Below are 144,179 nucleotides of genomic sequence, written 5' to 3'. Positions count from 1 at the left end.
GGCAAGCAAGGTAGAGTGAGTGGCTTGTTTAGGGTGGAATATTTGCAGACAGGAGTCTATGCAAACATGGAGCCTTGTGAGAATGTCAAGGGAACAGCTACTCCCATCTGGCAAAAGTGATGGCAGTTTGCAGAGCAAACTCACCTTTAATTCGAGCAAATACTGTTACAAGTGCTGTGCCTGGAAAAGAAAACATGTTTACTGGGAAGTTAGTGTAGGGTTCCACCCCTGGAGGGGCCTGGGGCAGGCTTGTTCCAGCCCCAGGGAGGCCTCAGATTGGCTTAAGGGGGAGGGGGTTCCAGCATCCTTGTCTTCCTCCCTAGCAGAGCTGCCTAAACCTGGCTTAGGAGCAGGAACTGTTCACCTCACAGCTCCCTGCTTCACACTGACCACCTCTCATCCCTGGCTTCCCTGCTTTATGGAGCAAGCCCACCCCCTTTTGGCCCCTCCCCTTCCTCCAGGTGGGACAGAAAAGGCTTTTCCTGTTCCTGGCTTGTTTCCTTCAGTGTTACCTGTTTGCCTTGCCAGCCTCCCCTGCCTGGTTGGGGTCAGCCAACCTTCTTTGCCCTCCTCAAGGGTAGAGAAGCCTCCCCACCCTGGGCATTGGGTCCCTGCTCCAGGGTAAGTCGGGGGTCAGGGCATCGGGGGGGGGGTGCCGACAGCATGAACTGAGGATGGAGGATTCAGGATCAGGAATGCTTAGGTTTTGCAATGAGACAGGACCGTTTCTGTAGAAGAGTCATTTTCTGGACGAGTGTCACGGGCACCAGTGGATTCTCCAAATACCACTTTCAGGGCTTCATTTACAGGAAAGACCAGTGAAGAGTTTGGAGATGGTTCTCTAATTCCAGGATATATTAGGTAAAGCTTCAGTGACTAAGTGCTCGTCACGTGCTGAGAGACATCTCCAGGGCTGAACCGTAGCCATGAGAAAAAGAAAAACAAAAAAAACCAGGGCTCAATGCCAGGGAGGAGCAGGGGCAGTGGTGTTCCCAGAGGGAAGGCACAGCGCTAGGTTTTGCAGAGGGCCTCAACCTGCCATCTAAGATGCCCCTCCCCCTCACCATCAGAGCCATTCCGGGCAGCAAGAGCAATATGCAGGCGTCTCCTCCGCCTTGCTCTCACCACCAGGAATGGATCAGACAATGGGGGGGGGGGGCAGCTTGCATGGCATGTTGAGGCACTTCAGTTATCCATCTGTTAGGTGCATCCAGGTGGTGTTGGCATCCTTCAGTCTCAGAAGACTATGGTGTCACGCTCTGAATGGTGGTTCTAGAACAGAGTGTCCTCTCCAGTGAGCGAAGCCTGGGTAAAGTAGGTATGGAGGATAGGCTGTTACCCATGCAGCAAATCCCCCCTCTCCACGTTGCTGAAATGGTCCAATGGAAAGGCAGAGGCCAATACAGTTGGTTCCAGCGGCGTCGCAGGAGTTGCCAGAACGTGACTGTGTTCAGCCATGAACTGCCTCAGGGACTCCGGCTCCGGATTTTGCCTCGAGGTTGACTCCTGAAGCCTTTTCCATAACTGGATGTAGCCACAAGGCAGTGGAGGTTTGGGATCAGAGTTTTTCTTCTCTCAGATGAGCTGCCTTCCCAGGCTGACGAGTTCCATCTACCCAGTGGCTGTTTAGTCACCTCTTACGACAAGTACAGCCAAACTGAGGGCCTATTCTTATCCCCAGCCCCCAGGGGATTGCATCCAAGTGGGACTACTGCAATGTGCTTTATTCAGGGCTGCCCATGAAAACAGTTCAGCAACTTCAACTGGGGCAAAATGCAACCATGATGTTGCTGTCAGAAATTAAGTGTTCAGAGTGTTTCATGCTGTCCTGGACTGGTTTGTTTCCAGGCCCAGTTCAAGGTGCTGGCCATTACCATTTCAGCCCTGCATCATCTAGTATCATGCTCCTTCAAGGACTGCTTTTGCCTATATGAGCCTAGCTAGGCCTAGGCCCTTGGGTTACCCTTTCAACCCTTGCCCTCCTGCCCAGCACTCTGACAGTGACCAGAGACAGGACCTGTTGGATGGTGGATCCAAAGACTTGCAGTGCTTTTCACAAGGAGATCTGGCAGGCCCTACATTGTCCACCCTTAAGAGTTCCCTGGAAACACTCCTGTTACAATGGATTTTAGTCTGATGTGGATTTTATCATTGAATGGCTGGGCTTTTAGCAAATATTCATTTTAGCTGCCCTACTGTTTATATACAACTGGGTTTATATACTACTGGGTTTGCCTATTTGGGTTGTGTGATATTTTAAATTGTTTTATAGGCTTATTATGAGCTGCTTACCCTGCACTTGCCTGATCTTGTCTGATCTTGGAAGCTAAGCAGGGTCAGGCCTGGTTAGTACTTGGATGGGAGACCACCTGGGAATACCAGGTGCTGTAGGCTTATACCATAGTCTTTCGAGACTGAAGGTTGCCAACCATTATTATATAAATATATTGAAGAATAATAATACAGGTTAGGGTTACCATTTTTCTTGCTCTGGAGCTTTTGCTAGCACACGGAACTGAAGCAGGCAATGCTTGTCTCATCAGGGCGAGTTGCTGCTTTATGTGAGGCAGGAGTTGTTATTTGTCTTGAGTTCATAGTGAAAATGACCTACATAATAGTAACCTCACAGTAGGCTATATAGGGTTAGAGAGATGAACACAGCCTGCACTGCCTCATGCATGCAAATGTAGTCCCCACCAAGCCTGTTTCTCGATCCATGGTCTCATAGAGCACACAAAACCCTCCTCCTCCCCATCACACAGTCCCAATCTGGATTTTTTTTGCTATTTGCACTTTTTTTAAAGTACTACCTACAATCTTCTCATGGTGGTTCATCTGACCCTGTCATTGCCGCATCCCCAAATGTCTCTCTGCGACATGCAACTGTCAGGGGCAGGCCATCATGGAAGGCCTGTCCCAAGGTGAAAAGTCTGTTTTTGGAAGTTTCTCTTCTCTGCTCTACCACTGCAGTGATAATTGCACTTGAAGGTTCCTTGCTACATCTGATTCCCCTACATTAGATAACAAGGGAAATTGATTAAGGGTCTCGGGGCCAGCCTAGCGCTGAAGGGTGAGTTGGAGGGCTGCAAACTGATGAGGGGATGCCCTGTACCTCACACCTGCCCATCACCCTCCTGGCTCACCACACCCCATCTAGCTGCTTCAGTTAGCATGGGAAGGCTCCAGATTGCCTTGCTTCACCACCCCCCATGAGCTTCTTCTCTAAGCAGCCAGATGGACAAAAAGGATGCAGCTGCAGCAGCAATGGTGATGGTGAGTACATGCATACTAACATGTGTGTTAGGTTTTTAAGAAGTGAGACCAGCAGGGTCGGTGGATTTGCCCCCAGTTAGGGGGCAAATCCACCCAGGCGTTGCCTGCAGAACCAGAGATGTCCACTTCTACTTCACTCACCTCCATTGCTCTTCCTCCACCTCCTTCTCACTGAATTGGAAAAGGAAGAAGGAAGTAGATGTTCTAGCCCAGTGATTTTCAACTGGTGTGCCACAGGACTTTGGAGCACAATGGTTGAAAATCACTGGAAAATCATGGAAGAATAAAAACTCTTCCATGTTGTATGGCTCTGTTTTTAGAGCAACTGTCTGTATTAATGAATTGTCTGTATTAACGAATTGTCTCTTCCTCCACCAGGCCTACTGCGATGGAAGCAACAGAACCTGGAAGACTCACCTGGAAGCTGGAAGTGACATCACAAGTGGCAAAGACCACAGAGAAGACCATAGAACAGAGGTTCCCAAACTCCCTGCATCCTGCAGAGAGGCAGATCCCCAGTAAGTTAAAAAAAAAAAAAAAAGATGTCCTTTTTGCCCAGTGGTGGCACAATTGTGGAGGTTCCATCACCACTGGTACCCTGCCCCTTAAGGGGGCAGTGACAGGGCTTCCCTAGCTGGGGTGTCACGATACACCAGTTTGAAAACCTCTGCCATAGAGGAAAAACGTTGAAAATGGCTGTTCTAGTCCATCATTTTTCCTCCACATTTCCTCTTCCAATCCAAGGAGCAGGAAGAGCAAGTCTGGTGCACCATCAGGTAAGTGGAGGGCAGCATCTGATATACGAGATGCACCACTTCAGGCACCAGGGGGTCTTGGACCAGTCCTGAATTTACAAAGTTTTGTTCTTTATATTTATATCTTGCCTTTCTTCCATCATGGAACTCAAGGCAGCATCCTTGGGGATCCTAAGCAATCTCTCCTCCAGGCACTGACCACACACAAACCTGTTTAGCTTCAGCAAAGCTGGTGCAGCATTTGCCTTCAGACCACGTCCTTCTATGAGGCTTTAGGGGTAGGATTGTGCAAAGGAAATGTCTTATTTCATTTATATTCCACCCTCCCACAAATAGTTCAGGGTACACGCTTACTCAAACTTTCCTCACAACAATTCTGTAATTTAAGTAAGATGGTGCCAGATGGTTCCCAAGGTTGCCCAGGTATGTTTACTGGCTGAGCACAGACATTGCATCCTCTCAGTCCAGATCCAACTCTAACCATTGCACCACACTACTCGCGCTTTGCTGAATTCTGTGAGAAGCCAGAGAAGGATGACACTGTTTAAAACGGGAAAGGGAGTTTGTGTGTAGTCTCAGAGTACTAATGAACATGCATGGAAGTCTAGTGAAAGATTGCCACCTAGTGGTTCTTTGAAAAATGTCCAAACCAGCACTCTTGGCTCTTTGGTTTTTCGATCTTTTCCCATATATATGCCCATACCCAAACCAGCCCAGACACAAGGAACAGGGCAATGATGGGGCGAGGTGGAGGGTGGATCAGAGATGGGAAGGGGGGGGCAGCATTGGCTGCAGGAGCTTATGCCAATATCTTGTTCCCTTCCAGTCTCAATTTCCTGACCCAGGCCATGCAAACTTGAACCAGCGATGCAGCTGGCACAGGTTTGACTAAACACACCAGGCTGGTGTGGACTTACCCCAGAGTAAGGGAATAAATGTTGCCTTACCCCGAAGAGGCCTCCAGAGGCTGGAACTCTCCTGCGGGATATAGCACATAGCATGTTAGCACAGCTGCATTGCCAGGTGGAGTGTTGCATTGGATTGGGCTGTTTGTTTGGTGAAGCACTCAGGCACTCAAGCCTCCACCTCTGTCTGATGCAGCCCAGTCACAGGTTCTCCACCTCAGTGAAATCTAAGTTTCTTAGGGCGCAATCCTAACCCCTTATGTCAGTGTGTTCCAGCACTGACATAAGGGCAATGAAGCTCCAAGGTAAGGGAACAAACATTCCCTTACTTTGAGGAGGCCTCCGTGAGTGACACCCAGCTGCAGGATGCAGCACACGTCCCATTGGCTCTACTATGCCAATGCTGGAAAGCACTGTCATAAGGGGTTAGGATTGCACACTTAGAAGAACAGCAAATGCCCTAGTCAAATGAATGTGGGTCCTCTTAGGGCCTACATATTAATATACAGTCTTCCATTATGCAATTCAAAGTGCCAGTTTTTCTGGAATTATATATTCCCTTCATAGAATGTTACAGTTCGAAGGAACTTTCATCTAGTCCAACCCCAGGATGGTCAACTACTTCAGCATCCTTGTTAAGTGGCCATCCAGCCTCTGGGAGAACCCACTACTGTACAAGGCAGAGTCATGCAGTGTTGGATAGTTTTTGTAGTTAGGAAATTCTTCCTCTAGTCTAAATCTGCTTCCCTGCAGTTTCAACACATTGGTTCTCTTCCCACCCTCAAGAGTCACTGAGAGCAAGTCCTCCTCGTCTTCTATGTGATAGCCATTCAGATACCTGGAGGCTATCATATCTCCCCTTAGTCTTTTCTTCTCTAGGCTAAATATATCAAGGTCCAGTTATACATAGCCCTCAATTTTGTTTTATCCCAGCAGGTATTTCAAAGCCATTCGTTTGGTAAAATGGATCCGTGAACCTAAGTTGCTGTGGTAAATTCATCACAGACAACTGGTTGGACTTGGACTGGGGAGGCTTGGGTGGGATACAGATGTGACAGAGAGAGAGAGATCGAGATCTGTTGATTGCAATGTTAGGAGCTGTGCAATAATTGAGTTTCTCATTCTTGAAACTCTCATTCTCTTCCCCCAGAGTCTCTCTGAAAAAACAAGGCTGAACGTATTATTATTCCTATGTGAGAGATTTAGCTCAGAGGCCAGGCATTCCATCATACCTCAGTGGCATCATTAAGATAGCTGAATTCAGACTTCCTTCCTGATAAATTGAGCTTGGCCTAATCGTGGCTATCTTCTCTAAACTTGTTGCATGGAGAGATGGTGGCTGAAAGGTGTGTTTATATGGAGAATCAATGCTAGACACAGGGACTGGACTCCACGGCATTTTGTGTTCAACCTGTTTACAGAACGGCTGTGCAAACATGATTACTCAGTGCTGCGATCATTAATAATTAAGCTGGACCATGCCAAAGAGCTTTCAATTGATTTAGGGACTTTTAAAAAAAAAAAAAGAGGGGAAAACAGTAATGTTTCACTTGTGCACTGTGGCAGAGGCTGAATCGGGGATATGGAACTGTTCCATTCAGGTCAGCAGAAAACAAAACCATTCCCTCCTTCTCCCCATGGATGCTGTTGGAAACGTGTGACAGGAGCTGTCCATCTCCCTTGTTCACAACACATTGTCACATCACAGATAATAAGTGTCAGGAGTGCTGCTCCTTATTTACTGACAGAAGAAGGAGATCTGCTGGCTAGATTGTAGAATTTGGCCTTAACCTGGCTGTCAGCATTTGAGGTCTGCCATGATTGTGTGTTGCAGGAAGTCCATCCTTATGTCTGTCTTGAATCTTCTGCCAATCTACTTCCCCGGAGGACTCATAGGTCTAGGACTTGGTGAGAGGAAGAAAAACTTTCTACTTTCTGCTCTTTCTGCTCATCATGCACAATTTCATAAATCTCTATAAAGCCCAGTTCTACCCACCTCTTCGAAAACAGCAATTTCCAATGTCATTTAGCTCACAGATAATAATAAAGGTTAAATTTTTCAGGGCATGCCATCAGTTTTTGACAATTGACAAGGCACACTGCACTGGCAACAGGGGGCTTACAGGCAGCCCAATCCTATTGCCAGCTGTGCCACTGGGTACAGCAATGCCAATATGGCTACTGCTGCATTCAGTAGCACAGCCAGGGCCAGCAGAGGTCTCCTTGGGGGAAGGGGACTTTTGCCTCCTTCCGCCAGGAAAAGCTCCAAGCCCCGTGATGTTATTTTGCCAGGGCAGACTTGAACCCTTCGTGTTGGGCTGCAAAGCCCGACACAGAAGATAGGATATGGTGGAGCAGGGTCCCACTGGTCCCATCCCCTCCCGCTCCGGTTCCTCCCCCAACCCAGAACACCTTCCACCATCCCCAAGGCCCTCACCACCACCTGGCGCTCTTAATATGCTACAGGCAGCGTCTGCCTGGCACTGGGCTCAGCACCAACTGGTTCTGGCCAGCACTAGCAGTCCCTACATGGAGGGTGCTGTAAACATGCTCTAAGGCACATTTACAACATCCAGTGCTGGCGCTGGAGCTCACCGCCAATGCTGGTGCATGATAGGATTGAGCCCTGAGGCCCCAAAGGCCCTACTAATAAACTACCCTCTCCCAAACTTCCACAGCACACCTGTGAACCAGTCTCAGTACACCAATTGAAATTTGCTGTTCTGAAATTAAAAAACCACAAACGTTTCCCCCCAAAATAGCATTGCTGGCTTTGGCGTACATCAGCCATATTTTCCAAAGTATCCATTCCCCTGTTTTTCTTTCTTCTCCTTTTACCATTCTCATCTGTCTGAAGACCTCCTGCTCCACTGAATATCTCTGCCCCTTCTCCTTGGCTATTGCTTGTGCCCAAAACTCCCACCCATGGTAGCATAGCTCTACCTCCCTCTCCTCCTTTAAATGTTGGCACAAACTCCATCTTTCCCATGAATTCTTTACTTAACTCCTTCCCACCTCAGTCTTCATCCCTGGTTACCTCTCCTACCCTTAATTCAGCGCTGTCTTCTCATCAACACCACACTTGAGATTGCATGCTTCCTGCAGATTGGAGCAAGGACCTGTCTTGTACTTACACTGTAGTAACCCATCCTTTTCAAGGAACAGCTGGAACACGTGCGTTATGACTACTTGTGCTCTCACGGCTGTAATAAACTTTCCTTTGAGGGAAGAACGAGACCACAATCCAGCCAACCACAAGCACATATTCTTATTATTGTTGTTAACAGTATTTATATACTGCTTTTCAACAAAATTCACAAAGCAGTTTACAGAGAAAATCAAATAAAGAGAGAAGGTCACCTTGAAAAGTTGTTTGGTGTTTCTCAGATCTATTTTAACTGCCTGGCTCATTTTGTTCAGGGAAGCATCCCTGTTGACAGCTTAGAGAACTGGAGTATAACGCCAAATCAAAATGTTGCCAATGACCATGTTCTCATAGAAGGCAACCTCCTGTGCTCCTCACTGACAGTGCCTCCCAAAACAGAAGAACTGTCCCTGGGAAGGACAAGCATCTTTTCTCCTGTATCATCCTCTTGCCCTCAATAGGGTGTCAGCTGTACAACTAAGGACAGCGCTTCATGAGATGAGGCAGCAAGCAGTGGAGCTCCATTGCCTGCAGAAATACACTCCAGAAAATTCAAGTGCCGCCATGTATTGTGTGTCCCACTTCAGCTAGAGGAGGAGGGATGATCAAAGGAAGTCATTCCTTTGGATATCAGCAGGAGCCCAATCTTTAAGACTTTAAGGCTGATGTCAGCATTCTGTTGCTTACACAAGAGCGACACCCACTGGTCGGTTTCATGATAGACCTGCAAAACTCTGCCAAAGGGAAGGTTTAAAACAAGGAGAAAGCAAACCATTCTGAATGAGTGAAACTGTGAGTTTATTTCATATTTATACATAAAATAAAATGAAAAATACTTGCTTACTTTTCACATTGTTTTGGTTTTGATATATTACTGTACGAGAAAAGGATATCTAACATACTGAATGTATGAAACTGCCCTTCCACCAAGTCTAGTCTGTATTGACTGGAACAGTGGCTGTCCAAGGTCTCTGGCAAGAATGTTTACCAGCTCTTCTACCAGAGACCCCGTTTTAAACAGGACATGTGGGGGACAGAACCCAGGACTTTGAGGATGGCCTTTCTTTCTAATAAAGAATGACTGTTTTTAACCCTATCCTATCCTGCACATTGTATTGTATTGGCAACCTTCAGTCTTGAAAGACTATGGTATCGCGCTCTGAAAGGTGGTTCTGGCACAGTGTCTAGTGTGGCTGAAAAGGCCAATCCGGGAGTGACAATCCCTTCCACACTGGGAGCAAGTGCAGTCTGTCCCTGGTCTGTCTCCCTGGCTATGGGCCTTCCTTCTTTGCCTCTTTGCCTCAGACTGTTGGCAAAGTGTCTCTTCAAACTGGGAAAGGCCATGCTGCACAGCCTGCCTCCAAGCAGGCCGCTCAGAGGCCAGGGTTTCCTACTTGTTGAGGTCCATTCCTAAGGCCTTCAGATCCCTCTTGCAGATGTCCTTGTATCGCAGCTGTGGTCTACCTGTAGGGCGCTTTCCTTGCACGAGTTCTCCATAGAGGAGATCCTTTGGGATCCGGCCATCATCCATTCTCACGACATGACCGAGCCAACGCAGGCGTCTCTGTTTCAGCAGTGCATACATGCTAGGGATTCCAATGCTGATGCATTCAGCCAAGGAGGTGCACACTGCATGCTATTGGGGGGGGGGGCTGATCAGGAGGCCTGGTACATAAAACTATTTCCCCCTTACCTCTCCATAGGCTCCTGATGGCCTGTGGGTATCCTCAAACCAAGGCCAGCTATATAGCTAGAGTAAGTCCGAGAAGAGAAACAGGGAAGGACCAGTCAAAAAAAGGGGGTTGGATTCTGGTGCACACTGGTGCTGCACCCATCCCCTCTCTCTCTCTCTCTGTGGACCACCCCGAAACTCCTCCTACCCTCCCCATCCACAACACGCCCCTGCGGCTGAATTACGGAGGCTGATGCAGCCCAGGGTCCACGGAGGCATGACTCTGAAGCCATTGCCATTTTGCAGTGGTGGTTCAGACTGGCACAGTGGTAGAACACAGAGTGCACCACCAGTGGGGCCTTCTGCAACAGTGGGACACTCCCCCCACTGTCACAAATGGGGGAGTAGGATTGAGCCATTAGTTCAGTGGTTCTCACAGATTTAGCACCGGGACCTACTTTTTAGAATGAGAATCTGTCAGGACCCACCGGAAGTGATGTCATGACCGGAAGTGACATCATCAAGCAGGACAATTTATAACAATCCTAGGCTGCAATCCTACCCACACTTACCCAGAAGGAAGTCTCATTTACTATCATTGTTAAAAGAATATACATAGTAGCTTGTTAAAAGTATAGGTCTGTAACATTTCCCCAAAGGCAGTCACATGCCATGGTAGCATCAAGTCTAATATATTAAAAATAAAATATTGAAATGAATGGGAACCCACCCAGTGGGTCCCGACCCACAGTTTGAGAAACACTGCATTAGTTGATTAAATTTTACTTCTTACTTCATTCAATATCACATAAAGGCATCTCTATGGAGGTTTGCCTACCTTTTTGGGGGGGTAGTATGTGAATGAAGTGAAATCTAATTGATGTATCAGGTAAGTGATTAATCAAGTAAGATTTATTTGGTGAGCTGATAACCCTGATTTTTTTAGCCACTTTGCTTGTTGATTCTTTCTGGGGTCACAATTGCTTATCTCCTGGGATATTCTGTGCCCAGGGTTCATCAGGACCTGTGGCAAGCAGGCAGCCAGTAGGACAAGGCTCAGCAGCAACACCCCTTTGCTGAACTGACTGTGCAGACTGGTCAGCCCTGGGACTGGGACGTGGGACTAGGCTGTGAGACAGATGGGATGTGCTGAACTAGTTCAACCAATATCCGCCGCTTGCCAACCACTGCATATACATGCCCTTTTTGAGAAACCTTTCATTCAAGCACAATATGGACAGCATTAGTCAGAAGCCACAAGGTGGAGCTAAAAGCATAGCTTGTCTGTTCAACCACTAACACATAAGTGGGCTCCGTTTCAACTGATAGTTATTTTCCAGGCTTCTAACAATCTCTCCATTTAAAACTGTTAAGTGGGCAAAATTGAAGGCTTGATGGATTTTTTAGATGACAGTGCATCCGCAGTCAGTTAATGTTTCTCACTGCACAGCAGGAACATTGCAGATTGCCTTGATGATATGCCACAGCTATCCAGATCAATCCATAAGAATATGATTCACTGATATCTCAAACAAACATTAGAACTATCAATCTATCATGATCATCACCTCTACAATCTAATCACTTCATTATTCTCAATCTGTGACTGAATCTTAGCGGCATTTACTGTGAATAATACTATTCTGCAAGTCATTGGCACATTAATCCACACACACTCCCAAAAGACAGGTGGTGGGAAAAGTCAGGATCAGCCTGACCTTGATGCATACTGAGGTGGTGGTCCCTGCCTGGGAGGAAAAGCTATGGCAGCAATTTCTAGCTCCTGGCATGCCATGGGCTAAGGGAGCCAGGGATGGGAAAAGCCAGTGCACTTTGACTCGAATCAAGTCACTGAGTCACCATCCCCACGACTCGACTCAAAAACGAGTCATAACAAGGGCACTTTTGGAATTGCTGAGTCACCCTTTAATGACTTGATAGGAGTCAAGTTCCCCCCTTTAAAAAATTGTGCAGTGGAAAAAAATGGGGCTGCTGTCAGACTGTATGTGTGTTAAAGCTCTCTTTACTCACTCCCCTGATGTTGCTGCCCATCTGTAAACAGGGCGGGAGACTGTTTGAAAGTGTGAAGAACCAAAGGATCTTGGACAAAGAGAGGTCTCAAATATAATGCAATGACTTTATGCAAGCAAAACCCACAAGGTTTGCTTATATTCTCTGTGTTCCATATAGCTCTTTCATGGTTTGTATTAAAAGCAGGGATGGTCCATGCCTCCCTCCACACATCCCCTGTCTAATTTGCTGCCCCAACTCCATGAGCGTGTGCACATCCCCAGTGCATCACTAGAGGGGAGGAAGGTGCATCCACACTCCCCTTCTCTTACTTCAAGTTGCTCTTGGTGCCCAGCCGAAGGCCTTCACACAGCTCCTATTCATTTGACACATCAGTGACACATGACTGAAGATGAAGGCTGCGCACTTGGAGCAGCTCAAGTTAAGAGAAGGGAAGGGGTGTGTGGGCATGCTTCAGGCCACCTCTCCCTGCCCACTTGATCCTTTTGTAAGCAGCTGGGCAGGTGGGGTAAGGCAATCTGGGACCACAGCTGCTTTTTCCTCCCTCCTGCCTACAGCAGCACTTGATGGACAAAGGGGTTGCTGCTGCCACAATCCTCTCCTGACTCACTCTCAGTCTGCAGGCAGAAGATTAGAGCACCAACCAGAGCAGGTCTATCAGCAGCAGGTTGAAGAGGGTGGTAGACAGATGGAGGAGGGGGGCTCATCCATTTGTTGAAACTCCAACTTTGCCACTCAATGCATCGCTTTCACATCCCTTCATAGAAAGGCGAACACTGGTTGAAACTATGCAGTGGAAAATGCCTCCTGACACACTTAAGAAAGTACTGTGAGTATATATTTTCACAACCACACTTCATGAGATTGGTTGGCCTGCCTTTGCCCTCAGTTGCTTGCTTGGATGAATTATGTGCAGTCGAGTTCGAATGAATTTTACACAACCATAATACAAAGAATGATTTTTTTTTTTTTAAAAGCTGGAAACCTTACCAGTCTGTGTTGACAACACCAACCTAGATGGACCAATGATCTGATTCAGTATGAATCCTACAAGGTCTGCTATTTATTTATTTATTTTATATTCCGCCTTTCTCCCCGAAGGGCACTGTACTTACAGTGTCAAGTACAACAGCTGTGCATATTCATACTCTGAAGGTTATTTTCTTCTTTCAGAGAGCTGAATGATTAAGCAAGTTGAACTGCTGACATATCTCTTTCTTTGCAACAATCACAATTCTATTTGGTTCTTTTCCTAGGCACAGTCATCTCTGTTGTTTAATTCCTTTTGTATGTTAACAGCCTCCCACTTGCAATACAAATACTGATGAGGACATTTTAAAATATCAAGTAAAGATTTCTAAAGGGGAGAGGTTGCCTTTCTTTCCTTTCTTCCTTTAAATTAATTCAACTAATTAGCATTTCAGTAACATTACTTGTCATTGAACCACTGACACCAGGGCCTCTGAGAGGAATTTCATCAGGGGGTACAAAGTTTCTTTTGGGCCCCTTCCCAAAGAAGGAGGGGGTGAATCAGAGTGGGGGGAGGGTAGCAATGGGGGTGGGCAGAATGGGGGCAAAACAGGCAGGAGGAAAATGGCAACAGCCAGAATAGTCTTTGGAGCCCAGGTCTACCAGGCTTCCCAATGCAGAGCTCAGGTCTACCTGCCTACCCAGCATTGGCAGCTAGATACAGTAATACAGAAAACCAAACTCACTCCTTCTAAAATATTTCAAATATAGAAAATCATTGCAAGAGATTAGCATTGTATTTAGGCTTACACTAGAATAGAAAAAAATGTCCTGCGTACACCAAAGTAGCTGCAGTCCCACAGCTGTGTCACTAAGCTCCTATACACTCCATGGTTAACAGATCCCAAGCCAAATAACTACTGTAGCAGGTCAGTTTCCTCCCAGATGTGACACTGTTAAAGAATGTATGCATTCCTGGGCCTGGTGTGTATGACTTGTGGCAGCGGTCGCCACCATGTGCCCATGGTAGTGCCCCCAGCATCCCATATGGACAGCGAGTCTGCATGAGATTGGAAAGTGTAAGATCCTAGGAAATTTCTGGGCCCCCTCCTTTGGCTCCTGGGCCCCCTTTTGGACCCTGGGCCCGGGAACAAATTACCCCCTTTACGCCCTCTCCTAGGCCCTGACTGACACAAACCCCTCCCTCCCCCTCTCTGTCTCTTGCCCTCCCCCTCCCCACCCTTGATGCCTCTACCACCAGAGGCCTTGGGAGCCTCTGCTGCACCGACCATGCTACTGATAGCAGCCCAGTTTTTCTGTCACCAGAAAGCACCTCATGCTGCCAGAACACAACAGCGCAGGGTGACCATAGGATTGGGCCCTTAAATATTTTCCATATTTCCAAAAGATCTTACTATTCACATCAGGTTCTTTGATTTGACGTTCCATCAAATTTAGCTTTTGTTTGGCTTCGAATGCGTTTGGCTAGTTCCCCTAATTTTTTTTTCCAGCAATCCAGTAATGTTGTCAGTCCAAGAGGTATTATTAATGTGTTCCTCCTCCATCCTCTAGAATTACAGACTCGGTTCACCAGACAACAACATTAGGACGATAATCCTGGTTTTCTCTAGAGATGCATAATCGATCACTCAGCTGCTGGGGGATCTCTATGGGGCATCAGTCTGAGCCCATGTCTGAATCTTCTTGTAATTATTGGCCAGCTCCAGAGCCCACATCACAGTCAGATATTTGAGGAATAAGCTGAAACTCATGTGCCAAGTTCACAAGGAGAGAAGAGGAACATACAGTAATTCTTTTAAAATAAATAAGCAAACTGATTTCTCAAAGGCAGGTACCGTAGTTCTTGGAGATTTCAGAGCATATCATAATGTGCACATTGTATAGTCCATGATGTTTCTACAGCCATTGATGGGAAACAAGGGACACTAAAGGGGAAGAAACCACAGCAAGAAAACCCCCTGTTCCAAACATCCAGGAAGTAACCTGAGAAACACACTAGACAGGGAGAAAGCTGATTTCCTAGCCTGGCAGATTTCCTAGCCTGGCAGAATTGATGAAAGGTTTCCAGAAAGATGCACGGTTTGTAACGGAAGAGGTTGGGAGATTACCATGACCCATCTATGTGCTCAATTTTGCACCCCTGCAATGCCTACTCAACTTTTTTGTCAAAACATTGTTTATTAAGGCTGCAGTCCTTTGCACAACAAATCTAAAACTCAGCAGCTGGGAGACACTCAAGTAAGGTGAGGCAAAATGGAAGAAGGGATAAACAGGGGAAAAAGAAGCATTTACTTTGGTTACATGTACTTACAGCCCAGTCCAGGATTGGGCTGTCATGCACAGGCTTTATGGTAGTGGAACACAGTTCCTTTGTTGCATGAAATGGCTACCAACCATTTTAATTGCTGCAGCCATTTTGGGACCACGCTGCAGGAAGTGGTAGCACTTCCTGCCCATCTCTGAACTTCCCCGCACCTGCAGGGGTGTGGAGCAGCGGGCTGGAGAGATGGCACAACAGGGCCGGGAGGAGGCAGAACAGGGGGAGTGGAGGCTGTGGGGGGGGGGTGTGGATTTGACAGCAATGGTACGTGCCAGATCCTATCCCTTCTTTTTCAAGCCTGCCCACCCCCCCTTGTCTCCTTAGATTTGCGCCTGTAAAATCACTGGTGCAGGTCTGAGCAGAACCATTGCAGAGTGGGAAGCTTATAGAAGGGTAAGGAGATTTAAGCCTCTGAAGCCTCCCGATCCGCTTCCCTCACTGGATACAGCACACCTGTTTTCGGCACAACTGCACCACAGCGGGAATGAGTAGGAAGTATAGGATTGGGCTCTTAAGCTTAGTTACAGTGGGAGGGAAAGGCTAAGGAGTTATTCCAAAACCTTTATGGAAAAGATAGGTTTGGGGGAAGGCTTTACTCACTCCTGAGTCAACGCTGACAACATCAGTTTCATGTGTTTAATTTATATTCTTCACTCATCCCCTGGGGGCTGGGGATAAGAATAGGCCCTCAGTTTGGCTGTACTTGTCGTAAGAGGCGACTAAACAGCCACCAGGTAGATGGGACTCGTCAGCCTGGGAAGGCAGCTCATCTAAGAGAAGGAAAACTCTGATCCCAAACCTCCACTGCCTTGTGGCTACATCCAGTTATGGAAAAGGCTTCAGGAGTCAACCTCGAGGCAAAATCCGGAGCCGGAGTCCCTGAGGCAGTTCATGGCTGAACACAGTCACGTTCTGGCAACTCCTGCGATGCCGCTGGAACCAACCGTATTGGCCTCTGCCTTTCCATTGGACCATTTCAGCGACGTGGAGAGGGGGGATTTGCTGCATGGGTAACAGCCTATCCTCCATACCTGCTTTACCCAGGCTTCGCGCACTGGAGGACACTCTGTTCCAGAACCACCATTCAGAGCGTGACACCATAGTCTTCCAAGACTGAAGGATGCCTATATTCTTCATTGTAGAACATTGTAGCATTGTAGAACTGCCAGAGCTTCTTCTAGATGTGGTGACTATGCCTTTAAAGGCTCTGAGATTATGAGACAAGATACATCTCAGAGATGGTGCCTGCACCTCTGTAACTCAATCTGGTGCATGTTTATTCTCATCCTACTTTTATGGGAGTTAATCTCATAGCACTGTGGGTAGGACTGCAGCTCTCACAGACCACCACCCCCATTGTCTTATTCTAGGTGCTATCTGGAGTGCAAATATTTTCCTAACAGAAGTTGAGTGGTCTGGATATCTTGGCAAACACTGGGGATACCCTTTTCTGTAAATTGCTGTGTGGGCAAGATTCTCCATTTACCAGCTTGCAACGATCTAAAGAATTATCTTATCAAGTGAAGATGTTGACAATTAAACTGATAAACAATTATGGATGTTCAGACATGACCTACCTGTATTGCAGTCACACAGGAAGAGCAATGACAAAACATCAAAAATGACACCACGCACCACGCAAAAATGATCACAGGTGCACTCTCCCATTGTTGGTGGACCTAAATTTAGATTTTAAATATGGATTTAGAGAAAGGCACTGTTCATTTGAACATCGTTATTTTTCATCTGATTGACCTGTAAAATCGATATGGCTTCTTTTAATGACAACCAAACCTCTTAGCTAGAAGGGGGCAGGTGACATTTAAATCTTAATTGATGGAAGTGTAATAGTAGTAAATAGTAGATAGAAGCTAGAAACTGTAGAACAGTGTTTCTCAACATTTGTCCTCTGCCATATTACTTCACATGGTCCACCGACTCAAAGTACTACCAGAAGTAACTGGTGATGACATCATCACCAGTTACTCCTGGGTTGGGAAGCCAGATGTGATGCGACAAACACCAGTAAGAGGCTCAGGATGGACGGAAGGGCTTTTTTAAGTGCAGAAAAGCATGTCTTTGAGCTCTGCCCACTGAGCCGAGGCTCCTACCACTGTTTCTTGTGTGGTGTTCCTGGTTTCGCTGCTGGGTGGCAGGGGTCCAGGGGTCCCATGAGTACCACCACACACCACCTCAAGCACCACTGGTCGTACCCATACCACTAGTTGAGAAAGAAGCTTTTTTGATAGTAGAAAGAAGCTTTTTTGATAGTAGTGTACATTAATTGAAGCAGGAGAAGATTTAAGAACATCGGATCTTAAATGATCATCAAAGTGCCTAAAAGTGCATGCATGATTTGGTCCTGGCACTGTATCTTTGAACATGCTTCAGAGTCCTCTGTAATGCATATGGACTCCATGGGAGAAAAATCAGCATGGGAAGGCTTCCATTATGATTCATTTACTCCAGCCAGGTATTGTTTTTCTCAAGGGCGGGTTACACTGTTCCAAGATTTACACTTTGCAGTAATGGCTGACAATCTAATAGACATGATATGCAAGGAAAAAGAGAGGGAGAGAAGAGAAAAATATGTACAAGCAGGTATGAACTCTCATATAATCAAGGGGAGGACTGGATATTTTAAAGTCACTTACATAGAAGTCCATATTACAGCAACCAGCAGCGCCTAATATACTCAGTAGAAATTTCTGCAATCCTAGTAATGCCGTTTGGAATATTGCTGCAGTTGCAACTCTCCCTGCTGAGTGTAACCATGGCTCCCACAATATGTTTCTTGACACAGTCATATTTCTCTGCAGTCCTGTGCTTCATTATGAGTAGAGGGTGGAAATTATCTTGTATTACCATGTAAACCATCCCTTAGGTGCAAGAGGCTCTGCAAAGGGTCGTTCACAAGTATCTGATGTTTTCTGTTGACTTTTTGGTCCAAATTTCCCAAATATCCTTTCCAATTTTTTGGTAGCAAATCAGATATGAAGAATAGCTATTAAAGCCCTTAGTCAATAAAATAGAATCATTTCATTTATTCAAAGACTCTGGCATTTCCCTCTACTGAAGCTGTGTCTACATAAGTCATTTTTCTCACAAAACAATGCTGACCTCCATGTCAAATGACTCTTGTCTCTGAATTGCACTCCTACTTCTGTATTTTTAAAATTAGTTCTATCATCATTACTATCATCCTCATAACGGTCATCATCCTTATCTTTACTCATCCTTTACCATCATCCTTTTCTTTAGCATATTCCAAGAAGTTCAACTTATCTCTTCCTTGTCTATTCTGGTACTTCTGATGCCTCATCAAAGATAGGATCTCAGAACACATAGATGAACAGGCCTTGCTGAGGGAGAATCAGCATGGCTTCTGTAAGGGTAAGTTTTGCCTCACGAACATTATAGAATTCTTTGAAATGGTCAACAGGCATGTGGATGCGGGAGAACCTGTAGACCAGGGGTGCTCAATAGGTGGATCGCGATCTACCGGTAGATCGCGAAGCAAATTGAGTAGATCGCAGAGTGCCGAACCCCCCCCCCTTCAGGTGCCTCTGGGAGGAAACGCCGGGAGTAAGGCCCATTGTACTCAATGGGGCTTACTCCCAGGTAAGTGTGGCTAGGATTGCAGCCTCACAGCCTAATCCTAGGCATGTCTACTCAGGAGTAAGTCCTGTTATACTCAGTGGGGCTCAAGGTACACCAACATACATTCTACACATAAATGTTATATGTTATGATGGCGCGAACATTGTAAAAAAAAACTCTGGTAGATCTCCGGGCCTTGCTGGGTTTCAAAGTAGCTCTCGAGCCAAAAAAGTGTGAGCACCCCTGCTGTAGACATTATGTTACGTGAAAAAATCCCCTTTTTCCCTTCCAAGTTGTGTTTTTATATCTAGTTATGTATTTTGGACTAAAATGCAGGCCTAAAACTTCTCTTTCAGGCCACAAAAGGAGTCAAATCTTAAGCTCACTCATCTCTCATGTTGATTGTCAGTCTGGGAAGACTCATTTTCTCCAGAGACACTGGAAATGTCTTTATTGTTTAAGTCAATCACTGAATATGCAAACACCTTAAAGGAGGAGGACTTTGGCAGCAAAGTCTACCACCTATTGTTAACTAAATTACAGCCATTAAGCCACCTCCAGCCTCAAATCCTGTAGCAACAGGAAGTAAGCTACTCCCCCTCCCCCAGAGTCAAGCTTGCTGATAACTGAGTTCTGGACTCTTCCACCTTTTCTTTACATACTCCACGTGTACCATTGTGTGTTACTGAGCATGCCCACAGCTCTGGGATACTTCCGGTCAGTTTAGATCAACTTCCAGGTCTAAGACAAATCTTATAAGAGAGAACTCAGAGCACATGCGGTCTCTCTCTGACTGCCCACCGGCCGGAGTGGCCAGACTCTTCCTCCAACTCTCCCCCCCCCCCGGACAGGTAAATATATCGTTGCGTCTAAACTTCCCCCCCCTTCTTCCCTACCTATTCCTCCCTGCTCCCCCATCTTTAGTCAGCAACTGGGTTTAGCAGATTAAGGAACCCCTATAATACCTCCCTACTGTCTGTCCATTTCTGATTCTTTTTCGGATGCACCCAAAATACACAGCACACGCATCCACCACTAGTTAGGTACACCAGACCAGTACTAGAAATCTATACTTATCGATTCTCCATGTGTATTATGTTTTACCTTTGTGTATTTTTGCAATAAAAATATAATCCTTTGATTGAAAGTTACCTTCCTCCCAATCTCCTCATTAAGCTAAACAAGGGATTTCTTTGCTCTGCGCTGTCTTGTATCCAGCCTATGGTCCCAAAAGTTTCCAGAAGGCTAATATAAATAATTCCCCTAAACAAAACAGCCTTTTTGGTAACATTATTATTGGTGGAGAAAGCTGGGCAGGCATGTGTTGGTGATGCCAGTGTGACAGAGCTAACACAGGATCAGACAGTAGTTCTGCAAAGATCCTTTTGGAGATGCTAGGAAAAACCTTGCTGAATGTTAAAGGAAGAAAAAGCATAGGGAGTAGGAACATAGATTTGAGAAATGCTAGACTCACAGATTTGTGATTTTTGGAGTTGGGTGGACTACCTGAATGCAGACCAGGAAAATTTTACACCCATGGCTCTGGTTACAGTCTGCAAGAAGCAGACCCTCCAGTATTCGTCTTTTTGCTTCTAATCCTGCTAAAAGGAGTCAGCTGTTTGCTCCTTATGAGTCAGCAAGCCTCAATAAAAATTCCTTCCCAGTGTGCTTTTAACTGAAGCAATTAGCAAGCACAATATATGAGAGGAAAAAAAAAACCATGAAAATGAATGAAGCAGAATCTAAAGAAACCCAGAACTTGTACACAAGTTCAGGAGTTAATTGTATAGAGAAATGGTTAGGAAAAAAAGGACAGAATCCATGGAAATTGGGCTGCTTTGAAAGCAATGATATTCGTGGAAAAATAGTTGATCTTTGTGAAGAATTCAAAAAGAAATACAGACCAAGAGGGGCTAAGAAGGATACAGTTTTTGCTCATGCTTTGTGGGATGGTATTTTGACCTTCCAGAAAAGCATACAAATCTTGAAGCAGGAGTTTGATAAAAACAGGATCAGTGGAATAAAGAAAAGGAGAAGAAAGAGGATAAAATAGAAAGACTAGAATGTAGGACAGAGGATCTTAAAAGAGAGCTAGAAACACGGTTAGCAGAAGCTAAAAGAGATCAGGAGATTCAGTTAGAGAAGATAGCAGAGAAAGAGGCTAGGATAACTGATCTGAACAGGCAGTTACAACATTACACAAATGAAATTGCCATTTACACCCTAGGAAGGAAAAAGTCAATAGAAGAGTATGATCAGGTTCTTAAATATGAACGAGACAATAGAAAGCTAGAGGAGGATCTTGAACAAACCAGAAACTTAGTGTTAAAACTCATGACCCAGCCCCAACAAAACAAACAGTCTGTAAGCCACGTGAGTTGCCAGAAGGAAATACAGCAATTAAAAGAGGCTCTAAACTCACACAAAGCTGCAATAGCCGCAGTATATGGGAATGGAGCGGAAGAAATCCTTGAATCAGAGCAAACGTTGCCCTCTGATGCAGTGCCTGTGTCTCCATTTAACCCTCAATGGGAAGGAGAGACACAATGCCCAGTTGATCCCGTTACCACAAAGGAGATAGTGGCTAATAATAACATTACCACGGAACTAGTATATGCTCCATGGAAACCTTCAGAACTAGAAGCAGTTGCCAGAGAAGTGGGTACTCTATCAAGAGTCAGCTGCCTTGATTGGATGTTCAAAGTTCACAGGCGCTATCCCCAGTTAACAGGTGTAGACCTCACTCCCCTAGCACAAAAATGTGCAAAGGGTCAAGACAGTGCAGCTTTGGATAGTCTCGTGGCTGCTCAGGATCTGCGTAGTTTAGAAACCTTTCCTTGGATGAGGACGGTTTTACACACCTTGAAGCCAGGCACTCCAATGCCAAAAATGTACCATAACACTGAACAATATGAAAATGAGAGCCCAGCTGCTTTCTTGGAAAGAAGGAAATTAATGGCCCTGTTAGCAGGTGCAGTTCCTCGGATAAATGGGCAGTATGATTTTGATAGACCAGATTTCATATCTGGAGTTTATGATGCTTTAAATAAGCAAACTAAAATTCACCTGGGCCTGATCAACACTGCCCATCTGAACTATGCTCATCTGCAGCGTAAGCTCGCTCAGGTATCTGAATTGATGAGAGTTACTGGAACAGGGTGTGCAACACACAAACAAAGGGAGATTCAAGAAGAACCAATTCAGGCAGTAACCTTCTCTGATTATGGCCCTCACTCCCGATTTGGAGGCACTAGAAACTGGGAGAGGAATGGGAACCAGAGATCCAATCCATTTCATAGTCAGAATCAGAGCAGAGAAATGAACGACTCCCCCGAAAGGAACAAAGAACGAGAAGAGCTTAAAGCTTACCTCAGGAAAGACCTGGCGGAGAGGAAAGTTCCAAAAGAGTTATGGGACAGAGCTACTCTGCAAGAGTTAAGGGATTTAGCCACAAAATACAGTCCCAGAGCTCCTGAGCCTGTAGCAATGAGCTATAGCAATGAGCCTGTAGCAATGAGCTATAGCAATGAGCCTGTAGCAGCAGTTCAACAGGTAGAGCCATCTGCCTCAGAACCAGTTTTCCCCATGATGTTCTTCAGTGCTTGCACTTCCAAGCCCCCTCCTAGCAAAAATCAAGTTTTTTTGACTATTAATGGGAAAAAGATATGGGGACACATAGATTCTGGAGCCAGACTGACCTCAATTCATAGAAACTTAGTGAAAGAATGTCAGATTTTACCTGGAGAAACATATAAGGTAAAGCCTTATGAAAGTTCAGAGATTTCTGTACCTAAAGCAAAGGTGCATTTAGAATTTAAAGGATGGAAAGGTACACATATTGTGGCTGTACATTCAGACACACCTACATCATTTCTTTTAGGACAAGATTTTTCTGATGTTTTGAACAGGCAGAAGTATAATAGGAAAACTCCAGTAGGCAGAAGTCCATATGGACATATGGCTGCTAAAGCAGGAAGAGAGCAGTCTTTAGTCATCTCTTCCATCAGCCAAGAAGAAATAACTTTCAAACCTAGAATTAGGGAAAAAGGAACCATAGGAAGTGGGAGATTTCTTGCAGCACCCCCACGAAGACATTATCGTTGGAGAAAAGACTGAATCATGTGTGTGTAAAATGCATTTTAAAACCTATTAACATTTTTTCTTCTTTGATGCTAAAAGTTTAGATTATAGTGGCCGTTGGAACTCCCTGCCACTGTGCCAGCAACAAAAGTTTTACTAATAACTTTATGTTTCCTTGAAACTTTCTGGATCTTATATAAGCAATGCAAGATACCAATGCATTGTTCCTAATGAAAAGAAAAGCAGGAGGAACCCTCCTAATCTTGGTGCTTCAGAGCATGCACAGAGTGCAAACTAGTAGCAATCTTTTGTTTTAATTTTTTTTTGTTCCAGCAACTTAATGCAAGCAGCAAACAAAGCAAAACCTCTACTGCCTAATTTAGCAAAAGCTATCTTTCAGTTTTAACCCTTTTTTGCTTCAACAGCAAGTAAGGACAAAGGAAAAGGAACGAGGACATGTCCTCCAAAGGACAAATGTCCTCCAAAGGACAAAATTTACTTAAATCTCAAATTCCTTTACAGGAGTTGAGCAATGAGCCTATATCTTTTTTTTTTTTAATACTAATGAAGTATTTCCTTCTATAGTAGAAGGCTTTTCATTACAATTTATTTCGTTTATTTACAAATAACACCTCACTTTGCCTGTTGTATGTCACCCACAACAGACATTTTAACTGATGGACAGTGCGAGCCTCAGAATGTTTATCAGCCCTTCTGATTCTCAGTCAAGTCCAGTTTATAGAGAAATTGGCTATCCAATGCTAATTTGGTATGCAGCACAAATTGGGTGATAATAAATTTCAAAATCAGTTTTTTTTCTTTTCTCTCTCTCTCTCTTCACAATCTCTATACACCTTATGCATGTAACCTGTATTCATGTAATTGTAATCCCAACAAATCTACCTCATGTATTCTGTTCCAAGCAAGGCAACCTGAGATGCAGTGAGCAGAAGGAGAAGTTTTTGCATCAAGAAACATTTCTCTATGAACTCTATAGCTAAAACCAACAGATCTCCAAGCAACACAGAGTTATGGTTTTTCTTAAAGTTGTTTTTTTTTAATGTGTTTAACTCTTGGTACCCTCAGAAATCATGAATGCTCAGCATTATCTGGTGTACTTGATGTTTATTAGCTAGGCGGGGAAAGAAATAAAAAAAGACACCTCAAGCATCCATCCTGGACACAAGTTGAGCAACCTCGCATCCCTGGAAACTCTGGCATGGACTGCAAGACAAGCTGGACCGTGCTCTGTTGGACTGTACCTCTCTTGGAAGCAGCATGGCTGTCAGAACAATCTGACTTTTCACTCAGCCTGTGGACTCTCTCTCAGCGAGACAGCAAGGCAACAAGGTGACTGCACGCCATGGCGATTGCTCCAGATGAATAGGTCCAAGGTATGCAACGGGATCCACAACCTTCTTGAGTTCCAGCTGTGCCAGACGACACCCCTTCGAGGAAGACCACAACTTCGCCACCCTGATGCTGGTGACAAGCTGCTCTGTACCGCCCCACACACAAGGCACCATACTAATGAGCTGTGTTTTTTAAGCATACATGATTTCTCAAGTACAAGAGATTTTATTATGTTCACAAGATATTTTTATTGATTTTTTTTTTTTTTTGCTATAATTTTGTCTCAAATGTGTTCTACTTAGTTTGATTTGGTGTGGGGCCATGAGACCACTCAAGTGATCTCGGCCCCAAGGCGGGGAATCCTGTTACGTGAAAATCCCCTTTTTCCCTTCCAAGTTGTGTTTTTATATCTAGTTATGTATTTTGGACTAAAATGCAGGCCTAAAACTTCTCTTTCAGGCCACAAAAGGAGTCAAATCTTAAGCTCACTCATCTCTCATGTTGATTGTCAGTCTGGGAAGACTCATTTTCTCCAGAGACACTGGAAATGTCTTTATTGTTTAAGTCAATCACTGAATATGCAAACACCTTAAAGGAGGAGGACTTTGGCAGCAAAGTCTACCACCTATTGTTAACTAAATTACAGCCATTAAGCCACCTCCAGCCTCAAATCCTGTAGCAACAGGAAGTAAGCTACTCCCCCTCCCCCAGAGTCAAGCTTGCTGATAACTGAGTTCTGGACTCTTCCACCTTTTCTTTACATACTCCACGTGTACCATTGTGTGTTACTGAGCATGCCCACAGCTCTGGGATACTTCCGGTCAGTTTAGATCAACTTCCAGGTCCAAGACAAATCTTATAAGAGAGAACTCAGAGCACATGCGGTCTCTCTCTGACTGCCCACCGGCCGGAGTGGCCAGACTCTTCCTCCAACTCTCCCCCCCCCGGACAGGTAAATATATCGTTGCGTCTAAACTTCCCCCCCCTTCTTCCCTACCTATTCCTCCCTGCTCCCCCATCTTTAGTCAGCAACTGGGTTTAGCAGATTAAGGAACCCCTATAATACCTCCCTACTGTCTGTCCATTTCTGATTCTTTTTCGGATGCACCCAAAATACACAGCACACGCATCCACCACTAGTTAGGTACACCAGACCAGTACTAGAAATCTATACTTATCGATTCTCCATGTGTATTATGTTTTACCTTTGTGTATTTTTGCAATAAAAATATAATCCTTTGATTGAAAGTTACCTTCCTCCCAATCTCCTCATTAAGCTAAACAAGGGATTTCTTTGCTCTGCGCTGTCTTGTATCCAGCCTATGGTCCCAAAAGTTTCCAGAAGGCTAATATAAATAATTCCCCTAAACAAAACAGCCTTTTTGGTAACAATTATATATCTGGACTTTCAGAAGGCATTCGACACGATCCCTCACCAAAGGCTACTGAAAAAACTCCACAGTCAGGGAATTAGAGGACAGGTCCTCTCATGGATTGAGAACTGGTTGAAGGCCAGGAAACAGAGAGTGGATGTCAATGGGCAATTTTCACAATGGAGAGAAGTGAAAAGCGGTGTGCCCCAAGGATCTGTCCTGGGACCAGTGCTTTTCAACCTCTTCATAAATGACCTGGAGACAGGGTTGAGCAGTGAGGTGGCTAAGTTTGCAGACGACACCAAACTTTTCCAAGTGGTGAAGACCAGAAGTGATTGTGAGGAGCTCCAGAAGGATCTCTCCAGACAGGCAGAATGGGCAACAAAATGGCAGGTGTGCTTCAATGTCAGTAAGTGTAAAGTCATGCACATTGGGGCAAAAAATCAAAACTTCACATATAGGCTGATGGGTTCTGAGCTGTCTGTGACAGATCAGGAGAGAGATCTTGGGGTGGTGGTGGACAGGTCGATGAAAGTGTCAACTCAATGTGTGGCAGCAGTAAAGAAGGCCAATTCTATGCTTGGGATCATTAGAAAAGGTATTGAGAACAAAACGGCTAATATAATGCCATTGTACAAATTGATGGTAAGGCCACACCTGGAGTATTCAGTTCTGATCAGTTCTGAAAAGACATAGTGGAAATGGAAAAGGTGCAAAAGAGAGCGACTAAGATGATTACTGGGCTGGGGCACCTTTCTTATGAGGAAAGGCTATGGCATTTGGGCCTCTTCAGCCTAGAAAAGAGGTGCCTCAGGGGGGACATGATTGAGACATACAAAATTATGCAAGGGATGGATAGAGTGGATAGAGAGATGCTCTTTACACTCTCACATAACACCAGAACCCCGGGACATCTGCTAAAATTGAGTGTTGGGTGGGTTAGAACAGACAAAAGAAAATATTTCTTTACTCAGCGTGTGGTTGGTCTGTTGAACTCCTTGCCACAGGATGTGGTGATGGCGTCTGGCCTGGACACCTTTAAAAGGGGATTGGAACAAGTTACTGGAGGAAAAATCCATTACGGGTTACAAGCCATGATGTGCATGTACAACCTCCTGATTTTAGAAATGGGCTATGTCAGAATGCCAGATGCAAGGGAGGGCACCAGAATGAGGTCTCTTGTTATCTGGTGTGCTCCCTGGGGCATTTGGTGGGCCGCTGTGAGATCCAGGAAGCTGGACTAGATGGGCCTATGGCCTGATCCAGTGGGGCTGTTCTTATGTTCTTATGATTTTACCGAGACCAAAATGGTACCATTTTTGTCCTGGTGAAACCACCATGGAAAACCCTGCACAGTTAAAACCATGATTCTCAACTACCATTCTGAAAGGAAAAGGGGTACTGAGAGCAATTTGAGGCTGTATTGCTCAAATTAATGTTTTGTTGAATGATCTCTGCAGGGTTTAATCAAGTGCATTCAGTACAAGAGGTTTAAGTGTCTAAGACAGAATAACATGCTGTAGTAAATCAGTAGAGTTATTTTGAACTGTGCTAGGCAAATAAACTTGCCTCCAATGAAAGCTGATTTCCAGCAGTCTCAATTAACTCAGGCTAGAATAGAAAAACCATAAAAATATATTTTTCTAGTCATTACCAAATTTAGGAAGTTTAAACATTAGAATACCTATGTTTATCATGAAGGCATATAACATCCTGCCACACACTAACTTGCCATGTTCAAAATTGTTATAAATGCTTGTGGTAACATATCAGAGCCCAATGATTTGAAAAGTTCAAATCCCATCATTACTGTGACAGATAGCCATGTACAAGGCACACTGATCTTGCTTTCAGCCTAGTCAAGCCCACCATCAGGTGTCAGCATCCTCAGGCACATGCAGTCACAGGCCAGCCAAAGTCCTACCATTGATCAGAAACTCTAGGAATAGCCAAAAACTCTATGGTCAGGAATGTTCATAAGGATACAACTGCCAGGATCCAGCAGGAGTTGGACCTCATGAATGGGGTTCAGGGTCAGTGGGGAGTTTGCTGTTAAATCCAGAGCCAGAAGTGAGAAGTATAGCACCAGGCAGTTTGAGGTCAGGTCCAAAAGCAGCAGTGAAAGATCCGAAGGGACAGGTGCAAGCAGAGTCATCTTCTGTCAGAGTTGAGTCCTAAAAGGAATAGCTGGACTATGGGTCCATCTAGGTCTCACTGGTCACACTGACCAGTGGCTCTCCAGTGCTTGCAGATGGGATTTTTCTCAGCCCTACCCTTCCCAGCCCTACCTGAACCTGGTATCTTCTGCATGCAGAGCAGGGAATCTAGCGCCGAGCTGCAACCCTTCTCCAAAACACAGGTACCAAAATCCAGTTCCAAACCTGAATCCTGCCATCTTACTAAGAAGGCTGAATAGTTTAGAAGGCTGAATAGCACACACACACAAGGAAGCAAGTGAATAAACAAAGAAGTGAAAGTTATGCAAGCCATAATTAGAAAAAGTAGGTCTGTGTGTTTGGCTTATTTGAATGACTCCAGCTGCTTAATATTCCAGTACTGTTTTTCAAAGAGCACGGACATGCTCCAGCAGAGAGTTCCAAGAATGAAAGTTTAAGCAGATGCAACATTGTTCTTTCAATCCACTGTGATAATTAGCTTTGATTATGAATGTGGGGTGGAAGCAAAAGATTTCAGACCCTCCTGCGGAACATTGCTGGTGGCTCTCCAGAAGTTAGTGGGGCCTCTATCGTCTTTCTGAGGATTACATTCTTTTAGGATTTGTGCAATACTTTCCTAGAAATTGTAGTAAAAAGTATAGGAGACAGGGCTGACCAAGGCCTGCCACAGAAGAGGTTGGACCCAATGTGAAGCATTTTGGCAGGGCCCCTACCCCTTGCGCCCCCCCCACTCACCAAGCAGCTGTGTCAACAAGCAACCATGGTGAACCCAGGACCGATGCACACAGCACCTGGAAATAGTTGCCACTGATGTGATGATGTCACCTCCAACTGCTTCCAGGTGGCCCATTTAAACAGACCCAGGGGCAGGATGGAGGACCCTCACAGCACTCCACTTGCGGTGTCTTGGCATGGGCAATTCCAGGCTGGGGTGTCAGCTATGGTGTGAGCTGGTAGCAGCAGCAGTGTGGCCCATCCAAAGTGCAGGGCCCAATTTGGTCCAATTGGCTGAATTGCCATAAGTCCAGCCCTGGGGCTGACTTTGCCTTGCAGCAGCCAGATATAGTCACAGAGCAGTACCCTTAGAGGGTTGGTGGGCAGACAAGCTCCCAGCCTACTGTCTGGGGGCACCAATCTTCTTCCAACTCGTTGAGAGCAAGACGAAAGAGGATTGCAGCAGTGGCAGCCTACTCCAACGTAGCTGGAAGAAGAAGAGGGGAGGCTGCCATAGTTCTAGATCACTTTTTCCCACCTACTTGGTGCTTATGAAGCAGGGAAGTGTGATTTGACCCACCCTTCCCTTAAGATGAGCGTGGCATGCAGCATCGCTGCTTTCACTACTTCTCTTTGCAATGAGCAGGAGTGGGGGATGCGGGATTCCCAGCATCCCCTGCTCTCATTCATTTCCAAGATAAGTTATACAGAGCAGGGAGGCTGCATGCCACAGTTGTTGCACTGTAAGTAAAGGGGAACAGGGAGGGGGGCACGCCTGTTTCTTTGCCTGCCCTCTCATCCATGGAGGGGTACATGTGCGCAGAAGCATGCGCATGTGGGATCCAGGCAGTGCAGCAGCACATGCTGCTCTTACCTGTAGATTGTGGGAACGGCTCATGCAAAATAATTCAGCTTATATTACAAAGACTAGAAACAGATTTAATCAGAGTATTAAAGATGAAAACCTCAGAAAAATTCACTCTGAACTTTTTTTTAAGAATGTGCTTAGCATTTCAAGATACACCTGTTTAAAAAATCAGCAATATCAACTTACAAAACCTTACCCTGGACGAGCTCAGGCTGCTGGCTGATGGGGTGCATGTGTGACTGCTTTCTAAGAAAGAAAAAACTTATCTGGACATGTAGGACCAGTCTGTTCTGAGAGGGGCTCAGTCGAGGCTTCCTGATACGCTACCTTTCTGTTTGCAGAGAGCTTTTTTCCTGGAGATGCTGTCAAACCAGGGTTGCTAAGTCCAATGCTAGAAAACAGCCCGTTGCACTTACATCTTCTGATGTGGTGGGGCTCCTGCCCATTCCCTCCCCAGCAATCTCATACACCCCTTTCCCCAATCTGCTGTGACACTACTAACTATTGCATGATGATAGAGGGGAGAAGGATGGCCACACTCTCATCTTTGGGGGGAGGGCATCTGGGGTGATGGCCACAGAGCACATGTGTCTGTCTTTGCTCCACAATACTGGTTGCCAAAGTTCTTCTAAGTACTGCTAGTGCTGCTTATTGCTCTGAAAGCTCAAAACAGCCTGAGCTCATCATAATTGCAGGGGGCAACAATACTCCCTTGGATATTTTTCCATTTAGGAGCATTAGAAACAGTCACTGCCTTGTCCAACCACATGGATGTCTCTGAGCAAGCACAACTCCAGAGTTGGCTTCCCAGAGTGGGAGGAGAGTGTAATACTGAACTACATTTCCTAAACAATCCATCAAATGTGTCAGGCATTTTATAGGACCCAGGACTCCTCCCAGAAAGAGGGCATCTCATAAGAAGTTTATGTGCACTGCAGACAATGTATATTGTTAAAAGAATGGCTTCCCATGAAGTACATGCTCATTGCTGGCTGCAATTATTGGCTCATTTTTCAGAAAGTCTGGAATTAGAGAATGTCACAAAGGAATTTGGTGCTGAAATCAGTTTCTGGCTCCTGTTCCCGTGTTGCTAATAAACGCGCCAATTTCCTATCATGTTCCCCGCTCATGACTTTACAGGTTGTCTCACAGAGGATGTATACAACAGTGCTGAAACTTTGCTTTGGAACTAAGGTTGCTGTGGAGTTTATGTTTTTATCCACACACTCAGAAGAATCACAGTTTCCTGCTGACTTTAAACAACCATTCACTTGTCAGTGTTCAAAGTACTTCCGAGACATTATCTCAAACAAAAGTGGTTTCCCTTGTTCAGGGCTACCTGCTGAGTGTGATTGAGGTGAGATTTGAATTAAGAACTTCCTGATTCAGAGTTCACTGTTGACCAGATGTCATGCAGGAAATTCATGATTAAGATATCATGGTCATTTTTTCTTTTAACTAATTAGCAGCCACACACAGCTGTTTTGAAAATTGGGGAAGAAGCACTCCTTCCACATAATTTTCTTGATCTGGATTGCCTCCCTATGCTGCTATTAGTCTTACACCCCAATCCTATGCATGTCTTATGAAGCCACTGAAAACTGCATAGGGACTTTGTGGCCACCCTGTACAGAGCTCACAAAAAATCCCACAAGAATTGCACTTAGTCTCTTTATTCACTTTATTTTACTCTTTGTTCAAAGGGCAGAGTCAAATACTATATTGTATCACATAGAGAGGTGACCCAAATCTGTACTAACAGTGCACCTTACTGGTAGGTACAATGATTGCATATCACTGATCCAGTGCTCAAAATGGGAAGAAAACAGGGGAGTGAGGTCAAATCAAACCAGACTCAGTTATGTCCTTTGAAAAGAAGTGGGATCATTTTTAGGTCCATGTCCGTCTGGGGAGAATGATGCGATAGTATCCCACCCCATTTGGATTCCTCCGCTTACAATGTACTTTGGCCCAGTCATATGGTGAGTCTCCACAGCAGTACCATACATCCTTGGTACTGGTCTGAAGATGCTCCATGCAACTGAGCAAAACAGTGTGTGAACCAGTATTCAAAAACTATGGCTGTGCACAAGGCAATCCTGAAAGCACCTATAGGGCCCAGTCCTATCCAATTTTCCAGCGCTGATGCAGCCACAACGGAGCCCCAATGGACCAAATATTCATAAGAACATAAGAACAGCCCCACTGGATCAGGCCATAGGCCCATCTAGTCCAGCTTCCTGTATCTCACAGCGGCCCACCAAATGCCCCAGGGAGCACACCAGATAACAAGAGACCTCATCCTGGTGCCCTCCCCTGCATCTGGCATTCTGACATAACCCATTTCTAAAATCAGGAGGTTCCGCATACACATCATGGCTTGTACCCCATAATGAATTTTTCCTCCAGAAACTTGTCCAATCCCTTTTTAAAGGCGTCTAGGCTAGACGCCAGCACCACATCCTGTGGCAAGGAGTTCCACAGACCAACCACACGCTGAGTAAAGAAATATTTTCTTATGTCTGTCCTAACCCGCCCAACACTCAATTTTAGTGGATGTCCCCTGGTTCTGGTATTATGTGAGAGTGTAAAGAGCATATCCCTATCCACTCTGTCCATTCCCTGCATAATTTTGTATGTCTCAATCATGTCCCCCCTCAAGCGTCTCTTTTCTAGGCTGAAGAGGCCCAAACACCGTAGCCTTTCCTCATAAGGAAGGTGCCCCAGCCCCGTAATCATCTTAGTCGCTCTCTTTTGCACCTTTTCCATTTCCACTATGTCTTTTTTGAGATGCGGCGACCAGAACTGGACACAATACTCCAGGTGTGGCCTTACCATCGATTTGTACAACGGCATTATAATACTAGCCGTTTTGTTCTCAATACCCTTCCTAATGATCCCAAGCATAGAATTGGCCTTCTTCACTGCCGCCGCACATTGGGTCGACACTTTCATCGACCTGTCCACCACCACCCCAAGATCTCTCTCCTGATCTGTCACAGACAGCTCAGAACCCATCAGCCTATATCTAAAGTTTTGATTATTTGCCCCAATGTGCATGACCTTACACTTACTGACATTGAAGCGCATCTGCCATTTTGCTGCCCATTCTGCCAGTCTGGAGAGATCCTTCTGGAGCTCCTCACAATCACTTCTGGTCTTTACCACTCGGAAAAGTTTGGTGTTGTCTGCAAACTTAGCCACTTCACTGCTCAACCCTGTCTCCAGGTCATTTATGAAGAGGTTGAAAAGCACCGGTCCCAGGACAGATCCTTGGGGCACACCACTTTTCACCTCTCTCCATTGTGAAAATTGCCCATTGACACCCACTCTCTGCTTCCTGGCCTCCAACCAGTTCTCAATCCACGAGAGGACCTGTCCTCTAATTCCCTGACTGTGGAGTTTTTTCAGTAGCCTTTGGTGAGGGACTGTGTCAAACGCCTTCTGAAAGTCCAGATATATCTTCAGGGCCTGCCTTCAGTCTCGAAAGACTATGGTATCGCGCTCTGAAAGGTGGTTCTGGCACAGCGTCTAGTGTGGCTGAAAAGGCCAATCCGGGAGTGACAATCCTTTCCACACCGGGAGCAAGTGCAGTCTGTCCCTGGTCTGTCTCCCTGGCTATGGGCCTTCCTTCTTTGCCTCTTAGCCTCAGACTGTTGGCCAAGTGTCTCTTCAAACCGGGAAAGGCCATGCTGCACAGCCTGTCTCCAAGTGGGCTGCTCAGAGGCCAGGGTTTCTCACCTGTTGACGTCCACTCCTAAGGCCTTCAGATCCCTCTTGCAGATGTCCTTGTATCGCAGCTGTGGTCTACCTGTAGGGCGCTTTCGTTGCACGAGTTCTCCATAGAGGAGATCCTTTGGGATCCGGCCATCATCCATTCTCACGACATGACCAAGCCAACACAGGCGTCTCTGTTTCAGCAGTGAATACATGCTAGGGATTCCAGCACGTTCCAGGACTGTGTTGTTAGGAACTTTGTCCTGCCAGGTGATGCCGAGGATGCGTCGGAGGCAGCGCATGTGGAAAGCGCTCAGTTTCATATTTTTTTCCAGATATATAATTCCCAGATATATAATATAATTCCAGATATATAAAGTCCAGATATATAATATAATTCCCTTCCCTTGAAGAGGCCTTCATGACTGCCCTTCCACCACATGATGCAGCACACACCTCATGGGCACAAATGCATCAGTGCTGGAAAGTTGGATAGGATTGGGCCCTCATAATGGCTCTGTCTGTTTGGAGTAACATTTACTATTAGTAATAGTCTATAAAGTCTATATTTCTTTACTCAGCGTGTGGTTGGTCTGTGGAACTCTTGCCACAGGATGTGGTGATGGCGACTGGCCTGGACACTTTTAAAAGGGGATTGGACAAGTTTCTGGAGGAAAAATCCATTACGGGGTACAAGCCATGATGTGTATGTGCAACCTCCTGATTTTAGAAATGGGTTATGTCAGAATGCCAGATGCAAGGGAGGGCACCAGGATGAGGTCTCTTGTTACCTGGTGTGCTCCCTGGGGCATTTGGTGGGCCGCTGTGAGATACAGGAAGCTGGACTAGATGGGCCTATGGCCTGATCCAGTGGGGCTGTTCTTATGTTCTTAACCAGATGTCTCTAACAGGTAATTGAAAATACTAAACAGTGCGTAAACAATGTCTTAAAGATGTTGCCTGAGTTCTTTGGTGATCCAACCAATTACATCAGTTGTCATGCTGGCCTTTTTGTGTGGCTCCCACTGCTACCTAAATGTGGTGGAATACAGACATAACTTGCCTTTGAGCACCAGTCTGCATATTCACACACTGCATACAATAGTACTAAGTACTCTCACCGTTTACTCTAGTATGGTGCTTCTCAACTTTTGGCCTCTACCGTACCACTTCACATGGTCAACCTGTATGAAGTACCTCCAGAAGTAACTGGTGATGACATCATTGCCAGTTACTTCTGAATTAGGAGGCCAGGGACAATATGTCAAATATCAGTAAGAGGCTCGGGGTGGATAGGAGGGCTTTTGGGGGCATGGAGCTCTGCCTGCCGAGCTGAGCCTCCTACCACTGTTTGTTGTATCACATTCCTGGACTTTCTGCCAGGTGGCAGGTGTCCAGAGGTCCAGTGAGTACCACCAGACACCACCTCAAGTACCACTGGTGGTACCTGTACCACTGGTTGAGAAACACTGCTCTAGTCCCGCAAGAAATTACAAACAAGAAGTGAGTGAATATATAGATTGCTGAATCAAGTACATCTGACCACCCATTTCAGAGCAGAGTAATTCTGACACTGCTAGGTTGTGTGATCAGATTTGGCCACTAAGAGTCAAAGCCTGTAATGTGTTACTGGCAGCTCTAAATAGGCTCCTTCCTGCTTTTGTAAAGTCACACCATTTTGAAAAACTCATTTTACTGCACAGTAATGCAGTTAAATAGGGGGGAAAGTCTATTACTAAGAAATATGAATCAAATGGCACTGGCCATATATATAAAAAAAATAAGTCAATTCAAAATCTGACTCAAAAACTAGCCTCTCTTTGCTCCCCAAAGGAGAAGCAGGATTTAGTTAGTGAATTTCTAAATGTTCTTGTTCAAGACGTCTCCAAATGAAGGTGACTATATTGTTACCAGCAGAGCTTTTCAAAATGCAAGTAACATGCACACACAGGGGAAAAACAATTGTGTGCAGGAACTCAACGTCATGACTGATAGTGTAACTGTATAATTCGGTAGTGAAAGGAAATTGAAGACAAGGGTGAAGGGAAATTGAAGACAAGGGTGAATACAAAGTGTACCAAAAGCACTCAAAAACCAAAGAAGGTGGTCCAATTGGGTCTGACTGAGTTAATTCATACTTAATCTAGACAGGGGGAATATACAGCTAATATTCACACAACAAAGGAACGTTAAGGAAAGCAGTGAGGAGAGGCCAAATATGCAAAAATTCACATGAAAATGGGCATTTCCCATGGAATTACTGCATATTTGGAAGCAAAACCCATGTGGTTTTCCTTATCCATGAGATATCTGTCAGGTTTTTTGCCACAAAATATTAACAATTTATTTTCAGTTTTTATTCTAGGACAGCGTTTCTCAACCAGTGGTACTGGTACCACTGGTGGGACTTGAGGTGGTGTCTGGTGGTACTCGTGGGACTGCCAGACCCCCACCGCCTTGCAGCGGGACCAGCAATGCAACGTGACAAGCTGCAGTAGGAGGCTTGACTCAGCCAGCTGAGCTCCAGCATGCACTTTTCCTGCACTCGAAAAAAACCTCCTGTCTGCCCTGAGCCTCTTACTGGTGTTTGTCACATTGTGTCTGGCCTCCCAATCTGGAAGCAACTGATGTTGGCATCACTGCCAGTTACTTCTGGTGGTACTTCCGTTAGGTAGGCCATGCAAAGTGGTATAGTGAAGGAAAAACATTAAGAAGCAATGATCTAGAGTTCTGTATCTTCCATGTGGGTTTTGAATGTATGATAGGAATACTCGTGGTTTTTGATACCCGAGGGGTTCAAGTCCTCAGAGGAGGTGAAATGACACCCTAGACTGACTCCTGACAGAGCCCTCGTCAACTACAGCTTGTCTTCTTCTTGCTTGTGGCTTTCAAGGGCAGCTATATCCACCCCTTTGCTTGGGGCAAGTAGCAGGTACAGCAGCAAAAGCAGATTTTGCACGATCTTCTGTGGATCTGGTTGGGATTGGGAGGGGGCGGAGAGGGAAGCCTACCTCCAGGACAGTCAATTGGGCCTTTCTTGTCAGCATTTCAATTCTCTTCCTGCTGGAGAGAGAAGGAAAGGTGCTGTGGGTGCCATTGTTTATATTGTCCAGTGCATGCCAGCAGTGAGTCCCAGTGTATTCAAAGGAGCTTATTCCCAGGAAAGTGTGCATAGGATTGCAATCCAACATGAGGAAGGAGTCTCACACTTTGTCTCTCAAACTACCGCTTCTCCACTTGCATCAATCTCCTTGCCTAAATTGCCTGCATTAAACATGTGGCTTCCATCCATTGAGCAATGCTGTTTTCTTTCCCTTGGTTCTCTTCGCAGAAAGACCATCTTCCAAAACGTGGCTAAAGACACGGAAGAGTGTGGATGTGAAAGAGTGTACAGAAGGGGTGTGCTTGACATCATGCCTGGTGCATGGAGAAACACGGGATTACTGGTTCAAATGAGGAACTGAATAAAGGCTAGAACAGCTCCCTGACGCTCATAGTCTAGAATGACATCTTGCGAACCTGTCTGACTGGACCCTAAGAAGAATCCAAGCCAGTGTTCAGGCAGAGGGCAAGCAGAAAAGAAGCCCTGCAGAAAAACCCAGAGCGGTACCCTTGGCTCAAGCTGAAGGGTTCATCCTTGTTGAGAAATGTCTGTTTATTTTCCCATTATATAGAACGCATCTGTGACATGCAGTGCAAGCCAAGTCTTGGATTTCATAGACAATCTTCCTGGATTTACTGCAGGGTGCACTGACATCAGATTGGTTTGAGAGTCACCAGCTACCTAAATAGCTCTTCACTTCACTGTTCTGCTCTGGAGTGTAATTTACAGCTCTAAAAGGAAAAGAAACATAGCAGCAGAAACCTCAATAAATAGCTTCAGGTTGTGACCTACTGAGCTCATTCTCTTCTGCATTCCTCCTCTCCACTTAATTGTTCCTGTCTTAATTGCAGCCATTTTTCTGATACAAGCAATTTCTTAATCTAATATAGGCCAACTTCTGACCTTACTGACATGCAGAAAATTCATTCTCTTTGCCAGCAATCTCCTACATTGTGCTCACTCAATGACTCATGGCTCTGCGGAACTGATGCTTCTGTAAAGCCTTGATAAACAGTAAATCCATGATAAACATTTCTCTTTGAAAAGCCTGTTCAATATTACGGCTCCTTATAAGGACTCCTTTCCCCCTGGAGGAAAAAGAAAACCCACCTCCGCATACATGCATGAGCGGTTTTAAAAGGAGATTTCTCTGAGCTCTCCTTTCATGGCCCTGATCCAACTGAAGTCATGCACACACAGTCACACCCAACACTTCATGGCTCCAGATGCAGCCAGCTTAGACATGCATGCAGAGGCCTGTCACTGTTTGCAACCACTGCACACACGCAAGCCTGCTTCTGCACGTAACTTGCTAGTATTCTCCCTTGTACGAATCTCCCTTGCTAGAGAGAAGCAAACATGTTGGTTGGTCACTGCAACATCTACAACATCAGCATCTACAGTGCCCCTTTCATGCCACCTGAGCAACACTTGCATTTTTTTTTATGGTACGCAGAAGAAGAATTGAACAAGCATTGTTTCAGTGTATATTTGCATATGTGTTTCAGACCTAGTAGAGCTTTATGTGTGCAAATGGCCCTTGAGTTAGCCTGCTTCTAGATGTGCTATTCAGGTAGCAAAAAATATTTGGGGTGTGTGACTGTCATTTTTGTTGTTGTTTTGTTTTTCATTTGTTCTGTTTCTCATTTTCAGTTCTTGCATTTTGTTTGTCACTTTACTGGTATATCATGCCAGGAAAATCTCTGATTTCCGCTTATTTTTTCACCCCTTTCAGACTCTCCTATTTCCTCAGAGGTTCCTATGATTCCTTAGCATTCTGAGTCATCCAGATGCAGTAGCCATTTTTCCTTGGTTGTTGACCTCCTCCTTCCCAGCTGACTAATAAACCAAGAGCCTGGCTGATGCAGGTATAAGTGGACCCAAGGAGGTTTTGGAAAGGCCAAGTGGAGTGCTGCCAGTAATTACTCTCTCCACCCTGATCCTCCCCAACCACAGCCCTGCCCCAACTCACCTCCTCAAGTGGTATCATATCTTTTTTGAAATGTGGCAACCGGAACTGGACACAATACTCCAGGTGTAGCCTTACCATCAATTTGTACAATGCCAAAATGATATTGGCTGTTTTATTCTCAATTCCTTTTTTAATGATCCCTAGCATGGAATTAGCCTTCTTCACCTCTGCCGCACATTGGGTCAACACTTTCATTGAGCTGTCCACCAGCACCACGAGATCTGATATGTCACAGACAGCTCAGAACCCATTAGCCTATATGTGAAGTTTTGGATTTTTTGCCCTAGTATGCATTACTTTTACTTACATTGAAACACATCTGCCATGAAACCTATTGTTCTGGCAGGGCAAGGCTCTTTACAGCTGTTGCAAAAGGGGACATGCCATTCAGAGCAGCCAAGTCACCCTTGCAGACAGTGAGTCACCACATACCAGTGGCCTGCCAACAAACCCCAGCACCATTAAGTCAGCAAAAGGGAGCAGGAGGGAGGCAGAGTGGGTGAACCAGGGTGGGAAGGGGAAGGAATGGGTGGAGCCTAGGGACAGGGTGGATCAAGACCAGGAAGGGGATAGTATCAGTGGCAGTGATGTCACTGATATCCTATCCTCTTTCCTGGCCTTGATTTGCCTTTCCAGTTCCATCAAAATCCAGCAAAATCACTGACACAGGTCCAAGTAGCCCCAGGAGGGCAGCAAGGGTTTACCCCTCACTCTGAGGAAACCTTTGAGACTGCCTCTTCCCACAGGATGCAGTGCAGGCTGCAGTGGCTGTATCAGTGTGGGGGATGGAATTTAGGTAGGTTTGGGTTGTTAGAGACACGGAACTAGTTATGTGACCCCTTACATTGCATCCTGACTGATATTTTCAAAAACAATTCTATGAGAATCTTGCATATCGGATTTTCAGTCCTGTCCTTTTTTTTTTTTAATGAGTGGATCATTTTCTCTTACAGCGCTATCTTATCCCAGGGCAGCACTGGTGGTCCACGTGCTACCCTAGCAATGGCTATTGTGCTGCGCCAACAGGACGTTGCAGAAGAGTGCTGGCCAGTGAGTGTCCCACCAGGCTGTGAAAAGGCTTCTTGGGGGGAAGAGAGGGAAAAGCGGGAAGGGGGAAAATCTGGGGTGAGAGCGAGTAACCCAGAGGACAGACCAGACCCAGGGGGTGGGGTGGGCAGAGACAGCAGCAGAAGCTTCTGCTGAAACTTATCCCCCCACCTGTGTCACAGTCTGACACAGGCCTCCTCAATTCTGTGCCAGCTAAGTAGCTGGCACAGATCTGAGTAGACCCATCGGGGCCACTGGAGAAAGGATCTGCTCTGGCCCCACAGATACAGCAGTGGCCATTTCAGTGCCGCTGTACTGTGCAGCACTAGGGGAGCATAGGATTGGGTCTTTAATTTTCCCAGTAGGTCTCATTTCTGTCCTATCTTTGTGGCAAACATATTTTTGAATGTGTTCAAAAGTCCAATTTTCTGCTGGTTTTGAATGAAGCCATTTTTGCTGGCAGGAGGAAGCCAATCCATTTGCCACAAACTCTAGGTAATTGCGTTTCCTTCCCACAGCTCACCCAAACCTCGAGAGCAGTGAAAAGTCTTTCTTGCTCTATTCTGTTTGTCACACGTCATCATCATTAAATAGCTGGAAACGGTGATGCATTTCCATTGCCTCGAGTTTTATTCTCTTCAGCCATTACCTTCTGCCGTGTTCCAAAAGAATTGATAAAGACATAACTGCACAAAATAAAACACCCAAGATGACAGATCAATAGTATTTCCCTGCTCTCCTCATTGCTCAGATTATGTAATGTCTGTTGCTGTCATAAGTGATACCCTACCGTGCAGCTATTTTCCAGACAAACATAAAAGTGGCTTAATGTGCGCTTTCATGTCTTTTTACTTGAAAGATAGGCCTTTCCGGGACTTATTCTTATTTAACTGGTGAAATGATTGTTGTTTGACTTCTGACTGAAAGAATCTTTTCCCCTCTTTTGTTCCTGGATTGCAAAAGCCCTCTTTTCACTAGGACATCATGAAACATCAAGCCCTTCAACATTCTTGATTCATTGCAAATAAATCCCTAGCATGGAATTAGCCTTCTTAAATCATCACCCAATTATTCCTGATGCCACTTTGGTGTGGGACGCTTGTGGTGAATACTTAGCCTGTATCTATCCATACGTGTCCCAAGATGGCAACATGAAGTGCTCTCTGTCTGCTCTGATTTTGTGTAAGCAGGCCTAGGGTGTTGTCTTGAGACCAGCATTCAGCGTTGTTGTGGGAATCACAGTATGCATTTTTTTAAAAAGCAAATTATTGTTATTGTAATTATTGGGTCATATTCTAAATGCTTCTTTGGACTTCCTTTCTCTCGGTTCAACTTCTCTGATCTTTAATATGGAGTGGTGACAGACTCAGCATTGATTCTCCAGTAGGGAGGGCCATGCCCTGGTGGTTGGAACAAGTTGCCTCCTCCCATGATTGGGCCAACCCAAGGACCTTTCCCTGCCCCTAGGGATTCCCTGTGCATGTTGGTGCTGCCCACTCCTGCCCAAGAGTTCAGGGTGGGGCTCCTTGCCAGGGTGTCCCAGAAAATGGATGTGGAGTACCAGTCTTCCATTGCCACCCCTCACCAACCTTTTCCCTCTCCTTCCTCAGCCTGCTGCCTGTGCCCTTTTTGTCTCCTTTGTGCCCATTGGTGCGCAGTCTGGCTCAGCTCGTGTTCCTGTGGCTGAAACACCCATCATGTACCTGCTGCGGCCCATGAGGCTTGGGCTTCCTTGACCCCAGGACTTGCAACAGGTTGGGTCAACTCAGGTGCAACTGTAGGAGTTTCAGGCCACCCTCCCCTGTGCTCTGTACCCCCTAACAACCTCCCAAGAACTGTTCCTGGGGGATAGGGGACACTTGGGAAAAAATATTTGAGGGTACAAGAGATTGCAGAAGAAAGAGGAAATCAGTAAAAATCACACTTCAACCTTTGTACAAATGGCATTTTTCTACATAGAAAAAGCCCCATTACATATGACTTACTATTAGTATTAGTGTATTAGTATTAGTATGCATGTGCATACACATGAAAGACAGGTGCATGACTTTTTATTTTTATTCACTTTTATTTTTTACATTTTAATTTGTTTTCTATTCATTTTAATTTGTTTTCCATGCAATGCAATTTTCCATTTTCAATGCAAAATGAATGGGGGAAAAATGGGGCACATTCACTTTCATCCCATTTGTTTTGAAGCTGAATGCATGTGCCTGTTGCCCGTAGATGGTCCTTGATACTTCACTGCTCATCAGTCCAATGAGTCACCAAGAGGTATTCAGAATATAATTCTCCACTTGTAAGTTGCAGAAATCTTTCATCAAGGTGTTTGTCTTCTTATTGGCAACTAAGTGATTATTATTATTATTATTCTAAATTGTTTTGAACAGCTTAGGAACAATTGTGTTTCTCAGACCACTGGCAATGGTTTATTTAAAGCAAATTGTTACTTAAATCTCCCTCCCCCAGGTTGATATTTGCCTCTTCAGATGTGCTTTTGTATTGTGCTCCAGAACTCATTCCACTAAAGAATGTCTGTGTATTGTGAAGCTAGACATTATTAGCGTCTTGAGTTTTCATTTTCAAAATAAATCGTTCCAGGTTGTAGAGAGGTAGCAATTATCTCTAAATAGTTATCTTGAAACTCAAGAGTGCATTTTATTTAAAAACTCTTTGATCATAAAGTTCAAGTAATATAAGGTATCTTATGTCCCAATCCCTTTCAGACACTGCTTCAATGGTGCACCAGTGTCAGTGCAACGTGGTCCAGGTAACACCATGCTGGCACAGCCCTTACAGTTACGCTGCTGCAGTCCTTCCCAGCAACACTGACAGCACTGATGGAAACTCTTGGCACAGGCCGTCATCCATGGAGCGGCATCCTGATGTTGGTGCATTATCAATGTGATGTCTAAGGAGCCAATCACCACATCTACCCAGCCCCAATACTGGGTGGCTAGAGAAGCACTGCCAAGGTGAAACAAACAGTAGGTTGGGCAGGCTCAGGACCAATGAGTGGCCACCACTTGGTGGACATTTCCCCACCAGCCACTAGGAATGAGCAACACAGCAACAGGTACCGCTACCAGCCGTGGGGAGTTGCCCCGAGGACACCATACACATAAACACAACACAAGGATGCCACAGCCCCCCACCCTCAAGAGGAGCATCAGAAGCAAAGGGGCAGAAGTAAACAACTGCTAGAAATCACTCCACCCAGGGTTCAAACTGTTCTCTAGTTACCCAGCCATAGCGGAGACAAGCAAAGAACTCCCCGTATGGCATTTATCACCTTGCATCACTGCAAACAGGTACACCGGACTGGGAGACTGTGGCACATGGACTAATCAGCAGGAATACTGCATGGGCCAATCATTGAGCTGGCATGTAACACAGGGTCCTCTCATCTGGCCACCACACATACACCCCATGCCTTTTGCTTCATCTCTGGTACCTGCCAGCATGGCAGCAAGTATGCTGCCTTCCATGTCCCCCATACACATTCCAGTCTGGCCACTGTGCCCTTTGTAAACTCCATGACAGAGAAGAAAGAAACTGGTGCAGCCAGATCTTGCTGGCTCCTGTTACTTGGCTAACAGCATGCAATGGCAACAGCCCTGCTGAGATGAGATAGTTGGCAACCTCACTTACATGTTTCTCTTTCAGATGCTGCTCCATCACTGACACAGGCCAATAAAAACTTTAACTTGATCACCCTTGTTGTTTCTTTCTTCAGTTGGATTTAGGATGGGACTCTGCGGGATGGGAGGGGGGCAAACCTCTCTGCTCTCAGACAGGGAGTCTCCAGCACCCTCACTTTTTGAGTTCTTGGGCTCATGGGGATGACGACACTCCTCTATAGTCATGAGTCCTCTGTTCTCTGCTTCCTTTATGTATATAGTTTGAAGTAAACCACAATTCTGTGTTACATTTAAACTTGGGAAACTTTGGTTTAGTTTAAATGACAATTAAATTGAACATATGAAGAACAAACTGCTGTATCCTGGTATGTTACAGAACTGTGGTTTGAAAACAAACAAGACACTGTTGTACGTTTGTATGTCACATGGAACCATGGCTTGTTACAAAATGTAAATGCCAGCTTTCTGCTCCTCTAGTACATAGGAGAAGGGGGAGGGAGCATGAAAACCTCTGTCTCTCCAAAGATCATTCTCATAGCAGAAAACCATGGTTTCCCATTATGTTGGGAGTTGGGCTAAACTCCTAAAGTTCTGCTCCTAAAATTGAGTTTGACCTTGTTTTCGTAATGCCAGATCAGCTAACATCAAAATGGTCTCAAGGCTAGGCTAACAATCTGTAAACAATACGAAATGAAAGAATCCATTAACAATATGAAGTGAAAGAAGACGCCAATTCATTGTTCCTATGATGATGACTCCTTAGCGATTAAGTATCTTGAAACAGCTCTAAAATTAGACTAACCGAATATGTATTTATAGCATTTTGATTCATTATCTCTAAAGGAAAAGGAGCCAGAATTTTACTGCTGAAACAAGTTGCTTTTGCATTGTAGATATGGACAACTTGACATCTCAGTGATTATGACATCCCATCATTAATTCAAATGCTTGATACACCTCATCCATCTTTGTGAAACCAGCTGTTTGGTGTTGTTGCGGCTCTGTGCCCGGATTAGCAGAAACGTTGCTTCATTTTCATGTTTCTTTGGTCCAACAAGGTATCTGGAAACTGGTAAGAAACTGGCAAACAAGCAGTGATCCAAAGTGTTTTCAGTGTCTTGGTTGTCAGGTTGCCAGTTGCCCATTATTCTAGTAGACTGAGCATTCAGATCACGGGAGGGAGTAGCCAATATGTTCTAGTCTGTAAGGATCTTATGAAATCCAGTAAAAAGAGTAAGTTGGACACAAAGAATCATCAAAACACAGCTGAGGCCTCCACTGTACTGTTTGGTGGCATAAGCTGTATCCAGCCTTTGATCTCTCATGCAAGCTTTGTGCCATACTCAAAAGTATAAAGATTTGTAGAAAACATAACTAAGGTTGCAATCCTAATCACACTTTCCTGAGAGTAAGCCCCATTGGACAAAATAGGACTTACTTCTCAGTAGACCTGGTTAGGCTTGTGCCTTAAAGCCTTTCTTATGTCAATATGGTCAGGTCCAAATGATCAAAAAGGCCCTGCTGTTGTCAGGTGGCACAGAACCAAGTAGATACATTAGGGCCACTGCAGCGTGACACGGGGTAAGGGGAAATGTTTCCCTTTGCCTTGGGCTGCTCCACTTTTGGCCCCAAACTTGCGCTGGTTGCAGCACAGGCCCACTGGCCTGCCTGCTTCCAGCGCAAGTTAAGATTGTGTCCTGTAATCTAACAGGAAACAGAGGCCTCCCTCAGGAGTTCCCTCTGCTAGCGATTGTTGGTACTGTCTTGAGACAAATCATCATCAATCCCAACTGCTGTTAGGTGGCAGCAGAAATAACAAATGGACGCTGTCTACATTTTACTTACCCCCAATAATGCGTGCGCTGACAAGTGCACCTCAGAAATCCTAGCAGTGTTGCAGTGGATGATGGGTGACAACTCTGGGATCATGTGCAGCTATAGCACAGCATCCTCCACTTCAGTGGAAGGGAGCTGGAGGTGCACCTTCCAGATTGTGCACTGCTCCCCCACCTAAAAATTGCCGAAAATAAGCAATCCACTATTTCTGCCTTAAGTAATTGGCTTCCCTGAAAAGACCTCTATCCTATTTAAGACTAGAGAAGCTACAGAGGTCTTTGATCTACCTTCAGATCCCTCATCCTTGAAGCTAAATTTTTATATTCAGCTTATTCCTGCTATTTGGTGAGCAGGGCGATTAAGATAGGAACAAATGTGTTAGCTTCACTGGGAATGCATGGAAAGGGAACTGATTTTGAATAATGCGGGGTGACACAAACAGTTTGCAGGAGGTCTGGCTCAGTTAGTAAAGCTGCCGCCTTGTATGCCTGAAGATCTGAGGCTGCCAGTTCAAAACAACAGGAAGTACCCGAGAACTGACAACACGCTGATATACTGATGAGCTGACCCTCGGTGGCAGAGAGGAGTTGCCGTCCAGTGGAGCGTGGGAGGCGAAGGGCCAGAGAGAGGCCAGACCAAGGAGTTTTATGAAAGACTAAAACTATTCAATTGTAAAAATCCCTACGGGGGTTTAGAACAGCCTGCCTGTGTAAACCGCCTTGGATTAAAATCTGAGGAGAAATCTGATGACCAAAGAAAGGCAGTATATAAATACTTGTATAAATAAATAAAAGGAACAATTTCAGCATTTCAGAACAAACTCCTACTTGACAGCAGGTTCAATGAAAATGTCAAGTGGAATGATACAATTTCCTGTTAGTAATGCTAATGGCTTTAACATCTCATCAGCGATGCCGCCTTTGCACAAGCCTTCCCTTCTCACAGATCCTTCCTCTAACAGGAAATTCCAATTTGGTAGTGCAACTGGACAACATGGTTCATCTTGTAGAATGACAGGCTTACATTTCAGAAATCTTTTTAAGATAGTTGGCTGCCTCTGTGATAAATATAAGGAATGGGCAAAGCCTTGCAGAATAATTCTGTGGATGCACAAAGATGTTGGTTGTCTGCACAGTTCCCAGGAGCCCACCTGGATTTTTCTGCATTGTGGGTACTGTGGACAATACTATCTCTGGAGGGAGGATGGACTACAAATGTGACAGACAAATAAAACACCAGCTGGAAGAAACTTCCAGCTGGCACAGCTGGTTTATGCAGCTTGTTTTGGGAAAACTTTGATAAGATCACTACTCGACTTGCAGTTATAAAGAGAAAAAAATGTTATTGAAGGAAATGCGTAATTGAATAGGAGAGTAACAGCTCAATCCTGAGCTGAGCAGCACCACATGCCTGGTAGTTCAGGATTGGGTTGTTACTGGTTCCATCCCCTCCCAACCCGCTCCCTCCCTGCCACACCTTCCCCTGCCCTCCTCCCACCCCAGAACACCTCCTCTCCACTTCCCCTGCCCCATCCTACCTCTCTGCCATCCAGTGTTTCATATGGAGTGCCAGGCAGTGAACTGTGGGCCCAACGCTGGAGCTGGCTCAACATGGGCTCACATTGGGCTAGCTCCAGTGTTGGACCTGTGTTAAGGTTTGCAAACATGCCTTATGGCACATTTGTGACAGTACACACCAGTAGTGAGCCGGCGCACAGAGTTCAGGATCAGGCCCTAAGAGAGCCTGTTTGTTTAACTGAGCATTGTGGGGGGAGGGGGGAGAGTGGAAGTCAATCAGTCTGAGAATAGCAATCTGGAAAATAGAAAATACAGTAGGAAACCCCTTGTGGTCCCTCCAACTAGCTAACTAGCTGCATGACCCCCTTTAGGTATAGGATGTTCTACCAGGTTGTGGCACCTTTCTTCTCTTCCAACACCCATCAACAATATTATGAACGTGATTTTGTTGATGTTATAGGCTTGGATTCCAAAAGCTGCTTGGGTGTGCCCAGCGAAATCTCCCACTTCTTCCTTTGGAGGAACAAATCCCCCTGCCATATTACAAACTGCTTTTCAAACTTTCCTCCAGGTTTGAAAAGCAATGTCTGATACAGCATGAGAATCTGTCCCTCTAAAGGGAGAAGTGAGAGATTCCACTGGGAAGGGCCAAGTAGCTCTATGAACCCAAGCCTGTAGTATCTTCCCTGCTTTATGCTTCAGTATGCCTGTATGCGGGGGCTATAGTAAAATGGTACCTTTTTTGTCAGCTTTTCTTTCTTTGCAAGCCATGGTTACCACTCTGTCATTCTGACTGCTACCTCCACAAGCATATTACACACTTCAGCAAAGCTGAATCACAGCAGCTATACAGTCATCTTCAGAAGTATTGTTCTCTAAAGGCTACAAATATGAAAATAGCTTCAGAGGTACTGCTTAAAGAAGCACTGCTGGAATCTTCACATTAACAAAGCACAAGGTACATACTACTCTGGCCTGGATGCTTTTAAAAGGGGATTGGACAAGTTTCTGGAGGAAAAATCCATGAGGTGTTACAAGCCATGATGTGTATGCGCAACCTCCTGATTTTAGAAATGGGCTATGTCAGAATGCCAGATGCAAGGGAGGGCACCAGGATGAGGTCTCTTGTTATCTGGTGTGCTCCCTGGGGCATTTGGTGGGCCACTGTGAGATACAGGAAGCTGGACTAGATGGGCCTATGGCCTGATCCAGTGGGGCTGTTCTTAGGTTCTTATGTTACTGTAAGCCAACCCACAGAAGATGGATTGCATTAGACCCACTATAAACCTGTTGTTAAGACAGGATCAGGTAGAAGTTTGATTCTCAGCAATCTTGCAAGGGAGTTAACAGGCATTTGTATGATACTTCTAGAGGGTTTATCAGGGAATGGAATTCCCAGGAAAAAGCAGGCTGGCCCAGGGAAGTAGTGTCTAAGGTTAGCATGCATATCCTTCCAGCTTCCCATTTTCCCTTTACTGGGCAAGGAGCTGAATGAATAAACACCTTGATTGTTTTCACTGCCACCATCCCAGATTACAGACACCAGGCAGAGGAGGGTCATCTGGGAAAAACACCCCTACCAGGCGGATAGTGAATCCCGGGGTTTCTTATTAAAAATCAATCTTATCAACCACAGAGAGAAGAGATATGACAGTCCCTTGAATTACGCATTAACATGGACCATGCAGACCAAGGGTCAAAATATAACTAGTTTATTGAACGTCTGAAAAAGGATTTTAAAAATGGGAAAATAAAGAACATACGAGCTTGGCAAGAAAGCATCAAGAATGGCTTTACCTGGAGTTGTTATAAATGGTGAAAGGCAAATAAACAAAAAGCCCAAATCCAAATGAAGTCTCTATACAATCCCTAACCTAACTACATGGCAAGGAATCGCCAGTCTTTTTCATTTGTGGTTCGGCAAGTGGGTGCTCCTCTCCGAGTTCCCAACTAATGGGTCACTCAGCCAACCCTTCTGGTGGGCTTGGCTGTTTTATTACTTGGCTGTAATGCTGACATCACATTACCTGACTGGAGGAATGAAAACTACTTGGTCACTCTCTCCCACCCCTTGGAAAAAGATAGACAGGAATGCTACCCAACTAGTCAGCACTTTCCAATCTCAGCAGCAAGCTAGTCAACTCAGACAGGAAGATGAGATTGAATATAAATCTAGCACAATGCCAATGGTGTTTACACAAAATGGCAGCTCTTTTCATTCTCTTTGAGCCCAATTCTATCCAACTTTCAGTTCTGGAAAGCTGGATAAGATTGGACCCTTAGAGTCATTCTTTAAAAGTAGGTAGTCTTCTGAAGAAGTAGGTAGTCTTCTGAAGAATGGATTACTTAGCATATACATTTTAAAACTGAGCATGATATTTTGTTCTTCCATACTGTGTTGGAGGACAATCAAATAAATTGAAGGGAAAAATCATCCATTTGACCAGTCCCACAATAACAAAGATGTAAGTGACATAGAATTTTAGGCCTCTGTCCTCTAAAATGGCAGGTGGCATTGGTTGAAATCTAGCAAAAAAATGAGATTATGCCTTCTCCACTTATCTTTATCAGTTTTGAACAAACAGCCTTCTATACCTGGCTTAAGTACTATCTGTTGTATCATGAACCAACCTTTGAGGTCCTGAGAAGTTATTCTATATGCAGTCGCTTAAGGGAACTGAAGGTGATTTGAAAGACAGGTCGCTGCTTGTGGAATGTACACTTTCTCCACATTTTGCTTCTGATAAGCATGCTTTGCAGGGCTTGGCATTCTTTCCAGAACCAACCTACAAAATGTGTTTGGTCAGAGGCAATGCTGGGGCAAAACAAATATATGGTTATGCCATTGAAAACAGAACCTTTTTCAACTCTCCTTTTGCCTGACTCCATCCTGTGTTTCCCCTTGTGTAGGACAAACAAGGCAGTTACATCATGATCTGTTCTAAGAACAGAGCAATTCAGAATTGGGAGTGGACCAACCATCCGGAAAATGTATGCATTGCTATTGAACCAGGGTAATAGTGTTGCATGGGAGTAAGGCATTCATCCATTTGCCATCTATTAGAGAAAACCACACATGCAGACACTTTCATCTCTGCTCCCACCACCAATCTTCACTAATAGCTCTATTTCAGTCACTAGGAGGAGGTACACTTTTTCTATCATAGCACTTTATGCAGCATAACCCACTATTAGAGCTGTGCTTACATTCCAGTCTTTCCACCCCTATGTTTATAGTTTTCAAATTGCTTCCAAACACTTTATGGATTTTAAAATACCAAAGGTTATAAGGGACAAACCACATATTACATGCAAATGTAAAGTAATGGAAGAAAGGCTGGCAGGATTTTCTTTCTTTCTTTCTTTCTTTCTTTCTTTCTTTCTTTCTTTCTTTCTTTCTTTCTTTCTTTCTTTCTTTCTTTCTTTCTTTCTTTCTTTCTTTCTTTCTTTCAAAGCAGCCTTAGGAGTGATGGTAGCAGGGGTTGATTAATCATGTCCTTGCTGATCATTTTTGTACTCGAAATACCCCCTCCAAGTTTCTTTCTCTTTCTGCTTCATTTCCCCCTCCTACCCAGACTGTGTATAAAATTTGGGGAATTATGATTAAGGCCAAATTCCCTTCTTCAATTTGTGAAAATGAATCTTGAGAGAGCTTTTTTCTGCTTGCTTTTGTTTCCTACTTGGAAACACTTGGGAAGAATAAACAAAGCCCTCTCACAAGGAATATATTGCATTTTACTACATTTTTGGACTGTAGTTTTTCTTTGTTTCTTTTGGTTTTGACTAAGATTCCTAATAAACCCTTGTAACTGGGCAAAGATGTGCTTTTTAAACTGCTACTCATATATTTAGCAAGGGAAGAACAACTAAAACATAAGAAGAACCCTGCTGGATCAGCCCATAGGTCCATTTAGTCCAGCTTCCTGCATCTCATAGTGGCCCACCAGATGCCTCAGGGAGCACACAAGACCATAAGAGACCTGCTTCCTGGTGTAAGGTCCTCCCTTGCATCTGGCATTTTGAGGTAGCCTACCTCCAAAACCAGGAGGTTGCACATACACATCACAGCTTGTAACCTGTGATGGACTTTTTCACCAGAAATTTGTCCAATCCTCTTTTAAAGATATCCAGGCCAGATGCCATCACCACTTCCTGTGGCAAGAAGATCCACAGACTAATTACATCCTGGGTAAAGAAATATTTTCTTTTGTCTGTCCTAACTGTCCCAACACTCAATTTTAGTGGATGTCCCCTGGTTCTGGTGTTGTGTGAGAGGGAAAAGAACATCCCTATTCACTCATTCTATCCCCTGCATAATTTTGTACATCTCAGTCACGTCCCCCTTCAGGCGCCTTTTTTCTAGACTGAAGAGCCCCAAACACTGTCGCCTTTCTTTATGAGGGAGGTGCTCCAGCCCAGTAATCTTTTTGGTCACTCTCTTCTGCATCTTTTCCTTTTCTGCCATACTCTTCACCCAGCATAGTGCATTCTCTAGTTAGTAGCTGTTTGTTGGTGTGTCTTCTGCATCTTTTGAAGATTATGAGCCCTTTGGGGACAGGGAACCATTTATTTATTTTGCCCTGGAAACTGCTTGTGAATTTTTTTTAGTTGAAAAGTGGTATCTCAATATTCTAAATCGTCACCATCATACATAAGAACATAAGAACAGCCCCACTGGATCAGGCCATAGGCCCATCTAGTCCAGCTTCCTGTATCTCACAGCGGCCCACCAAATGCCCCAGGGAGCACACCAGATAACAAGAGACCTCATCCTGGTGCCCTCCCTTGCATCTGGCCTTCTGACATAGCCCATCATAACTTTTTATTTTCCCTGTAATAATGCTAATAAATATGATATTTAATAAAAGACCTCAGAAGAGGGGGGAAAAACAGCTTAGGGCCCAATCTTATTCAACTTTCCAGCACTGGTACAGCTGCAATACAGCCTCGAGGTATGGGAACAAATGTTCCCATACCTCGAGTTGGCCTTTGAGACTGCCTCCCCAACACAGGATGCAGTGCATACCCCATTGGCATAGCAGCACTGGCACTGGAAAATTGGATAGGATAGTAAGGACTCACATTTGAGCAGAAAAACAACTGGTACAAATCAACATTCCCCACCATTTCTCTACTGAAAACCATAGCTTCTTGAGCTTGCTTGATTTTTTATTTTTTGTTAAACAAAACTTCATTATGCACATTTGAATATAATATGCAGTTTGCTCCCAAGACTGCCTGTTACTTGATGTATTTCCTTTCAAAAATGTATGTGCAGCATGTAGCACAATTTTAACAAGATCATTCCTCCCTCTCATCTCTGTTTCCTTTTTTTCCCCAGTGTTTTTTCCACTGGACAGAATCTACTAGCACACTGGTTCCAAGCTGTGAATCAGGAGCCACCAGTGGGTCGCAAAACTGATTTTTGGTGGGTTGCGAAACTGACAAACTGATAGCTGACAAAGAAAATGTATTGCTCTATGGAAACTGAAATGAAGGCACACATGCGCATTTACTCACAAGTAGGCAATTGTTCCTAGTCCACTGCAAGGGGGAACATAAGGTCACCAGAATGGTCCAGATTAGATGAAAATTGAGCTCAGTACTGCTCCAGGAGGCAGTCTCCCACCATAGTAGAAAGGATAAAAACAGAAGCTTGAATGGCTAGGAAAGTGAAACTTTTGTTTTAGTCTCATAAAGCTAGGTGGGTCCCGACAGAGTATCTTTTTAAAAAGTGGGTCTCGGTGCTAAAAAGTTTGGGAACTACTGCACTAGCAGATTTCATGTTTCTTTGTTTATGTACCTCTATCAGTCACTTTTTTCAGAAGAGCATTTTTTTAAAGAAACTAACATAGCAAATGAAGTGGTATCAAACTGCCAATGAGTTGGATCCAAAGAACTATGACAAACACTTACTCAGATGTTTATGAATGCTATAACGCAGTGTTCTTCAACCTTGGAATTGTGACCCCAATGGGGTTGCAAAGCCTCAATTGTGGAGTCATAGCAACTTCCAGGAATGAAAAAGTTTGAAGACCACTGGACTAGAGCATCACCAGGTAAAGGGGAAGATGTCTGGTATACCCCTTCAGGTACCAGCAGATTGTGTCCCAGAGCCACACTGGTTTTTGGTAATCATTCTAAAATAACTTTCAGTAGTGTGCCAGGATTCATGGTAACTTTTTCTGCTCTCTCAAATAAGAATATTTGACTACAGTGTACAGTGCTGGGAGGGCATAACAGTGGCAGGAAGTAGGCAGCAACAGGGGCGGGAGAGGGGTGGAATTGATTGTGGGTTCCCAGTTTCATACCATTCATTTCTTTGGGTTGTGGCATGAAAAAGGTTGAAGATCACTGATGTAACAGATACAAAATCCTATCCTATCCAATTTTCCAGTGCTGGCCCAGCCGTGCTCTGCACCCTGTGGTGGTGGGGCAGTCACAGAAGCCTCCTCAAGCTATGGAAACATTTGTTCCCTTACCTCAAGGCTGCATTGTGGCTGCACCAGTGCTGGAAAGTTGAATAGGATTGGGCCCACATTCTCGTGCAGTTTTCATTAGTCCATGCATGCAAAAGGTTGCACAAGCTCTTTCATAACTGGAAGAACCTCTCTGGGTGTAGTTTCATTTTTCTGGTGCAACACTCTAGCAAGAAGTATAAAGCAGTCTCTCCATGAATGGAAGATCTTCTGTATACAGAAGGACCTTTGGATCCATTCAGTGGAGATTCAACTCAATTTGTTTCTCTCCCATCCATTTTTGTTTTTATCCATTGTACCATGCCATCCCTTCCCTTCCTGGAAATTACCTTTAGTATTACTAGCTTGTAAGCAAACTTAGCAGCAAAGTTTGCCTTTTTAAATATTCTGGGATGAAATAAATATGTATTTAGCCCTTTAAATATTAATTAGTAATCTGTAACAGGTTTCATTAATATTTATAATAGCTAAGCTTTTCCTGGTATGTCCTGGTACTTTGCTATGTCACAATGCCCACTTTTCTTACATAGTATCATTATGTGCAACGAACATCTAAAAGTGGATCATGCTGTGCGTTACATTTGCACACACATAAATATGGGGAGAAATGTAGAGCCTGGTTTCCAAGTCAGATTCCATTGTGAAAATCAGCACTGCTCTTTTGATATTACTGGAAGGCTGCATACCTATATATACGTACCTGAGAGTACGAGCCATTAAATAGGACTTTCTTCTGAGTAGAAATGCATAAGATTGCATTGAAAATATGGTTGAAAGCATCTGTCCTTCCACATAAAATGCTTATACTGTACAAAGTTTTGAATAATATGTGGTTAAAAGCATCGTTTGATGCATAATTTCATGCAGAATGCAATGAAACAAACCAAGTTGAAATATCTCTATTCTATCAAGTTATAGCCAACAAAAAAAAAAAAAAACAGTGGGGGCAAGGCAATGGTGGATCAACACGCCCGCCACCCCACCGGCTCTATGGAAGGAGATTCATCATGGGGATAACACACTGGCTTCCTGTACCGGGTGATGCAATCCCTAGTGACACCACTGCTTACAACCATGGAACTGAAAATAATGGAGAGCTGCCCAACAACATAAGCACTAACAATATATAGCAGAGATCAGTGACTAACAACCCAATCCTGTCAATGTTCACTTGGAAGTAAATTATATTGCATTCAATGGGGCTTACTCTCAAGCACATGTGCATCAGGATTGTTGCCTAAGCCTGGTGGTATCCAAAAGCTGTTTTAAGCATTCCCAAATTGGGGGAAACTCCCTTGGATGCTGGTTTAGCATCCAGTTTAAGTAACATACATCCAACAACCACTTGGGCTAGTAGAACTAGGCTTCAATCCTATACTTACTTATCTGGGAATAAGTCCCACTGAATTCCATGGTACTTACTTACTACTGAATCATCGCACATAGGATTACACTGTTATAGTTGCACAGTTCTTTGGATCCTGGCCTATATCTGGATGCAATTTGATTTGTGATGACAAGAAAAGTATTTTATTTTGGGAGGGAAAAAAATCAAACCGAAAACATTTTAAACAACTTTCTCTTTAATTTTGCAATTATATATAAAAGTTGATAGGATCTCACAGCATTTTACAAAATTAGTCAAGTGTTGTCATTCTTTCTTCCCTATTCACATGGGAGTGGAACTGGCATCCTTAAGTTTGAAGTAAGTTCAGTACAAATCAATGGGATTGAAACATATTTTGGACAGAAACATATTTGAGACAGATGTGCATCCCTGTCCACAGTCTTCTTAAATGAAAGATACTAGGATTTAAAGGCGCAATCCTAGCCAATTTTCCAGTGCCGGTGCAGTCGTGCCAATGGGACTTGCACTATATCCTGTGGTGGGGAGGCAGCTGCAGAGGCCTCCTCAAGGTAAGGGAACATTTGTTCCCTTTACCTTGGGGCTGCATTGTGGCTGCACCGGTGCTGGAAAGCTGGATAGGATTGGGCCCTAAGACACTTCATTGTTACTGAGGTTTGTCCAGGTTAAATCCAAATAATTTTACTTAACTTGTCCTGAACTATGGTAAAGAATAAATCACTGTCAAATACAGGAATAGGAACTGGGCCTTTAAGTTCAATTTTGTCCTCAAGCTACTAGTGCTTCCCAGCTGCAATCTGATGCTGCAGAAAAATTGTATTGGGGGGGGGGGTAATTAATAAAAAAAAAGGTTAATACAAGAAAGCAGCATACTTTTAGATACACACAAACAGCATCCATACAAAAATAAAATCTTCTTATAAAATGCATGGTTTATAAAACAGTCTGTCCAGGGTCAGGTCACCCCCAAGATGAAGTTTACTTGACTTTGTAAGACAAAGCCTGTTTAAAACGTCTCTTGAGGTCTTGCATGTTTGGAGACTTGGGTCGAGGAATGAGCGACGATCTCCTTCTTTCTCCGTTGCCACAGCTGTGCTTTTTGCTAACTTCTTTGCAAAGGTACTGAAAGACTTCACACACACCTTGGCAATTGTCACTGGTGGAGATTTCTAGGAACACGCTACCCAGTTCATTGGCCAGCTGCAGGCCATCATTGGTCGAAACCTGTCTGGAATGAGCCAGGTCCCCTTTGTTGCCTACAATGACAATGGGGATTTTAGAGTCTGGACGGATCTTTCGGATGTGTTGATAAAGGGGGCGAATGGACTGATAGCTATGATAGTCTGTAATAGAATACACCAAGAGAAAACCGTCTGCCCACTTTAGACATCTGGTCAGTGAATCCAACATCTGTGCAACATCTTCCTGCACCTAAAAGAAAAAAGAAAAGCACATCTGTTTCACAAATGTTTACAAGTTATAAGCAGAAATCTCTCTTCAGAAGCAACTATACTGAATGGCTTTCCTGATGAAAGCAGCTTTGCCTAAAGAATGACTTGGTTGCTTTGTTCAAAGAGATTCCTTTTGCAGCTTTGGACATTGGTTAATTCAACAGTTAATGTGGCACTGATTGATGGGACTGTACCATGTACTTTTGCTACCATCTGAAACAGCTGTATGCAACAGCTTTAGAGGCTTGTGTGTCAGTGTAACTAGTGTGAAAAGCCCTGCTTGCTCTTGAATCCGGAATGATTAAAAACAATACAGTGCCTTTCTTCTTCAGTATATGCAAAATGCACGATCCCCTATGCTTCTGATAATGCTGAAACACAGTGCTGCAGCATGTCTGTCATAAATAACTTACGTGTATCAGATCACAACACATTTTAAATCACTTGTTCTAAGGCTAGAGTCCTACACACACTTATTTGGGAATAAATGCCATTCAGTATAGTGGGGCTTGCAGGCTGATCCCATGCACATTGACTCACAATCATATCACTTTTTTTTTTTTAAGTCAGGCTCAATAATCTATTCAAAGCTGCAGCAAAGTTCCATTTTTGCAACCTATGCTATGGTTCCAGGTCTTTTCTTCTGATTTCCTCCTGGCCATTAGTAGCCAACAAAATTCTCAGTCATGGAATGTTCCTTGTATAGCAATGAATGAATCACAGCAATGAACATGAAAGGATGCCTGTGCAAAGGTGGCTTGAATCTCAAGCCCAATGCCATTAATGGATTACTGTGTGCAGTGAATGAATCACATATAAGAACTAACACACATAGGAGCATTTATCTACCTCAATACATCCTGGGGTGTCCTGAATTTGCAAGAACATTTGATCACCTTCAACAGGAACAAGTCTGGAATAGAGATTCCCTGAGGAAATAAGAATGAAAGATGATTAGAAAGTGTTGCACTTTCAGCAATAAGAAGTGGGGATGGGTGGGTAGGAAATAGAGGGCAGGGCTTTTACACAGAGAGCACAGCTTCTTCTACCCAACTGCTGAACATCTGGGGAAAAGGTACAATCCTTCCCCATGCAGGCAGAGGACACAAAAGAATCCCCTTAGAGTTTGGCAAAGCTCTTTGAGACATAAACCTGAAGAAAGCTGGATAGGGCTAAGGGACACAGCTATGGGGGACGGACGGACAGAATTCTCCATCCAGACACAGATGCTGAACTGAGAGATCTCACCCAACATCTGCAAAAGAGTCATTTAAAAATAGACACTCACCTGTGTTGGGCTCATAGTCTCCAATAAACCTCCTGGTTAAGTACCGTACAATCATAGCTGAAAAGAAGCAAAGTCCTTGGGTTACTAACGGTAGATGGGAGACTACCTAGTAAACAAACAGCATGGGCAAAAAGCCTTAATGGATTGCTTAGAATAGATGCATCGATGAGCAGAGATTAAAATAACCTTGGTCTCCTTAGTTACAACTCCCAGCTTTCAGTGCTTGTGCGTGTAGGAATTTCCTGCAAGGACGCATTTTCAAAGGCGCACTTCCTAAAAAAATTTGACATCTGTCTAAAGGAGATATCCGTCCCACCTGAAATTGTTCGTAGCAGTGGCGTAGCTAGAGGGGGTGCCCGGAATGGCTCCAAGGGGTGGGCTGCTTGCACGCTGCGGTGAGGCTCCCTGCAAAACATAGTGCTTTACACCCCGTCTAGCTATGCCACTGGATCAAAGACTCTTGAGGGCAGTGGGGGGGGGGGGACACAAGACCCTCCAGACTGTTAGTAAAGCATCCCCCCCCCCCAGGAAAGGACAGGTGATTTTTATGCCCCTCGATGGTTCCCAAACTCCTTGCAGCCCCTCAAATCCAGCCGCCCTATGGGGTGGGGGGTCAGAGGGTCGGCGCTTACCGCTTTTCCCGACGCCCCCCGTTCCAAGCACGGCCAGCTTGATGTCCTTGACGAGGTAATCCGACGGGCACTCCTGGATCGGGGCTAGGAGGTAGTTTTGGGCCATGGTCGCCAGCCGCATGGGAAAGGCGCTGCTCCCCTCCCCAGGGCAGGGAACGCGGTTTGGGCACCCCAAAGGCGCCCTCGTGGCGGGCAGCCTGGAAGCGGCGATGCGGGTGGCTGCTCCCCGAAGGGCTGCTCCGGCGCGCGGCACCGCTTCTGCTGGGCTGCCATGCAGCGCGCGGGGCTTTTAAAGGGTCCTTCCCAGCAGCCCAGCCCAGAGCGCCGCCTCCTTCTGCTCCCCCGCCCTGGCCGCTTCAGGCTGCCGCCTCTGGCTGTGTGCGCACAAGGCGGGCGTCCTTGCGCACGCCGGTGCCTCTCCGCGCCAGCCAGCCAGCCAGCCGAGACAATGGGAGCTCCCCGGCTTGGGCAAGAGGCTGGCGGCGGAGGAGGAAGCCGTTCGTCAAGGCCAAGCGCATTGCAAAACCGGCTGTCGGTTGGGGCCGTCGGGCAGGCAGAGGAGAGCAGCCTTGCAGCCTATCCAGGCAGGTTGGCTTGGCAGTCAAGCTCCCTCTGCGCGGTGGGGCTCGCTGCCAAGTAAACGTGCCGGCCTGGCAGCCCTTGTCGCTTTTGCACCAGAGTGTGCATTCTGGTCCCCCTCTCCACTTGCCTTCATTCATCGTTCCTTGCCAAAAAAAAAAAAAAAAGCACTGGTGAGAAAATGCATCCTCTGCCCAATCCTTTGTATGCTTTAGTTCAGGCGTGCCCAAACCCCAGCCCTGGGGCCACTTGCGGCCCTCAAGGCTTCACTATGCTGCCCTCAGGGAGCCCCTAGCCTCCAATGAGCCTCTGGCCCTCCGGAGACTTGTTGGAGCCCACACTGGCCGGATGGAACTGCTCTCAGCATGCAGGCAACCGTTTGGCCTCTTTAGTGAGCTGTGGGATGAGCTTGTTGTTTCACGTCTGTGATGCAGTAGCAGCAGCAAAGGAAAGGCCAGCCTTGCTTTGTGCAAGGCCTTTTATAGGCCTTGAGCTATTGCAAGACCTTCATTCATTCATATAAGTTCATCTTTAATATATTCATTTATGTAAATTTATTCAAATCTGACAGTGTCAGAGAGATGATGCGGCCCTCCTGCCAAAAACTTTGGACACCCCTGCTTTAGTTTAATTGTTGCCAAACTGTGGGACCCACCAGTAAGTCACCACCCAATTTTGGGGTGGGTCATGCACTCACAAGGCAGATTAGGCTATGTGCATCAAGGGTCAAGCAAGCTGCTACTTGGGAAAGGGGAACACTGCTGCTCAGTCACCATTATGGTCACAGCCCTTGGCATTCATAAATCCAGGCAGCCTTGGTTCACAATGCCACCAGGATGCCAAGCCAATGAACGTGGAGCTCAACAAACGCTCCAGAAGGCAGTGCCACCCCACCCCTACTGTAGGAAAAAGGATAAAAACAGAAGCTTGAGACAGTGGTAAAGCAAAACAGGGCTCATAAAGCTAGGTGGATCCCAACAGTGTCATTTTAAAAAGTGCATCCCAGTGCTAAAAAGTTTGGGAACCTCTACTTTAGCTGGAAGTGAGTCCCATGTGGTGCCTGAGGGCCCAGTCCCATCCAGTTTTCCAGCCCTGATGGCATGCATTGGATCCTGTGGTGTGGGGGCAATCAAAGAGGACTCCTCAAGGTAAGGGAATATTTGTCCCCTTATGTGGAGGCTGCATTGGAGCTGCATTGGTGCTAGAAAGTTAGATAGGATTGGCCCCATGACTCTGCAGAGGGACAAATCCCTTGGTATTGAGTGAGGTTGTTCAGGTTGTTCAAAGCACTGCTGAATGCCAGGGGACTTATTTCCTAGACTCCAGTAGTGCATAAGAGCAGGCTTCATCATGGCACCAACTCTGAATATGTTGTTACTTGAAATGCTGTGTGTACCACAGCAAACACTTAAATCTGGCTGTCACAAGCACATCCAGGGCTAAACCCTGGCCCAAGCAGAGAGTCAGTTTCTATGGTGATAAACTTAAACAAATCATGCACACCCCAAAACTTCGGGTAGCAGCTTCAGCAGGGTCCTGGTCTGTGTAGCCCCAAAAATAAACAAAGGAGCCATCACAGAAAGAGCCAGATCTCTTCTGATTCTATCACCTCCCACTTTCTCAGCTCCCTCCATCATCTTTTCTATAAGAATGTTCTGAACTACAAGTTAAACTACAGTGCCTCCCTTGCTCCCCAGCACTCCTTCCTTCACAAGCACAAGCTTGCCCCCAGGAGGAGGGAGAGCAAGCCAGCAGAGTGCTGTTGTCCTGGCCAGGCTCCAATAGCATGCTTTTGGCAGACCCACATAAGGAAGAGGCTCCTCTGCAGACAGAAGAGCCCCAATCCTCAATGCCTGTCGGCTGGGGAGGAGGAGAAGCTGGTGCCACTACTGCTGCTGTTGAGTGTTGCCAGGAAACACCAGCAAGAAGGGGAGCCCCTGGATCAATGCAGAATCAGGGGGCAGCATTTCATGCTGTGGCCTGCACTGCAGGTCAGCCAGGCCTGCAAGTCCACAAAGTAAGAGAGCCTGTTAACACCAAACCAAACACCAAATGGTTTGGATAACATGAAAGAATGTTAGATAACACTTCAATGTCAGTAAGTGTAAAGTCAAGCACATTGGTGCAAAAAATCAAAACTTTAGATATAGGCTGATGGGTTCTGAGCTGTCTGTGACAGATCAGGAGAGAGATCTTGGGGTGGTGGTGGACAGGTCGATGAAAGTGTTGACCCAATGTGCGGCGGCAGTGAAGAAGGCCAATTCTATGCTTGGGATCATTAGGAAGGGTATTGAGAACAAAACGGCTAGTATTATAATGCCGTTGTACAAATCGATGGTAAGGCCACACCTGGAGTATTGTGTCCAGTTCTGTCGCCGCATCTCAAAAAAGACATAGTGGAAATGGAAAAGGTGCAAAAGAGAGCGACTAAGATGATTACGGGGCTGGGGCACCTTCCTTATGAGGAAAGGCTATGGCGTTTGGGCTTCTTCAGCCTAGAAAAGAGACGCCTGAGGGGGGACATGATTGAGACATACAAAATTATGCAGGGGATGGACAGAGTGGATAGGGAGATGCTCTTTACACTTTCACATAATACCAGAACCAGGGGACATCCACTAAAATTGAGTGTTGGGCGGGTTAGGACAGACAAAAGAAAATATTTCTTTACTCAGCGTGTGGTCGGTCTGTGGAACTCCTTGCCACAGGATGTGGTGATGGCATCTAGCCTGGACGCCTTTAAAAGGGGATTGGACAAGTTTCTGGAGGAAAAATCCATTATGGGGTACAAGCCATGATGTGTATGCGCAACCTCCTGATTTTAGAAATGGGTTATGTCAGAATGCCAGATGCAAGGGAGGGCACCAGGATGAGGTCTCTTGTTATCTGGTGTGCTCCCTGGGGCATTTGGTGGGCCGCTGTGAGATACAGGAAGCTGGACTAGATGGGCCTATGGCCTGATCCAGTGGGGCTGTTCTTATGTTCTTATGATAACATGAAAGAATCCTGAGGAGTCTTGGGTGTATACCTGCAAACCAGTACTGCAAACCAAGGTTTGATCCTGGTTTAGTGGAAAGCACAAACCACAATTTGCCCTTTTAGGCAAGTCAGCTAAGTATAGTTTGCTACAAACAACTGGATGTCCAGAGCATGCTAAGAGGAGGGCAAGGAGGCAGCACACAAAGGTGAGATTTCTCAGAGGTCTCTTGGTTCTGAACAGTCCCAGAGTGCGCCCTTGCGGGGCTGGTTTTTAGTTGATGCACCCAATCACTGCCAGGTGTCCCTCCATTCAAGACAGGACAGCCCCAAAAGCACCCCTCCCCCCCAAAAACACACAGAACCAGCTCTTTTCAAATAATTTGCAAACAATATCAGTAAAGAAAGGGTACCTAGTTTTTCTTGCATGATTTTATAGAGGATTTACCGTACCAGTCCCCCATCTGACTTTCCCTTTCACAGCCATTTCAGATTTGTTTGCTTTTTCAATCTAGTCACAGCATGATGCGCATACAGTGTCTCATGCGATTTTCATTTGGTTCATCAACAACATCATTACACTTTTAATTTCTCAGTAATATTGTCAAAGGCATAAATATATGGGCAATAGTGCTTTAATATTGCAATAAACCTAGATTACAAAAATATAAGAGATTGCTAACCTACTTTGTGTTGTGATTTGGAAGAAGTGATGAAACAAACCACATTTTTCCCCGTGAGAGAAACATAATGCAAACACTAAAAGTAATGAGTTTCGGTGCTCATCCTCTGTGAAGAAACACTTCACTGAAACATCTGGAAAACACATACATATGCCTGATGGGTGTTGTGATTATATTGATCCAAATAAAGTGTCACAGATTTCTCCAAAGAAAACTGCTGCAATCATGGGCACAGTTTCCTGGAAGCAAGCCCTACTGAACACAGTGGGACTTTCTTCTGAGTAAACATGCATAGGATTGCTTGCCATAACTAAGCAACATCAAAATAAATTAGTTGTGCCTACTTGTTAATGGGACATCATTGGATACAGTCCCATATGTTCCAAAAGTCTTATCAGCTTGCATTTTGTTCTGATCCAGTGTGAATAAAGTTTCATGGATGTTAAAGTAGTGTCGGTGGGCAACATGCTGTTCACTAAACAAGTTATACAACTGTGCACCAGTTAAGGATGGGGATACATTCTCAGATCCCTGTTATGTGATTAGGGTCATTAAGTGAACATTCAATCCAATCTATTGCCTTTGCTGTGTAAACACTCCCTGCTAGACACTAGCTGGCTGCACAGGCTAGTGGAGATAGATTGCCTCTTGTTTGCATTAAAAGCCTCTCTATTGTGTGTAAGCAGACACTCTGCTGCAGGCTATGGGAGACATGACTGCCTCATTAAGAGCATCTTTACTGTGCTTTGACCACCTTCACATATGTGGTCTGTCCTTAAGCAAACAGTTGTTAAGCAGTGTGCACCTGTATATACATGGGAAAGACTTCTGAAGTGCACTTAGAAAAGATTTCTTTACTCAGCGCGTAATTAATCTGTGGAACTCCTTGCCACAGGATGCAATGTTGGCACCTGGCTTAGATGCCTTTAAAAGGGGACTGGACAGATTTATGGAGGAAACATCCATCACAGTTTACAAGCCATGTTGACTATATGCAGTCTCTGGGTTTCAGAGATGGGCTCTCTGAATGCCAGATGCAAGGGAGTGGCAACAGGATGCAGGTCTCTTGTTGTCTTGTGTGTGCCCAGAGGCTGCTGGTGACCCACTGTGAGATACAGGAAGCTGGACTAGATGGGCACTTGGTCACCAGCAGGGGTCTTATTATGACTACGTGTGCATGCATGTACGTATGCATACAAGCCTCTGCCACACAGGCCTACTGTACAAGTTTTTAGGTTGTAGCATGGCAGACCGCAGGTGAGGCTGAAGGGATCAACTATTGCCCCTCCCCCCAAAAAAGTTTTACCCATATGGAAAAATAGCAGTCCTGGAGAAGGACTAGGTCTGAAAGACTGCATTGTTTGTGTACCACCATCAATGTACTTAGCACTTTGCACAAAGTGAAGAAACAGATCACTGCCCACACTGCTTCCAATCTAGATGTTGATATACGGTATAGAAAGCAGGGCTAAATGGAGCCCAGTTACACATGTGCCAGTTTTGTTACAATAAGGAATGGAGGGGTGGCTGCACTTACTCCTGGAAGGCAGGGTTCAGAAGCTGGTGATGAAGGACACCTTCCCAGGCCCTTGGAACACGCTTGTGCCTTCACGCCTTATATAGGGCTGCCCTTGGAATGGCAATCAACTTGATTTGAAAAAGCTGTCGTCCAAACTCTAGCTGGAACTGCTCATTGGAACAGTATCTGCTTGACATGATTTGAGTGGCACTGGCTACCTGTGAGTTTCTAGGCCCAATTCAAGATAGTTCTTTCTTTGAAAGACCTCCGCAGATTGGAAGCTGAGTACATAAAGGGGCACCTTTGACCATACATGCTTCCCAGTGCATTTTGCTCAACATCCAAGGCCTTGCTGCAGGTTCTGTTGCCTGATAAGATGGGCGTCTGCTGGGATGGTAAGATGGCTTATCTAGTAAGACGGGCATCTGCTGGTCTAGGAAGAGGGCAGTTTCTGGCTGTAGTTATTTTTCCTCCACCACTGTCAGGATGGGAAAAGAAAGCAGGGAACAGAGCAGAAGAAGAAATATGAAGGGGAGGAGAGTGGTGGGCCGACTCTCTCTCTCTCTCTCTCTCTCTCTCTCTCTGCTTCTTACCTCCCCATTTCCAATCCAGGGCACAGCAGTAGGAGAAGCCATAGAGACAAATGGATGGATGAAAATGGGTATCTGTTACCTGAGGTAGCTATCTCAGTCAGTCTTCTGGATGGGCCAGCTCTCAGAAATGATATTCTCCTCTCCTTAACACAGTTGAAGGTACTTTCTCAGTCCTAATTTCCTATGTTGAACCATAAGTCACTGATCGCCCCTGCTCTTCTTGGTGCTTGAAGGCTGGGGGGAGGGGGGAACTGCCAAGAATTATTGCAAAGCCCCTTTATTTGGCAGCTCTAGTGGGATCTTGCGTCCTGAGTACACTTCTGTACTGCAGCGAGTCATGGACTCTTCATTCACAACAGGAAACTGAACGCTTTCCACATGCGCTGCCTCCGACGCATTCTTGGCATCACCTGGCAGGACAAAGTTCCAAACAACACAGTTCTGGAATATGCTGGAATCCCTAGCATGTATGCACTGCTGAAACAGAGACGCCTGCATTGGCTTGGTCATGTTGTGAGAATGGATGATGGCCGGATCTCAAAGGATCTCCTCTATGGAGAACTCATGCAAGGAAAGCGCCCTACAGGTAGACCACAGCTGCGATACAAGGACATCTGCAAGAGGGATCTGAAGGCCTTAGGAGTGGACGTCAACAGGTGAGAAACCCTGGCCTCTGAGCAGCCCGCTTGGAGGCAGGCTGTGCAGCATGGCCTTTCCCAGTTTGAAGAGACACTTGGCCAACAGTCTGAGGCAAAGAAGGAAGGCCCATAGCCAGGGAGACAGACCAGGGACAGACTGCACTTGCTCCCGGTGTGGAAGGGATTGTCACTCCCGAATTGGCCTTTTCAGCCACACTAGACGCTGTTCCAGAACCACCTTTCAGAGCACGATACCATGGTCTTTCGAGACTGAAGGTTGCCAACAACAAGTGGGAACTTCTACTCCTATTAAGATCTGGCAGGTTATGTGTTTCCATTCAGAGCAATTCTGCTTCTGGTACAAATGGCTTGTCTGGGGGCAGTAGTATAGTCAGCATAATTGACTTCCAACAATGAATGCAGAGCATCTAGCCTGGGGATGTGGGGGCAGGAAAAACACCTGCTACCCTGAAATACAGGAAACTACATTTTTCAAAATGCTCTTCTGTTGCTCATCACTGGGTCCTGATCAGCAGAAGGGCAACCAATAAGCCACTGTAGAAGTCCCCCGTATCCTTTGCTTAGCTCAAAATGCCAATTGGTTATATAAAAATGGAACAATACTTCAAATATTAAGGCTAAAGTTTAAAACATTCTACTTGCAAGCTGCAGTGGGGGAGCTAGAAATTTGAATTAAGACACTTCTTAACATGTTCTTTTTCTCAAGAGGTTCTTTGAGCAAAACCTTTCAAGTTGTTCAGCCATGAAAAGCAGGCTAAATGTAGGCTTCATCAATTCAAGGCCACACACACAACAGCCAGAATATCTCCTATTGTCACAATCTTACACAATCAACCAATACATTTACAGAGAAAAAGCCAGGCAAAACAATTCCTTTAGCTATGAAAAACTAGCACAAAAGGGAGATACCTTCTTGAAAATCTAAAACCTGACGCCCTGTATTTTTTCAGTTTGTACCTAGCATCCCCCTGCAACGGCAGAGATGCAATACAAGCTGTGCGAAGGTCACTCTATATCACTGGTTCACAACCCATGGTCTGGAGACCACAGGTGGTCTGCGAGATCCTGAGAAGTGGTCCTCTAGGTCTCATGAAAAAAATTGCTTTTGATCACTTCCAGTGTCTCTCTGAGCAAGCAGTCCCCATGAACCACCAGAGAGGGTGGAGAACAGACCACCTGCAGCTGGCAGCAAAAGCAGCAAGCCACAAATCTTCTCTATTAATAAATCTTTTCTAATTACAGGCAGCCTCTCACCTCTGTGACCTCTCACCTCTGGAGGCTCTTCTGAAGCTTGCAGAGGCCAAGAGCATCTGCCTGAGGCCTTTGCTGGCTTCAGAAGAGCCTCCAGACTGACCAGAACTTAGCTCCAGATGGGTACAGGAAGGCAAAAACTGCAGGTTTCAAATACCTGCGGTTTTCTTTATCCATGGGGGTTCCAGAAATAGATAATGAGGGCTACCTGTATTACAAATTTTAATGTATTCTTTTGTGTGCAGGGGGTGAGGGGTTGCATGTGGTCCACGAAAATTCCAATTTTTGCCTCAGTGGTCCACAATCTCCTAAAGGTTTGGAACCACTGCTCTATACCAACACATACCTCAAGATATTTTGCATGATGCACAATTCCCATTCAAATAGCTAAACAGCTAGGTCCAATCTGGCCAAACCTCTCAAGGATCAGCACCCTCCCTGGCTCTGAGACATCAGAGTGAAGTTCACAACTCTTTAATGTAGGTTCCAGATACTAAGCAGAAGACCATCATACCACTTACTGGAAGCATAGTTATCCATGAGTCACCCAAGAAAAGTTACTACTTTAGACAACCTCATTTATTTAAGAAATTTAAATCCTGCTTTGGCTAAAGTGGCTTACAGATCTCTCTCTCTCTCTCTCTCTCTCTCTCTCTCATATGCATGCACACAGAGAGGGGGGAACTTACAATAAATAAAACCATACATAAAACAACAATTGAACAGTTTTGGGAGGATGTCAATTAAAATTTTGTTGTACACTTGCCAGGTGTACCACAAAGGTCTCCAAATGAGACTCCAGCAACCACACTAGCATCTGTCTGCTCAGACTACAGGCTTAACCCATTTCTGATCGACCCACAGGTGTACACATTTGGTCCCTGTTGTGTATATGCAATGTTTGGTAGAAATGGCTTTTAAACCCAGCCCCCAAAGTTGTAATTTCTTCCTCACCTAAGACAGATCCCATAGCAAACATTTCCCATGCTCCATCTTTTACCTTATCCTAAGGAAACCCCAAAGCTTAGCCACCTAATACTACTTTAGATCAGCTAACAGGGTTATGTATTGAGTCATAAGTGAGCACCAAGCTGAATCAGACAATACACCTATAGGCTCATGGAAAGCAGGCACAGACCATTACATCCCCCCCTTCTCAGAAGTAGGATCTTCTTTTTACACTCTTGTGTATTTATAGGTCAGCTATACACATGTGACTATCGTCACAATATCGTCAATTGTTTTATTCATTTAAGTGGCACTGTTTTTTTTAAAAAAAACAAAGCTATGAAAACTAGCTTTGTCTGCCTATCTTTCCTTGATAAATTTTATATTGTAATGGCTTTTCCAAGCAAAAGTTCCGTCATCTTTTAAGAATGGTTAGCTTATTCTGACTCCCACATCCTTGATCTTTTCATAGGTGTACTTTAGTACGGCATGCTTTACACAGGCATCACGCAGGGTAAAACAGCTATTGTTTCTTTCACCGCTTTTTGAATCAGGTGAAACTATGTATGAAGAAAAGTGACTCAGCCTCAAAACCAAGGTAAACTCAAGTGGCAGATGTGCAGGTGAAATGAAAAATTATGGTTACACGCGATCGAAGATTGAGTGGCAGTAGCAAGGGAATAAAGTTCCTTCAGAAATGGGAACTTAAGTATATGAAAATAAAGAACAAAACATAGATTAATTGGAAAACAAATCAAAGCCCTTCAGATCAAGGCTATGGTCTCTTAAAGCAACTTCCCTAAGTCAGTGGTTCCCAAACTTTAGTATTGGGCGCCCCCTAAAAAAGAGTTTCACTTTACTAGCCACGCAGGCCTCTGTGGCTATAATGGTGATTGGGCAGCAGTGCTTCCCCCAAGTAGCAGGTTGTTTAAACTTTGATACACATATTCTATTGTCAGTTTCACAAACCACCAAAAATTGGGTCATGACCCCACTAGTGAGCCACAGATCCACAGGGCAGTGGTTCCCAAACTAAGTGATTGCAAAAATATAGTTGTGTGGCAGTCTCCCGAGAGCTTTCCTCAGAGTCGCTTGCACACCACAGAAGTTTTTCCACAAGTTTCCCCTGTGAATGTCAATGGGCAAGAAGTAGTACCACAACATGTGGGACAGGTACAGACATGTTGTGCTATTTCTGATACATAGAAACTAGTTGTCTTTTCTGAAGGTGGGTGCCTGAACAGGTTCAAGCAGCAACAGAACACTACCAATGCTTATTGAACAAACTGAAGTGGTTCTGCATTCATTGCACAAACAGGTTTCATTTAATTGCCCCTTTTGGTGACAGCTAAAGTCAGCACTTAGGAACAACTTACAGTCTAAATCTACCTGGGCTTCAGTATTTAACTCCTTCACGTGGTAGCAATTTCAGTCCCAGAAGAAATGCGAACAGGTACTCCCCATCATCAGAACAGTATGCTGGACTAGATGAACATTCATCTGGTAATTCAACAAGACCAATCTTATAGTTACTAGTCTCCTAACATTACTGCCCATTTTTGTTGTTACTTAACTTTGCTTGGTTAAAACAGGAATGCCATACATACAGAACTATGATCATTTCAGCATGGTGTGAAAATGTTCTCTTGAAATGTCATTGAAATGACAACTTATCTTTTTTCTTCACCCACCCATGATGCAGGAAAAGGGACCATTATTCAGTGGCACACAACCCTTTGCCCGCAACAGCCAAGATTCAATCCCTGGCATCCCTAAGTTAAAAGCATCTCAAACAGAAAAGCTGGAAGAGTCTCTGAAACTTTGAAAAGCCACAACTGGTCAGAGCAGGAGATACAATGTTGGCATTCTTCAGTCTCAGAAGACCATGGTGTCACGCTCTGAATGGTGGTTCTGGAACAGTATCCTCTCCAGTGTGCGAAGCCTGGGTAAAGTAGGTATGGAGGATAGGCTGTTACCCATGCAGCAAATCCCCCCTCTCCACGTCGCTGAAATGGTCCAATGGAAAGGCAGAGGCCAATACGGTTGGTTCCAGCGGCATCGCAGGAGTTGCCAGAACATGACTGTGTTCAGCCATGAACTGCCTCAGGGACTCCGGCTCCGGATTTTGCCTCGAGGTTAACTCCTGAAGCCTTTTCCATAACTGGATGTAGCCACAAGGCAGTGGAGGTTTGGGATCAGAGTTTTCCTTCTCTCAGATGAGCTGCCTTCCCAGGCTGACGAGTCCCATCTACCCGGTGGCTGTTTAGTCGCCTCTTACGACAAGTACAGCCAAACTGAGGGCCTATTCTTATCCCCAGACCCCAGGGGAAGCAGCCCCCAGGGGAGCAGGAGATACTGAACAAGAAAGGCATATGGTCTAAGGAAGTTTCATGCATGCCACTAAATGCAGTTTCTTCTCCTCCCATCTTCACCTGCACTTCTCCCTTGTCACCCTTAATTTTGTCACCATCCTCTTTTGCTCTTTCTTTCACACACTTATCTAAGAAAATCATAATGCTATTAGAGACTCCTATGAACATACCGAGTCAGATAATTGGCCCATCAAGCAGGGGTGCTTAGCAGCAGCACTCCAAGGGCTCTGGATCAGGCATGCCGAAGCCCTACCCACAGATATGGGTGACTGAACCTGGGACCTTCTGCATGCAAGGACAGTTCTCCATCCCCAGACTCATAATATACCTAGAGTTCCTTGCTCATATACAGCACAGATGAACTGTGCGAACCATACATGACTATGCCTAAACCATAAGGCAGCATTGGAAGGATGTTTTATAAACATGTTGGAATATGCTGCTTATTCTTAAGAAAATTACAGTTTCCAGATTTCCTCTTTGAATCTTTTATTCACATGCAACTCATCCAAAGTTAATCGATTCCATTTTGAAATGAAGCACAGCAGATGTATAATTCACCTTTTGCCTGCTAATATAGCGGCAGTTAAACACACAAATCTTACTCATAGTGAGAGCCACTGGCCCCAATTTCACACAGTGATCATAAGCAAAAGTCAGGCTGAAAATTAACTGAACATCTGAGCAATCCTTCAGAGTTGGAAGCCTACTCCAAAGACCAGCTCTCTTGCACCAACACATCCAGCCCATTAACACATGACCAAGCTAGGCCCTTTGTGTTTTTAAATGCAAGCAGCAGATGGAGGTGGGGTGGACACAAAGGTTTTTTAAGCCTCCCTCCCCCGTCATAATTTGGATGCTCCCCAGTTCCTATTAACATTGCTTTGAAGAGCAAACACACTAAGCCAGATTGTGCAATTATTGGGTCTTCACACAGGAAACCTACAGCACAAGCAAAAAGGGTTTGTGGCAATCCTGGACAGCAGTAGGAAAGGCCAGGGACCCAGCTTTGACAGGGCATCCCAAACAGCAACTAGCTTTGCAGGACAGTGATTGGCCTTCCCCACTATAGACAGCCAACAAATCCCACTCCCATGTCCCTGCCCCACTTATCTTGCTATTATACATTGGCAGCTGGAAGTTCAGGGGACTGAATTTGTCTTTGGAGTTTCCAGTCAATAACTCCCTTGCTCCAGTAACTCCAATAACAAGTCTTGCTGAGGAAGAATCAGCATGGCTTCTGTAAGGGTAAGTCTTGCCTCACAAACCTTATAGAATTCTTTGAAAAGGTCAACAGGCATGTGGATGCGGGAGAACCCATAGATATTATATGTCTGGACTTTCAGAAGGCGTTCGACATGGTCCCTCACCAAAGGCTACTGAAAAAACTCCACAGTCAGGGAATTAGAGGGCAGGTCCTCTCCTGGATTGAGACCTGGTTGAAGACCAGAAAACAAAGCGTGGGTGTCAATGGGCAATTTTCACAATGGAGAGAGGTGAAAAGCAGTGTGCCCCAAGGATCTGTCCTGGGACCAGTGTTCTTCAACCTCTTCATAAATAACCTGGAGACAGGGTTGAGCATTGAGGTGGCTAAGTTTGCAGACGACACCAAACTTTTCCAAGTGGTGAAGACCAGAAGTGATCGTGAGGAGCTCCAGAAGGATCTCTCCAGACTGGCAGAATGGGCAGCAAAATGGCAGATGCGCTTCAATGTCAGTAAGTGTAAAGTCATGCACATTGGGGCAAAAAATCAGAACTTCACATATAGGCTGATGGGTTCAGAGCTGTCTGTGACAGATCAGGAGAGAGATCTTGGGGTGGTGGTGGACAAGTCGATGAAAGTGTTGACCCAAGGTGCGGCAGCAGTAAAGAAGGCCAATTCTATGCTTGGGATCATTAGAAAAGGTATTGAGAACAAAACAGCTAATATTATAATGCCATTGTACAAATCTATGGTAAGGCCACACTGGGAGTATTGTGTCCAGTTCTGGTCTCTGCATCTCAAAAAGGATATAGTGGAAATGGAAAAGGTGCAAAAGAGGGCAACTGATTGCTGGACTGGGGCACCTTCCTTAAGAGAAAAGGCTACAGCGTTTGGGCCTCTTCAGCCTAGAAAAGAGGCATCTGAGGGGGGACATGACTGAGACATACAAAATTATGCATGGGCAGGATAAAGTGGATAGAGAGATGCTCTTTGCACTCTCACATAACACCAGAACCAGGGGACATCCACTAAAATTGAGTGTTGGGAGAGTTAGGACAGACAAAAGAAAATATTTCTTTACTCAGCATGTGGTCGGTCTGTGGAACTCCTTGCTGCAGGATGTGGTGATGGTATCCGGCCTGGATGCCTTTAAAAGGGGATTGGACAAGTTTCTGGAGGAAAAATCCATTACGGGTTACAAGCCATGATGTGTATGTGTAACCTCCTGATTTTAGAAATGGGCTATGTCAGATGCAAGGGAGGGCACCAAGATGCAGGTCTCGTTATCAGGTGTGCTCCCTGGGGCATTTGGTGGGGCCGCTGTGAGATACAGGAAGCTGGACTAGATGGGCCTATGGCCTGATCCAGTGGGGCTATTCTTATGTTCCCAAGCAAATTTGCACTCCTTCTCCCATGCAATGCTATCATTTCTTCCCCATGTTTCTAGCAAAGCTACAATAAGGCACAGAAGAGGGGACGTGTGTAGGTACCATAGTGTGCATTACTAGAATGACCTTATCACACTTCTCTCATTAGAAACATTTGACCAGAAGCTAAATTACCACTAAGCATGCATCTTCAAACATGCCCAGGATCTTAATCAAATAGGACATTGGACAAGCTGATCTGAAAAAGTTTACCTGAAGAGGAAGAAAGCTTGAAAACCACCTATCCATGACAGGATCGTTATCTGCTGCTTCCAGCAACTTTGGTATTTTTACTAACTTCAAGCATGATAGCAACCTTCACATTACATGAAAACCATGTTGTTGCATAAATACTCCTCACAGGGGGGTCAATGCTCTACTTAAGGACTTTGATAAAGGCAGCACTTCGGTATTTTCTAAGCACTTCTAAAATGCTATTACTTATTGTGTGGATAAAAGGAAGTACCCGGACCAACTCTCATCAGCTGTTGCTCTCAACATGCTAAGCATGTAATGCATTCTCCCATTAAACAAAACTATTTTATTGTGAAACAATGCAGTTTACTTCTGATCTTCTAAACCTGTGTTTTACAGTCCCAATTACAATCAGTTCTCATTATTCACTAGGGTTAGGTTCCTGGAAAACCTAGTGGATACAAATTAGCAGATTCCAAATAACTGAGCCTATGGGGAAAATGGGTTATGTTCCATGCAACTTTTTTCACCATACACTCTATGAATTTTATTAACCTGAATCTTAACTTGAAGTATATGTGGATGGATGATAGCAATGGCTTATCTACATCATGAACATCCGATTCTTCCTTCTCCATGCTGGATAGCCCTTGATGAGTTGAGGTTGTGGCAATAGCGATTTCTTCATATTGGATATCCCTTGACTCCTTGAAAGTTGCTGGCCCAACAATAGCAAAAATGTATGAAAGTATGTCAAATAGGTGTTGAAAATGCAAAAAACAGGAGGGAACTTTTAACCACATGCAGTGGGCAAGTTCTAAAGCAAAAAAATATTGGTCACAGATATACGCACAGATATGGTTGATTTTAAAAACAAATGTACAGTTGAAATGTGAAGTATTTTTGTTGAGCATGACAGATGAATATGTGGGGAAAAGATGTGAAATTTTGTTCTTATATATGATGTGCGGCTAGATTTTATGCACAATATTGGAAAGCCATGGCTATACCGTCAATAGAAGAATGGTGGATGAAAGTGATGGACTTTGTAGAAATGGATAAACGTACGACTTTAAAAAAATCAATGAAGACTTATAAATGTTTGGAAACTAGTAATTGACTTTTTGCAAGAGAAATGATTTAATTAGTTCTGGATTTGAAGATTAGTCATAAGAGGGACTGTTGAGATGTAGTTTTTGTAAGAATGGAAATTTAGATTAATATAAATGCAGTACATAATTGGAATGTTTTGTCTTCACTCTTGCTATTTAGAGGTATTCAATGTAGTTTTTTTCTCTTTTTATTTTTCTTGTTTATGTATTTTATGTACTTTTTGTATTAATGCTGTTTATTTTTTTCTTTTACTATTACCATAGATAAAAATAAATATATGCAGACAAAAAACAAACAATGAGGTCTTGGAGATCAGCAGTGGACAGGAGGTTGCTTCAACTTTCCTCCTCTACCACACCTGTCTTAGCTCCTCCCCTTGGCCCCAGAGCAGCCCTCAGGAAGCCTTTCAAACCACTCATCATTAGCCTCTCAGCATCGACAGGGTTGTGAAGGTTCCGTTGGGAGCCCCCAAGATGGTGCAGCAAGTCTGGAAATGGACACAAAAGTGTCCAACAATTCTCCATAGGCCAAAACCAATGCCCGTTTGATGCGGCACCAGCATAGTATTAGGGTGAGAACAGATTCGTAGATAACAAAAGATAGGTTGCAATTCTGCCACTTGCAGATAAGCAAATTCACAAATAGCAAATCTGCACATAAAGAAAACGGACTGCATAATCACCAAATCAATGCACAGAGAAGAAGCTCTGCAAGTCAAAATGAAGTGTACTTCATGGCACCTTCAACTGAAACTCACTTGCTTCAATTTAAAATAAACAAACTTCATAAGACAGTCTCTAGAAATAATTTCTTGGGGCATGGATGATGAAATAAGGTCCAAACTATAAGGGGCAACTAAGAACAACAAGTGATTGCTCTTAAGGGCTAAACTGGTTGTCATCGGAATTTCTGCCTTAATTCAACTCATTCATGCCAAACACTGCATTTTTCAACAAAACAATACTTGCTGTTCAAAACCAATAAACATGAGCACACCAACATGTATTTCAGTTCCCTACAAGACATTTTATTTGGTTCATATAAACTATGCCATAAACTCATATGGAATTGGTTCCAGAAGTTCTGGCTCTTTGCCATTGGTTCTCACAAAATGTGCTTCTCTTGGAGGCGCAGGCTGTATGGGAGGAAGGGAACAAGAACATTACTGGGGAGAGAACAGTAACAAATTTCAATATCAGATCAAGATCAACAGTCATCTAGTACCTGCTTTCAATAATAGGAGGAAGTTTATCAAGATTTCCTGCACCATTTGTGTGAATAATTGTGCATTTATTATGTACAATCTGCATGCCTTCCCAGAAGGTTAAATTTTTTCTGTGGAAATACAGTTCTCAGAGCTCAAAAGCAAAATACTTTGAACCTAAGGAAGCCAAGAGTGATTGCTGTGTGAAAAGTAGCTGCATGAATTCCACATCAACTTCACACCTGTATCACTTAGTCCTTTTGAGACCATTATAAGAAAAGCCCTGCTGGATCAGGCCAAAGTCCCATCTAGTCAACCACCAACAACCTCTCAGAAGACAACAAGCAGCAGAGAAGGCATATTCGTCTCTCATCATTACTCCACTGTTACCGGTACTCAAGAGGCATACTACCACTGAAACTAGAGGTAGCACATAGCTTTATGGCTAGTAACCATTGACAGACTTGTCCTCCATGATTCTGTCTTAATGATTGTGCTCCCTTGCTCTAACCCTTAACAGGCCAAGTCATGTAACAGTGCTTTCATTTATTAATTGTGTACAGTACAGCAATTCTCCCATACGACTTGCAGTCAGAATATTTGCTAGCAATGTAAGTGGACTCCATTTCTCACATTTTTATACACATAGCCCCCCATATCCATGGATCCGGTATCCGCCAATTCACTTATCTGCAGAACTAGGGGGACCTTCCCTGCACATCCACCTTTTCATTTTTGTAGCAGTGTTTACAGCATGTGTATTTCTTGTTTAAACATTTTTGCTGAACTAACTTAAGAACCAAACATCCAGTTAACCAGCCTGCATGCTAAATGGCGACTAACAGGAAGTAAAGAGTTCCTACTCTCTGTAGCATGTAGGCTAGTTGCCTGCAAGTTTGGTTTCTTCTGTTCAGCGAGAAGATTTAAGCAAGAAATACTCGCACTGCAAGTGCTACTATAGAAATAAAAAAGTATCGCAATGGGCATGTTTATCAATATAGCATTTCCTCATATCTGCTGTTTCCATATTCGCAGGGGATGAACCCCCATGGATGCGGGGGGCCACCTGTACTGCCCCGTCTCCAAGGAGCTCAGGGAGGTGTACCTAGTTCCATCCCTCCTTTTCTGACTCACAATAACCCTGTGAGGTAGGTTAAGCTGAGAGATAATGACTGGCCCAGGGTCACCCATGAAGTTTTGTGACTGAGCAGGGATTTGAACCTGGATCTTCCAGGTCGAAGTCCAACATCAAAACTACTATACTATCCTTGCTACCTAGTGCAATACAAAAGCCAAATGCAGCTAAAAAAAGTCTTTGAACATGCAGGAAAGTTATTTGTAGTACTTATGGCTGTTCAAAACACAGCTTTCCTTAAGAAATAAGACACGTTAACATTTGTTGTCTGACATTTCACACATCTACCTGGTTCCCCTTCACAGTGTTAAATACCTTGGGCTCCTCCTATTTCTTTCAAATAATAACTTAAAACTTGCTTGAATACCAGTTAGTGGCTTACAGACCACACCATGGTGTGTGTCTTTGGCTGTATTCATCTAATTAGTACAGTTAATACTATATATTACCTGGCGTTTTAGTTGAAACCAAGTGCCTTTCTCTTTTGCCTCCTTTTTCTTTCTTTCATTTTCCTTCACACGCTGCAAGAAACTGTCTCTGCTCTTAGAGTGCTTAATATGCTCAATGCGCACATTAATTCTCTTGGCAAGAATCTTGCCCCTAAAAAGGAAGATACCAACATCTGTCAGAAAAACTAATGATTTCAACACTGGCAGGAGATTGAAGCTGACATTCTGATCTCAAAGACCAGGCAACAAAGCAAGATCTCTCTTCACTGAACCAACTCAGATTAGTTCAGGAATATAAAAACTTTCAGGTTCTGCAATACTCTTCAAAATCTGTTTCCTCTGACAGGATCCAAGCCAAGTAAGCATAATCTGGCTGGGTTTTAAAAGGATATTCTTTTTACCCCACCTGAATGGCCAGCAGAGACAAGAGATGTCTAACTGGCAAAGTGAAGGGGGATACAAAAGCCCTTTAATACAATCAAGCTTCAAATAAAACTGCAAGTTAGGAGGAATATACTTACTTAACCTTCTTGTTCACAATAATGCCCACAGCATGCTGAGTGATGTTGTACACTCTCCCTGTCTTGCCATGGTAACATTTGTGAGGCATGCCTTTCTGAACTGTGCCCATGCCCTGTTAATAAAAGAAAACACACCAGAGACTTTTTATCCCAAATAAAAGTGGCAAGTGTGTGGAACTACAACTCCTGTTACTGAATGAGTAAAACTGATTTTATTAATATTCCTGAAACAGTTATCAGTAATAGCACAACATTTCATAACTGTGATAGTAGTTCCCTGCATTGAACAGATGGTTGGACTCAATTATCCTTCCAACTCTTAACATTCTAAGGGGTTTACTAGAATTTTCTTTTGATCTAAACCTTTTATGATTTATTGTTCTGTACAAAGTCTTCCAACATGAGCTTTGCAGACCAAAACAAGTATCCATCTAAAGATTAACAAAACACAAACTGCCCCTATGTTTTGGGCAAAATTTATACACTATTCCCCTGAAAGCACAGAGCAACAGACCGCCTCTTGTACTTTTGCAAAAAGTCATGTCATGCACATTCAAGTAAATGAACAAGTTTGTCAGAATACTTATGGCTTCCTGTCTTATGTACAAGCATAGCCTGTGTGGCCCAATGACTGGTGCATGCTCCAAATTACCCCCCTTTAGAATTATTTAAGCAGGCAAACAAAATTAGGTAGGTTGAAGAGTCTGAGAACATCTCTGGCTTGCTTTCAGTGCCGGTGAAATGATTTGCTCACTTTGCTATTATAAAGCAATCATAGGAGACAGTCATCATCAAGCGCCAGAGTGTCAAGACCCAAAGACTTAGCAGGTAATGCTCCAACAGGTCATGAAATTTAACATTAAAATAAGGTGTTGGATGAATAGCAGTATCAGAAACCAAAAAAGATCCTCCAACAAGCTTACATATAGGAAATATCAAATCATTTCACCAAATCTGTACTCGGCATCCAGGACTTGCAGCCCATTTGGGCATAATTCCATAGGCATAATCAAATTCTTACTTTCTGCAGTAGTAATGCTTAATTGTATTACAGCTGCATCATATATTTTTATACAATAGCATGGGAGAGCTGTCCAAACGTGGTACAAACCAAGTACATTAGGGCAATCACAAAAACTAGTAAGTATTTCATGGAAGTTACAGTGAACCAATATTAAGATGGTACCATTATTTTTAAAAACAAAGAATATACCTTGATGTCCACAATATCACCCTTCTTATAGATGCGCATGTAAGTGGCCAGAGGGACAACACCTATTATGAAAAGTGCAAGAATGTCATATTTGATATATACAAATTGGAAACCACTCAATATCTTTTCAGAGCAATCCATAAGAACTTGATAGTTTATGTTCATGATTTATTTTTCACATTTTTATACCGCCTTTCCTCCAAAGAGCTCAAGGTGGTATACACAGCTGCTCCCCTCCTTTTGTCCTCACAACAACCCTGTGCGGTAGGTGCGGCTGAGAGAAAGTTACTGGCCCAAGGTCACCCAGGAAGCTTCATGGCTGATGGGGGATTTGAACCTAGATCTTCCAGGTCTAAGTCCATCTCTCAAACCACTACACTACCCTGGCAGTAATTAGGTTACTGCAGCAACTAGCAAGTCATAGGTGTTATAAGTAGCTTTCAAATGTCTTAAAGTTGTGATACGTGAGAGCTCAGACTATAAAGAGTAAACAAGCATTCTCTTCCCCCAATGGGCTATGTCAGAATGCCAGATGCAAGGGAGGGCACCAGGATGAGGTCTCTTGTTATCTGGTGTGCTCCCTGGGGCATTTGGTGGGCCGCTGTGAGATACAGGAAGCTGGACTAGATGGGCCTATGGCCTGATCCAGTGGGGCTGTTCTTATGTTACATAGTTTCCTAAATAAAGAGTGGAGTTCAATGTCCTTCTCTTAGCAATAACCAATAGAGGAGAACCAAATAAAAGCTGGAATTATCCAAGGCACTAGCCAGAGAGAATATTACATTTTTCAGCAACAAGGATGCTCCATGAACACTGCTAATTCTCATCCCATTTAATTTATTGGAAGTATTTTTATCTCCCCTTTCCACCCATAAGGATCCTCAAGGGAGCTCAAACCAAATTACTAGAACATTAACAATTAATTAGTCCTTAACATTTAACAATTCAGTTTAGTATCACTGAAAGCAACAATTCCCTGGCCAAAAAAGCAGGCTGTACAGCAGCCATTTTCAAACTTTTTCATCTCACAGCATACTGACAAGGCACTGAAATGGTCAAGGCACACCATCAGTTTTTCGACAACTGACAAGACACACTGGGCTGGGGGGGCGGAGGACTCACATTCCCAATGACCTACTAGTACAGGGGTGTCAAACATACGGCCCGGGGGCCGGATGTGGCCCGCGGAGCCTAAGTGATAAAAAATGCTTATTATTGGTTATGACCTGTTTAATGACAATACTTCCTGCCTAATGACATCACTTCCAGCCCTCAGTAGGCATCATGAATGCCATTCGGCCCTTGGTATGAAATGAGTTTGACACCCCGTACTAGTATATTACCCTTTCCCCAGACACCCACAGCACACCTTCAGACCACTCAAAGCACACCAGTGTGCTGTGGCACACTGGTTGAAAAATCGCTACTCCACAGGTACTTACCATGTTTGCGGAAAGGCCTTGAGAACATATAACGTGTCCCCCTCCTCTTCCCCTTTGTGTTGGTCATCTTGTCTGATTACTAAAGAGAGAAACACACCACTGCGTAAATAAAATATGCATTTATCACCTAGATAATGAACAGATAACCATTGCCAGCATCTACAAAATACACCATCTAAATATTTAACTATGATACTTATTTTGGATTGTGTCCAAGGGTACAAGCAGAAGAATGGTTTGTACTTTAATTACCAGAGCAGCACCAAGCCTTATTAGCACAGGGATTACCTCAAAAACACGACCAAACATATTTTGTCAAATTAAATCACCATGAAACATTTTATAAAATGAGAGCAGATTCCTGTATGTCTGCTATTAATGGCCCATCTCCAACAAAAATGCCTAAGCAGCAAGATTCTGTGGCACTTCAGGACAAGAGAAAAATACAAGCTTGACCCTCCTGCTTTACTCTCCTGTGGGGCATTGCTTCCTACTTTCCTAATCAGCAAAATGTAGGCAAACCATCCCAAAATAGTGCAGTATGTGTATTATTGTACACACTGGAGTAATTTCCTGTATGCAATATGCTTGCTAAAAACACTAGGTACCACACACAAGCAAACAATTCACAGGTTCGTTTACTACCAAAGTTGCTCAGTTGTTCCAGTATATGCTTCAATAAGGAGCAAGAAGAACCTCTGTAATTAATAGGAACAGAGACCAAATCTTATGAAATGTCTTGCCATGATGAACAGCTTAGCCTCAAATATAGCAAAGAATTCTCCATCTTAAAACCCAGAGAGCTGTAACTGCCCATATGCATCAGAATCTCATAGGTAACTTTTGGAACAGCTATTCTCAAACTGTGGGTCACAACCCATTTTTGGTGGGTCACAGGGCTGATACAAAATGAAAGCCACAAGGCATTCTGAGGCACAACGCAACCATTGCAGCCAATGAAGTGGGTCACGGTGGTAGTTTGAGAACTGCCGTTTTAGAAGCTTATGTTTAAAAAAATAATCAACAGTAAACCCCATCTTACACACTCAGCCTTCTCTTCTAAAGGAGACAAAAATATTGAGACTAGTTTGGTTTGCTAGACACTGTGTTTCAAAAGCCGTAAGCCAATTACAGGCAAATTTGAAATAAGGGAGACTCTTGTGCTCAGTCCATGGAAGGACATTGATTTAGGGTCTGTTTTGGACATCCAGAAGACTCAAGTGCTAAATCTTTTCCTGGACTGTAACACTTCAAACTGCAGACGGTGTTATAACTTTAGATAAAAAAGTAGAAAAACAGCATGTTAGAAAGAAGGTTACTGACTTGCCTTATGTCAAAAATGATTGTGTCCCAAGAGCATTCTAACACATAGCTCCCCATCCTGACTCCTGTGGTTGCACAGTCCAGGAAAAGCTTTATCACTTAAATCTGAAGCTGTCTTGCATCGACTCAGACCATTCATCCATGCAGCCCAGTACAGTACTATCTGCTGCAGCAACAGTACTCTAAGGGGAGCTTTCCTTACCCTCCTACCCAAACCTTTTCAACCCCAGAGATACAGTATCAAGCACAGGACACCATGTATGCAAAGCGAACCCTCTACACCAGTGATTCCCAATGTTTTTTCACTTGCATACTCTTGGCAGTCCATTTCCATAAATTGTATCTCTCATATTAGCAAAATGTTTGTAATTAATATAGTTGCTATAATTTCAAATTTATACATTTTCAACAACTGATTCATAGCTGGTAATACACAAATTGATTATCAGAAAGTAGGAATTGGTGGGGCTTTTGCAGCAAGCTAGCTGCTCACCTTGCCCATCCAACAAGACAGGCCTCCCCCCCCCCACTTTTCAATTCTTCCTGGCAAGTACCTAGGGGTACACATATCCCAAGTTACAGAAGAAGAGCCCTGCTGGATCATACCAAAGTCCCATTCAGACCAGCTTCCTGTATCTCACATTGGCCCACCAGATGCTTCAGAGAGCTCACAAGCCATCTGCATCCTGGTGCCCCCCCTATCATCTGGCCTCCAGCTTATTTGTTATTCATTATTTATTTATTTGATTTATGATCTGCCTCTCTCCTCTGTTCAACCCCCTTTTAAAGGCTTCTGGAGCAGACACCATCCCCCCATCCAGTGGCAAGGAGTTCCACAGACCAACTACACACTGGGAAAAGAAATGTTTCCTTCTGTCTGTCCTAACTCTCTGAACACTCAATTTTAATGGCTCTCCCATGGTTCTGGTGTCGTGTGGGAGGGACACACTTTAAAATCCCCTTTTAAAGGCTTCTAAACCAGACACCATCCCCACATCCAGTGGCAAAGAGTTCTACAGACTAACTACATGCTGGGAAAAGAAATATTTCCTTCTGTCTGTCCTAACTCTCCCAACACTCAGTTTAAGTGGCTGTCCCCTGGTTCTGGTGCTGTGTGGGAAGGACACACTTTAAAATCCCCTTTTAAAGGCATCTAGCCCAGATGCCATCACCATGTCCTGTGGCAAGCAGTTCCACAGACTACGCACAAGCTGGATAACAAAATATTTTCATCTGCCTGTTCCAACTCTCCCAACACTCATTCTTAGTGGCTGCCCCCTGGTTCTGGGGCTATGCGAGAGAGAAAAGGTCATCCCGCTGTCCTGTGGCGTCGCCAGTGGTAGGGAGGCCACTACCACCACCGCCCTGTGTGGTAGGCCAGTGGTTCTTTGCCCAGTGTGTCTTTAGTCTGTGGAACTCCTCGCCACAGTGGCGACACGCTGGGCAAAGAACCACTGACCTACCGCACAGCCTTCTCCCTCCTCCCACTAAACACCCCCTCGCTGAGGAGGGGAAGCGGCCTTAAAGAATCAGGCTTCGTGGGAGGAGGCCTCAGCCACGAGGGAGGCGTCAGCCTGCGCCACGTGCGTCTGCAGCAACCCTACTCCCCGGCTTCCCGGGGGCCAGCGCGGCCCCCTTCTCCGGCCACGAGCCCCCCGCCCTCCCTCGCCTTCCACACGGCCTCAGCCTTCCTTTGCTCCCCCTTCCCGGCTCGCCAGGCCGTTCCAGCCTCCACGGAGCTCGGCTCGGCTCGGCTCGGCTCGCCTTGCCTTGCCTCGCCTCGCCCCGCACCGCACCGCACCGCCAGGCCAGGCTGCCTGCCCAGCCCCAGCTCCCCCCCCCGTACCAGGACTCCACAGACCCCCCCGCGAGGCAGCAACCGAATAACCAGAGCGGAGCAGCCCACACGACCCGTGTACCTACAAAATGGCGTCGGAGGCCGAAAAGAAAGAGGGCGGGGCTTCTGCTTCCCAAGCCCCTTCCTCCCAGGACGGCGGGGAGGGGGCCTAGACGTTGCGGGTGTCTTCACAATTGCCTATCTGAAAAGGCTCTCGCGGGAAAAAGAAAAGACAGCGCGTACACAAACCTCTGCCTGGCCCACAGACGGAAAAATCCTGACCTCCAGGTTATGGTGCTGCAAATGTGAGCAGGCACTAATGAAGACAGACCTAAAGAAGGACCCCCCCTTCTCCATGGAGACCTGCAGTTGAAAGGGGGAGGGACGAGCATAGGAGCGGCTAATTGTGTAGGCTGGTCACGTGATTCTGATATGACTCACGACGTTATGTCCAGTACCTGCACGCTCTTGAAAGTGGTCCATGTCTGAACTGTTTGCTGTTCTGGGAATGAAGCCACAATCCTATCTACCATGCTTACCTGAGAGTAAGCCCATTGATTATAATGGGATTTACTTCTGAGTAGACATGCATAGAATTGGGTTCATAGGCTCCAATCCTAGCCACACTTTCCTGGGAGTAAACCCCATTGACTTTAGTGGGACTTACTTCTGAGTAGACATGCTTAGGATGGTGCTCTCAGGCTACAATCCTAGCCGCACTTTCCGGGGAGTAAACCCCTGTCATGAATATGTACAGTTTAGGCTTAGGTTAGCATGTGAAGCCTGAACCAAACTACCAAGTCGGAACCAAACTAGTAAGTCGGTAATGGAGAAGTGGCTGGAAGTTCCTAGCTGCAAGAATGTGAGTAAACAAACAAAAGGGCCAGAAAGGACAGACAATAAGAATTACAACCCACTGGAATGTTTAACACCTCAGTAGACCGAGGGGCGCCTGAATGAAATGCAGCTATAGATCTCCAGTTGGGAGGGGTAAGAACTAGGAGGGCTAGCAACCAGACCCACTCTGAGAAGGTTCTGTCCTCAAAAGTTCTGATTGGACAGTCTAAATAAGTATGAAGTCACCTCAGTACTATTAGCATAAGAACTATAATAATGAGTGCCCCAAGGGCAGAGTTCTTCTTGGGCAGAGTTTTTTGGGTGCAACATCCTGCACGCTGTGAGCTCCATTGTCCACCATGGGCATCTGGCCTCACAGGTAGCCTGGAGCTAAGAGATCTACAAGAGTAACTGACCCAGGTGAGAGATAGGTATTAATAGAGATAGCCAGTTAGCTTTATTATTTTATTGCTGATATGTTTCCTAGATATTTGTGCCTCTAGCATTTGCTGCCTTACTGTAACTTTATGTAACCTTATGTACCTAATAAACTATAAAATAAATAAACCATTGACTCTAATGGGACTTACTTCTGAGTAGACATGCTAAGGATCAAGCTCTGAGACATCTGGTGGGCCACAGTGAGATACAGGAAGCTGCACTAGATGGGCCTTTGGCCTTACCCAGCAGGGCTTTTCTTATGTTTTTGAGCCAGGGGGAGGCTCTGATTCTCTCTGGGTCAGATAGAAGAAAACAACCATGATGAAAGACTAGGGACGGTCTCACTTGTCAGAACTTTTCCTTCATAACTTCAAGGCTGTGTGATGAAATGGCACTCTGTATTAAGAAGTTTCAGTTGATACACAATGCATGGTCTACATCAGGGGTGTCCAAACATTTTGGCAGGAGGGCCACATCATCTCTCTGACACTGTGTCAGGGGCCAAGAAAGAAAGAATTAATTTACAATTTAAAATTTGAATAAATTTACATAAATAAATATATTAGAGATGGAACTTATATGAATGAATGAAGGTCTTGGAATAGCTCAAGGCCTATAAAAGGCCTTGCACAAAGCAAGACTGACCTTTCCTTTGCTGCCACTGCTGCATCACAGACATGAAACAGCAAGTAGTGGAGGGAGCCCTCATCCCACAGCTCAGATGAGAGGAAGAACTGTTGTCCTCATGCTAAGAGCAGTTGCGTCAGGCCAGCATGGGCTCCAGCAAGTCTCTGGAGGGCCAGAGGCTCATTGGAAACTTGGGGCTCTCCGAGGGCCTGATTGGGAGCCTCTGAGGGCACAAGTGGCCCCCGGGCCGGGGTTTGGGCACCCCTGGTCTACATGATGAAGGTTACTCAACATTTGAACTATATCTGTGTTAACATTACTAATTTCCTGCATTCTGTTGGACAAACAGAGATCTTGCAATGAAATACCCAAATACTGCATGGTTTGCAGCTCTTAAATATAACTGAGACACACCCACACACCCAAAAACACTCCTACAAAACCAGCCACAGTTTATTTGATCTATAAGCGGGGAATAATGTTTACTTGTCATGACAGGTATGCTGCTGAGATCTTGGATGACAGGCACTCGGAAAACCTTAACATTTTGCAAGCATACAGTGGATTTCATTGGCTTTTAATAAAGGCTACATTTGATTTTTATAAAATAGCAAGCTCCTTAAGTTGGATTTTATTGTACCCGAGCCCTTGTCCTGACCAGTGCAAACTATTGTGTAGAGCAGTCAAGCTACTTTAGTTTCATTGGAGTAAATTAACTGTCTTGCTTTAAATCAATCTATTACAGACCTGATGATGTGAGGATATTTTATGAACATAATAGTTTCTCCTGGCTAAAGAGCTGACAGGTAATTTATTGTTGGGAAATTCAAATTAGAGCACACTCCAAAGGATGTGCTATGTCAGTGCAAGTCCCTTGCGCTGGCCCAGGCTATAACGCATGATTGCATCAACTTGGGAGTCAAGAAGGCCTGTGCAAAGACACGTGCTAGCCTCCCAGTGACACAGGCCCCAGGCACAGGGATCTGGGTGTGTGTGGGGAGGGTGGGAGGGAGGAGTTTTGGGGCAGGGGGGAGGGCGGGCAGTGGGCAGGCTTGTAGGCTGTCTGAAGGAGAGCTGGGGCAGGGCCAGAACCTGGCACTTATGCCAGATCCTATCCCCATTCCCAGGGAGCCTATGGCAGCTCCAGGCTGCTCAGATCTACACCACCTCTTTAAGGGCTGCAGAAGCTCTCCCCAGTGCAAGGGGAAGAAATTCCCCTTGCCCTGGGCTGAGCTGCAGATAGCCCCAAACTCGTGCTGGATATGGGGCAGGCCTACCAGCCTCCTTGTTCCAGTGCAAGTTTGGATTGCACTGCCCAATTCATTATCTGAAAAACAAAGGTTCATCTTGATCATTTACAACAAATCTATTGGCACACCTTTCACAGGGGACAAATTAGCCCTAGATCAAACCAGTTGTGATAACTTTTAACATACTTTAAAGGGAATATATTTTTAAGAATTTACAAGATGCTTTTTGACTAAAAAGGGCTCAAGGCTGCTCCAAAAAAGGACTTTAATCTAAAGGACTAAAAAGGACTAAATCTTTAATTTAATATTTGTTGCATATTTAATAGTATGTCATACAAGCATTATGTGGTTACTTGTACTGAATACAAGTCAGAAAGATGATGATGATGATTAATATTATTAACAGTATTTATAAGTCGCTTTTCAACAAAAAGTTCACAAAGCGGTTTACAGAGAAAAATCAAATAATTAGAACATGCCCTGTACTTTTTGCTATACAGATGTATAGTATGTATAATCTATAGAATGTATGGATGTATAGAGGGATAGTATGACATTAGAGCAGGGGTGCTCAATAGGTGGATCACGATCTACCAGTAGATCGCGAGGCAAAATGAGTAGATCGTGGAGTGCTGACCCCCCCCTTCAGGTGCCTCTGGGAGGAAACGCCGGGAGTAAGGCCCATTGTACTCAATGGGGCTTACTCCCAGGTAAGTGTGGCTAGGATTGCAGCCTCACAGCCTAATCCTAGGCATGTCTACTCAAGAGTAAGTCCTGTCATACTCAGTGGGGCTCAAGGTACACCAACATACATTGTACACATAAATGTTATATGTTATGATGGTGCGAACATTGTAAAAAAAACTCTGGTAGATTTCCAGGCCTTGCTGGGTTTCAAAGTAGCTCTCGAGCCAAAAAAGTATGAGCACCCCTGCATTAGAGTATACCAAAGTTATTGAATCTTCACTGGTGCATTCATTGTCAGAACAAATTCTATTCCTAAGATACAACCTGATGTGACTTTAAATCATTTTCTAGTGGAAACAGTATCAAAAGAAATAAAGCAAATCAAAATGATTGTATTTTAAGTTTTCTTCTCAACAAAGCCAGCAGTGCTTAAGAACTGATTGCAGCATGCACATAATAACTGCACGATCAGCAAAAACAATGAGCTACTACCAATGTACATTTTCTATTTAAAAAATTCCACCAACCATTAGCATTGCATCTGCAGTTATAGATATTTATTTTATTAAGGCTGCAAATGTATGAACCCTTACCTAGGAGGAACTGTCAGAGGGACAGCTGCATTGGTCTGTAGTAGCAAAAACAGAGTTTTGTGGCACCTAAACACATTTATTTCAGCAAAAGCTTTTGTGGACTACAAACTACTTTATCAGATGCATGAAATAAAATTCTCAAAAGGAACAAACACACATGCAGACCCCTAATATATATATGTGTGAGTGTCTCTTAGGCCCAAATCCTAACCAACTTTCCAGCACTGGCATAGCAGTGCCAATGGGACATGTGCTGCATTCTGCAGTTGGGTGGCACTCATGGAGGCCTCCTCAAGGTAAGGGAATGTTTGTTTCCTTACATAAGAACAGCCCCACTGGATCAGGCCATCAGAGCTGCATTGCCCTTATGTCGGTGCTTGAAAGTGGGTTAGGATTGCGCCCTTATATAAGTACAGGAAAACAAGCTGAAAACAGCAGAGTCAATTTGCAAGAGGAAATGAAACTAGGCTGATCTTGGAACAAGTTTACAATTATGCAAGCTAAACACAGTGACAATTCACCATTAATTATAATGCTCTCATAGCAATAGTAAGTTAATTATCTTGTAATGTGATAGGAAGTAATGCAATAGGAGTAAACACCACTGAACACAGTGGGGCTTCTGAATAAATATGCATTGGATTGGGCTATCAATGTGGAGCATAAACCTAGAGGTGTTTACACAGAAGCAAGGCCCAAAGTGCACATTACGGGGAGATGCATGGACACTACTGAGCCAGGTTACTAGTGTATGATATATATAAAATATCCACTATGAAATAATTCCATTATCGTTTAGCTGTCTTTTCTCCATTTGGCTGCTGCTTGCAGGGGGACAGTAAACACAACTGCAGTGATGCCACATTACACTTTTTGCAGCTACGTTACCAGGGAGACGCCAGTCGGAGGCACCCACACATCTCCCCTCAAATGTATTATAGGTCTCAGTCACACTTTCTGTTAAACTTACTCCCTATTATTATGTGTGTTTATAACTTCGGCATAAATTCCAATGATATTTGTAATTCCATTGATCTGATGGAATCATAGGGATACTAGCTTACCTTGGTTTGCATGCAAACTTTTTATAGCTGAGGTTTGAATTTACCCAGTTCTTGCACTGCAAATAAGATTGATGGTGATTGATGAAAGCTTGGCTTTATCAGAACAAACAGGATTTTTGTTATGTTTCAGCATAACAACAATCCCATCTGTATGCTTTTAATTGCTGATTTTGTGCAGCTTAATCCTGGAATGCTGCACTGCAATCCTATGCATTTCTTCTCAGAAGTAAGTTTCATTGAGTTCAGTGAGACTCAGAGCCCAATCCTATGCATGTCTACTCAGAAGTAAGTCCAATTATAGAAGTAAACCCAAAAGTAAATCCCATCAATGGAGCTTACTCCCAGGTAAGTGTGGCTAGGATTGCAGCCTTACTCCCAGGCAAATGTGAATAGGATTGCAGCCATAGACTTATCTGGAAGAAAGCCCCGCTGGATTCAGTAGGATTTACTTCTGGCCAGGGTTGCCAGATGTCATCTTTTCCAAGGACATGTCCTCTTTTTTAGCCTCGTGTTCTGGAAAATAACTTAAATGTCCTCCTTTTCCCTGTGAGCAGGCAGCACAGAGCCTTCTTGTAATTAATAAATTATATGTAATATAGTTTTAAACTTAATAATAAGTAATATAGTGTTTAAATTAACCCCATGAAATCAATATACAAATGTTTTTAGCTTTTATTTTGTCATGTCATACAGTTTTCTTGGATGTCCTACATTTTGGGGTGCCTTGTCTTCTTTTGCAGTTATGACATCTGGTTTTCTGGTTTTCATATGCATCAATACACCAGGATCCATGAAAAGCTATGGACAAAGCTCTGTCCTCAGCTCTGCTTATCAAGTCATTCCTACTTGCCACTTTAAGCTCCATTCACTTTCCAAATATGCTGATATTCTCTGAAACTTTCATTGGGACAACCTAGACCTATACAAGAACAAAGCTGTTTTCAAAACTTCATTCTCAGATTGGTCCTTACCACAGATCAGATAACTTAGGCCACAATCTTAACCAACTTTCCAGCACTGACATAAGGACAATGCAACTCCAAGGTAAGGGAACAAACATTCCCTTACCTTGAGGAGTCCTCCACGACTGCCCCCCAACTGCAGGATGCAGCACATGCCCCACTGGCACAGCTATGCCAGTGCTGGAAAGTTGGTTAGGATTGCACCCTTAATCATTTTAATCATTCAAATTCTAAAAAGGAAACAGGCCTTGCAAAATTGCAAGAATTGCAAAAAGGAAGAGTTGAAAGAGAAGTAACCAGTTACCTACTTCACCCCATGAGTGATAAACTGCTGTGAACTACATACAGTGGAGAGACGAATGGATCTGCAGGGTGAAGCAGACTTGTTGAGGTTGGTTTTACAAGCAAGATGTTATCAGGTGATACCATGCATCTCAGAGCATGGGCAGAGAACGCCTCTGTACCATCATTAAGTACAACAAGTCCATAGACAGCTGAGATTAATGGTAGTAAAGTCCAGGTTAAAGAGTTCGGTTTCCAGATATGCTTGAGACCCAGTATCTGCATCCTTTTACACATGTAGGACTCCTAAAAATTACTCATTGCTGACAGGCTCTGGTGGCAAACAACCCTATCAACTTTACACTGCTTCCTGTTCATTAGCCCTTAGCAACTGGAGAGAATTAAACCAACATCCATTCACAAAATGGCTTGCTTCCTTTTCTTTGCTCCCTTTATTGGGGGGGGGGGGGAAGAAAGAAAGTGAGCTTGACACTTCTGGTCCTTGGTCCAGAAACAAATGTTAATCTCCCCAGCATTGTTAGACTATGGCTGCAATCCTAAGCACACTTTCCTGAGTAAACCCCATTAAACAAATCCAGGAAGACTTCTCTGGCACTCGCACAACATCTGAACAACAATTTTAACATCAATGCCCAATGGAAAGCTAAATGGGCAGTCAAACACCCAGAAATGGGTAGATATATAGACAATCCTACACTTAAGGTGACAGGTTTTGACTTACCTCGTCAGCACTGGAAAACTTTGAATAAGATCTGTACCCTACAAGGTGTTTGTCAGGACTCAATGTTTAAATGGGGGCTAGCATCTACCCCTCAGTGTGATTGCGGGTTCTCCCACCAAACCATGTATCACATTGTGTCTGGTTGCAAACTGAGGGCGTATACTGGCCCATGGTCTGACTTTCTGTGACGTTTACTCTGTCCGTGAATGGCTGCATGAACTGGACACTGACATTTGATCTAGTCTAACTGATATATAAGTGCATGTATTATATGCCATACACTAAAAAAAACTGAACAAAATAGGACTTACTTCTGAGTAGACCTGGTTAGGCTTGTGCCCTATGTCTCGACTCCAGACTGCCCAGAAGGCATTCTCTGTGATCCCGTCTCTTATCTCTGAAGTGTGTGAGCTTGTTGTTCTTCAGTCAGGAGTGAAGACTCCTGTACCTGTACCTGCTTGAATACTTTACCTCACCTCTTTCCTGCTGCTCTGCTTCAAGTATTCCAATTCTGAGCCAGAAAAAGCCTGAGTAAACTGTGTTGAATCTTGACTTAGATTAGGACTGCACCTCTATGTACACATAGGGTTGCAACCTGATCTGGTAGGTGAATCAGCCTGTTCAGGTACTATTGGCATCTTACTTGTATACTGACTGAGGTTTAGTTATGAGTAAACATTCATAGGCTCAGGCTGTATGTGCTGCATCACCTGTGCTTGTACACCTCTCTGCAGAGCTGGTTCATCTATGAGGCTGTCTGAGACACTTTCCTCAGGTAGCAGATTGGCAGGGGGTGCTTCAGGGCACAATCCTAACCCCTTATGTCAGTGCTTTCCAGCACTGGCATAGCGGTGCCAATGGGACGTATGCAGCATCCTGCAGTTGGGTGGCACTCATGGAGCCCTCCTCAAAGTAAGGGAATGTTTGTTCCCTTACCTCAGAACTGCATTGCCCTTATGTCAGTGCTAGAAAGCCACAAATACCACAAAGACACAATCTTGTAATTTAAGACACAAATACCAATCTTGTAAAGAACAGTGTTGGCTACAGAAAAGCACAAAAAATTCATTACATTAGTTTGCTAATTTATTCTTCACTTACTTTTACAAATTTGCTCATATGCTACTTTGCTAATTTTCCCTATCTAAGCATACTCAATAGGCATACAACTGGGTAGCACAGTCGAGTTTAGTTCTGTTGCGCACGTTGCCTCAGAAGTCTTACAGCCCAAGCCTACGCAGGTCTACTCAGAAGTAAATCCCACTATAGCCAATGGGGTATACTCCCAGGTAAGTGTGCATAAGATTGCAGCCTTAATTATGCTGCGTTCCTTTTTAATCCTTCTTTCCAGACCCTCTGCTCTTTCTTCCCTTGGCCAACTCAGTGTTGGTTATCAATTCCACCTCTAGCCCAGTCTGATGGACGTGAAGCATTGGTACATGGCTCTCTATGGCACCGTGTGTTCCGCTATTTTCAAAAGTTCACGTTCTGAAGTAGGCCTTCAGTTGTGATAAGCTGAGGGCAGAGCACATAAAGAATTGCGCTACCCAGGAATTGTGAGAAGTTCACGTTCTGCTCTTCTCACAGTTCCTGGGTAGCGCAATTCTTTATGTGCTCTGTGCTCAGCTTATCATAACTGAAGCTTATCACTACTCAGAACCAGAGGGCAAGGAGATCTGTTCGGAGGTGGGCTTTTGCTGAGGTCTGGGTGATCTGCTTTCTCCAGCCTATCTTCAGACATGTATCTCTCTCTGTCTCTGACTCTCACACACACACCCTGCTACATTCATCTAACACATATTTAAAATCCCAAATCTAAAATGAATCAGTACATCATTTCTTCCTCCTCCTCCTGGGAGGGGGGGGAAAGAAATGAAGTGTGGAGGAGGTGGCCTCTAGGCCACCACCCTCTACTCCTCCACACTGCCACACTTTTTCCCCTCTGTCTTTTCCAGGAGAAGTGACTGAGGCTGCTGCCGGTGTTGGGCTAGTCCCTCCTCTGTGTCCACTGTGAGGCTACTGCACTGCCGATATGGTACCAGATGCACCCCTGAGGTGGTGTGTTACAAATGCTGCTCCTCCTTGCCTGGTGATGTACCAGCCTCTCCTCCATGCTTCTTCTGCTCTGTTGCTTCTCCCCCGCCCCGCCGCCCCGGGAGTGGGAGAAAACCAGCCCCATCCAATCTGTGACCTGAGGCAACAGCTTCAGTCGGCCTCAGGGAGGGGCCACGTCCCTGTCCAATGTGTGACCTGAGGCACCTGTTTCAGTTGGCCTCATGTATGCGCAACCTCCTGATTTTAGAAATGGGTTAAGTCAGAATGCCAGATGTAGGGGAGGGCACCAGGATGAGGTCTCTTTTTATCTGGTGTGCTCCCTGGGGCATTTGGTGGGGCCGCTGTGAGATACAGGAAGCTGGACTAGATGGGCCTATGGCCTGATCCAGTGGGGCTGTTCTTATGTTCTTATGGCGCCTTGGCCAATCTATGACCTGAGGTGCCCGCCTCAGTCGGCCTCCGGTGGGGCAAGGCTGTGACCTGAGGCGCCCGCTTCAGTGGGCCTCGGGAATGGCCAGCCCTGGAGCCACTGACTCCTAAGCAGCCACTTGCTTATAAGGGGCAGAAGCGCGCTCAGGAACTGGCTCGCGCTAAGACCTGGAAGAGCAGCGAGCGCTCGCGCCCGCCGGTCCGAGGCCTTCGATTGGCTGCGCTGGAGAGGGCGGGGGAGCAGGAGGAAAAAAATCAGGGTTTCTCCGGCGCTGGGACCCGGAGGAAGTCTCTGGTTGTGGCCGCCGGGGGGCGGGCACGGCGACAGGGTGGGTGGGCGGAAAAAAGGGACCGGCCCGTGTGTGGTGTGCGCGCGTGCCAGGGAAAGGGGCGGGGCTGAGCTGAGCTGAGCGGGGGGGGGGTCTCGCGCGTGCCGCGTGCGCCCGCCGTTGGGCGGTTGGAGCGCGTGTCGCGAATAGTTTTCGCCAGGCGGGCGGAGGCGTCTGCGGGTCCCGCTGCTAAGCAGCTGGCGGGAGGCGGGCGGGCTGCCCTACTCCTCCTCCTCCTCCGGCGGGACTCCCCCGGCCCGGCTCCGCGTTGTGATTGGGTGGAAGATGGCGCTGCGCGGATGGAAATCCTAATGACAGTCTCCAAGATCGCCTCCATCTGTACCATGGTGAGCGCTGCGCCGCCTGTCCTCGGCCGCCCCTCAGGGGGAGCGCTCGGGCGGGGAGGGCTGCGTGGGTGTGTCTCGCCAGGGGGCGTGGATGGAGGGCTGCCCCACTGCCCTCGCAAGCGGGGACACGGCTGCGGGGGCTGCGTGTAGGCAGCGAGCGACGGGGGAGGAGCCTCGCACTCCCCCTGCACATTTACTCGGGAGGAAGCCCCACAGGCGCTCAGGGGTTTTTACTCCCAGGTAAGTGTGCGTTAGGCGTTTACTCGGGAGGAAGCCTCCCAGGTAAGCTCATGGGGTTTTACTCTCAGATAAGCATGCATTAGGTATTTACTCAGAAGAAAGCCCTACAGCTGCTCATGGGGCTTTACACCCAGGTAGGCGTGCATTAGGTACTTACTCGGGAGGAAGCCCCACAGGAGCTCATTGGGGTCTTACTCCCAGTTAGGTGCTCATTAGGACAGTTGCTCAGCCTTGGAGCCAGCTCAGGAGGGAAATCTAAAACTGAAACATGGAAAGATTTTGGGCATGAGACAGAGGCACTGAGTTGGGGGTAGTTAGCTGAAGGTGGGGTCTATGTGTGTGCAGTGTGAGCTGATTGTCATATTTTTTTAAAAGGAAAAAGTCTGGGACTGATATATGGGTGGGAGGAATTGAAGAGGTGGGCCTTCAGGTATATATGTACATGGGGGAGAATGGCACAGCAGATTGTAGTTGCTGTGGTGGTACATGAAGTTTAAAGCATGGAGGGCGCTTCCTTTCCCTTTCAAATTGACAACACACAGTAACATGTGCTCCTGTGGCACTCTTGAATGGGTAAGAGCCCATTTTGCCTTGCAGATCAGTTGTTCCTGCCTATTAAACCTTGTTTGAATATGCAACTTTTCCCTGTCCAGGCTGACTTTATACATAGATCTCATTCTTTTTTGCCATAATTACATGGAAAACAAGCACAGGATCAAAACCCTTAATCAGCTTTAGGGGATGCAACATTGTTGTCAATGCTGGCACACACTGACGTACAACTTAATTTAAGTAACTCTAAGACTACACATGATTTTTTTTTACTATCAAAATCCAACTGAGTAATTAAAAAGCCCTCAAAAAGGAGACTGTTCTGAAATATGGTTTAACGTCTGTGTGGATTTTGTGTGTTCTCAGTGCTTTTTTCCATTTTGAACTGAAATACTCTTCTGTTTTATATAAAAGAAGAGATACCACTTTCCCTTCCCAATGAACAAGTTTGCAATAGGCCACAGTTATGCAGAATATTGTAAATATTTTCTTATCTGGATCCAGTTGGTTTATGGCATTTATCTCTAACTCCACAAGTCTGAAAAATGGAGAAGTCAGCACTCTCACTGGCATGTTGTCCTTGACTGAGGAAAAGAGTGCCAGCTATTGGTATATTTCCTTGCCTTTTCCCATCACAAATTACCTTCTCCTCTCCTTCTGCTCTCTATACCCCATGGACTTTCACACAAACTTGCATTTTTGTTCTCCAGTCACTCCTTCCCTCTGGTTTGTCATGCAAACATTGTTCTCCTCTTCACTTTTCCTTTGCATTCATCACCCTCCCATTCACAGTCCCTTTAAAAAGTACATATTATCATTATCATTATCAACAGTATTTATTTACCTTTCAAACTAAAAGTTCACAAAGCGGTTTACAGAGAAAAATTAAACAACTAATGGCTCCCTGTCCCAAAAGGGCTCACAATCTAAAAAGATGCAAAAGAACACCAGCAGGCAGCCACTAGAAAAGACACTGCTGGGGTGAGGAGGGTCAGTTATTCTCCCCCTGCTAAAAAGAGGATCACCCACTTGAAAAAGTGCCTCTTACCCAGTTAGCAGGGGTATTAGCCAAAGACTCTTTGTCTTTACTATGCTGTCATTTCTCAGGATACTTCCTTGTGCCTTTGCAAGATGGCCAGGTCCCATGATATCCATTATCACTCCCTTTTAACTCCTTTGCTTTATATACTGTATTATTTATCTGTAAATCACTTTGAAATTTTTTGTTGAAAAGTGATATTTAAATATTCTTAATAATATGGTATATTCCCTTCATTTGACAGGAATGTGTTTATAGTATGACATTGCATCAGAAATTTCCTTATGCTTAATAGCATCTATTAGTATGTCTCAGTTTTGTTTAGGCTTGGTCATCATGTTGCTGAAAACAGTTGTATCCTTGATTACCCTTAAAAGCAGCTTTAGAATCTATATAATCACTTTAGTAGAATACAGTATACTTACTGTGTTTACATCTATCCAGGTCCTAAGGCTCAAGTATTTTGGTATTGCTTCTCACCAGGCATAAACCTCAATTTGTGAAAGTTAGATTTACAAAATGCTATATTCTTTCCTCGGTCATAAATGGAAAAAGAAAATACAAGTTATCTGAGTTGTTATATTTTTGGGCAGAGCTTTGCCCAATTACCTCTAGGAATAAAGTTTTTAAAACCTCTTTCTGTGCAACTTTCTCCTTAGTGTTCCTGATTACCTTAGGGCCCAGTCCTATGCAACTTTCCACCACTGATGCAGCCGTGCCAATGGGACACGTGTTGCATCCTATACTGGGAGGGGGCAGTCACAGAGGCTTCCCTAAGGTAAGGGAACTTCTTTCCCTGACCTCAGGGCTGCATTGTGGCTGCATCAAAGCTGGAAAGTTGGATAGGATTAGGCCCTTAGTCTAGTACTGCAGTTAGTAATGTGATTACCATTCAGTTGTATAGTTCCTGTTTTCTCTCTCTCTCTCTCTCTCTCTCTCTCTCTCTCTTTGCATCTGTGGGGGTTTTGTTCTTGGAATCCCCATGGTTACCAAAACTTGTGGATAAACAAATCTGCTGGTCAGGACACACTATACCCTCTGAATGTGACAGGAGCATAGTTCCAGTCCTGTCTGAAGGGTACAGGTTGGGCCTCAGTGCATATTGGGGGCATCCTGCATTGAGTCAAATCCGCAGATGATAAAGTCTGACCTGTAATTTGGAAATTGAGGCTTTCTACAATGGGAATAGTCTTACTGCATGACAGAAGCTTTTGTTGCCTTTTTCTCTTAAAAGGAGAGGTGTACTGTAGTGTTGTGGGGGAGCATGTGTTCTTCAGATAAGAAAATAAATGAAATGCATTGAGAATGAACATTTTGGAAGCTACTTGCTCAGGCAAGAGAATTAAGGTTGAAGACAGCACAACTTACACCTACGGAATGCATGCAGAACTGATGAAAGGCTTGTAATATGAGAAACAGTTAAGCTTGTGAAATATTTATGGATTAAGTATACTGTGAAACATGCAAAACAGAATTCTGAAGCAATCTTAACACATTTCCACTGTAACATTAAATAAATACAAGACTGCAGTATTTGTAGTTCCTTATGAAGTTTGTTTTTCACAGTGCAGTTCTATGCATGTTTATTCAGAAGCAAGTTTTATTGTGTTGAGATGGGCTTACTCCTAAGTGTGCATAGGACTGCAGCCTCAGAATTCTATTATGTGTTAGATTAGGGACCAGAGATGCTTTAAATCTTTTGTAGAATGAAGTAAGGCATCTTTACACTTTTCAGGAAAAAAGGCTTCAGCAAATATGATTGACATGCTCAGTGTAACCAGGAACATTTTTCTTGTAATGTATGAAGCAGCTATGGTATTGGATCAGGATCAGAATCTAATTACTCAGTTTCATTGATTAGCTTATGCAGTTCTTTTGAGTGAAATTCATTGACTTTAACAAGCTTTGACTGGCCTTTGGGGCTGTCCAAAAAGTTGTGGTTAGGACCCTGCCACAACCCCAAGGGGTGAAGTCTTATTCCTGACCTTATGCTGCATCCAAAAAAAATACCATGCTGGGGTTAGGAACGATCCATCTGATTGGGGCATCATAACAAACTACAAGTTAGATCTAAGCATGAATGGAAGAGAGGGCAGAGAGGAGTAAATACTTGAGCTTGCAGCATGTCCTGATCTTCATACTTATAAACAGAGAAACATGACAGTTAAATTTAAACCATAGACAATGTCACCAAATGTTGCACCCAGTTTTATTAATCTGATTTTAGAAGTAGATGGTACAACCCAAACATTCAGTACATGCTATCCCCCATCTAGCTTTAGTTAAGGAGACCTAGGCTGTAATCCTATCCGCAAGTACCTGGGAGTAAACCCCATTGACTATAATGAGACTGACTTCTGAATAGACATGCCTAGGATTAGGCTGCTGAACTGCCTATGTGCATTGTGAGTTTGCACCTTGTATCTTCAGAAACAATTGTCATGAAAGCTACATTTGCTTTGATTTTTCTGTAGGTTTCTTCAAACAGAAACTCAGGCACTTGTGGTTCAGAAAATATTAATTTTTATCATTTCTTTGTAGCACTTAAAAAATCAGTGCCACCAACACCGGGTCTTATCATAAAAGTGTTAATTATTTTCAGGGGACGCTATTAAGCAAGTGATGGTGGTGCACCTGCTTTCCTTATCTGTTATTGCAATCCTGCACACACTTATCTGGAATTAGTTATTTGATTTAGTTATTTGATTTTTCTCTGTAAACCGCTTTGTGAACTTTTAGTTGAAAAGCGGTATATAAATACTGTTAATAATAATAATAATAATAATAATAATAATAATAATTAGTCCTGTTGAACTCAGTGGACCTTACTATGAAAGTAGTCAGCCGTATGATTTGCTTGACTGCAATCCTGTGTTCACCAGAGACTGTGTAAATGTAGAACTGGGCTATACAGCATTCATGGTAGTGCTGGTTACAGCGACTGTGTGGAAAGTACCCTATAGCCTTTCCCAACTATTCTAGTTGTCATTTGCATGCTGAAAAGATGATGGCCCTGCAGTGGAGGTGCAAACTTAGAGGAAGATGCTGTATCTTGCCTCCTAACCTGCTGTTCTTAACTAAAGGGTTGCAAATGCATGGTGAATTACTGAAAAACTAATTCTGTACAAACCCTGATTGTTTTTTATTACATTTTTATCCTGCTTTTCATGTAAAACTTGACCTCAAAGTGCCTTATAGCAAATAATGCTGCTGGAGGGGAGGGGAGAGGGTTCTCAGTTGGATAATAGATCATCATTTTGTTATTTCTTTTGTCAGTATCCTAGCAGCTCAGACACTCTGGGGAAACAAATTATCCAATCATGTTAAATTCGCTGTCCCTCAGCATCCCCTACTGAGCACAACAGCTTTAGTTTAGTTTAAACAGTGTCATCAAGCAATTTGTCATATTGTAAAGTTGTGTGAAATGAAGTGTACAGTTTTATCTTTGAAGACATTGGTTTTATGTTTAGGATCTTTATGGATTTGCTACTTCTCTATAATGATGCTGTCAGTTTGATTTAGAACAGTATGAACTTCATTCCCAAAGTAATATAGTTCCTAATATCTTTTAAGACAACTTATTCGAATAACATCCACCCTGTAAGCATTCTCAAGATATCTAATGGAGGTTTATTGGACTTTTTGGTTAATGCTTCAAGTAGAATCACAGGGTCTGGACTTCTGTTGTTCTTTGAATGACCATAAGACTTGTACATGAAATTCTGTTTCTGTAAGAGCAAGATATCCTGGCTGTCTGCAGAAGAGACTGAAAATCTAGTCATTCATACAAAGCATATTGCAAGTAAATATCTGCAATATGAACCACATAAAATTTGTACTAGTTCTATACAAGCCTTGATAGTTTGTTTTTTATCCTGCTTTTCACCTAAAACTTGGCCTCAAAGTGCATTATAGCAAATAAAATATTATAGTGTTGGTGAAGGAGGGGGTTCTTTTTTTTTTTTTTGCTGTCCTTTTTTCCTCTCTATCCTGATTGGACTTTAATTATGTCCATTCCAGTTGGACATCAACATGTAAGACTATTAGTGCTAGAGACAATATTTTGCTAGCTAATGCTAGAAATAGGGCCGTTTGCTGATTTTAAAAAAATTGTTGGGGTTTTGTGTGTGCTTGTGTAAACACGCATAACTCTCAGCCATTCTATTTGATAGTGCATATAATACACAGTTAAACTACTAGTGGGGTAGCTTAGAGTGATAACAGTATAATTCAACAGTTACATTACATTCCAGATGGGGTTTCCTCAAGCCCTAGGATGCCTTAAAAAGGCATTAAAATGTCACTTCTGATATTTTTGCCTTATGGGCCATTCTGAAGCCTGCAGAGGCCTCAGAGAAAACTCTCTGGAGATGACTGGAGCACAACTCGGTTCACCTTCGGAGGGTTCGGGTGGATCAAAGAGACCTGCCTTGAGCCAGATCCACAAATGTAAAATCCACCTATAAAATAAAAATCCACCTATCCACCTATAAAAATAAACGGATAAATAAAAATAAATAAATAAAAATATTTTTATCCACCTATAAAAATAAACGGGCTCCACCTGTATATGTGATGAAACGTCCTAAATACCCTTGTCAGGGCATTTGATCAAATCCACCAAAGTTGATCTAGTTCTGCCAAGGGATTATGAGTTCTCGGTGGGATCTCCATGACAGGATCAGTCCTTGGTGTCTGGGAAGCTCCTCCCTGTCGGGCAGGCAGGTCAAGTTACAAAATCTTCCTCAGGGGAGGGGCTCTGTCGTTTTGAGCACGCCTTTTACACTCAGCTGGTGACAGTGTTGGGGTCGCAGTTGCCCAAGGCTAGCAGCTGGATAACTCCAGGACCTTTGATTTCCTGCCTTAACAGAAGGGTTAGGAAGAGGTTTGGCGCTTGACTGCAAGCGTGCTCGAACAGCAGCAGCAGAGCCATCCCTCCAAGCCTTGTTTCCTGCCAAAGGACACAGTGAGGCAGATGAGCCTCTATCGTGCTGAGGCCGCAGAACAGTGGCGAGATCTAAGGCTCCTGGATACTCCCCCATTGGCTAGTGTGTCATTTCTGCTTTGGGGGAGATTATGGTTGGAATGGCTTGTCTCTCCAGTGAGGCACCCGAAGCCTCTGTCCCAAGTTTTACATCTCCTCCTTGGGAAGAGCTGACGGCCTCAATGCAGAATATGGTGCAGGCCACTGTCTTTTCAAGCATGGCCACAGCCATGGCTACCATTCAGAAATTTCAGCATCAGGGGAAGATCTCAACATCAAACATACACCAATGTTACCTGAATGTCTGTCATTAAGGTGCTACAAAACTTCTTGCTGTTTTGAGCATGTGACCATTTGTTAAAGTCATAAGAATGCTTTGCTATATTGGCAAAAGTCTTTCATAAACATATTAATTCCCAGATGCAAGGGAGCAGCAACAGGATATAGATATGTTGTCTTGAGGGCTTCCTAAAGTATCTGGTGGGCTATTGGAGATACAGAAAGCTGAACTAGATGGGCCCTTGGCCTGATCCAGCAAGGCTCTTCTTATGTTCTTATTAATTATAATTCTTGTTGTGAGGTTGCAGCTTGTTCTCTGTATGAAAATTTTGTATGATATTCCAGCAGAGTGAATTGATTTAAATCATTTATTTAAATATTTCTTAAAATGCCATTTTCCTGTATTGATGGTATCTGAGGCAGAAGATATTCACTTCAACAGTTGTGGGAAGATTTTGCATTCATTGGTTGAGACTATTCTGGTTGCAGACAACTACATCACCTTAAAGGAGGAAGGAGAACAGACAGGTTAATTGCTATACTTCCAGGTCCAGGTATATTTGAAAACCGATAACAGTGTGATTTAAGAGCATTCCTCAGTTAGTGAAGACCTTTGGGGGAGACTTGCTTCCAACAACTCTGTCTTCCTGAACCTCAAGTGATCTATTTGTCTCAAGTGTCTATTTGTCTTGTCTGGAGTATTGTGTCCAGTTCTGGTCGCCACATCTCAAAAAAGACATAGTGGAAATGGAAAAGGTGCAAAAGAGAGCGACTAAGATGATTACTGGGCTGGGGCACCTTCCTTATGAGGAAAGGCTACGGCGTTTGGGCCTCTTCAGCCTAGAAAAGAGGCGCCTGAGGGGGGACATGATTGAGACATACAAAATTATGCAGGGGATGGACAGAGTGGATAGGGAGATGCTCTTTACACTCTCACATAACACCAGAACCAGGGGACATCCACTAAAATTTAGTGTTGGGAGAGTTAGAACAAACAAAAGAAAATATTTCTTTACTCAGCGTGTGGTTGGTCTGTGGAACCCTTTGCCACAGGATGTGGTGATGGCGTCTAGCCTGGATACCTTTAAAAGGGGATTGGACAAGTTTCTGGAGGAAAAATCCATTACGGGGTACAAGCCATGATGTGTATGTGCAACCTTCTGATTTTAGAAATGGGCTATGTCAGAATGCCAGATGCAAGGGAGGGCACCAGGATGAGGTCTCTTGTTATCTGGTGTGCCCCCTGGGGCATTTGGTGGGCCGCTGTGAGATACAGGAAGCTGGACTAGATGGGCCTATGGCCTGATCCAGTGGGGCTGTTCTTATGTTCTTCAAAGGTCATAAGCTTCTGAATACTTTATTTATTCATTCAATTTTTATCCTGCTTTTCTCCCAAGTGGGCACCCAAAGCGGCTAATGAAGTATATCCCTTTCCTAAAGTATAGAGAACATTGAGGTTTTAATTTCAAATCACATCCTATTGAAATGCACCTCAGTACAGAATTCTGCCTAAAAAAGAAGAAAGAACCAGCTTTCCAATTAATGTAATTTGACTGTTATTAAGACATATCCAGTATATAATTTAAAAACTATGGTTATGCAACCCCTTTTGCACCACAGAGAGAAGCAATTGTGAAATAAAGGATTTCTGTTTGCCACATGTAACTTTTGTAAAGGCTCCAAGCAAGATTACCTACTTTTATACTAAGACCAAATTTGTAGTATGTGCATGGGAAATTTCTTGAGTGAGAGTCAGTTCATGTGGAATTTGCAATCACACATTCAATTCAATCTGGGGATTTCTGTGGGAAAAACCATTCTAGTCCCTCCTCCGGTCCTGTGAGTTAACTTTCAACTGTCTTCCTGTGTCCTCACATATCCCAGTGGCACTTGTCTGCTGAGACAGGAACTTCTCCCTGAGGGTTTACCCTTCTGAGGCAGTAAATTTCCTGGATCTGCAGATCTTCCCCGGGAGACTGTCTAGGACACTGTATCAGCTCCTTTGAGGACTCAGACAACCATGCGAATTTTCCAGTTTTGAGTTTTCTAGTGTTCAAAATCCTCCTGGAAGATTCTGAAGAAGTGGAAAAGGTACTTTGCTTATTCTGTGGGGGAAGAATTCACTGATAACTCATGGTTAAAGAAACCCATGTGAGTTTTGCATCCAAACATCTGTTACATCCATGGGAAATGCTAGCAGTGGAGTTTGCACATTTGGTTTGGGCCTTTGGCTCAAACTATCCTAATTACAGGAAGTGCATGCTTGGTACTTCCTTGTTTTGTTTTACAGTAAATAGTAAGATTCAGGCCCACTGTGGAGGAGAGGGCTTTAACCTTCTCTCTCCCACGGTGTGGGCCCAGTATAGACCTCTTCTCCCTCCCCCTTGCAGTTCCTCTTTGTCAAAGGGGGGAAAGCTCTCATTGGGGCTAAGAAGATAGTTTAACTCCAAATTCCCAGAACTTTCAAGGAAAAAGGACAGATTGTTGTTAGTCTGAACACTGTTTTTTAAATGACCATACTGTTTGATAAATTCTTAATATACATAATATTAACAACAATGTACTAAAGGGGATCTAATATGTCTAATATGTCATATTTGCTTGACATCAAAAATCATATTTGCTTGTCATTTTATTTAGAAAATCAAGGTTTTACTTCAATAATTTTTTTCACAAGCAAGCCATGGTTGGACATTCTAAGACCATGCCTCATGTTCATGCTGTCTTTTCCTTGCATGCTTCATTTACTTAGTTACTTCCTGGTTTTTGGTAAGTCATTATTTACTATTACATATGAACTAGTATGTAATGGTTTTCATGTCCTCTAAATCAGGATTACAAACCACGGTTTGAAGTTGTTTTGTGCTCCTAATACGGAGGACAAATGCAAGTTGTAGTTCACCAGTTTTAACAGGAGTCTGTGGTTCACTGGAAACTAGTACGTAATTAGTTCAAAGTGCATAAGGCAGGACTCATTCTTGTAGGATTCAAAAGCAATGTTGCAGCAGTCAGCATGCTAAATAAAGCATGGTTAGGGGCAGGAATCCAGACTTTTGTTAATGACTTCAGATATGATGACACACAGTTGTCAGCTAGGTAGGTGGTAGACAATACTCACAGGGCAACTGAAGCATGAATTACATAATCAGTGCCTTGTCTAGGTAAGTGACTGAGGCTACAATCCTATCTACACTTTCCTGGGAGTGAACCCCGTTGACTATAATGGGACTTTCTTCTCAGTAGACATTCATAGGATTGGGCTCTAACTGAACAAAGATTAGGATGCTTCTTTACACTTGCACTGTATGTGAAGAACTGGCTGTAAAGATTCTCAGTTCTTCTTAATTAACAGTGCAATCCTATGCAGGTTTACACTGTGTTCACCAAGACTTACTCTTAGGTAATTGTGTATAGTGGAGTGGTCCAGCTCACAGTCTGAGGCCTGTTTTGGTGGCCCTCAAAGCCCCGCCACACTCACCACCACCTTCTGCTTCAGCAGGTTTTCGATCTCCTGCTGTGCCTTTCTGGCTTCTCCTTCTCCAGAGGAGAAGCTGGAACAGCACAGCAGGGAGATTTAAAAACCTCACCGCCACCTTCTTTTCTTGCTGCCTGAGCCTGCTGAGTGACTTCTGTGACAGAAGCCTTCATCACGTCACCACCAAATACTTGCACATTGCCACTGTCAGGGTGTGTGTGTGTGTGTGTGTGTGTGTGTGTGTGTAATGTATCAAAAGTTGGACCGACCTGGTATATAGATTTGCAGCCTTAATAATAGAACTTTTATTTAATAAATTGTTAAAAGAAAAATTCCATTTTTATCATGCTGTTTTCTTAAGTGACGCAAACTAATGGTTAGTAACAGTTGTCTTGCCTTAATGGTGGTGCTTGTCATTGCACCATCACTGTGCATGGGGATTACATTTTAATTTAGACACTATACTAAGTATGCTTTATACTAGATAATCTAGTACATGTGCTTATGAACATATTTGGGAAATGGCAAGTAGGTTTTTGTGTCATGGTCTGGTTTTACAGTGTATCACGTTTAATGGAGAACATCAGTAATCAGAAACTGGTTCAGAGGAAGGCAGCTAAGATGGTGAGGATCTGGAAACCAATGGGAGATAGCTAAGAGCCTGGTATGTGTAGCCTGCAGAAGAGGAGACATACAATATTTGCCTCTTTGTCAGAGAGCTGTGGGCACCGAAGAAGGAATAAATTTCCTCTTCGTGGCTCCTGAGGGTAGGAATAGAACCAATGGGTTGAATCCACAGGGAAGTAAATTTAGGCTAGACATGAAAAAGAGCTTCCTAAATGTAAGAGCTGTAGGGGCTGTCCCTCACTTTTGGCATGTGGGGGGGGGGGAGCACCCAGGGAGAGTGCTGCTTCCCCAGCTGCTTCTCTGATGTGCACCGTTCCCCTCTTCTTACTTCTCTCTTAGGCTGCAATTCTGTCTACTCTTACCTGGGAGTAAGCCCCATTGCCAATAATGGGAGTCAATTCTGAGTAGATGTGCTTGAGCTTGGTGGAGATGAGGGAAAGCATCCCTGCTTATCTTCCTTCTGAGGGGGATACTACTTCTTTATTTCCTTTATTTACAAAAACTCAAGCTACTTCTTGTATTGAGATGCATGAGTAGGGTGCACTTGTTTCTGGCTAATGCTGTGCACAGTATCAATAGCCACATCAATGTTAGTTTCAAGTGCAATACAAGAAGTAGCTTGAGACTTTGTAAATAAAGACAGAAATAAAAACAGTAGTAAATAAATACACAAATATTTTGTTCCAGATATTTTATTTTTTGCTTGATAGCAATGGTAGCGAGAGCAGGGAGAATTGGAAGAAGCTTCTGAGCTGGAATACTGTCTCTTGTCATTTACAGTTTGAGTTTCTAGGCAGGAACTTCCTGCTTGATGACATCACTTCCGGCTCTGACACCACAGTGATGTTACTTCCTGTCTGATGTCATTTCTGGCTATGACATCACTTCCAGGTTGCTGACATCGCTTCCAGTGGGCCCCAGACAGATTGTCATTTTCAGAAGTGGGTCCCGGGCTAAAAAGGGTGAGAATCACTGCTCTAGAACATTTACCCCTTAGGGATGATTCACCTTGAACTAGGTGCTGCTCAGCTCCCATCACCCTCCCACCCAGTCATTTTAGAATGCTCTGCAACCTTTTTCATAAGTGTCAGTGGTCTAATTCTATTTCTGTTCAAGTGGAAGCCATCTGTTGTACAGGCTCATCTGTACAAAACATGTATTGGGACCCCTCAGCTCTTCTAGTCTTGCTGACCCTCTCCACAGAACAGGTAGCATTTTCCAAAAATGCTATGCTGGCGGTTCTGGTTGATGGCACCCTTCAAAGCCATCTAAATTTGACTTCCAGGACTGCACAACTTCCTTTTCCAGTGTCACTTATGCACACATGTACCACGACTGCTGCCTCCTCCTCAGCAGTGTCTACTAGCCCATCTAAATGTGCAGTGCCCGAAACCTTTGCATCAAGCAGGCATCTCATTCTGTGGACTACATGCCTGTCGCAAATCCATCTCTCTATTTTCCTAATGATCAACTTATGCACTACTAAGAGCTCCTTATCACCAGATGGGTATCCTTGAAACAAAAGGATATTAGGTGGATTATCCAAGGAGTAAGTCCCTCCTAAAGATGCATTTCCTTTTTCCCCAGAATGATGTTTTTCCTTCCCTGAGAGACTTGCACATTTGAAATAGTGCTGCTATGCATACAGAAAAATCTGCTCCATTGGCCATGCTCCTGTTTTAGACAGCTTTGTTGTTCTTGAGCAGGGCTCTCCAAATCCCGGTCTGGGAGCCAGATGCAGCCTGTGGCCAGTCTCTCCGGCCCGCGACCAGCCTCTGACCCAGTTGACCAAGCACAACTGGAGTTGTGCTTGGGGAGTGAGAGATTGGGGGTCCATTTACGTGTGTGTTTTATTTCTTGGGCTGTGTTGGTGTTTGGAGAAATCCTGGGCATTTGAGTCAATTTATTCATTCATCTAAGTTCCACCTCTAATGTATTTATTTAAATTTTATATTTAATTTTTTTCCAGCCCTTGACACTATGCAAGATATTTGATGCGGCCTTTCGGCTGAAAAGTTTAGAGACCCTTGTTCTTGAGCAAGCTACTTTGCCTTTGTGGTTGCACTGTGCCCACATAACAGCTGTTATCAATTACATATAAATAATAAACTTTGATCATTTTTTCCCCAGGGCGCTAATGCCTCGGCCTTGGAGAAAGAGATTGGTCCGGAACAATTTCCTGTCAATGAACACTATTTTGGATTAGTAAACGTAAGTTCTTTATTTTTCTTGCTCTAAATAGTATAGGGTTAGAATTGAAGTAAATAGTGTTTATAATAGTTGTGTTAATTGGTTTTAATGTTTTTGTTATGTGGTTTTGTAATTTTATTGTCATGCACTGCTTTGAGCATTGGAAAAATTGTATAAAATCCTTTTAAATAAATAATTTTGGGTGAGTTTGGAGTCAGAGATTTTGTGTACCTACTCCACAACCTTGGCTACTCCACAGCCATGGCTACCACATCCAAAGCTAAGGTGTTCCAAGGAGGTTGTGATAGGAGAACTTCACTCCCAGATTATCAGAGAGCCCTAAAATCCTCTGTCCTCTTAAAACCAGGCAGTAACTGAAAACAGGTGGTTTAGAAAGGTGCGGCAACCAGTATCCTCTTGAGGGAAATGAGACCAGGCAGGTAAATAGTAAAATAAAGACATTTTAAACCGGGTTGGATACACAAAAGAGGGGAAAAGGCACTTGAAAGGATGAGGCAACTGCACTGCCTGGCACCAGGATGGAAGAGTTTGGGCAAAAAGTAGGCGTGGAAGTTAAAAGTCAAGCTGAAATAAAATACTGATGCATCTTCCTGGGTACTTTCCCTATATAAAATATTCTCTGTAGTCCAGGGTCTTGCCCACAGCTAGGTGGGAAGTGGGTGATCCTCATTGATATGCCAAGGCAGATGCAAAAAGGGGTGAGTATGACCCCTCTTTTCATATCTTCTAGGCATTATTCTAGATTTTTCTCTGGTATTGAATACTTGGGGTTACCTGAGCTCCTTAATTTTCCTGCTCTTGGTAATGATGTGGGCTTTATGGTCCTATGGATTGATTCAAAGCCAAGTTCTTTGTTTTGCAAGTCAGCTGGAGAAGAAAGTCAAACAACAATAATAGAACATATATGACTACTGTATCTGAATGATGCAGCACTTCTTTCAGGATGTTGATTCCATACAGGAGTTTTCTAGGTAATAAGAAGGTCTAAGACAAGTGAAGAATCGGGGGAAACCAGGGATTTTCCCCAAGCACCTTCTAATATGCCCTGAATTTTTGGCAAGTCACTGGATTTGGGGGCAAAAATTCCATGTGGAAATGATTTCCTGAAGGCAGAAAGCTTGAAGCCCAACGTATTAAATGAGAGAATATTCAACAAGCAACGTCGCTCTCTTAATTAGATTGAAATTAGCATTGTTTTCTTAATTTTACTCTGATATATGCAGGCTTACAGAATGCTGGTTTAGTTGATTGGAAACTGAGCACATTAAGTGATGACTTGAGTGTCCTGGTTAAAGAATAATGTTGCTGTTTTAGTTATTTTGAATCATGTTATTTCAGTTCTCAGCCTAATGGTGATATAGTACTGCTCATTTCTTAACCATAATTAAGAGGTTGAACTGCAGGCATACACATTTCTCCCTGTCAAGTATCCCTCACTCTCTTCCTTTGGAAGCCTTAACTAAGATTCAGGGTTAGTTCTGTGCAGACCTCTGACCATAGTTAGTTGTAATCAGTGCTCACTGCTAAACTATGGTTTGAATCAAACTCAAAAACCCTGATTAAAAATGAATCTGGTTAGGGTTAACTAGTTTGCATTGCATCAATGTAGCTATCATGCTAAACCAGGGATACCCAAAATATGACCAGTGGACAATTTTGACTGGTTTGCTGAGCCTAATGGCATTATAATTACACATGTTCCTGCCACTAAGAATCACAACTCGCCTAAATAATACAGTACAAATCTTTTTTTGTACAAATTGTGTGTGTGTGTGTGTGTGTTTGTGTGTGTGTGTGTGTGTCACATAGCCTGCAGAAAAGTGTCTGTTTACACAACAAACAATGCAAAGAAGAGGAAATTGGTCTGCAATAGTCTGCACAGTGAGAGTGTCTGGCAGGGAGTGTGTTTACACAACATAGACACTAGATTGAGCTGAATGTTCACTTAACAACCTAATCACATAACATGGATAGGAGAATCCCCATCATTAAGTGATGTGTGTGGTGTGTGAATGTGCACAAATTAATGAATTTTTACCCCACGTTTCTGGCACCCAAGGCAGCTTACAATATAAAAGGAACACAACAATACAATAAGAGATTAATACATTAGAACCTAAAAACAATAAAATAAATCGGACCCCAATGGATCACCAATTAAAATCAGATTCATATATTATCTGTGCCCCAAATGTAAATTTATTCAAATTTGAAATGTAAATTACTACTTTTTTTTCCTGGCCCCTGACACAGTGTCAGAGAGATCATGTGGCCCTCCTGCTAAAAAGTTTGGACACCCCTGTGCTAAAACATAGTTAAAGCTGACAAGGGAAGGGAGGGAGAATTTGCCCAGAAAAGGAGACTGTGTAAGTCTCCAGCCCATTCTTAATTTCTTAACCATACTAAAGAGAGAAACATTGACCTGTGGTCAAGAAATGTTTCTTGTGGTGTAAATTGGTAGCATTAATATTGTTAGACACTTATTAAAAACCGGACAATACAAGGCATGCAAATTTTGGTGCACTTTTCAAAACGATGACTTACACATCTTAAAATGAAATTTACTGGTTACCATATATTTCTAAATATAAAAAATGTACAACAAAGAAACCAGATGGCAGCAAACATGCATCTGTTTTTTGCTGACTATTAAGTCTGCCACTAGTTAATGACTCAGTTATACTTCAGTATGGAAATCAGTAATAAATGTCTCAGCAAATGTTGTCTTTGTTTCATGTCAGTTGCATAAAATCTTCCTTTTCAGTCTGTTCTAATGGATCATTTCCTTGTGTTCTAGTTTGGAAATACTTGCTATTGCAATTCAGTTCTTCAGGCACTTTATTTTTGTCGACCATTTCGAGAGAAAGTTTTGGCATACAAGAACCAACCCAGGAAAAAAGAGACTCTCCTGACTTGCTTAGCTGATCTCTTCCATAGCATAGCCACCCAGAAGAAAAAAGTTGGAGTAATTCCTCCCAAAAAATTTATCACAAGATTGCGTAAAGAAAATGGTAATTTTTTTATACTAGTGGAATGTTTGCTTCTATCAATGTTGCTCAGTCAGAAAGGGTGATGTTCCTGTCTTTTTCTCTCTCTTCTGCCTCTGTCTCTATCGCTAACTACCCTTACTTGGATTGATCTTTGAACTGAATCTATGACATTTGCTATCACAATAAAAGTGCCATCTTGTTTCTAGTGAGTAGGGACAAAGTCCAGTACCACTGCCACTTTTGCAGCCAACACCCACGTGCCCTGCGTTTTCAGTGATTCCTCAGCTCAGTCAATAGTCAAGCAGTCTATTTGTTAGTATGTAGAGGGAACCACACAGACTCTAGCTTTCTGTGTGGTTTCATTATCCACAAGGACTCCTGCATGGCACTGAGTTCCTAAATGGAAAAAAAAGATTTGCTAGTGCTGATGACTTCAGCCATAGAAACTCATACTCAGCTGTCTGTTCTCCCCACTTTTGGTCATAGGTGAAAAAAATCTAGTGGTGATACTCTTTTGACCTCCTATCTGAGAAAACAGTTAAACGGAAAATAGTGTTTCTAGTAAAAATTTCTAATTGTATGTTGGACAATAATTACTCAAACCATTACAATTTTAAAGTTTTTTAGAACTTTGTAGCAAACAGAAGGTTTGGGGGGGGTTATTTGGATTTTTAATCATACTTTAGCCTCTGTAAGATGATTTTGGATTATTATGGGATTGATGAGTGAATACAGTTACATACTTTAAACTGGTAGAAATTCTGACTGAGTGATCAAGCATCTTAACTTTTTTTTTTCTTGAAAGACAGTTGGCTTCAGCATTTCATAATCATAATATCCATGCTCTTTATTTGGGTCACTACTCCTCTAGAGGCTGGAAGATGATGTTCCAAGTTTTTCTTCAGTCAAGTTATATATTTTCTCCCCTCTACCTTTTTAACACTAGCATTTTAACACTAACAAAATAAACATGATTATGATGATGGGCAGCATGTGCACACAAGGTCAGAGCAGAGGAGCTTTATAGCCCCTGAAAGTTTAGTGCCTTTATTTGCATGGACACATACTTTTTTTGTTAACAATTATTGATTTCCTTTAATACAGTCAAGTTACGTTACAGATTCTGACAACCACAATCACTTCAGTGAATTAACTTCAAACCTTCACACTTAATCATACTCACAGCCCAATCCTAAACTGTACTGACACAGCAGGACTGCACAATCCCTGCTATACCCAGCACAGCTTTGGAGCAGGCTGAAGGTCTCCTCAGGGTAAGGGGTTATCTTTCCCCTTATACAGAGTAATGCCACAGCATGCCCTTTGGGGCTGCTCAAATCTACAGGTACAAGTCCAACCAGCTCCATGTAGGGTAAACAGTCTTGGGAGGATGTGGCAGAGGCCTACTCTGCCAATCCCGCTCCCCCTCCTAGTCCCGATCCACTCCCGTTCTTCCCTCCCTTCCTCCAGAAATGCTCCCTTCCCGCCTCTGATCCACACTCCTGCTGTCCCTCCACCACCCTGCATGACTCTTACCTCTGCCAGCAGTCGTCTGACTGAATGCAACATTATCAGAGCAGCACTAGCCTCCCCATTGGCACTGCTTGCTCTCTGGGTGCTGCAAATGTACTTTATGGCACATTCATGCCATACATGTACTTTATGGCACATTCATGCTTTTACAGCAGCTGCTCTACTGACTGTATACAAAGTTTGGATTGCACTTGCAAACACATAACCACACAAATATATAGGCTGCAATCCTAACCACACTTTCCTGAGAGTAAGTCCCATTGAACAAAATAGGACTTACTTCTGAGTAGACTTGGTTAGGATTGTGCCCATAGACATACATATGCCCCTCACTCTGGCTGTACAGTGTTATACTCCGATCAGACTGTCATTCAAATTTCTTAATGTTAGGTGAGTGTTTTGCCTTCTAACTTCAGAGGATTAGTATGGCTCCTAATAAGGCATTGACTTGAAATTATAGGAGGTGGTGAGAACCACATTAATTACCATGAAGACATTTGTCCAGAATGGGCGTATTACTATACAATCAGTCCTCTGTGTCCACTGCAGTGTTAACATTTGTCACTATCTGCAATTTCCCTAGGCGAAGAAATGAGCTGGGGTCCAGTGAATACAGAGAACAATCCTAAGTCTTGAATATCAAAGATGACTTGCCACCATTATGGATAATTTTGGGATCCAGTTGTTCCCTTTCAATATCCAGTTGTGGGAGCCTGGCTTGCTTAATAAAGGCATGAAAAACTTTAAGTGGACATTTGCATCTGAGTACAGTACTCTTAAACTTTAACACTTCTGGTGCTCTCAAAGCTCCCAGTGCCCCTGATCCCAGTTATACATAATACTTGCGCTGCGTAAATTGCCAAGCTACAGCTGGAAGTAGATTAAACTTGCCTTGTAGGGCAGAGAAAGATTTAAAAGAATCTGACAGTGAATATGCCCCAGTCCTCCCAGGTAAATCACCCCAAAGTTTTCCCAGCAATTCTGATGTGGAAGCTATCCAGAGGGTCATTGCATATGAAACAGAGTCTGGGTTCTGAGATGGAACAGGAGAGGGATCTTGGGGTGGTGGTGGACAGCTCGATGAAAGTGTCGACGCAGTGTGCGGTGGCAGTAAAGAAGGCCAATTCTGTGCTAGGGACCATTAGAAAAGGTGTTGAGAATACAACAGCTAATATTATAATGCCATTGTACAAATTGATGGTAAGGCCTCACCTGGAGTATTGCATCCAGTTCTGATCGCCACATCTCATAAAGGACATAGTGGAGATGGAAAAGGTGCAAAAGAGAACGACTAAAATGATTACTGGGCTGGGGCGCCTTCCTTATGAGGAATGACTACAGCATTTGGGACTCCAGTCAGGAAAAAAGGCGCTTGAGGGGGGATATGATTGAGACATACAAAATTATGCTTGGGAAGGATAGAGTGGATAGAGAGATGCTCTTTTCCCTCTCACATAACACCAGAACCAGGGGACATCCACTAAAATTGAGTGTCAGGAGAGTTAGGACAGACAAAAGAAAATATTTGTTTACTCAGCATATAGTTAGTGTGTGGAACTCCTTGCCACAGGATTTGGTGATGACATTTGGCCTAGATGCCTTTAAAAGGGGATTGGACAAATTTCTGGAGGAAAAGTCCATCATGAGTTACAAGCCATGATGCGTATGTGCAACCTCCTGATTTGATGCCAGATGCAAGGGATGCCAGATGCAAGGGAGCGCACCAGGATGCAAGTTTCTTGTCTTGTGTGCTCCCTGGGGCATTTGGTGGGCCACTGTGAGATACAGGAAGCTGGACTAGATAGACCTTTGACCTGATCCAGCGGGGCTGCTTTTATGTTAGATTGGAACTGAAGTAGAGTATTAGACCAAGCTGTCACTGTGGTGGAGGCAAATTGCCTAGGTCATCAGTACCCAAACTTTCTAGCACTATAATTCACCTCATCCTCTGCATTGTATCACGACCGAGATGCTCCCTGCTGCACCACAAGGCCTTATTTGCTGCCCCAGAATAGTTGCAAAAGCAACTCAGAAGTAAACCAGAAGTTACAGGCACAAACTAGAAGTTGCTTCTGGTCGCTTCCTTAAGTTTGGAAACACCAAATCCGGAGATTTGTTGGAGCCCACACTGGCCCGATGCAACTGCTCTCAGCATGAGAGCAACTGTTTGACGTCTTGCATGAGCTGTGGCATGAAGCATCACATATGTGATGCAGCAGTGGCAGTGAAGGGAAGGCCAGCCTTGCTTTGTACAAGGCCTTTTATAGGCCTTCATCTATTGCATGTCCTTTATTCATTCATATAAGTTCATCTTTAATATATTCATTTTTGTAAATTTATTCAAATTTTAAGTGTAAATTAATTCTTTTTTCCCCCAGCCCCCAACACAGTGTCAGAGAGATGTGGCCCTCCTGCCAAAAACTTTGGACGCCCCTTCCCTAGACGCAACCAGAGCATAGTTCCAGTCATGTTTGGCCAAGTGGGCCAGAGGTTTTCAGGGGACAAGAGGCTGGCCGCAGGCCGGATAGAGGCTCGCTGTGGGCCGCATCTGGCCCCCAGGCCAGGGTTTGGAGACCCCTGCCTTAGGACATATATCAACTGAAGAATTACGTTGGATTTAATTATATTAACCTTTCCCCACATACTGAACTGAAGCATTTCCCATCAGTTTAAATCTGTTTGAGAGAGAACAGAGGGGTTAAACTTAGTTTTGCTGCTGAGCTGACCTCCCAGAATTTGCACTCTCCTGTATTTAAAGCACCTGTTCCCAACCTTTACATGAAGGTTGGGAAAACTGTGTTTGTGGGGGGACCAATGGCACCACAGCAATTCCGACACCACTGCAAAAAAGGGGTTTTTTTAGTACCTGGGGGATAGCATCAGCCATCTGGAGGGTGCAGGGGGCCACTGGCCCCTTCTGCAAGCCTCCCTGCTGCTCAAAGTGGCTTCTTGCTGCTGTCACAACCCACTTCTGGTTTGCATTGCAAAACTAGAATTGGGTCATGATCACAGCAGGGAGCCATTTTGAGCAGCAGGGAGGCCCGAAAAGGGGGTCATAGGCCCCCACACCCTCCAGATGGCCAGTGCTATGCCCAGGTACTAAAAAACCCACCTTATTCTCTGTGGTGGTGCCGTTCTCCCTGCGGTGCCATCACCACTGTAGCCAGTGGCCAGTAGACTGGCTTAAGGGGGAATGTAGTGGTTCCAGTTTCCCTGGGAGGTCAAGATTCCTAGGTTGGGAACCACTGATTTCAAGTGTTATGCTTGCCACTTGAATGTCCAGTCAGCTAATCTTGAATCTTTAGGAACAATACCTTTATGCATGCCTCAGGCTTGTTCCAGTTAACTTCGTAGCTGGAAAGGCTACCTTACATTTTTGACAAATTCATCAAGAGAAGGTCTTCTGCTCTGGATAGAAATAACAGAGGATTACCAGCATATAAAGCCACTTTAAATTCATTATTTCCTATAGAGACGCCTGAGGATGGATGAGTGGTTCAAGCAAGCAGTTCAAATGTGAACACACCAATTTAAATCTCCCTTCAACATCCTTTTCAGTAAGAATGTGGTATCCAGTGTCAGGTGCAGGTTTTGCCTTCAATGCAGCTGTGTCTTTAAGAATGTTATATATCCCATAGGAATAAATTGCATCTGTTTGTTAATGTGGGAGAATGTAGAAAAGCTCCGTTCAGAAGACCATTGGGGTGGAAGCCAAACCTGCTGTTTGCCATACTTGTAAAGCTTGTTTCTCAGCACACTTATAGTTCTATTTTCTGATTATGCTAGGAGTTGGCAGTGTTGGGAAGTGGGTTTTATACCCCTTTTTATGTCTATAGATTTTTATTTATTTGCTCTTTGTTCAGCCACAGTAGCCTACTTTATCTCTTTATAGAGCTTTTTGACAACTACATGCAGCAAGATGCACATGAGTTCTTGAACTACCTACTGAATACAGTTGCTGATATTTTGCAAGAAGAAAGTAAACAGGAAAAACAAAATGGTCGTCTACCTAATGGCAGCATTGATAGTGAAAACAATAACAGCCCACCAGACCCAACATGGGTTCATGAAATCTTTCAGGGAACATTAACCAATGAAACAAGATGTCTCACTTGTGAAACAGTAAGTCTGTCATGTATAAACTGCTCTTATTTATACCATTTCATTTTAACGTAATGATTGGCCTCTTTATAAATGTTGTTTATATGATTTGCAAACTCCTAAATTGTGATCATGATTGGTAGATTGGTTTTTAAAAACAAAAACTTGTAACTGAAAGAAGGCTAAACAAATTGGGTATTAATTTTTCTATTTCTTCAGTAAATCCAAATTAAGCTGATGGTTTCATAATCTAACTATATAGTAAAATGTTTGTATGTTTCTTTAGTACTGAAGTAATTTAAAACTGCTACCTAATCTTCTGAACAAATGCTAATAAGGACTGCAGTGCTCCCAACTCTTCAAAGGAATTATACAATTACTAAAAAACTGTCTAAACATAGGAATGTTCACAGCAAAGTTAAGGGACCCCAGCTACCTTTTTTGGTTTGTTTAGTTTTCCTAGGAAAGAGTGTAAAAAAATTAATCATCTGTTTCATATTGATGCTTAGGTTTGCTGCTGTTTTGGGATTTGATGTTCCATGTAAATTGGCAAATTCAGATATCTTAAAAGGCACAGGTACAATGTAATTCTTGAATTCCTGGAGCATAGAGCATATATGAATGTTTCTTCTGTCTACCAAAACAGTGGAAATGATAAAAGAGTGTAAGCATGTGGAGATATAATTTTTTTCTCCTTACCTTCGTCCTGTACCGACAAGATCCGTTAAGTGGGTTTCAAGATCATGATTTGTGGATCACTTTGAGATCTTGTTTTAAAATATACTATGTGGTGGAAAAGGATAACTAACTTTTCCCCCTCTATTTGCAGATAAGCAGCAAAGACGAAGATTTTCTAGATCTTTCTGTTGATGTGGAGCAAAACACTTCAATAACTCACTGTTTACGGTATGGAAGGAATATCAGTGTGATTGCTAGTTTTGTCTCATCCATAACTGCGATGAGTAGGAACCTTTCCTTCACTCTACTAGGCAGCTCTCATGGGGTGTAACTTGTTGCTGGCTAGGGAGAGTCAGCATTGTTCATCTCTGCCATCTTGACCTCTGTAACCTGCACATAGTTAGAAGCAGGCTCCCTGAGATGTCTATTAGAAGTGCTAGTGTGGCTGAGACCTGACCCTAGATCAGGGGTGTCCAAACATTTTGGCAGGAGGGCCACATCATCTCTATGACACTGTGTCAGGGGCCAGGAAAAAAAAAGAATTTACATTTAAAATTTGAATAAATTTACATAAATGAATTTATTACAGATGGAACTTATATGAATGAATGAGAGTCTTGCAGTAGCTCAAGGCCTATAAAAGGCCTTGCACAAAGCAAGGCTAACCTTTCCTTCGCTGCCACTGCTGCATCACAGATATGAAACAGCAAGCAGTGGAAAGAACCCTCATCCCACAGCTCATGCAAACAGTCAAAAAGTCGTCCGCACACTGAGAGCAGCTGTGTCGGGCCAGCATGGGCTCCAGCAAGTCTCCGGAGGGTCAGAGGCTCATTGGAGACTGGGGGCTTCCTGCAGGCAGGATTGGGAGCCCCCAAGGGCTGCAAGTGGCCCCAGGGCTGGAGTTTGGGCACCCTTGCCCGAGATGAACAGAGGACCAGAAGGTAAATAATGGCTCCCTGCTGAGTTTGGCATGTATTCTTCCATTGGTCAAGTTAAACCACCTAAACATGATCAAGGGGTGGTCCAGAGGGCTAACCTGGCAGGTTTCCTGTCCTTGCGCTATCAGAAGGCCATAATGGCACTAGCTTAATTCTTCATTTGTGTGATATGTACCAGCACTTTCAGGGATAACCTGGCCATCATTGGAGCGTGAAGTAAAATGGAACTTCAGAGAAGCATTCAAACATCCAAATATCAGGCTAGACAGGGAATGAGTCTACCCTTTGTTAGGATTTGTCTTTCACTTTCTTCTAACTCTTAGACCTGTTTTGTCAAGTTGCAAGGGCCAGTGTTCAGCCTATATGTCCTTTATCCCCTTTGGTTTTGTCTTTCTGAATAACCTCATACTTTTTTTAAAAAGTATTTGTCCAGAGCAAAGAACTATTTACCCTTGCCCTTGATAGGTGGTCACAGCAAGCGTGGATACTGTGAGGTTGGGATTAGCCTGATCAATTGGCTTTCCAGGATGCTCCTCCAGTAACCAGCTTCTGGGCTAGCTGCATGTTGCATCACCCTACCCTAAACAGGAGGTGAAATGAGAACTACTTGGGGAACCTCGGTCTTCTGGGCTAACACTAGACCAGGGTGGTCCAACTTTCAGCCGCTAAGGAGGCGCATGACCCCTCTGACTGGGTCAAACCAAAAATAATGGGTGGTAACACGATGAATTTACTACACTCCTTTACTATGCTAATCCTGATGGAATGTCTGATCTTATGACTGTGGTAATTCACTGTGGAAGGTAATAAAGCATAATGTGACACATTATTGCCATTGACCCATAAGCAGTAATGATGTCTAAGTTGTTTGGCAGGCTCAGGATGCAAGCTCAGTTGTTAACCTCATGAGAGGTCCCTCCCCTGTCATGCCTGCGCCACTTCAACTGACGTGTGCAAAGGCACTGCAGAGCACCTTCCCACTTGATAGCTCAAGTGGGGTGGGCATGTAGCAGGGGAATGGAGAGATAGGAGGTGGGATGAGAATGTGCACCCCAGTTTTACTCAGTCTTTGGGGCAAACTCCTTTAGTAGGACAAGCAAAAGTGTTCATTTTGTGTTTATAAGGGGAACCCAAAGGTACATGAGAAGGGCAAGTTCACTGATTGTGTGTGCCTTGCTCTTTCCTTATACCTCTGCGCTCTGGGTCATGATGGCCATACTGGACCACAACAATAACTGTGTAGCTAATTTAGTAAAATAGGTAAGATTATCTCTTTACTGGACCAGTTTACACTTCTACACTGAGCATATCAATAATACTTCGTATTTGTATGGTGCTTTCTGAGTGTGCTACCAGCTTCACAAGTATTATCATTTGTCATGCTTATAACAGCCCTGCAAGGTAGGTAAGTATTATTTCAATATTGCAGCTGAAGAGCTAAGACTGAGAGGGAATAGCTTGCCTAAGGCTAAATGAGTTCATAGCAGGCAAAGGTTAAACCAGAGAAGTCTGGATTCACAGTACACAGCCTAATCCTGAGTTGCCAAGCGCAGTTGGCTGCAGTGGTGCCAAAAATGGCTGCTGCAGCATCCAGCACACGCCAGGCAGCCACTGCTGTCACCTCCTCAGAAGAAGGCAACTTTCACCTCCTTCCCCCGGGTAAAGCGAGTAGCCCCACAATGGGGCTACTTGATTCTACACCGACCCAAAAGTCAGCGTAGAATGAAGAGCCTCCGTGTTGGGCAGCCAGCCCGACACAGAGGCTCAGGATCTGATGGAGCAAAGCTCCACCAGTCCCGCCTCCCTCACACCCTGCTCCCTCTCCCGTCACGCCTTTTCCCTGCCCTCCCTCCGCCTCCCCCCACATCTCCACCTACCGCTCTACTGCCCAGAAGTCTGTGTGACTGCTGAGCAGCAGAGGTCCGGTGCTCCACTGGCTCTAGCCCAGCGCTGGGCTAGCACTGGTGCTCCACCGGCGGTGAGCCAGCGCACACTCTTTAGGATTGGACCCACAGTCTCTTAACTATACTGCTATGCCTGCTGTCATCAAGCCTTTGAGTTTCATAGAAATCCTCACAACCGATGTTAAAGTGAACCAGATCAATTAGATATCATTTTGCCAGCTTTATGTTTCTGATTCTTTGTGACCGATGTGTCAGTTGCTCTCTTCTGAATTTAGAGAGTTTAATGTTCTTATTTTGTCATGCCCAAGTTAATACAGAGTGTATCTATATGAAATTGCTGGTGGTGGGAGGGCTGCTGATTTACTGGTATAATTGTTGCTGATAAGTTTGAGTAAGTCCATCTTGCATTTTGCTGGATGTTCTTTTATTTTAGGGGATTCAGCAATACAGAAACCTTGTGCAGTGAATATAAATATTACTGTGAAGAGTGTCGCAGTAAACAGGAAGCACATAAAAGGTACTCTAAGCATATATTGTAGACTTTGTATAAGCGTATATTGTAGCAATTTGTCTAGTTCTATCATGTTTTGAGAGTTCAGTTATGGTAGTGGTACTGTAGTATCAAGGTATTTGAAAATCATTAGGAGTGCTCATTTTAAATGTGTCACCTCTGAGCAAGTGAGAGGCAACTCACTCATATTTCAAAATAATTTAAATTTCTAATCCTGCCTTTAAGTGTCTTCACTTTCCCTCCCCTTAGAACTCTATTTCCCATAGTATTTCATGTTAAATGTTATGTTCTTGTGGTGGCTTAAGCTGCCAAGCTTGTCACACAACTCGCATTCCTTCTCCCTTCCTTTTGAAAACATTTTTGTATCCTTTTTTGCAAAAGGCCAAGAAAAATGGCCAAAAAAACATACTATACAGAGAGTCAAAAATATTTGCAAAATGCAGTATGCACATACACAATGCAAGCACACACCATAATGACTCAGCATTATCCGCAAGCAATAGCACACTTAAAGTTGCTTTTAATTTTGAGTGTATAGTAGTTTTGCCTTGCTTTACCAGTTGCTGGTCATGATTTGAATGTATAATAATGTCTGGAAGGAGTGATAATGCAGAGATCAATCAGCGTGTTATGCTTTCCAGCAGTCAACAAGTAGTGTTTGCTGAAAGTGTTGTTTGTTTGAATTTGATATCTGAAGGTTATTTAAAAAAAAAAAAAAAAAGCAAACACCAATCTCAAAATGCATTGTCTTGGAAATCAGTGTGGTGACAGACTTTATTTTATTTCAGGATGAAAGTGAAAAAGCTGCCTATGATTCTAGCTCTCCATCTAAAGAGATTTAAATACATGGACCAGTTACATCGATATACAAAACTGTCTTATAGAGTAGTGTTTCCCCTAGAGCTTCGACTGTTTAATACATCTGGAGATGCCACTAATCCTGACAGAATGTATGATCTTGTGGCTGTGGTAGTTCACTGTGGAAGGTAATAAAGCCTTATGTGACACATTGTTGCTATTGACTTATAGGCAGTAGTGATGTTGTATCCTTTAAAAGTTTGCAAAATACAGTGCCTTGATGGAATGCAAGGTAACTTACGAAGATTGTGGCACCCATCCTGAGCACCCTATATTTTAGGGGGAAAGATGGGATATAAATCTTTTAAATAAATAAATAAGATTATACTGTTGGGAAGTATAAATGAGATGAGGAAATGCCACATCCCCATAACCATGTCCTCCAAGACCATCTAAGGGCCTCAGTTCTTACCTGTAGCTTCTGCTTATGTGGGCTTATTTCATGCCATTTCAGTAATTTTCAAATACAGAAATCAAATAGAAGGGACTTATGATATAGCCACTGACAGCACTCTTCCAGGTTACCTCCTATTCCAGACGTTTACTAGAGCAGTACTATCACACCACTAACATAGCATAAGAATGTGACCTTAGCAATGGTAACATGTTCCAAGTCCCATCCTCATCAACATTAACCAAATCAAAGCTTGGTATGCTTGAGTTATAGTGTGTGAAATGTCTTGGTGGAATTGAAGTGCCTTCAGGAGAACTTACAACTAGTATGTTCCCCCAAAGGGTTTTGAACAGTTAATTCAGCAAGAATAGGTATTAATTATACAGTCATATGTCACTTAATGACAGGGATGTGGACTGGCACCCCCATTGCCTGGCAAGGGTTGACGCAATGTGAAGCCTCCAAAAGGTGAGGGGAGCCGTACTCTCGCCTCTGGAAGCGGGGGGGGGGGAGTGAACAGGGACCAGCGGCAGCCCTCTCATATGCATGCAGTAAGTGGCTAGAGCATCACTAAACAGCACTCACCTGTACAGGTATAGATATACAGGTATGCCCCCGTATCCGCAGGGCTTCTGTTCCTGAAGCTTCTGTGGGCCTCAGAATGCTTTATAGGGCAATAAAAATGTGTCTTCCAGTTTTACAATAAAACTGGAAGTCATGTTCTTTTTTATTCTGTTATTCTCAGGTCCACAGAGGTTGCGAGCAGACGTGCGCAATCTTTGCGGGGTTCAGAACACTCTCTGGAGGCAAGGGGAGTGCAGCTCCCCTCACCTCTGGAAAGGGCGTGCAGGGGGGAGGGCACTGATCTGATTCACAGATACTGGAAACTGCAGATACAGGATCTGTGGAAACAGGGTCCCCTGTTCATCTTCCTGGTCACCTAGAGAACATGCGTTTGTAACACAAATATGGATATCTTTAAATGTCTTACTATTCTTGAATATTGGAATTTCAGGAGTCTTTGTTATGGCATATTGTGCAATCCACTTCTTAACATTGTGCCTTCTAAATAAGTATAGCTCAGAGTTGCTATTCATTGATGTCTTGAATGGAAAAATATGTAAAGTGTTGCAAGCAAGCATACAATTAATAGCTTTCTTCTTCACAGTGGACCTAACAGAGGACACTATATTGCAATAGTGAAGAGTCATGATTTTTGGTTGCTTTTTGATGATGACATTGTAGAGGTAAGGACTGCTTTAATACTAGATGTTGCTTCTAAATTGCTATAGTCATTTTGTTTTTACTAGTTTTTTGTGGAGGGAGGGCGAATCTCAGAGACGATAAATATTTTTGACAATGAAGAAGCAAGTGCACGCAGTAGTGGCAATGGTACAGAGGCACTTCTTGCCAGTAGTATACAAAGTCCCCAAACTATGTACTGGTTCTTCTCTGAAAGACTGTCCAGAGGTTGGAATGTACTAGTTCTTTTCTGGAAGTCTGTCCAGCGGTTGGAACGTACATAGTTTGAAATGGCCATCTGTATTTCTGATGTCTGTAACTCAGAGAGCAAGTGTAAAGTAAAGATTAGTAATAGTTGACTATAGTGGACATAAGAAGACTACTAAAAAAAATTCAGGGATACTGAGTGGTTGTTCCTGCTATAGGAACAGTCACTCAGTTTCCCATTCAGTATCCCAGAATTTTCTGATAGAATATAAATTGGCGAAAGGAGAAACTAGGAATAGATGTGGTTGATTTCAACATCAGCAGGAAGATTATAAAAAGTCATTGATCTATAAAATAAAAAGGGAAAAAAGCTAGTTCCCTTTTCAAGGGAAAATAAGCAGCTGTATGAAACTGTGCTCAGGGTCTCTGTTTATTGACTGTACTGCAGGGAATCTGTGGTGCATTGTAACTATTTTTCACTGTTCCTTTTTCCCCCATAGTTGATAAATGTTCGGAGCTTTATAGTAAATTACTGATGTAGAAATCCTACAGTCTTTTAAATTACCTTGTTTCATTTGACTGAAGCTTATGAATTTAGTGCAGTATAAACTAGAGAAGTTTTTTTCCTTTGAAAAAAACTTTTTGCATTTTGTTACAGAAAATAGATGCACAAGCTATTGAAGAATTCTACGGGTTGACGTCGGACATCTCAAAAAACTCTGAGTCTGGTTATATCCTCTTCTATCAATCTCGAGACTGAATGAGATCTGTGGTGAAGAATAACTTCCTGCCTCACTACTTTTCAGGCTGTTGTGGAAATGAGAAAGCACTGATTATTTTGGAAAAAGAGGAATGCAGAGAGTCAAAGAAACAGTAACGTGGTTTGCACCGAACAAAGCCAAGGTGTCAAAGAGGCTTTCTAAAACTCCTTGTATCATGTTCATTTAATTTGCTCAGGTGTCATACCAACAATTCTGGTCCACCACAATTGCCCAATGGGAACAGAGATGCCAGCCACTCTTGTAAGAGCTTTTCATCAAACAGCTGAAACTATGCCTGGAAGACTTGAACAAAAGTCAATTCAAGTCAGTGGAAATTCTTTCATGCTCTTAAGTTTGTTTTGTATTTTGGCCAGTGTTGCACTAGAAGTGAGTGCTGCAGAAGCAATATGAATTTGACATACTAATTATTATGCTTATTTCTTCTTTAATAAGAGAGCAAATAATTCTTTGTGTATTGATTTTTACCTATTCTCGATTTCTGGGTTTCTTGCACACCTAATTAGAGAGAATTAGTTGAGCAGTTGCCTTCTTGGCTGGAATAAATTAATAGAATTTGGTATTTAAACTAGAACCAAGAAGGCAAGTACGTTTTGCTTCTTTTAAGAAGCTTGCATTACAATAATATGTACCTCTATGATTGGGAACAGTTTTGGTGTTTAAACTTCCTATGGGGAAGAACTTCGTTAATACCTATAGTTTATTTTTATTTATGCATTAATGTAGAGGTTCTGTATTTTGTATTTTTCTCAGTTCCAATAAGTTTTGGAACCTAGTTTTGTATATTAGCTTGTATCAGATTTAAGATGAGCAATGAAATAGAATATTTAAGAGATTTATTTCATATCTTTAAAAGGATATCTTCCAAATTTGAAATAACTGGGGAAGAAATGGGATTTCACCTCTTCCATGAGGAGCTGGTGTCTCTGCTTATGTGTCTGGCATGGTTGGTTTAAGGAGTTTGAAATGAAACTTTCCTCTGACATTGAAAAATGGATGATTGATTTTCTAATACAGTGAGATACTGGAGCATTGGTGGTGTGCCAGTTCTTAGTCTTTTTAGGAATTAACTTCAATATAGATCAGAGTTGCACTCTCTTAGTACAACCAGAGAGGTAATTCTGGGCTTATCATATTGATGAAAACTAGATCCATATGTGAAATACCTTCATAATCTCAATATTCAATCTATGATTGCAGTGGATAAGAAAATTCCAGATGTAAGACTAAATAATCCAGGAGCAAAGAAGTGAATAGATTAAACCTCCTTGCAGTCCTGTGATAGCATTATCTACTGTACTATAAAAAATCATCTTTGAGATTTGATTGGATCATGACAGCAACAGGTGATATAGAACTAAACTCTTGTGTTTTGACTTTCCATGCATCATCACTAAGTCTGCTACTGGCTGAATGTAACTTCTTGGAGAAAAGGTTGAACACACATTCCCAGTAAGAGCAATCATGCATTGATACTTTGGTACCCCTTTTCAGAATGTGTATTTTGTTGGCAATATTAAAATGTATAATGTTTTCTGTCTGCTGCTATAGTTAATGCATTTACTTTATCTTTTAGCTCAGGAAAATGACATCACCTCCTCATGTAACTGAACAGATTTTTAACAGGGTCAATAAGTGGGCTATTTTCTCTAACAGTTGTGTCATGTTGTAAAGTCATGTTGTAAAGACATTTTTTTAAAGCAAAATTTTTGATGCCTTGCCTTGGTTAGAACTCTTTTGTTGTGGTTTTGTGCAAGTATTGCTTAATGATGTAACAGGAATTGAACTCACTTTTCACCATCAAAAACAACACTGTGTTAATGGCATGTTAAAGGCTAACAGATTTGTTTTAGCGTACGTGTGTGTGTGTAGGCTGCAATCCACCATCAGATACATGAAGTAAGATTATGACTAGCATTTGCTTCTGTATGCAGAAACAAATTGGTTTGTCTTTAACATGCCGCAAGACTCTTTGTTAGATTTGCTAGTATAGATTTACGCAGCTACTACTCTGGAAACTGCCATGGTACAAATGCCATCAGTTTCAGGGTACAGTACAACTTTGTCAGACACATCATAGAACATAAAGTCTGTTTGCACTGGAGACAGACTCAATCTAGTTTTGGTACATGACCAATCCACCTGTAGGTTCTGTAGACATATTTGGATTTATGTGGAATTGGGCAACAATCCTACTAGGGAGTATGTACATTGAACTCAGTGGTACTGAAATCTGAGTTGCATATGATTGTACTTTTTATCTTGTTGAAATCATTAGGAGAAGATCCACTAAAATTCAAAATGGTCCTAATGTTTTTGGGTCCAAAAATTGGCTCAAGCAATTGTTACAGTTTCATCTCTAAAGATAAATGTATTTTGTCTAGTATCTGGGTGAGAAACAACCTAGAAACACCATGATCGTTGCTCTGAACTCTTTAGAGCAGTGTTTCTCAAACTTTGGGTCATGATCCACTGGTGGGTTGCAACCTGATTTTTGGTGGGTCGCAGGCCCCATGACTAAGGAGTTACAACCTAGGATGGTGCATGACCCTGAAGTCTCTTCTGGTCGTGCCAGCACATGACCCACTTCAGTGGGCTTCCTAGTCAAAATTGGGTTGCAACCTACTTGTGGGTTGTGATACAGTTTGCAAAATATGGTGCACCATAGCCACTGAAGCAGGTCGCAAGTTTAGGTTATAGCTTTCTGGTCTTGTTGGGTCCTGGATCTACTGTGGACAATGCTGTGGGTCGCCAAGGTAAGTAAGAATCTCTGCTTTAGAGGACAGGTGGAATTTAAATATAATTAAATTGACGTACACAGTTTATGGATCATAACCATAGTCACTTTACTATGTGTTGACCCAAGCACAGATAGTTTTGATGAGAAGGAACATTGTATGTTGCTTTACTCCTGCTATGTTTTTTTTAAATAGAGCTTTTCAAGGTATTGTTTCTCAAACACTGACTGAGATTCAAAGAGTTATCTGTTCATCAACAAGATGTGCATGTACTCAGTGAATGCTAAAACTTTTTTCCTGGTCACCTGACTCCTGTGCCCCAGCCTGCCCTGCTCCATATCACAACTTCAATTTCCCTCAATTTCAAAATCAGTTTGCCATGCAACAAGGGGGAAATTATTCAGAAAGTGCAAATCTGAAGTCCCCTTGGGCCCATAAAACTAATTGTACAGTTATCTGGATCTTGGCCAGTACACATTTTACTCATCAAACTGTTTAAAGATGTAAGGCTTTTAAAAATATTGAACATTTATTTGCATCAAACTGTATCTTAAGAAACATTAAAAGCATAAATTGGTCACTTGCAAAAGAATTAGCATCTTTTTAGGATGTGAGAGAGTCTTTAGGTGGAAATGGAAGTAAGAGTAATATAAATGATTATTGGGATTCCGGTTCCCTATTTTGTATATTGGAATAGAGTTTCTATTAAATATAGTACGTTCACCACAGGATATATTCAGTATTCTGTAAAGAACTTACTTGATATCTCTGCTTTGATTTTCAGCTTTGTGTTCTCAAATTTTTAAACATTTGATGTGTTGCTTAGCTTTCTTATGCAATAATTGTAACCTGGGTATGGTGATGTATGTTATACAGTTTCTTTCAAATTGGCAAGTTGTACAAATGTTATGAAAATTACTTTACAAATAAAATCAAGTACAATGTTTTATTGATTTTATTCAGCTAGCGTCATTTGCCCATATGTTTTTCTATTATCGTTTGTATCATGTAATGCAGTAGTCATAGTGAACTTGAAACTCAAAGACCTCTCTGGGATTTGTTTTGAAGATTCCATCAACTGCTTCTTGTTTCCTAATACCAGCTGAGCCCAATAATAAAATGAGTCAAAACAGCATATTGAAATGTCCCCTTTAATCATGAATTTAGGGTGTCTTTTGAATTTACTTGTTGCATCAGGGATTTTTTGGATGATGCACAGTAGCTGTACCTTGGCTTTTTATGAGTCAACTCTGTAAGACAAGAGAGCTCACTTTTGGCATGTATTGTTGTTACAAAACCAGCCTGGTACTGTTTCTAAGAGACTAACAGCTCAATCCTATTGTTCCCAAAGGAACAGTGGAACCAAAATGGGGACTCTTGTCCCCGAGGAAAGCCCTAGGCCCTGCAGTGTGGCTTCTCACATCTGTGCTGGTGATTTTGCTAGTGCAGACTTGAGAACATCTGTTCTCTCCTCCACGTGTGTTGTGGCTGCTCTACTGCTCAGCTCTTGGGCTATAACCCTTTAGGATTTGGCCCTTAATGGACGGTTCTCTAGGCTTTATTCGTACAACACTTTTTTGTTAAACATGCTAAAAAGAATTTGAATTTTTTTTTTACTGTAAAACTGTGTGATCAGGTAAGTGGATAAATTTGGACGCATTACTTTTAATCCCCAAAACCTTTTGTCATATGTTTTAAATATAACTTACTTTTAGGCCATTTATTAAATGACAAAGCTAAGTATCAGTCGAATGTGGAACCTTAGCTTTTGCGTGGGGCTGTCAAACATTAAAAAATAGTTTTGGTGTTTGCACAATTAAGCATTTGCACTCAAATTTGGGAGAGTATTGATGAGGCCTAACCACACTGACCCTGGTGTGAAGATTCCACTTATTCATTATGGCCAACATGTAGAAACTGCTAGGCAAAGCATGTGCTCCTAGGGGCCCCTATCCTTCATCTGCCTAGATTCTCTTTGCTTATAAGTCCAGAACCTTTGTAGCAAATGGCACTTCATGAGTTAAACAGCAAATGTAGGTGATGTGATAGAGGGGCAGGAAAATGGCTTATTTAAAATACCCTATTCCTTCATAACACAGCCCCCACAAAACATGACAGTGTCTTAAAAAAATACCTAGACTGCACCATCACCCAAACTACATGGTGTATACCAGGTGTATTTAAATAATGTACAGTATCTTTCAAGTTTTTAATACTCATGAGCTGAGTGATCTCTGTTTTATAGAGCAGTAAGATACTTACCCAGAACCTGTACTGTAAAAGTTGTCCCACCTGGACTAGAACTGCTTATTCTTAAACTGAGATTAGCATTGCTCAAGATATCTCCTACTCCTAAATTAGATTTAGCATTTGATCCATCCATTTTACTGGCAACACATTTTACTGGCTTTGGCTGAGAAATGAGTGCTGGAAACTGCTGCGGTGTTACTGCTTGGTATACAGTGCACCATAATTTCATGTATCATAAGTGCTAAAGAATGTAAGCTAGCAGAAGCTTGTTTAACCAAATTTGGTAGGGGACTAAAAATAAAATGCAAGCTGAGCTTCTGGAAGCTTAGTAAGAGTGCAGGAAGACTGGTAGAGCATCAAAGAACAAATTGCCAAACTGGAAGAGTGTTAAACTCTGGCACACTCTAGTGCAGCAGGGTGTTGTTATGTTGTTGCAGGCTAGATGTCTTGGCAATAGAACATCTACCACAATGAAAACAAGCAGCTATAATTAGATTTATTTTATTTATTTTTCACATGTTTATACTGCCCTTTTTCCAAGGAGCTCAGGGTGGTGTACATAGTTACTAGTGTTTCTAGAACACCATGTCCAAAAATGGGACATTTTTGCACTGAACTGCAAGAGTATCAAATTTGCTTCTTAACAGGTGCCAGCTTTCCATCACAGATCAGGACAATCCACCTATCGAGTGGATTTGGGAAGGGGGCACCAACTGCAGGAAGGAACATACCAGTATGAATATCCCTCTAATTCAGTGGTTCTCACACATTTAGCACTGGAACCCACTTTTTAGAATGAGAATCTTGTCAGGACCCACCAGAAGTGATGTCATGACCAAAAGTGACATCATCAAGCAGGGAAATTTTTAACAATCCTAGGCTGCAATCCTACCCACACTTACCCAGGAGTAAGTCCCATTGACTATCATTGTTAAAAGAATATACAAGGCAGCTGTATATACAGGAGTAAGTCCCATTGACTGTCATTCTTTAAAGAATATACATGGTAGCTTGTTAAAAGTACAGGTCTGTAACATTTGCCCAAACATAGTCATATACCATGGGAGCATCAAGTCTAAGATATTAAAAATAAAATATTGAAATGAATGGGACCCACCTGAAATTGGCTCGCAACCCACCTAGTGGATCCCAACCCACAGCTTGAGAAACACTGCTCTAATTTATCTATTAGTGTGCTTGGAGCATGGAATCTTGTAGCACTTGTAAAGACTATGTCTAGAAATGCAGCCTTTTTGGAACTGGAAAGTAACTCAATGCTACATTTCAAAATAAAATAGTACAGTAATTTCAATTTAGAAAGAGAGGACAGGCCTGGTTTAAGAAAATGCCAAATAATGGTGGTAAAACTGAGCATTTAATTCACAATCTGCAAAATCTTGGAGGCAGGGCCAGCCCTCCTGACACCTGAGGCAGCATGCTGAATGCTGCCCTCCTAACATGATGTGCCAGCCTCTGCTCCTCCCGTTCTCCATTGTTCTAGCTGAACACTCTTCTCCCTCCATATTTCCTTTTCCTTGCTGTTCCCCTCTTCAGAGAGTAGAAGCAGCATCAGCAGCAGTGAGGGGAAAGAGATGAATGCCTCAGTACCAATTTACTGCCTAAGATGACTTCTTCACTTAGAGGAAGAATAGTGTGGATGAATAGCATAACAAAGTGATGTTGCTTCAGCTCCTTATCAAGAAAACAAAACAGGATTAAGCCATTTCTGTCCAAAGTTGCATATATGCAACAGGGGTGAAATGTGTACACCTATGGGCTGGGCAGAAATGGGTTAACACAAGGCAGTGAAACTTATTTAAATACTCAGTGCCCCTTGCCCACATAGCCCTTATCCAAGCAGTGTGCTTCTACTTATCTGCCTCTATGAGACTGATGAGAAGTTGGTTTATTATACAGCTGACACTTGATGACAGTGGGCATGTTGCAATGAGTTCCATGGGAAGAATATGTAAGCCTTAAGAGGAGATGCAAATTTCCAATTGCAGTAGCTGTGCCAGAGATTTAGAGACTATCATAGCTCTCTTGCACAAGTGTTGCCTAAAAAGGAACTCTTGTAAATATGGCAAACATGCATCCCACACTGGAGTTAGGGCTGGTATGGAGAGATTGTGGCTTCTCTAAAGCAGTGATTTTCAACCCTTTTCATCTCATGGCACACTGGCAAGGCACCAAAATGGTCAAGGCACACCATCAGCTTTTTGACAATTGACAAGGCACACTGTGCTGTCAGTGGGGGCTCACATCCCTCAATGGTCCTATTGATAAATGACCCTCTCCCAAATTCCCGTGGCACACCTGGGGACCATTTGCGGCACACCAGTGTGCCGCGGCACAGTGATTGAAAATGGTTGCTCTAAAGCCATCTAATGAGTTCAGGAATCAAGGAGAGAGGCTTTCTCATGTGCCTCTTCAGCCCTCTTCCAGTGATGGTAGGTACATTTAATAGCTCCTGCTAATTCATTGGTTGAAAATAAAAGTATCCCTGATTAATAGATAGCACGCTTTTTTGAACAAAACTTAGCCAAGTATTTAAAAGCTGCAGATGGCAAGCACCACTTTAAGACTTTTCATCTTGGGCAGGGGTGTCCAAAGTTTTTGGTAGGAGGGCCACATCATCTCTCTGACACTGTGTCGGGGGCCGGGGAGGGAAAGAATTAATTTATGTTTAAAATTTGAATAAATTTACATAAGTTTACATAAATGAATATATTAAAGATGAACTTGTATGAATGAATGAAGGTCTTGCAATAGCTGAAGGTCAATAAAAGGCCTTGCACAAAGCGAGGCTGGCCTTTCCTTTGCTGCCACTACTGCATCACAGATGTGAAACAACAAGCAGTGGAGGGAGCCCTCATCCCACAGCTCATGCGAGAGGTCAAACTGTCTCCCTCAAGCTGAGAGCAGCTGCATTGGGCCAGTGTGGGCTCCAACAAATCTCCGGAGGGCCAGAGGCTCATTGGAGACTGGGGGCTCCCTGAGGGCCACATTGAGAGGCCTCGAGGGCCGCAAGTGGCCCCAGGGCCGGGGTTTGGGCACCCCTGATCTCGGGTGTGAGAGAAGGGGCAATGGCCCTTTTTCCTTATGAAAATCCATACTCTGCCTGTAGCTCTTATTGGCCCCAGGAGGGCATTTGCTATTTGGTAGTGTTAGCAGCTGTAGCAGAGGAGTGATTTTTGTCATTGGGAACAATCTCATGGGAGGGAAAGAATTAAACCCAACCCCTGCAGCTGCTTTTCTTTTAAAGTATCACTTTTGACAGTGATACTTAATGTCATGAGTAGTTTCACCCTGAGGACATAAGCAGTTGGTGTACTTTTTTTGTGATAAAGGAAATTATGTATATCGTTTAGGCCCAAACCTAACCCACTTTTCAGCACAGGCATAGCTGTGCCAATGAGACATGTGCTGCATCCTGCAGTTGGGGGTCACTCACAGAGGCCTCCACAAAGTAAGGGATTGTTTGTTTCCTTACCTAGGAGCTGCATTGCCCTTATGTCAGTGCTGGAAACTGGGTTAGGATTGCGCCCTTAGTCATAAAAACTTTTGAAAGGGTATAATTTTCCCATAGCTACCCACCATTGATGCAGGCAGTTCTTGAACAAAGTGTCGTGATTGTGAGGGTTGTCTGCAAATGCCCGTCAGGCTATTTGTACAGTACTGTTCTAAACAATTGAAAACTGCAATGAGAAGAATCCTTCAGACCCATATGTTAGTATGGTTTTCATCTTGTGAGGATGTCAAGTCTTCCCCAGAGATGTTGTCTATACTTTTTGTAGGGAGCAGTTCAACTATTTGCAGTACTTAGTATTTTTGTAGCACTTCCAATCATTCAAAGCCTCTCATAATCCCTAAATCCATGTGTGTGTGTGTGTGTGTGTGTGTGTGTGTGTGTGTGTGTGTAATCCCTACATCATTCCTATAGGATAATTACATATGCTGAGAAGCAGAGGCTTACTTAAGACCACCCAAGAAGTCCGTGGCCAAGGTGTTGTTCAAACTGTGGACTGCCTGATTCATAGCTCAACCACTTAGTCACTATGTTCTACCACCTTATGAGCTAAAAGAAATGGAAAATCTTGTCCTTTCATCAAAGTGAGAAATTCATTGAGGCAACCACCAAGCAGAAACATGTTCAGCTCAAAACATGAGCCTGTCCCATGATGACAGAATCTGCATCCCCTCTCTCTCGAGAGCAAAGACAGACTAGTCCATCTGCATCTGACCAAGCTTTGCTGCTGGTATCCTGTCTATTGGCTCCCTGTTAGCTGCTGCTCCTCCTCCCCTTCACCTGCAAAGATAAACACAGCAGCAGCCTCCTGAGTGAAAACGGACCAACTTGAAACATGTGCATGGTTTGCTCAGGGAACTAGTTATGTGGGAGGGGCCTGTCTCTTGGCTACAGTTCAAACAGAGATGGGGAAATCACAGTCCTTCTGTGGCTCACTCCAACTTTTCTCTCTTCTGCCTGAGTCTGAACTGTGCATTCAGACTTTTCTGCTCTGTGTTGCGTGGTTGAGCAGCAAGACCCACTTCGATGAAAGACACTGAGCTTATTTTTTATGCAAGTTATTCTCAGTTCATTATTTTTTGGTGTTGAAACAGGTCTCAGGGGAGGGGAGATGTCAGCTTGCGCAGTGTCATGGGGTGAACTTTGCCAGATTACTTAACACTTTTAGAAAAATGGTATAAGATTCATAGTTGGGCTGGAAGTGTGGAGTCTCAAGCTGCAGCTGTCTCCTTTAGCAGCAGTGGGACCCAAGACATTAGCAAGAGGTGCTAATCTGTAGTGCCAGGCTATGAAAGATTTCACCTGAGGGATTTTCTCTTTATCAAATCACTTAAAATCACAAAAGCTTACTAGGTGAGTTTTTAATAAATTAGACTTGATTGTACCATGGTCTGACTGCATTTTGGGAAGAGCTCCGTACTTCTAAGAGGCTACTATATATGCTTTTAACAATGATAGTAAATGGAACTTACTCCTGGGTAAGTGTGGGTAGGATTGCAGCCTAAGATTGCTAAAAATTTTCCTGCTTGATGAAGTCTCTTCCAGATGACATCACTTCTGGTGTGCCCTGACAGATTCTCATTCTAAGAAGTGGGTCCCGGTGCTAAAAGTTTGAGAACTACTGGTGTAGATATACATTGGGTTTCTTACAGGTTTCTACTGGTGAACAGTACAACTGGCAGTTGCCATTATCTTGCTATTTTTGGCTATAATTAATGTTCAGAGGTCAAATGTTCTGTGCTTATAATAAAACCATAACTGAAATGTGGCTTGTACAGATTTCTCTGTGAAGCTTCAAAGTTTGCTTACATCTCCTTAATCCTCCTTTGTTGACTCAATAAAGTATTTATAGAAAAAATAAAGTCATTTTGTGATCCTCCCATTTCAGTTGGTTCAGCAAACCCATTTGTAATTTGAACTGGGTCTCAGCCATGGTAAAGATGCCAATATTTTAACCAGCTCCTCTCTCTTTAACCTTAGCACAGTCTGTAGAGACCGCTGTATCTGGGTGTGCTTTCTTACTTTTTTCAGCTGTTTAGCTGACTGAACTACTGCTAGAATTACTGTATAAATATTAACCTATTATACTGGGATGTCATAGTTTGGTATGATGACTCAGCTACCTTTAGATAGGGTGCCCATTTCCTCCAACCTTAGGCAGAACTAGATGTTTGTGGGAATGGATTTTAATCCATTTTTGCCCATCCCCCAGGTCCCTGTGGCATATATGCAACGTTGGGCAGAGATGGATTAAACAGGTATTCTTCTCATAAGAGGTGCCTCTCTCTCTCTCTCTCTCTCTCTCTCTCTCTCTCTCTCTCTCTCTCTCACACACACACACACGCACACACACACACACACACACACACACACACACACACACTTGTCATGAGGGTTCCCAATCCTGATCTGGACTGAGGGGAAGGGGAATTTCATCTTGTGCAATTTTCTGCCAAAAATTTCACTAACCCTGAAGATGTTGTTTGCTTCTTAAAAGTCAGTTTGCTGCGAGAAGCTCCTTCAGGGTCAAATAGGAGATTTGGGGAGCCATTTTTAGTAGGAAAAGAATGCAGAAAGAAAGAATTAATCCCATACTTCATACATGAAAGGGAGGATGCAATTCTGACCAGGGTTGTGCTCTCTCTCCAAGATGATTTTAAAAAGATTCATGCCTTTTCTCTTTTTGTGTCATGCCTCTTAAAAAAAAAATCCCCTAAGAGAGTTGCAAGAGTGGAAAAGCTATTTGCTCACACAGCCCTCCACTATGAGAAATGGAATGTTGGAGTAAATGACCCTTGAGTCTGATCCAGTGTGGTCCTTCATATGATAAGTGTAAAATGGCAGATGCCAGTGACATAAACCATGGAATTGTGGTTCCAGGTTACACAACTAAGTGATGACTCAAGTCCTCATTGAGGCAAACCGGTTGTGTCTGTATATAAGAATTACTCAGGAAGACAATGCACAGTTTACCAGAAGTGGTGGTCTGTGAGCTGATTCTTGCCACTTGCAAATGATAAAAGACTAAACAGTCTAGCCTTCTGCCAAATATGGGGCTGGGTTTATACAGCTGAAGTTTTTGCCTTATGCAATGTTGCGAACAGGATTGATGCCAGAGACTTGCATCTGAAACAGCCCTCTAAACTGAACAGAAGTGTAAGAAAGGAGACCATTCTACATCTGATTTTCTTGCTGCATTTATTGGTATTTCGACCATCCTGATGAAACGTCCTGAATTAGGGAAATAAGTGCAGTAAAAAAAAAGTAAGGATGAAAAAGTAAGTAAAAGGCCATAAAGTGACTATGAACTCTATAAAAGAGGGCCAAGCAAATATCTTTCTGGGAAGAAGGCTTCTGCATCAGCTCAATGATGTCATCATTCATAAAGGCTCACTTTTCTTATGGAAACATTCAGGCTGAAAGACAGTAACTGAAGATATGGTTAATGGTTATTGTCACACTAGTTGAATCTGACAAAAGGTCCCTCTTAGCCTGTTTCCAGCAGTGCCCATCCAGACGCCTTGATCCAGCAAAAGATATCTGGATGTACTTCTCTACACCATGTCAGAAAGTTCAACCAGAGCCCATTGAACTGGACTGGTGTATTTTGGCATGTTGATGGAAATGTGCATTCTCATTCCGAGCCATTAGTTCTTGCTTGCAGCTTGTGTCAAGATCATTGTCAAGCTTGCATTCTATCTGTGAAGTAAGACACTAATAGTCCCAATATATTACAGATGAAGAGGACATCTACTAGCTTCTTTGCTTCAAGTTGATCATTGAGTCCATTATTGTGATAAAGCTAATTTCTCATCTCCACACTCTATTTTTGCTAGAAGGTGGCCATTGTTGCAATTATTATTGCTCCAGACAATTATTTTTGTTGCAGAAGATCAAATTCTGAAATGAACACTGTCCCACTCATTATGATTCTCCTGAGATGTTCAGAACTGTTACCGGATCTTCCAGGGGAAAAGAAATAGCATTTGCTCTGGATTACCACAAAGGTGATATGAATCTTCAGTGATATGTTTGTTCCATTGATTCTTCCTGAATTGAGGTACTGGTGCAAGTGAATCTATTTTTCCAAGACAGTTGATCAATCACCATTGCTTTTGTGCCCAAAGAAAAATATGCCCCTCTGCCCTAGTTTTTGTGCTTCTTTAGTCTAAACTTCAGTCTGAGGATAGAGTATCGTCTGATGCCCAGAACATTCCCTGTCATTTTGGACTGATTGCATGCAGTTTTCAGAAGATGTTACAGCCAAGATAGGGAACTAAGTACACAGTTTGAGCAAACGTGTAAGGAATACCCAACAACACTCTTGAAAAGCAGCATTGGGGAGAAGTATTTGGAGCATCGGGGGAAGATGGTGACAGCAAGACTGTCCCCACCACAGACATATGTTTTGTCTTTAAACAGGCTTAGTTGGGATCCTTGAATAAAGGCCAGGACTATAGCAGGGAATGCTGGGAAAAACATTTCTCATTTCCTTGTCTCTTGCCCTTTCCAAAAATGTTACAATTGGGCACATTCCTTTAGAAACTTAATGGGGGCATATGGATCATCAGGAAAGAGATATAGATCTTGAGCAAACAAGTGGTCTGACCAAGGAGTTCTCACCCTGGTGAAGAGTTGTGTAGATAAAGGAGCAGATACAGCTCTGAGGAGAAGAGGATTCAGTAAGATAGAGAAGGGTCCAAGTGAAGGGAATTGTTTTTCTTCATTGGTCATTTGATCCTGAGTGAAAGAGCCATTGGTACCTGCTCTGGGAGAAGTTAAAAATTCAAGCCTTCCTTTGATCCTTTGAAGGAGATATAAGAAACTCCCTTACCATCAAGATTGTGCATTTGAATTCTGCCCTTTCTGATTCCTGATCCCATGTGCAAATCTTCCTTGCCTTGATTCCATTCAGATCACATCTGAACATCTCTTGGCTGTTGTGGTTTCTTTTTGTTTTCTCGCTACATTACTCTGCTGGGAATTCTGACTCACAGGTGCCATGGCTCCCTAAGGGGAAGTGGTGCCTAACTCCACAAGCAAAACTGAGGGAGTATGATTATTAACAAGCGGATGACCAAAGTCTGGTGCTGCTACCAAAATTAACTGGATATTTTCTCTTTTCTTCTTCTTCCCTTCCCTCCTGTATGGGGTTCTGTTCACAATGAATTTGTTGTCTCAACTGATTAAGGAAGATTATAATTGGTGTTGAACCAAGCTTTGACTTATTTTCTTATCACTTTTGCCCTTATCCGTTTTGCCCTATCACGTCTAGTTTTAGAGATATAGTATAACCTCATTAGTGAATGGTTCAAGCAGCTTCCTAGGCTTCCTCATGAGGAAGCTGCTTGAACCATTCGCTAAAGAGGCTATGCCGTGTCTCCAAAACTAGACCTGATAGAGCAAAACAGATGCCATTTTTGGAATCAGCACCCCAAATATACGCAGGAATTGGTGTAACATTTAAGGAAGCAAAATGTGTGTTGGCCTGTGTTATCTGTCCCTCTTCCTCTGCTGGCAGAGACGGTTGCCCTAGAAATAGAGCCACAGAACCCAGAAGAGTATCCTGGAAGCCAGAAGTGACATCACAAGAGATGAAGACCACAGAGAAGACCTTAGATGTCTGTATGCTGTGAGAAGCAAAACACTGAAAATTGCTGTTCTAGGTGAATACGCTTCGCCCCTGCTTTATCTCGAGACTCTGCACTGTGTTGGGATAAGGTCTGTTTATGTCTGTCTTTGTGTTATGTATGTGATGTTGTCCTCTCTTTTGTTCAGCAGTAAATACTGTGGAAGTCAGCATAGCACAACACCCACCAGTCTGTTGTGCTATTCTGACAAATAAAAGATCCTTGAATGAGTGCACCTGGGTTCACAGGTGGGTGAGCACCTATACAGGTATCCCCTGGGTGTGACATGAGCGTTGGGGTGCTGCACCTTTTCCCTGTCTGCTGTCTCTCCAGTCCATGCTGCCCCCCCCCCCCCGTAGCAACTACTTTCCATGGGGTTCAGAGGGCAGGTGAACGTGCATTTTGAACCATGGAGGAAAGCTGCTGAGGAAGCAATTTGGAGCAGGGAAAGGGTTAAGCAACCTCTTCTTGCTGCTGCTTCTTGGCTTAAAATTCTTCCAGGCTGCTTTCCTTGAAAAATAAAATACCAAGACCCAAGTGTTGGGCCTCTGTTTACAGTATATACATTTGTAATATGCAATTAGCCAATTGTACATTACATTGACCTCATGACTACGGGACTAGCACCTATGGGGTCAACTTTTGTTGCAAAACCAGCATCTGAATCAGGTCCCCCTTTGAATCAGATCATAGCATGCAGAATCACAGGGGGCACCTCCCCTCTTGCAGCCAGGGAGGTGCCATCAAGCTAAGGCATGAGACCTCTGTTTCTTGGACTGACAATGCATTTAAACTGCCACTGACTGCATGATGATGAGGTCAGTGGGGGTGGGAGAGAGGAATCACTGTTTGTACTTATTGCTCAAATGGTGGCTTCCCTCAAGTGACCTATAGTAAATCTATAGGTATAACCTACTTTAGTTGAATTGCTTTACAGAGTTAAAGGTAGAAACTATCTAGATCTCATGGAGACTGTTGCAGTGGAAATGTACAGAATGAGCCAATGGAGCTCCGTGGATTATGTAAGTTTAACAATGAAGCAGTCTCATTTAGGTCCGAGAACTTGGGATGACTTTTGGTTAAACGTAAATAGCCTGCCTTTGACATTTACGAGGTATACAGTCAAAGCGGGAACTCTTCTTTGTACTTTATTCCCGCTCAACATTATGTGGCAAATTCCTAGGATTCACATGATGGCATTTCCAGACTATGCAAGACGGAGCTTATTTCTGTAGGTTAAGAGTCAGCAGCTAGAGGCCCTGGGCCAAAACCAGCCCCTTGAGGAATATTAGAGGAAAAAAGAGATATGGAGGGAGGGAAATGGCATGTGGCAAAAGGATTTGCTAGGGCACTTTACTGGGAGAAGTCCGCCACTGAGGAGCAGGAAGCCACAAGCACCTCCTCCTGCTGGGAGAACCTGGAAGTGACTGCCTTGTGCGTCCCCACCACATTGCACCCAGACCAGTTGCCCCTTAAGCTCTGTCCTAGTTACACCTCTGAGAGAAAAGCTTAACATTTTATTATAGCTTCACAGGTACTAGACCTGAGCTCCCAGCATGCAGGGCAGTCCCCAGGCCAAACCCTCTCAATGTTTAAAATTAGAACATCCAAAATAAAAAAATTCAAAACCAGGCAGAATTCATATGGGGGATTTTGAGATTGCATCAGGTAGCTAGCCTTAGACAGTGCACCTGAGTCTCCCAGAGAATGTCTGGACTGACCTGAATGCAACAGGAGAGAGACATAAGCTAGCTCCCCTTCTTTTCTTCATAGTTTTTTTTATTTAACTGTGGATTTTTATCCTATCCTGCCTTTTTCTCTCTCTAAAGGTGGCTTATAAAATATTTGGAAAACAATTACAATAATCAGCTAGTACTTTAATATTAGAAAATGAAGCAATAATAAAGCAATGAGGAAAAACCAGAGCAATTCAAGCAATATTTAAAAACAACAAAACCAACTGAGATTAAAAACCTGCTCAGAGTACAGGAACAAGCAACAAAATGGGTAGCAGTTTTGGCTCGTGGGGTCCAGGCAGTCATGTGATGCAAGGTAACTGGGAGGTAGATGTTGTGACTGCTTTGCTGAGCTGCTCTTTCTTGATTGCAAAAAACTAACTCATTAGAACATAAGAAGAGTCCTGCTGGATCAGGCCAAAGGCCCATCTACTTCAGCTTCCTGTATCTCACAGTGGCCCACCAAATGCCCCAGGGAGCACACAACAGACACAACCTGAGTCCACAACCTCCCCTGCATCTGGCAATCAGAGGCAGCCTGCCTCTCTCTACCTTGTACATACCTACCATGACTTGTAACCCTGAAATGGGTCACTTTTAAATGCTGGGAAAGGTAAACCAACAGGTTTGTTCACTGCTTGTGGGGAGCTCTGTTTATTCATGTCTTGGAAATCTTTGCCTCTTCCATTATTCAGGAATTGCACAAGCAGGATCCAGCGGTTGTCATGCTCCAGCAACTGGGCTTAGGGTCAAGTTAAGAAAATTTTTCAGTCGAGTTAAGCAATCCAGAGGCTTAAGCAAGGTGATGAATGATTCCTAACTGGAGGAAATAAATTAAGAGAGCATAAACAGGAAGTATCTTCCCTCTTTCTAGTGGTTTCTGACTCATTGAGCTCAACAGATGAGTTTCTGCTGGCTTCTATGGGTTTCGTAAAGTCGCAGAAGATTGTTAGACCAGACATTGGAACTTAGAATTTGCAATGTTTGGATTTAGTCAAAGGGATACCAGTGGCATTCTCTAGAGCTGGAAAATTATGTATGTGCAATACATTCATTCATTCATTCATTCATTCATACATTCATTCATTCATTTTTCACATTTTTTTATACTACCCTTCCTTCAAGGAGCTCAGAGTGGTTTGCATAATTTCTCCCCTCCTTTTGTACTCACAGCAACCCTATGAGGTAGGTGAGGCTGAGAAAGAGTGACTGGCCCAAGGTCACCCAGGAAATTTTATTGTTGAGTAGGGATTTGAACCTGGATCTTCCTGCTCTAACTCCCAAACCACTACCCCATGCCGGCTTTCACAGTCACTAATGACAGTCACTTCCCAGTGTCTTGTAGTGAGAAAAGGATAAGCCAAGGATGATTGAGAAAGAGAGAGATTGCGGCTGTCAGCTAATCGCCCAGCTGCATCTCTACCACCTGCCTCACAGTTCCTCAGGGAATGCGGTTCTTGAGCATTCCTGTTTTTTCACTCGCTCTCATAGTGGGAACAAGATGTTGGGGATCACTCACAGGAAGGAAGGAGCTAAGTGTTACCCAAAGAGAGGGGATGAAAAATCAAATTTTGTATCAATTATACTTATCCGCATCAAGCTATCCATCAAACAGCCAGCAGGTTTTGTAAACATAATTAAAATTCCTCCAAAAAAGATTGAAGTAAATTACGAATAATATTTCATTAGTAGAGACACAGTCACAGCACATTGCTAATTGAGCATTTAAAAACCTGAGTCCGTTTGACATCACCTTCCTATTAAGTGGTAATTCCAAATCTGATATTCTAGCCCTGCTGAAATCCCCTTGATGAATAAAACAGCAATTTGCTTGTAATCATCCCAACTTTGTTTGCTCTAATCTTCTGTAAATCCAATAACAGCTCCTACAATCATCTGGCTTCCACAGCAATAACACAATATATTTGTATCAGTTTCTTCTTCTTTTTTTCTTTTTAAGAAAGTGGGAGAGAGAGAGATTGGGAAATCATTGCTGAAAAATTGCATTCATTATTTTCCCTCCCCAGTTGATGTCACTCGCACAACTTCCTAGCTTGGATGACGACCCAGCACACTGTCTGCACGCAATAGGTTGTTTGGGAAATAAACCCAGGAGCCGTAATTTATCACTCCAGCTGGTGCTCATACAGCTGTACTGTAGAAAGGTGCTAATTGCTTGGTGCTCATTCAAGAAAGGATGAGCACAGTGCCCTTTCAGACTGCTGGGTAATATGAGGCGCTGGCAGGGTTTTCGTCGTAGAGATGGAAAACATCTTTTGACTGCAGTAGGAGCAGAGTCTATGGTGGTCTTAATTTACCAGGCTAGATCAGCGTTTCTCAATGTTTGTCCCTTACTGTACCACTTTGCACAGTCCACCTACTGGAAGTACCACCAGAAGTAATTGGCGATATTGTCATCCCCACTTACTTCCACATTGGGAGGGCAGACACAACATGACAGATACCAGTAACAGGCTCAGGGTAGACAGTAGGGCTTTTTCAAGTACACGAAAGGCACACACTGGAGCTCTGCCTGCCAAGCTGAGCCTCCTACTGCTGCTTGTAGGATTGTGTTGCTGGTCTTGCTGCTAGGTGGCGGGGTCTGGGGGTCCCACGAGCACCACTGGACACCACCTCAAGTACCACCAGTGGTGCGAGTGCTACTGGTTGAGAAACACTGGGTTGGATTAACCATTAGGCTAGGTAAGCAGCAGAGCAAGACTTAGAGGGTGTATACTCTTAGTTAAAGGGTGCATACTCTTAGTTAAAGGGTGTATACTCTTAGTTAAAGGGTGCAATTACATTATTTACTTTCAATAATGTAATTAAAGTTTAGAATCCTTTAATTATTTACTAAATTAAAGTAAATCAGTGTTTCTAAACTGTGGGTTGTGACCCACCAGTGGGTTACAATTGAATTTTTGGTGGGTTATGGGCCTGCTATGACCGGAAGCTGCTTCTGGGTTGCACAGGCCTGAGACCCATGTCATTGGCTGTGTTGCGCCGCGTCATGCCCCACAATACCCAGCGGAGGGCATGCAGGGCATTCTGGAGAATGACAAGGCCTATGATACGGGTTGTGGGCCGTGACCTGGAAACGGCTTCTGGTTCATGCCTCATATTGTTTTACAGCTTCCTGGTTTGGGGGACGACGACAACGAACAGGACCTATTGTAGACAACAAAGTAATTTGCAAAGATAAGAAGTTTGGGAATCGCTAAACTAAATGAAACTTTCATGTGTAGAAACAGTAGAATTAAGTGCATGTTTAAAGCTTCCTCCCTGAAATAAATTGGGGGGGGGGGTCATCTTTTGCTGACCCACTAAGATGCCCGCTAACCAACTTTTTTGCCACCTGCCTGGGACTACAATGGGGGTTATCAAGCCTCTGACAAGCCACAACACATGACTTTTTTCAGTGTTTTGGTGCATCTTGTAGAACCGTTTGCCTATTTATTTGCATTGTCCTTGCTGTCAGTAGCCTTGCACAGGAAACTGCCTTACACTAAACATTGGTGTAGCCACAGGTTTTGCTCACACTGACTGGCAGCTCTCCAAATGGGACCATTGGCAGCCCCACCTGGAGTACCAGAGATTTGACTTGGAAACTTCTGCATGCCAAGCAGGAGACTTCTACCTGGAGGTCTCAAAATCATCCCATAGCCAGATTAGTTGTGTTGGTTTGGTGAGTCACAAGTTGTGGAGGCCTGAACTGAAAAATTTCCTTAGAAAACACAGGTGGTCTTAGGCACTAACGTCCCACTTATTCTCTCTTAGTCTTTCCTGCTGCTGGAGGTACAAATGGAGGGTAAAATGACATGTATGTGTTGAAATGCCTCCTTTTTTTACAGCATTCGAGCTCATATGTTGGCCAAGATTGTTGTATGTTGGCCAAGTGTGTTGGCCAAGACTGGGTTACAGTGACCCTCATTCCAGAAAGTGAGTGCGCTGCCAATTTTCATACTGAAGATAAAGAGAATGCAAATTGCTCCATTTTTTGGTTTGAATATTGTGCCCTAACCCTAGGCACCATTGTTCACTGGTGTGAGTGGTAAAATCTGCAAATTAGAAAAAGTTCTGAAAAGAGCAGGATTGGATCTCCCTGTGTCTGTTCAAGGCAAATTTGTGATGCAGGTGTAAGGAGAAATGGCTGCACTGAACAGAAGCCCTTTCCCCTTGAAGAGGACAGCACCTCATTATTTTGAAATTAACTGCACCGGTGACGGTGCACGAAACAGATTTCACTTGATGGTGTGGTGAAGTGTCACATGCTGTGTATGCCTCAAAAGAGTTTACACAAAACTGAGGAGGAGAGACGCTGACGCCATCTCGCAGCACCACCTGTAAACCAGGAGCTTGCATCAGGAACATGAAGCACACAGCCTAGGCCTTCTCTTTTTAATGCAAGAGTATAGTTTATTTCTTTCATTTGAGCCCTTCTGTGCCCTGCCCGCCCTCGCGATGGCCTTGGTTGCAAATCACAGCCATTCTAACACAAAGAGAAGCTTCACAAATGAATCAAAGGTTTGAGCCTCTTTTTACTTGTTTTAGTGCTCATTCAGGCAGGAAGCTGGTATCTTGTGCCTCTTTTTGTTGGGTATGTCACATATCTCATTAGAGCTCCATAATTGGAATTTCCAATATAATTTTTATATCATAAAAACAGCTGCAGGGCCTCGACATGGGGAAAAGCAGGGTCCCACTCTTTCTCCATGTCACAGCCCTGATTCAATTCCCCCAACGCTGCAATTTGCCACAGAGAAAAAGACTTATGAGCCTAAGGGCACAATCTTAACCATGAGTTAGGTTGGTGCAATTCCTTGCACCAGCCTAGCAGGGTCGCAAACATGCCATAAAGTACATTTGCACCTCTTTGGGAGCAAGCCGCACCAGCGCACAGTGGTGCGCTGGCGCATGGACATTGCATCCAGCCTTTGTGGTGGCTTGCGGCCAAGTGTGTTGGCCAAGATAGGCCGAAGCAAGGCTCTGGGGAAGGCAGGGAGAAGGCAGGAGAGAGGTGTTCCGGGGCAGGGGGTGGTGGGTGGAGGATGGTCCTGGGGGCAAGCAGGAAGTGGGAGGCAGGGCTGGGATCTGGCTGTTGTGCGGGATCCCAGCCCCTGTTTCCAAGCAGCGCAGAGTGGCTTCAAGCTGCTCCGCTCTCCTCGGACTTGTGCCACCTCCGGAGATGGCACAAGTCAAGGAGATCCATAGGAGCTGCAGTGGCTTACCCAGGGGTAAGGGGAAGAGTTTCCCCTTAGCTCTGGCTGAGCCACTTTGACACCCTATCTCGTGCTGGATACAGCGCAAGCCTCCTGGCTTGCCTGTTCTAGTGCAAGATGGGATTGTGCTGCACATGTTGGGTCTGAAAATATATTCTTGGGGACTTCAGCAACTTCAGAAGAGAGAGGCTGGGGAATTGGCATGTGGAAAAAGGTTGGATGTACTTTGTCCCATTCCATAGCCTGATCCACAGCTGTTTTTACAAGGAAAAAATAATAATCTTTGGACTTCCAGTTCTGGAGCTTTAACATAACATGTAGTTTGGTTCAAGACTAGTACTGAGGAATGTCTTGGTTACATGACAAGTCTGGGAAAAGAGCAGCTTTTTGTGCTGAACCCAAAAAAATGTCAGCACACCTTTTCTCTGCCATGTATTTTGCTTAGAGAAGTGACTTTCAATGTTTTCACTGACCTCTATGGCCTTTTCTACACCTCTTGTCACTTCTGGCTTTTGGGAGACTCTTCCAGGTTCTGCAGCTGTGTTTCTAGGGCAACTATCTTTAGTCAAGAATTGCCTGTCCCTCTTCCTCTGCTGCCTCCGATGACCAATTTTCACTTTTTGTAGCACAAACACCTACTGCTTCATGAGCACCTGTGTCAGCTGCAGCAAATGTGATCAAGTCTAAAGTGCAGCTGCATGTTTGCCAATGTATGGGGGGGCTTGCTGTGGAATTGTGAATGGCTACAGCTTCCTGGCACATGTGAACTGTATGCTTATGAACATCTCCATTTCACATACTCTGTGGTGATGCCACTGCAAACACGGGTGTACACGTGATCAGCACACTTTTAGCAGAAAGTTTGAATTGGCCCTTAAATTCACTTCCCCATGGCAGGGCCAAACTAGTGCTGAATGACAAGTCTCCTGAAGGTGTGGAAAC

General features: G+C 43.7%; 3 protein-coding genes and 2 non-coding genes across 7 annotated transcripts; 1 reads left to right on the top strand and 4 right to left on the bottom strand.

Moving 5' to 3' along the window:
• Nucleotides 1-54,912: 54,912 nt before the first annotated feature.
• Nucleotides 54,913-57,426, bottom strand: RASL11A (RAS like family 11 member A). The gene is made up of 4 exons (XM_066622200.1): nucleotides 57,306-57,426; nucleotides 56,674-56,730; nucleotides 56,235-56,314; nucleotides 54,913-55,365 (listed from the first exon to the last, which is right to left on the bottom strand). The coding sequence occupies exons 1-4, from the start codon at nucleotides 57,424-57,426 to the stop codon at nucleotides 54,913-54,915; spliced, it is 711 nt and encodes a 236-aa protein (XP_066478297.1).
• A 16,403-nt stretch (nucleotides 57,427-73,829) lies between these two features.
• On the bottom strand, nucleotides 73,830-82,056 carry RPL21 (ribosomal protein L21). 3 transcript variants are annotated; one of them, XM_066620540.1, is made up of 6 exons: nucleotides 82,031-82,056; nucleotides 78,789-78,867; nucleotides 77,347-77,408; nucleotides 76,134-76,246; nucleotides 75,613-75,763; nucleotides 73,830-73,959 (listed from the first exon to the last, which is right to left on the bottom strand). In XM_066620540.1, the coding sequence occupies exons 2-6, from the start codon at nucleotides 78,853-78,855 to the stop codon at nucleotides 73,870-73,872; spliced, it is 483 nt and encodes a 160-aa protein (XP_066476637.1). In that variant the 5' UTR covers nucleotides 78,856-78,867; nucleotides 82,031-82,056; the 3' UTR covers nucleotides 73,830-73,869. The 3 variants fall into 3 exon arrangements, with proteins under 3 accessions (XP_066476637.1, XP_066476635.1, XP_066476636.1); XM_066620538.1 differs by having other exon boundaries at nucleotides 82,035-82,053; XM_066620539.1 differs by lacking the exon at nucleotides 82,031-82,056 and adding an exon at nucleotides 81,958-82,020.
• LOC136647094 (small nucleolar RNA SNORA27) lies at nucleotides 75,941-76,072 on the bottom strand. The gene has a single exon (XR_010794258.1). It is a non-coding gene; the product is annotated as a small nucleolar RNA SNORA27 (small nucleolar RNA).
• On the bottom strand, nucleotides 76,856-76,931 carry LOC136647077 (small nucleolar RNA SNORD102). Its single transcript, XR_010794245.1, has one exon. It is a non-coding gene; the product is annotated as a small nucleolar RNA SNORD102 (small nucleolar RNA).
• Nucleotides 82,057-92,458: 10,402 nt separating the features above from the next.
• On the top strand, nucleotides 92,459-125,786 carry USP12 (ubiquitin specific peptidase 12). Its single transcript, XM_066619857.1, has 9 exons — nucleotides 92,459-92,593; nucleotides 105,920-106,000; nucleotides 108,798-109,011; nucleotides 114,416-114,645; nucleotides 115,454-115,530; nucleotides 118,578-118,661; nucleotides 119,444-119,641; nucleotides 121,076-121,154; nucleotides 122,015-125,786. Exons 1-9 carry the CDS (start codon nucleotides 92,546-92,548, stop codon nucleotides 122,114-122,116), a joined length of 1,113 nt encoding a protein of 370 aa, XP_066475954.1. The 5' UTR covers nucleotides 92,459-92,545; the 3' UTR covers nucleotides 122,117-125,786.
• Nucleotides 125,787-144,179: the final 18,393 nt, after the last annotated feature.

Source organism: Tiliqua scincoides, chromosome 3, assembly GCF_035046505.1.
Source record: "Tiliqua scincoides isolate rTilSci1 chromosome 3, rTilSci1.hap2, whole genome shotgun sequence".
NCBI classification, from domain to species: Eukaryota; Metazoa; Chordata; class Lepidosauria; order Squamata; family Scincidae; genus Tiliqua; species Tiliqua scincoides.
Note: the sequence above shows the minus strand (reverse complement) of the source record. Positions and strands in the feature narration are given on the sequence as shown.

Excerpts from the sequence above, each read along its gene's own strand:
- RPL21 (XM_066620540.1), bottom strand. The coding sequence starts at position 78,855 with ATGACCAACACAAAGGGGAAGAGGAGGGGGACACGTTATATGTTCTCA. Across the intron at positions 75,764-76,133 it reads ATTGTGAACAAGAAGGTTAA|GGGCAAGATTCTTGCCAAGA; the intron begins GTAAGTATATTC and ends CTTCCTTTTTAG. Across the intron at positions 73,960-75,612 it reads GGTTTCAACTAAAACGCCAG|CCTGCGCCTCCAAGAGAAGC; the intron begins GTAATATATAGT and ends CCTCCCATACAG.
- USP12 (XM_066619857.1), top strand. The coding sequence starts at position 92,546 with ATGGAAATCCTAATGACAGTCTCCAAGATCGCCTCCATCTGTACCATG. Across the intron at positions 92,594-105,919 it reads TCGCCTCCATCTGTACCATG|GGCGCTAATGCCTCGGCCTT; the intron begins GTGAGCGCTGCG and ends TTTTTTCCCCAG. Across the intron at positions 121,155-122,014 it reads TTGATGATGACATTGTAGAG|AAAATAGATGCACAAGCTAT; the intron begins GTAAGGACTGCT and ends ATTTTGTTACAG.
- RASL11A (XM_066622200.1), bottom strand. The coding sequence starts at position 57,426 with ATGCGGCTGGCGACCATGGCCCAAAACTACCTCCTAGCCCCGATCCAG. Across the intron at positions 56,731-57,305 it reads GGGGGGCGTCGGGAAAAGCG|CTATGATTGTACGGTACTTA; the intron begins GTAAGCGCCGAC and ends GCTTCTTTTCAG. Across the intron at positions 56,315-56,673 it reads AGACTATGAGCCCAACACAG|GGAATCTCTATTCCAGACTT; the intron begins GTGAGTGTCTAT and ends TTATTTCCTCAG.